This window comes from Myzus persicae, unplaced genomic scaffold, assembly GCF_001856785.1.
Source record: "Myzus persicae strain clone G006 unplaced genomic scaffold, MPER_G0061.0, whole genome shotgun sequence".
NCBI lineage: Eukaryota > Metazoa > Arthropoda > Insecta > Hemiptera > Aphididae > Myzus > Myzus persicae.
Genome location: NW_019104050.1, coordinates 48,554 through 173,863, shown reverse-complemented (window position 1 = coordinate 173,863; position 125,310 = coordinate 48,554). Strand labels below are relative to the sequence as shown.

At 28.4% G+C, this 125,310-nt stretch overlaps 9 protein-coding genes, 1 non-coding gene and 1 pseudogene across 15 annotated transcripts; 4 read left to right on the top strand and 7 right to left on the bottom strand.

Annotated features, from left to right (window-relative positions):
- Positions 1-411: 411 nt before the first annotated feature.
- LOC111038080 (collagen alpha-1(XI) chain-like) lies at positions 412-9,685 on the top strand. Its single transcript, XM_022321018.1, has 3 exons — positions 412-617; positions 4,345-4,566; positions 9,152-9,685. Exons 1-3 carry the CDS (start codon positions 462-464, stop codon positions 9,293-9,295), a joined length of 522 nt encoding a protein of 173 aa, XP_022176710.1. The 5' UTR covers positions 412-461; the 3' UTR covers positions 9,296-9,685.
- An 18,871-nt stretch (positions 9,686-28,556) lies between these two features.
- On the bottom strand, positions 28,557-35,824 carry LOC111038069 (small RNA 2'-O-methyltransferase). Of its 2 annotated transcripts, XM_022320999.1 has the most exons (8): positions 35,408-35,522; positions 35,169-35,344; positions 34,155-34,307; positions 33,819-34,072; positions 33,567-33,752; positions 33,341-33,491; positions 30,869-31,080; positions 28,557-29,986 (listed from the first exon to the last, which is right to left on the bottom strand). In XM_022320999.1, exons 3-8 carry the CDS (start codon positions 34,206-34,208, stop codon positions 28,996-28,998), a joined length of 1,848 nt encoding a protein of 615 aa, XP_022176691.1. In that variant the 5' UTR covers positions 34,209-34,307; positions 35,169-35,344; positions 35,408-35,522; the 3' UTR covers positions 28,557-28,995. The 2 variants fall into 2 exon arrangements, with proteins under 2 accessions (XP_022176691.1, XP_022176690.1); XM_022320998.1 differs by lacking the exon at positions 35,169-35,344 and having other exon boundaries at positions 35,408-35,824.
- Positions 35,825-38,057: 2,233 nt separating this feature from the next.
- LOC111038066 lies at positions 38,058-74,296 on the top strand. Of its 5 annotated transcripts, none has more exons than XM_022320994.1 (15): positions 38,058-38,175; positions 38,326-38,358; positions 64,049-64,161; positions 64,240-64,354; positions 67,951-68,030; positions 68,145-68,257; positions 70,073-70,399; positions 71,175-71,233; positions 71,883-71,946; positions 72,054-72,141; positions 73,118-73,228; positions 73,328-73,481; positions 73,546-73,663; positions 73,733-73,819; positions 73,894-74,296. In XM_022320994.1, coding segments are annotated over exons 1-15 (1,596 nt in total). In that variant the 5' UTR covers positions 38,058-38,173; the 3' UTR covers positions 74,026-74,296. The 5 variants fall into 5 exon arrangements, with proteins under 5 accessions (XP_022176686.1, XP_022176683.1, XP_022176687.1 ...); XM_022320991.1 differs by lacking the exons at positions 38,058-38,175; positions 38,326-38,358 and adding exons at positions 48,088-48,527; positions 50,473-50,902; XM_022320996.1 differs by lacking the exons at positions 38,058-38,175; positions 38,326-38,358 and adding an exon at positions 56,687-56,805.
- A 1,831-nt stretch (positions 74,297-76,127) lies between these two features.
- On the bottom strand, positions 76,128-79,019 carry LOC111038076 (zinc finger protein 878-like). The gene is made up of 4 exons (XM_022321013.1): positions 78,651-79,019; positions 78,171-78,317; positions 76,867-77,738; positions 76,128-76,796 (listed from the first exon to the last, which is right to left on the bottom strand). Exons 1-4 carry the CDS (start codon positions 78,783-78,785, stop codon positions 76,484-76,486), a joined length of 1,467 nt encoding a protein of 488 aa, XP_022176705.1. The 5' UTR covers positions 78,786-79,019; the 3' UTR covers positions 76,128-76,483.
- Positions 79,020-79,184: 165 nt separating this feature from the next.
- Trnav-cac lies at positions 79,185-79,257 on the top strand. The gene has a single exon. It is a non-coding gene; the product is annotated as a tRNA-Val (tRNA).
- A 3,486-nt stretch (positions 79,258-82,743) lies between these two features.
- On the top strand, positions 82,744-85,567 carry LOC111038068 (annotated as a pseudogene).
- A 2,135-nt stretch (positions 85,568-87,702) lies between these two features.
- Positions 87,703-90,771, bottom strand: LOC111038077 (formin-like protein 2). The gene is made up of 6 exons (XM_022321014.1): positions 90,454-90,771; positions 90,264-90,408; positions 90,127-90,168; positions 88,557-88,733; positions 88,412-88,474; positions 87,703-88,304 (listed from the first exon to the last, which is right to left on the bottom strand). The coding sequence occupies exons 1-6, from the start codon at positions 90,646-90,648 to the stop codon at positions 87,703-87,705; spliced, it is 1,224 nt and encodes a 407-aa protein (XP_022176706.1). The 5' UTR covers positions 90,649-90,771.
- Positions 90,772-97,460: 6,689 nt separating this feature from the next.
- On the bottom strand, positions 97,461-104,617 carry LOC111038072. Its single transcript, XM_022321008.1, has 5 exons — positions 103,710-104,617; positions 102,708-102,777; positions 102,205-102,302; positions 98,137-98,317; positions 97,461-98,006 (listed from the first exon to the last, which is right to left on the bottom strand). The coding sequence occupies exons 1-5, from the start codon at positions 103,776-103,778 to the stop codon at positions 97,774-97,776; spliced, it is 651 nt and encodes a 216-aa protein (XP_022176700.1). The 5' UTR covers positions 103,779-104,617; the 3' UTR covers positions 97,461-97,773.
- Positions 104,618-104,745: 128 nt separating this feature from the next.
- LOC111038073 lies at positions 104,746-109,341 on the bottom strand. The gene is made up of 5 exons (XM_022321009.1): positions 109,155-109,341; positions 108,445-108,565; positions 107,365-107,456; positions 106,251-106,401; positions 104,746-105,056 (listed from the first exon to the last, which is right to left on the bottom strand). The coding sequence occupies exons 1-5, from the start codon at positions 109,218-109,220 to the stop codon at positions 104,908-104,910; spliced, it is 579 nt and encodes a 192-aa protein (XP_022176701.1). The 5' UTR covers positions 109,221-109,341; the 3' UTR covers positions 104,746-104,907.
- Positions 109,342-112,692: 3,351 nt separating this feature from the next.
- Positions 112,693-116,812, bottom strand: LOC111038079. The gene is made up of 5 exons (XM_022321016.1): positions 116,443-116,812; positions 115,459-115,678; positions 114,285-114,376; positions 113,498-113,620; positions 112,693-113,121 (listed from the first exon to the last, which is right to left on the bottom strand). The coding sequence occupies exons 1-5, from the start codon at positions 116,509-116,511 to the stop codon at positions 112,873-112,875; spliced, it is 753 nt and encodes a 250-aa protein (XP_022176708.1). The 5' UTR covers positions 116,512-116,812; the 3' UTR covers positions 112,693-112,872.
- A 1,163-nt stretch (positions 116,813-117,975) lies between these two features.
- On the bottom strand, positions 117,976-122,273 carry LOC111038078. Its single transcript, XM_022321015.1, has 5 exons — positions 121,984-122,273; positions 119,987-120,176; positions 119,773-119,864; positions 119,515-119,676; positions 117,976-118,318 (listed from the first exon to the last, which is right to left on the bottom strand). Exons 1-5 carry the CDS (start codon positions 122,050-122,052, stop codon positions 118,076-118,078), a joined length of 756 nt encoding a protein of 251 aa, XP_022176707.1. The 5' UTR covers positions 122,053-122,273; the 3' UTR covers positions 117,976-118,075.
- Between the last annotated feature and the right edge of the window lie 3,037 nt (positions 122,274-125,310).

The window sequence follows — 125,310 nt, the reverse complement described above, 5'->3', positions numbered from 1 at the left end:
AGAGAATATTGTCGTACCGAAAATGTATGAAAATAATATAAATTTAAAACTGAATTTCAATGAACTAAACCGTTATGAATTTGTCTATATGTAATATTACTAATAATTTATTCCATTGCCATTGGCGAACGATAAATATATCTTGTCGAATTCAAGCAAAAATAATAATATTATAATTTTGGGGCGAGCTCAATGTAGAATGATTGATTTCGCAAGGCTATATTATAATCGCTACCTGACCGCCAGACGAACCGTTTTATATTATTGATAATCATTAATAATAGTGTCAGATGAGAATATTGTATAATAATAATATATTAGGTATGCATTGGAGTACTACGAACTGTATCGTAGATATTTACGTCAAACGTCTCTATAAATTATAAAATTATTTTGTAATATCGGTCCAATGACGGTGTTAATGCGTTTTAGGATGGTACTGGATTGACCCAAACTTGGGTATGCCATACGATGCCGTGTACGTGTACTGTAACATGAGTAGCGGAGGAGAAACTTGCGTATTTCCAGACATACACTCAAGTCAAATGCCGAACATCCCGTGGCGTAAGGAGGGTGACAAGACGGACTGGTATTCAAATCTCAGGGGTGGTTTCAAAGTAAGATATTATTGAAATACGATAATATAGTAAACTGCGCTCGTCTGTGTCGTGTGTGGCGTGTGCGTAGATGTCGCAGCAGGTATTCAAAAATATTATAAAATAAAAAAAAACAACGTTTGCCAAATCGAATTACATTTTAATCGCCATGATTGCTGGGGCTGCGATTTTTCGGGTAAACTTTTTTCCCCGCGTTAGCTCGCCGCCATTTGCCACACATCACCGTCGAATGATGCGTCATAAAAAATCGTTTTATGTTTACCCCGGTGACAGCATCACCGGAAATCCATCAGCATACTTTTGAGGACAGGATCTCATGTAATAGTTATATTTGAACATTTTAATGTAACCTACTCCTCGGCCGTTATATTGTGATGACGACTGTTGCGGCTCGGGTACGATATTTGTTATAGGACGATGGAAGAATGTTTTCAATAATTCATAAATAATAAATTATTTATTAATTTCCATTGCGCGCAACTTTACTATCGTTATTTTATAATTATTATGACATTTATCATGTATGTGTAATGTGTATGATTTAATTTCATAATATATCATTTCATTGAATTTTCCAGAAAAAATAATTGCTAAAAAATGGAAAAAATATTCAAATAATAATCAATAAAATGTCATTACTTATTCGCTATAGATGCTTACAATAAATTGTATTGTAATTTTTAATCCTAGATCTTCGTATAATCAGGATTTTTTAATCGATTTTTTGTCGATTACGCTTAAATAAACAATTTGATTTCCATTAATAATTATTCTGTATATGTTTTGAAGTGGGTAATAACTTATAGCCATTTTGAGTACCAAATTAAAATAGAAAAAAAATTTATGTTCTCATTAAATGAAATACTAAAAATTCAGTTTTTACATTCATGTAAGTACCTACTTACATATAAAATAAGATATTTATACTCATTTTTATGGAATTGAAAGATGTGTAAATGGTAAAAACTATGCTAACAAAAAACCACTCAAAAATATTGACGAACATACTGTATGTTCGATAGATAAATATTAATAAATGTAAACATTTTTTTTTATTGTTCGTACACAAATATTATTTTCTGATGCATTTTTTTACTTATTCCTAATATAAGGCCTTTAAATAAATGGGTGAAGCAAGAAGTGTTGTATAAATCCCAGAGTGTTCCATCTAACATTTATCATCGTTTGACGAATCTTAAGCAAGGTATCTTATAAGAAGATTAACGCAACACCATATTATCATCCTTTTTGGTGTAATTTCGAGTCTTCGGTTTTAATACTGTAATTTATTGAACACATTCATTACTATAAACACGTACACATGAAGCATGTACATTTATTAGGTTTATAGTTGTAATCTAATTGTACGAAATTACTCATCATTGTTTAACGATTTAGTTTTAATTATCTATTTCATATAGACTCACTATATAAAACACATTACAAGTTAATATTTTTCTTTAATACACGTCTCATGGGAAATTAAAAACAACTCTTAAAATTCAAAAAAATAATTAAGATTAATGTTGTGGGATTTGAAAAGCACTTGTATAATAATCAAAATAACACTCACTGAAATTTATAAACTCTTGTATATTTTCTAAATGATTCTAAACACCACCTTCATAGTTAGCAAATATCAACAAGTTACAATAACTCAAGGGTCATGTTCTAAAATAATTTTTTTAGAGATCCGTAGTATGCACTTTTTTTATTCACAAACAATATAAAAAACAAACTACAATAACTTTTTTTGCATGTTAAGATATTTTGTTCTAAATAAACATTGAACTATTTTTAATAAAACTTAAGTGTACGGAGTACAGTGTTGTGCTCTACAATTCTAAGTACAACAACTTTACTTTTTTTAAAGAATTGTAAGTGAGCGAAATTCATCTATTATTTTCATAAACTTACTATTAAAATATTATAACTTAACATCATAATTTTAAACATATAATAACCCACTTTATTTATAATCAGCATTCATAATTTTGTATAAGATTAAATAAAACTGAATTTACTGGAAAAAATTTAAAATACTATTCTTATTGTACTAATTCGTGGAAATGAGGCAGGTAGGATTATTATTTTACTCCAAGTATTACTTATTACGAGCACATTGCTTTTCCAAATATCTTTTTTAAATTAAATAGAAAACATTGAGCTGAATCTCAAATATTTGAGTCAACTGAGCTTCTTTTAATTATCAATATAAATTTGAAAAATCCAACCGATTGGTTGGATCGATTGATTGTATAATCTTTAATAAAAATGAAAAACAAAATTAATAATCATAAAATCTCTAAAAACTTTTCTTCAACTTAAAAGTTTTAAATCTACAGGATTATATATTGTAGGAGTCTATTGTTCAAGAATATTATCTTCGCAAGTTCCTTATTGTAGTTAAAACTAATTTAATGTAAAATTCCCAACATCTATTCCGTACATCAATGCCAGTAGCAATTAACAATACTTTTACAAACTAGCTTTTTTATTAGATTAAACTATTGTTATTTTTCCAACACGTCTTGACGATAGCTCCATAAAATCACAACAATAATACTAAAAGATTCAATCAACTTTAGTTATCTCAGTTATACTTAGTAATCAATATTCGACATTATGTATAAAATATTCATAAATAAATATGTATAATATTATACAAAATAAATATTACATCTCATACTATTTTTAATTCCATTTAATATAATACCTATATTTTATTTATGAAATTAAGAAAATTTTAACACAAATATCTCTTAGGCATTTTCTACAAAAAAATACATTTTGCATTCTTATTGGCTAATGCATCTACTATTTAAAATTACATTATTATCCATCTGCCTCTTCTAAACTATATTTCTATATAATTTTTAGAATACTTAGTTTAATGTATGTTCATTAAGTTATTCGAAAATACTTAAGTTTCTAAGACTGTAATACAATATATAAATGTTTAACCAACAATGGATTTTGGGAATTCTTGCGTGGGTAAATGTTCATCTATTATTATGCTTTTCAAGTTGGTAAAAGTCAAATTAATTTTTCAAATTCTTATTTAAAAAAATTTATGATTTATGTATAGACAATATAATATGTATCTTCAATAGTATTATTGAGAAATTCATATACTTTTTAATAAATATTTTGACAATCAACCGATAATAACCTTCTAAAATGTCTTAAAAGCAGCACTTCATCACTCTTTCATTGAAAATAATCATTGTCATCTATTTTATTACGTAGTAACGTCAAATCTACAAATTCAAAGCTAAAAATATATCAATATCGTAGGAACCAATTTAATAATTGTCGAAAAAGACGATAAATTAAAAATGATTTTATAATAAGTAGAATTTCATCAATTTAAATTTATATACATTTAAAAAAAAGTTCAAGGTTTAGTATTCAATATTGGAAATCATTTCAAACTAATATCAAGTTATAAACCTGGGTTGTTTCGGGGTGTTTTCCGACCAAATCTTATCGTTACAAAAAGCATGTTGCATTTTGGCTACAAATATTTTTGCCACCCACAACACAGAATTATATTTGCTATCAAAATGTAATATTATGGTTTTTATTTGGTGTGAATTGTTCAAGTGTTTGAATAAAACAATACAATATGTCATTCAATGTATGAATTACCTTACTGTGGATAGATACAGTAAAACCACAATAATTTCGCTAAAATGTATATTTTGCATTGTTATATTGTTAATAGATTACTTACGAAACTGTGGGACCAGTGCAAATGAACTTCCTACGACTTCTCAGCCAAAATGGATACCAAAACTTCACGTACACGTGCATCAACAGTGCTGCGTGGTTCAATGCAAAGTCCAACTCATACGACATGGCTGTCAAGTTTATGGGAGAAAATTCGATACAATTTTCGTCTGAACAAGGATCACCAAAAGTGGACGTGTTAGTCGACGGCTGCAAAGTGAGTAGAAATCTTTTTGTTTTTTATTAAAGAAATGGGCTCAATACATAGTTTTAAGTATAAAGTAGGTATTACCACCTTCTAGCATTTTGACACGATATTGTGATAATGATAAAACGCTATAACGAAATGAGGAACATCCTGCAGTTGAGTGGTTGAGAGCAAAGTCTAAACATTTCATTTTAGATATTAAGCAAAGCGACAAATGTATTGATTTTACTATGATGTGTGGTTTTATAAGTGTGTATAATATGCGTGTGTGTGTGTGTGTGTGTGTGTGTGTGTGTAACTGTATACAATACATTTAAGTATCTAATACATATTTATTACATAAGATATGAAAATTGAATACAAGATTTCTCATATGTTGTTATTAGTGAAGTAAACAATTAAATATAAATAAATAAAAAGTTCATCTTAAGTCCAGATATTTTTTTAACAGCACCTGAAGGAAAAATTCTCCAAAATTACGAATACTTTAAAATTATTATGAGTTAGAAATTATTCNGTGTGTGTGTGTGTAACTGTATACAATACATTTAAGTATCTAATACATATTTATTACATAAGATATGAAAATTGAATACAAGATTTCTCATATGTTGTTATTAGTGAAGTAAACAATTAAATATAAATAAATAAAAAGTTCATCTTAAGTCCAGATATTTTTTTAACAGCACCTGAAGGAAAAATTCTCCAAAATTACGAATACTTTAAAATTATTATGAGTTAGAAATTATTCTTTTATTTCTAAAATTTGAAAATTGTATAGAAATATTCTCATAAGTTTTTCTAAACTTTAATATTTATAGCTACAGATTAAAAATGTATAACAATGTTCCACGTAAGTAGTTCATAATATAACCAATAAATCTAAGAAATATATTTTTTTTTATTTAGAAATCAAAATAAATGGTTACAAATTTAATATATAAGCATAGGTTTTTTTTTTAATAGATATATGAAATTTAAATTTAGATGTTTAAACGAAGACAACGATTTTACTTAATTTGTTGTAATTTAAAAATATTATTCGTAGGCACTTGAAATTTTTAAAGTTTATTATTATATTTTATACACACAATGACATTTTCATATTATGCAATGTTTCCGGAAAAAAAATAATTCAACCTAAATTGTATAGCTTATAGTAAAATAAATTACTTCAATAGCAATAATATCATAAAATATATCTACTAATATATAGGTTGACAGACCTTCCTTGTGCAGAATCGTTTTTCGTAGGTATACAATGATTTTATATCAATGAATTCACATTGAACATATCCGTTACAATGACCCACATGACACCTAATGTACAGCAGAGCATTACCCACTTTAGTATTTTATACACATAATGACATTTTCGAATGCGATGTTTTCGACAAAAATTAATTCAACCTACTGTATCACTAATATATAATAGTAAAATAAATTACTGAATTAGTAGTTATATAAATATAATATAGTTAATATACCATGAAATATACTTAGATACTTAATAGTCAGTATATACAGGATGACCCACCATTTCTGATCAGATTCCAGATTCGTTTTCGGTATGCAATTATTTATCATTAAATTCCAATTTTACACAAACATCACAGTGATCTCAATGATGAGGTGCACAGTACACTCCACACCAATTGTACTACAAAACGGTTACTTAATTCAATGCCTTTTTAATTAATTATTGTAATTTTGACAGTTTTAAAATAACCATGTAGACATTTGAATCTCATTGTTAAAATACGTAGGTTTAAGATAAAATATCTATCAAAAAACATTAAATAATTCCAAAACCATGGGCCTTAAATGCTTTACAAATTTAATGTTTAAACTATGAAATATTTTACTTTTTGTACACTTTTAAATTCTGATGACTCATGTTTATGATAGTATTAATACTACTAACTACAACATTAAACAGTTTAATTGTATTATAATATGTAATTTTAGGACTTTAAACTGTAATATTATAAATTTTTGTTCAAATTAATTTATCATTACCTTTTTAATTATTATTAATTAATAATTTTGAAAATCTTTACTCTTCAATATTTTTTTTAATTGGTATGATTACTTAAAGTACTTATTGTAAAACTATATTATACATGTATTGTTAAAATATATGGTACAAAATATTAAATAAAGCTTAGTTCATAATTGTATTAAACGAAATAATTATAACATTTTTGATTTACAAATTATAATAATAAAAAAAATTGGCTAGCACTAAGGTGAGTGAAGCGAGACGAGTTCCCATAACAAATCTTGTGCCTCATACTTTTTCATTAACAAAACCGTTAAATTGCTATTCTTATTCTCGTCGTTTATTTCTTGTCGTACTTATTTTCCACCGTTTACCTGCCTTCATTTTATTGATTTGCCTTTTTTAAGTTGGCGTACATATTAAATACTTTTTATTTTTCTGAAACGTTTTTTTTTCATTTCTCAGTTCATTCCCAAACCATTTTCTATTTTGTTTACAATCAAACAGCCTTTGCTAAATCTAACTCAGTACTATTATTATTCTGCCCTTGGCGTCATTCGTTATACACAATATTTTATGAAACAAATATACGAACACACAACATGTAAAACTTATCAGATGTAAGAGTTCAGACTTTCAGACCGTTTTATCATCGACCAAATAAACGTATGTTTAAATCATTCTGGTATAATATATTATCGTGATAGTTTAGATGGTGAGATTCTTTTTCAGTAAACAAAATCTCGTATAAATTGCAATAAGACATACACTATTCCAGAACATATTTTTTTGTGAGTTCCTTAACACTCTAATTGTAATAGTAGTTTTAAAATTCTAAGCCACACAATAACGATAGGTGAACAATAATTCATGTAATTGTTCGTGAATCATGCAAAACCATATTTTAAGTGATAGACTGCCTACAAGTGCAAAAGCCAAAAAAAAAGTTAGATACGCATAATATTTATATTAAACATGCAACGTACAATAATACTTTATACAACACTACCGTCTACCACTAACAATAACACAATAACATCGTACAATGTTGTGACTTTCTGTAGGTGTTTTTTTCATAAAAGTGTATAATATGAGATTTTATAAATTATAATATCCAGCAACTTTTGTAAAGATGGAGTTTGCCAAATCGATAAGTACATATTATTATATGAATAAAAGTGATTTTCTAGAAATTCCGGATGTGATATAAATGTACTGATGCTTTTGTCGTAGCTGTTTGTTGAACTGTGAAAATAACTGAGCATTTATTTATCATTCACATAAATTAATATCCTGCATATTCTATATTATTTCCTTGAGAATTATAACTTAGGTATTAAGTCTCCGAACATTTTTATCCCATGATTCAATAAATCTTTTGTACTTGTGTGTCTAATGATTTGTTGAACCTTTTTTCCCTTTTTTCTGGATAATTGAAATTTAATTGACTCTTGTTATTTATAACTATTACACTTGAATCAAAACAGATTTATAATAATTAGGTTGTAATCAATGTTCATCTAAAAATACATCTAATTTTAATTACAAACCGTATAAAATAAATTTAAAAATTCGGAAATAAAGTTCACATAATGTGTGATTAATTTGCAGTTGTGGATTATCATTGATAGGTAAGTACTCATAATAAATCTCAAAATATTTGATTATCTATCATTAAGTAAGTATGTTCAAATTAAAAATAATCACATGTATTTTACTAATACTAATTTAAAAAAAAAATAGATTCCTTACTTCTCAAGAAATTTTGTGCAAAATATTTTTTAAAAAAAATGTATTCTTCACCAAAATAATCAAATCATAATAATGTTAAAAACACCATAGTATGTAGAGTATTTATATCAGAATTACTAATATTTGTTGTGATTTTATGATAGCATCTGTCAACTGCAAATGTTATGCAAAATCATTTTTTTCCTCACAATTAATTAATCATTTTCATTAAATACACAGTATATCATCATAATTGCATTATGTTACGTCTCATTTTTCATAACTGGACTGTGACTACGAGTTTATCCAAAATCCAGAGGTAAATTTTATTCTTAAGACTTCTAAACCAAGTTGTTAATTAAATAAAGTATATAAATCATTTTATTATTCAAATAAGATAATTAATAAAATAAATAAATATTAATGCTTTTTTCAATTGATTAGTAACAAAATTTGATGTGAAGGGCTGATAACAATATAAAATATTTGATATAATAAAATGTCCTTCTTAATATAGGCTGACAGACCGCCTACGCTCATAATCGTTTTTCGTATTCAATAATTTATAACTGAATCCAAATTCAACATATTTATTACTGCGTGACTAACTCAATGACGAAGTTCATTTGAGACTCGATAGCTAGTTATAGTAGTTAGTAAATAGTCGTTATACCTACAGTCAAATAACATTTTTAAGAGCAACATTTACATAATCATCTATCCTTTTCCAAGCAATAATATTTTTACACTTTCTTCAGCAATCGAAACGAATTGAAATAATAAGATGTTGTGGATCTATGAATTGTTGTGTTCAAATGATGAACAATTTTTTTATGTAATGAAATAAATTGTTTTTTCTAGACGAGAAAATCTAAAAGCGAAACCGTATTCGAAATCCGTACCAACAAGTTGGACAGTCTGCCGTTGACAGATTTCTATCCGATCGACTACGGGTTGCCACACCAAGCGTTCGGTTTCGAAGTGGGACCCGTGTGCTTCAAGTAACACGCTCATTCGTCGTCGTTTTATGTGTTAAAAACTATAATTATTATTACTATTTTTTTCTTTTTTTTATTATTTTATGTTTAATTATTTTTATTACTTTTATTGTATTTTAGTGTGATTGAAACCCTAACTTTACAATCCCTTATCGTATATATTTTATATACTTTTTGCAGAGTATTAAACAAATCCATAATTTACGATTTCCACCTTAGTGCATTAATAGATTAACTCGACGATCGATGCATATCATAATAGAGTATAGACGTTTTATTAAAGCCAAACCTTGGAAGTAAAAGTTACTGTAAACTTGAGAGAAAGGATGACAATGACAATGCTCTATGTCATACATTATGCTAAGTAATGAAAATAAAATAACTTATGCAAAATTAATTTTGTTTTGTTTTTATTGCTAGCGATATTAATTTTAAATCGAAGTGCGAATGCTAAATACTTGGTGTCTTACGAATTTACGATGTTCGTCCTCATTCACCTATTATATTATAATATTATTCTAATCTTGCAGTCTGGTTTAGAAGATATAACTCCTTAATAAACTTTTTGAATACTCGTTGGAATAAATAATTCAACATTTTAATATATCTAAGGAGATTAACTCCATATATTTTAAAAGCTCAGATTTTTAAACAATTTACAATTTTTACATATAACAACTTACAATTTTTTTACGACAATTTAAACAAAACTTTTTATTTTTAGTCAAGCTAATACAAAATGCAATAAATAGTTATGACTATCAATAATTTTCCAAAATCGCATTTCAAAATTATTTTATGTTTTTTTGTTATATTGTTGGAGTTTATTATGTGATTAGCAAATTATCATTATGCATTAAATAAAAACGAAATTCGAAACATATAATTGCAAATATGAGGGGTGAAATTTTTTGGGTTATAATATTTTCATAAATTTAATTTATAAAAATAAATTATTGTAGGAAAGAAACATAGCATAACACTCAATGTAATTAAACAAATATTAAATAACAGTTTAGATTTATTTCGTCATTTATTTGTAATTGATACCTATACTATTATTTTTAATTTTGGGTGGAGCAATGAATGTACTGGATTTATTATGATGTTGTGTGTTTATTTTTGATTTTTGTTTCTGAAGTCACTTTTTGAAGTAGGAAAAATGCTTTGATTTTCTACTTTAAATTTCTTTACTTTCTTTTTCTGGTAGAAAATTGAATCTTGTTGGTACTTTCGGGTATCAAAATTTAAATATTTACATTACTCAGAAGTCAGAATCGCTTTTCATAATCGTATTCAATGACTTATGATTAAATTATAATTTAAGACATCCATTGCAGTGACCTATTCAATATCAAGGTACCACATTCCCTAACTGTATTTAATTGATAGATAATAATCCTATAAGAATGGAATTTATAAAATTCATATTATTTGCTTAACGTTAAGCTACTTTTGTATAATTTTTAAACTGCCCACTTAAATTTTATAAATTTTATTCATAAGTCATAACAAATAAATTCATTTTTAATTTAATTTTAAATATTAACCAATAGTTGATTCATTATACTGATTAAGCTGCATATAATGAGGTATCACTACTATTCAGCTCAAGTGTTACTAGTTAACAAACAGATTCGCCAACAACGTCAAAAAGTTATTCACGTCGGTACGTTATAATATGGTGTATTATGGAAATTACAAAATATGTTTCTGATGTTTAGAATATGCCAAGAGGACTGGTTTACTTGCCATGATGAGTGATGACTAATGTGTAGACGAAACTATCTACAATTGAAGATTAAACTAAAACTTTTAACTGTACACAACTTATGTTTAAGTTGAAAACAGTAAAATATATCATCGCTAAATGATTGTAAGTTGGTAAGGTTTGAAGTAAGTATTATCGATTAAAATATTTAAATAGTAAATTATATCAACAGTGTAAAACAGCAATAAAAATATGACATTTAAATCGAATATTGGTTACAGGTTTATAGCTTTATTTATATTTTTGAGTTTTTTTTTGCTGTATTCAATTTTATAATATTTTAAAGCTCTATGGTCACTTATTTTCAATAACCAGTGAATACCCTAATTATTATTTTAGAAAAATAACGATTTTATTAGTTATTCACCTAAATAATAAGACTACCTACTACTTTTTATTTTTTACAATCCGAAATTTGGTTAAATGATTCTTGATGTTCCCTCCATTTCTCTCTGTCCTCTATATATCTTTTTAGTTCTTATTATTCCTTTGTCCTCCATCACTTGTTCATGAAAGGTATTCTAGGTCTTCCCCTTCAAGGTTTGCCTATAATTGTTCCCTCTATTATCGTAGTTATCCAAGGACTATTCCTTATTAGATTTCCTATCTATGTTTTTCACCTCAACTTCAGGGTATCCCTGTTGATTTTTCAGTATTCATTTTTTTAGACCTCACATTGTTTTACCTTTTCTGTCCATTGAATTTGTAACGTTCTTCTCCAACACCATACTTCATAACCCTCTATTTGAGCTTTTTTTTATAATATTGTTCGAATAATATTTTAATGAAGTACGTACATTTTACAAAGACTCTCCTCTGCCAATAAAACAAAATAATATTAACAATAATAGAAATTAAATGATTTTAATTAAATAGGTTGTTCATCGAACTCTGAAATGAATCGTTTTCAAAACAATCAAAATAATACAATGTTTCTTCTACGAATAAACTATGATATTCTCTGAAATCAGAAACTATTTGAGTATGTAGAAATAAATTTTAAACCAATCACTGTAATAAATATTTTTAAAAAAATTGAACAGTTATTAATTACTTAACTTATTTTAACTTAAGTCTTTAACTCAATAATAACTTTTATTCCATATTTTATGATTGTCTAATATTTTAAAACAAAAATAAATATTAATTATTAATATGTATTGTTTATTATCAAAAATAAATACTTTAAGGCTCAGAGTCCAAGCACTTGAAGGATAATAATATCTATCTATTTTAAACTAATATTATAAAATATTATACATAATTTATAATGCATAAAATATTTTTTTACGATATAAGAATTGTAATATTAGTCTAAAAACTAAATACATTTTTATTTTAATGACCTGGTACAACAAACTTGTAAACTTAAATGATATGAGCAAATGTAATGATTAATAAAAACTTTATTTTACTAGTTACATGGAAATTAATTGTTTAAAATGTTATGCAAAAAATAAAAACTTAGAAGTTAAAAACAAAAATGATTATTTTAGGATTAAGGACATATTATAACTTAAAATATTATAATATACTTGTTACACAATTTTATTAAAAATGTATAACAATGGTAGGTACTATGTATTACTAAGAAATTCGTTAAGTCTATTATTGTTTTATTCAAGCTTATTGGACCCAACAACTTTAATATAGGAACGACATTTAAAATTAGCAGTGGGAAGAAAAAACGTTATGTCTATAAAAGAGTTTTATAAAGCGACTGGTTCGAAGAACATACATACCTACGTAATATAAGTGTAGACTGACCTGCTGTGCTGAGAAAAGTTTAATACTCATACAAAATATATTCGATTTTCTCTTAAGCCTCGTCACAATTATTACAATGACTAAACACAAATTTGACCTTATATTCATCAAACATATACACATCAGTACATCACAGTATCACACAATAGTTGGTTTATTGATTTTGCATTGTCTACAAACCATATTATTACTTACCTAGAAGTATAAAATATTGTTAAGGCAGTACAAAATTCAATGAGAAATTTAACCATCTAGCTATAAATAATCGTCACTGTCGATCTTCACAAAGGATGTATCCTGTATTTATAAATATATCTAATAGTGGATGTAAGAGAACCTCAAGAGTAGTAGTAAAATAATAATGACTTACAGAGTTGTTGAAACTTAAATTTACAATTTTAAGTATTTAGGAGAGTTATTATTTTTCCCTGCACCTGCAACAACTTAAACACTGCATTATTTACTACGTAAATAACTTTCGATACCCAAATTTAATTTTTCCAAAAACAAATACACGAACACTCGGTACCTAAGTATGTTTGTTGATTTATTGAATTATAATATGATGTCCAAAAAATACAACAATTACAATGTAATAACGTGCTGGCATACTTTGATTAATGATCCCATAAATAACAAAAAGGTAATACGTCGAAAATACCAAAATGCTTTTGGATTTTATGAATATTCTCAGGAATTGTAATAACTATATAGGTATTATAATATTTTGATACTACTCACCCAATTTACGTGATGTTTTAAATTCCAGTATAATCAACCTTCTTCAAAGTTAATTATGATTTGTACTTTTTCTTGGGAATATTAATTGGGGTGTCATTTTAAAAACTCACAATACCCAATTATCATACTTTTAGAAATTATTCAAATAAAAAAATAGACAAAGAATAAAAAAAATAAGTGAAAAAAACACTAATCTGATAAAAAAAAATTACGTATTTTTATCATCTATCTTAACCAACAGAAATGCAACAATTTCATCACTAATTTGATACTTACTCCGTATAACTCAAATAAACAAAAACTATTCAAGATTTTATAATTTGTAGATGAAATACAAAAATCACATGAATAAGATGCAAATATTCATAATCATAATAATAACGTCATGTTCATTATCTGAGACAGTATTAGGCAAATTGAAATCCAGAGTGATCAAATCACTAAATTCTCGTTACACAATATAAAGCTTAGTGATTATTTTAGCCCTTCGGGATATGTACACCTACACCGCTGTACAATATTAGTGTGCCAACGATAATTCGAAACATTCAATACTTTAGCGTATATATTTACTATACTTTATAGTCGATCAATTTTAATCGGGTTTTATTGTTCATTATGATACGTACTACATAGTACCTACTCATATTAATAAATGCTATTGTTTATTTTTTGTACTTTAGTTTAATGCATACTAAGTGCAACTCAGTTTTTAATAAAAAGGCGATGTTTATAATTTCATGTAAAAAATGTTTGTTGACAAACATATGCATAAGTGCATAACTTCTATAAAAAGACGTGATGAAAAATGTGCAATAGTATAATAATACAACTGTTATTTTTTAAGTCTTGGGAGATGACTGATGTAGAATTAGTAGATATTTATTTCTATTATTAAGAGCTGTATGTAGAAGTTATTACTCAAACAGAAACATCAAAAATAATTTTAAAAAATAATAGCAAAAAAAATGTACAATGAAGTGCGTGAATTTCTCTCTTCTATATTCAAAAAATATGTATGTTAAGACAAAAACCGTCATAATTATGCATTACCTATCTAATGAAAAAACAATGTATCAACTGTCTATTGCTAACTTTTTAGACGATCCTTAATAGATATGCTTAATGTTCTGCCAATTGGGCGTCTAAATTCAAATTTGGAGACAAGTTGTGCAGATGTTTTTATGTATATATTTCCAAAATATTAGTTTGTGGTGATGTATATCAGAATTACTAAGCCTATTGTTATTTCTACCTGATACTGGTACTAATAGAGAACTATACTGTTGATCTATTTTAAGAAGGAATTTTACTGTGTAATCTTTTCCTAATCGTCTTCCCTTTCATAGCAACAAATCACACGATTACTTCTGCTACGTCAGGTTAGACGTTTTGAAAGTTCCCCTAAAGATTTGTAAGGGACAGATGAGATATGAAAATTTGTAAAGTTGAATTTCATCAAAAGTTGCACTATTTCAAGTTCAAACACGGGAAAAATCTAATAAATTATAATGTGCTTAAATAGCAAAATAATTTTTTGAAACCGAAACAATCCTGAAGGTGTTTTGATAAACAAAACACATCAAATATAGAGTTCTAACACATAAATAAACTTTACAGTATATGCTCATTAAATGAAAGGTTAGTTATCGAAATAATGTTTCGAGGGGCTTTATATAATTAATTCCTTTCAAGGGTGTGCACACCATATATATTATATATAGGTACTTGATACAAAACACGTTAGTACTTTACTCGTATATTGAAAATCAAGGTATGTGTTTTTCTGCGGAAAATTAAATCTATGTAATAGCTGAATACCGATTTTCAGGAGTTAAGTACCAAATCAAATTTAGAGCCATGACAATCGAGTAGACTGACGAATTAATGGATGGATGTAGATGTTTTAAATCGTAAGTAAATAATATACGATGAAAAATAAAGAATTACAACTTTTACAACCCCATTTTCATGGCACTAGGATAAATCGTGATTTAGGCATTCTAAGTTCTAACTATACTATGTGAAATATATTTTTACATTATAATATAATTTCAAAAGTGTTTTAATTGATCATAAGAACTTTTTTCGATATACACTTGCATGGTGATCAGCGATCACTGATCAACATACTGTCGAAAGCTTTCCTGCGTAAGTACAATGTCAATGGTATATCGTGGTTCATGTAGCGTTCAAACTGCGCCATATTTAACTCCTCGTATTCATTATATTATATTCACAACGTGTACATTATTAGTTCATCAAATCCGCGATGCATAATCATATTGTAATTAAGTACACAGGTACGCACACGACTAACGAGTTATATTTGGGACAACGTTTACGGGGATGGTCTCTGTGAAGCGCCAAAATATTTACTGTGTATTTTTTATTCCGATAGCTGACTCATTTTACGTGAGTGATTAATATTTATTTATGTCCCGGGAGCCGGTTAAACTTATTTTTTTAGGAAACAACGTACGAAAATACCAAAAGTTGGCCACGGACACAAATAAACCAAGTTACTAACGATTATTCTCCGTTGAATAAAAGTAAATAAAAACTAAACTATTTCGATGAACTGCGTGTGTAATATGCCGTAAAAAAAGTGTGTACATTTTATTTACGTCGCCCTGCTAGTTGAAATTTACGCACGAAATATCGATGAATTCAATTTACCGTAAAAGCGTGTATACATTTATTCTGATAATGTAAGTGAATAAAATTTAGAAACACAGAGTAAAAGTGAATTTCATCATTCAACCTCTAAAAACACGGTAAATCTCAACTAGAAAAAGCTCCTTGTCATTTGTTTCGTGTGAATGTCAACTTAATTTTTTTCCTGAATCAGAAAAGTATCGGTTTTACAATGATTTGTTGTAATTTCGTGTATACATGACTACTATTATATTGTAAAGTACCCATACTAGATTAGTGCTCTTTTTAATTTTAAGCTAATTGGTACTTGAAACTAATTAAGTTTTTTGATTCAACTAATTGTTTCTACGAGTAATAATCATAATAATTTCTTTTTTGTTATACGCCTTAACATTTTGGTAAGTTATGGGCATATTTTACTTTTGACCTATTCGCAGTACAAACTGAATCCAAATCACTACCACTATCAACATTTAAACATTTTTCTGGCACGAAAAATAAACAAAAAGAAACACACATCCGCTCAGAGTCTAAAAAGAGACAGTGTATAAATATAATAAATATAATATAGTATATTATAATAGGACACTCAGGGACGCCATCACTTTCTATTTTATACGGTACATATAACAATAATAATAATAAGTGTACGGTGCAATTTTGAAACTGTCGATTTAGAACGAGATATGTTCAAAGGAGGAAATTAAAAATCGAGACGAACGACATCACGATATACTTTTGATGGTAACCATGGTATATGCTATAATGACTTAAGATCGATCGTCGTGCGTGGTTTATCTACATCGTACCTAAACAATATAATTATTAATACATAATTTCGTTGTCAAGCCTAAAAAAAGGAACACTCACCATAATATTTATGAATCGATCGATTTGATAACACTCAGTGCCAACCAATCGTCGATGTTATTATTAATGCTTGGCATTAATTTAGCAGGTGAATACTCGTATAATACTGGTGGGTCGATTTGGCAATAAAATAAACCATACTCAGTTTTTATTATCCATATAATAATAAGCAGAAAAAAATCTTTTCCGCAATCGCGTCTGCCGCCGTATTGTAAAAAGACGTACGTTTCCCAAACCAGCAAACGGACTTTCCACCAAAAAAAAAATTGTTCGAAAACATTTAGTTTAATAATAAATGAATATTTAAGTAGTATAGTAATACTAATTATTAGTTTGAATTTATTTTCCTTAATTCAGAATTGGTTTTCTTTTACTATTTGCTCTACATGTGGGCATATTTATTGATTTATGTGGGTACTTATAATATTACTATTTCCTATCATGTTGTACAATATAAACTGGCTGATCATATTTTACCTCAAGGTGATGAACTGTGGCCAGAGCACCTATTTAACTGGTTAAAGAAAATCTCCATGAAACCTTCATACTCTACTTCGATAATCTAAACTGTATATGCTCAAATAAATAACCAACATTTTCAGAAAATATTATTCTGCGTCAGATTAATTTTTAACAAACGTTGAATGCCTGAAATAATAATTGCTAGAATCGGTGACTGGTATTTTTTATATTGAATTTATTTCACGCGTGAACAATGATCATGACGTAAACATGATAAAAACAAATTAAACATTAAACACAAACGAGATATATAAATACATTAAAATGCAAAGACGCAATAAACGGCAGAATGAAATGTGAAAATAACCCGAGAGCCGAGCGTAACCTTAAAGTTGGTTTACACACACCCGAGAGGAAACAATACAAAACAGAATTGATTGAAATAAAAAAAATAAAAAATATACTATTCACTATAATTCTGTATAGTACAATATCGCGATAAAATGCGATTATTTATCCCTTCGAAGATAATCGTTGCACGAACGGATGTCACTGAAGAAAAGTCACTCAAAAAATTATTGAGTGCCATCATGATGAAATATTTTAAAATTTAAACATGGAGTCTTGAATACAATTCAAAGTACAAGACCAAATCTATACCTATATATATCTATCTACATATCTAGCGAAATGGTTTAATTTTTTATTAATTAATATTAAATACCACGAATATATGTATTGTTGATGAATGTAGAAACAATATATTTCTAGTAACCATAAACGCTCATAAGTTGCTCAAAAAAAATGAAATATCTCAAGTGTTATTAATATACTTTAATAATGAAAAACAATTTATGTCGTAAACCGATTCCAAAACTTAAATATATATTCGTTGGCTCAAACTTTATGACTTTGAGTTAAGTATATATGCCTTGTATGGTACATACGCATTCTTTGAGATTTTAGTAATATTATAGTAGTTTATTTTTTTTTTTTTTTTTACTGTCTCTCTATTCGAGTATAATACCTACTCGTTTACTTATCCACCGCCACCGCTCGATGCCCTTTTATATACGCTCAGTAACATTTCATCATACAGTATAATAACAAACCTTTTCATTGGATATTCAGATCGTTAAACTAAATAATGATCCCTCAAGATTACGCCGTATAAGCTACCTACCTGCTATACATAATACATATGTTATACGTATCACATAATATCTGTATTGCTGCAGTTCACCTTAATATTTTAATCATCACACATCATTAACGTAGTACAAGTAGATTATATACAATATAATGTTTTATATTACAATAATATTTTACGAAATATGTCCATTTGTTGGTTTTACGGTGTATTGTTTACCTATAAATGTGTATTTTTGTCCAATTAGTTTATTGAAATGGATCCCAGATATTATTGCACTACATTAAACAGAAACAACTAAAAACAAGTTTTAAATACACTTTTTAATTTTAATTAATAATAAAACAAAATATTCATAATAATATGTAAATAATAAGTAATATTGAAAACTGTATAAAATATTCAACTTTTTCTGTGTTTTTATTTACAAAAACGAAAATGCTGACAGCTTGTTATTTTATTAATTAATATCATTATATACAAATATAAAAATTCACATCTGCCTAGTAATATAAACGAAATACTGAAAATAAAACAGAGAGATACCTATCATATATTTTTATTTGATATTTGAAAAGTGCTTAAAATATTAACTAATGCAACTTTGACTGTAAAATGTATTATAGTATAAACAACAAAATTAGGTTCTTGAAAATCAAACACGTACTACATTTTATTCATTTGAATGAAAATAACTGAAGAAAAAAGGGGGGGGTTGAGCATGCTCGGCGAATTAATAAGAATATGATGCTAACAGTGTAAAATCAAAAACAAAATATCAGGCGGTTATAGTTAATTTTTGGGCTTAAAATATATAAGAGTAGTGAGTACCAATATTTATACACAAAAATCTGACAAAATTAAGCCTGCTCAGAATTTATCTCTTAACACGCATTGGAGTTCATTGACCTTTTGAGTTTTTTCTACCTTATTATAGAAATTGGTTTTTGAATCAATTTTAATATTCTTAAAAAAATAACACTGAAATAAACATACAGCATTTTAAAAATCAAATACGATATCAATGCAATTTTAATTAAAACGTAATTAATCGATTTCCAAAATAACCTGAAAAAGAGTTTAAACAGTTTTCACCTGCCTATGTATCTTCAGTAATAACCTTGTGGCGAATAATTGTACCTATCAACAAGTAAATTGGCTGTTTCATCTTCGAAAAATACATATGTGGCAAACCATAATCATTAGTACTTAGTAGTATACATTTAAAAACTATTCTTACGCTATAATATTATTGACAAATAATAGGAAAACCTACATAAGAAAATACGATAAATTCTACATAAATTAGTGAATATACGGAAAGTTTAAATAAAAAAATAAGAAAAAAAAACATATTTTAATTTATGGTTTTCTACAAAAGTGAGATTTTAATGGATATTTTAATATTCATATTTATGAAATAAATTATTATATTGTCATTAATATTAAAAAGAGTTTTCACATTTATTCTATTTTATTTATTTTTGAATATACCACATATGTAATATCATGCTCGTTATGTTACTTCAGTATAATATAAAACTAAGTATGAGTACATAACATTATAATAATATTGTATTTATACATAGGTGTATGAATGTATAGTTCATAAATTCATAAATTCATACATGTGAATTTATTTTAGAAAATCAAAGATTTTAGAATTTATTTTTTGTGCAGGAACTTATATTTTTTTCCAAATTAATAAAAACAAAATGAAAAGTAAACAGTTTCATGTATAGATAGTTCTGTAGTTGTTTAATAATTTATGAGGGAAGTATAGTCAAGATTCAAATATTAAATTAATCGTTTTCAACCATATGATTAATACAATTAATAAAAGATAATATTTCAAATTTAATTTGTGTAGGTAGTAGAATTAATATTGCTTTATGAATACGACTAATGATTAATAGTAAATTAAAAAGTAAATCTGTTATTTTGTAGTATGGTATTATGTAATTAAGTTAATGTATTTTTATTTTGTTTTTGTTGGCGCTGTAAATAGTGAAAGACGGTTATTGTGGCTGTATGTGGTTTAAGTTATTGTTCTCTCGTGTTAAATGTAAATTCATTTTTACGGTATTTATAAAATTATCATAATATTATAATATTATGATGTATTTGAGTATTTCTATGCATTAACACATGATATATAATAGAACTTGTGTAATATTTTTACCGATTCTCTGATTTCGATTTCCATAAACATAATTTTAAAGAAAATGTGTAGATGATGATATAATTTAATTTAAATCTATTTTATTACTGCAATTAATTGGATTTTAGATTTTAAGCGACTATAGTCTCTATAGTCTCAGTAAAGACGTTTCACTTGATCCACGCGCACTCGCAACACGCACTTTTTTAAAACTGTAAGCGTGTCCACTTTTGACGAGGGTTGTTGCACGTTATTTTTGGTGTAACTAAATATCATGTTCACATTCTCATATTATAATTAAATAATTATTCGTTTACCTAAAACCGTACTAGGATACCATTCAAAAGCCACCTACATGTCGATGTACTAAAATTGCCTATACACCACGCCGACCAACAGACATATTATTAATAAAAAATATTGAGAACTGTCTATTTTCCAAGAAGAAAAACTTTAACGTAATTGTGTGTTTTAGACTAGAGTAATCCTGCCATAGCATAATATAAACATTTAACACTCACATCAAACTTTAAATTTGAACAAATAAATCTAATTGAAGTAAAAAAAACTGTGGTAAGTTAATCGAGTATCTACCACCGCATACAAATGAAACAATTTGGGAGGTTGGATTATTACATTACAGTTGATTAAACTGTTTAAAACAAATCAAAAAACTGGATTATCAAATATTACAAAGACATATAATTTGTAGACAACTAATTGGCCCTTTAGAGTATATGAGACCCGTGTAAAAAGAATAATATTGAATTAAACAAGATTGCATACTTTTTCAATTCGATCTAGATATATTTTCACGTTCTGCATGCCTCCTATTTATGCTAAAATCGAATATAAAAAAATCCAACCAACACTACGTTTCACGATGCATTTACCGTCGAATATAACATCAACCATTTAATATCACATAGTATAGTTGTGGGTTTAATTTACATTTCAGTATATCACTATCATAATTTGTATGTTAAAATAAGTATAATGCTCAATTTTATACGAATTTTAATTTCTTAAATGTATTTATCATGGTGTGCTACGTAAAGTTCAACATTTTTTTTTCAACACTTTTATAATAAAGAAATGAGTTTATATTATAATACCTGTATAACTTGTACAAAATTGTAATCCTACCTATGAACAAAACTATTTCCAAAATCATTAGTTACAGTGTTTTTATTCAATAAGCTTTGACGTGTTTGGACACAGTGTGATTTATTCACCCATAAAATATGAGTTCCACGCTGAATTGTTTTACCGTCACAAATATTTATCATCGCTTTTAAATTTAAAATGACAATACGCCTTCAACAAATCTAGGACTTTCCCCTTGTAACAATGCAGTTATGAAATGGCAATCCAACATGTTAAATCTGGATTTATTTTTTGTGAAATATTATTTTTAATTCATAACATTTAAACAAATATAAATTAAATAATCAATATTCAATATGTAATAACTAATATATGGTATATACTAATAAGATTACCTAATATAAGTATAAATTTATAATATAAATTAAATTAATATACCTATAGTCTATAATAGTAATATAATTAAGTGTAAACGATATTTATAGATTTTATTTTTATTATAATTTAAAGTAATGCATATTTTCATCTATTCTATGTGATATTCATACTTCCATCATTATTTTATCTCAACTTCTAGGTAAGCAACTAATGTGTGGGTGAGACTGAATAAAAAATTAAGCTATTTTCCAGACATTAAAAAAAGGAAAAATGTTTTTAGATTCGGCGAAGTCAAACCAGACAAGCAAATAGTACATGGTACGTTTAATCCACACCAACGTTAAGAATTATTCGCTTTGTAGTTCGCTGCTGCAATATGACTGTATCAGTTGCGTTTTACGAATATTTTATGAACTTTGAAAAAAAAAACAGAATAAATCTATTTGAATACAACGTATCAAATACAGCTTTTTTTCGTATGAACTTAAGTCTAACTCAAATAAAAACTAAAATATAACGTTAAGTATTATCGAGAAAGGTTTTTTAATGCCCCCTCCACAATGCTCGCCATCATAGAGGGTACGCATAGCAAATTTAAATAACCTTAAGATATAAAACAAAATATTATGTATAAAACATTTATAATTTATATCCCCAATGAGTACTTTGAACAGATTATTTTAAATTAAAAATTACCCACAAATTGTGACAAGAAATACCAGGGATTTCGTTTTACTGTTTAGTGTAGGTTTCGAGTACTTTACTTGTTGACTTTTCCTATTGAATACACCTGTATAAATTGACCTGATCAACAATCCTAGATTTCCGGATATTGTTAGACCTTATTAGCCATTTATAAATATATATACACGATTCCGCAAATTTAATGTGTATAGACACGACTCTTCAAAGTATTAAATGCAACGTTGTCATACTTAAAAAATCGGGCAACTGGGTACTGATCTGCTGTAGTGTTGTACATTGGGTATCGAGAGGGGGTAACTGTAATGAATGAGTTAAACTTGAATTCTAAGATATAACATAATTGCATTGGTAGATTGGTAGGTATCTACAACCAACGATTCTGATCAAAAACCACCTGTCAGCCTATGTTACTAAGTAAACTTTGAGCAAAATTGAAACTATTTTATTATTATAAAATAGTATGCAACTTATATGCACTTCTTTCCAAATCAAACAAAGACATTAGATTTATATGGACCTCAGGTCATTTTAACATAAAGGGAAATGAGAAGGCCAATGAAGCTGCTAGATTTGCCACCCCTACGCCCAAAATATAATACAAACTACTCCATCAAACATCTCATCATCCACTGTCCTAACTTCAACGAAGCCAGAAAAGATTTCAACATCTCAGACAACCTGTACGATGCAATTTGTTCATTTTCAAACTTTCAAAACATAATTTTATCCTTAAAAAAAATGTAATTGTATAATAGCACATAACCTTTAATGTTAAAATCTAACACTTGTAAAGCTAATAACCTGTGTAATTGATGCTTAATCAATGAAGAAAAAAAAAGTTTTATGTAATGGTTCAGAGGTAACTATGTCAGTTATACATTTTTACTCAAACGTGCCTAATACGGAAAACAAATAACTAGGTATATAATCTCAATATTACGATGTGTTAACATATTTAATCAGAATTATTCTAAATTAAATGTATAGAATAATATGTATTTACGTAAAACTAATAATACTGACCCATGTTGATTGATAACTCTAAAATTAAATAATAACCCACAATAAATGGTCGGTTCCTACCTAATTGGCAATAGTACTTTGAAAATCGTAATACCCATGCCTTCAACCTTTTATAATACCTAATAAATAATAATACTATCATTAAGCCACCTACGCGTTTATACAAACAATACGCTATGTTGTAAATAGTTTATAGTGATTTATATAGATTTTATGATTTTATGATATTAAAATATTTGAAAATATAAATAATAAATTTATATATAGGTGGTATAATACTTAACAGCATATACTAGTATTGGTTAAACATTAATATGTAATTTAGTATGTATTCATCACTTTATTTATTCCAGTGTATACCTATATTTGACAGTTTACTCGAAAATCGTATTATTTCTATGGACTTGTGTAATAGGTCTGTGAATTTATCTTTATATTATTTAAACTTTAAAAGAAATATTAAGACACATATTACATAAATAATGGTGTTTAATTTAAAAATAAACAGCTCTTCCTTCCTGGACAAAGTCCTAATTTCACCACTGTGACGGCTATATTGGCACAACAGGCCAAACAACAATTACACGATGATTTAAAAAGCAACTTCTGCATTTATATTAAAAAATATAACAGTGCTTTTCCGTTGTCACCGACTCTTGTGAAAATGCAACTAGGCGTTAAGGTTAAAACGAAATTCAGAACCGATAGAGATCCTCGCTGTATTATATATTTATATATAGTAGTTTAATTATTTTATTAATGGCAAGTAAGAAGTAGGTGGGTAGGTGCGTAATTTAAAATGCCATAGAAATTGATGGTGCGAATAAAAGTAATGTCAATTAAAGTATCTAATAAAAATTTGTAATTTTTGATTCTGAGCATGACTATGGTCCGTGATTATAATATCTGATACGTAATATGTTATAATATTAAAACCTAGGTAATATAAGTGTATTTGAATATATAGAACGTAGCTGCATAGATAGCACTAGTGCACTTTTCAGTACAGTTTACAGATTTTAAAATATTATATTGATTTTACAAAGATGTGCTTTTTTTCGTGTACTGTCATCACATTTTAAAGCAGTAAAAATGCTTAGATATTCAACTTCAATCTTTTCTGGTAGGAAAGTGGATCTAGGTGATATACTTTAAGGGTCAAATGTAAAAAAATTCTCAATACTTGTACATAACAGTTGGAAATAATTTTTGTTTACAATAGCATTTTCTATAGCTAAGGTACAAGGCATAGTTTTAAAAATATTTCTACTCTTTTTGAGCTACCTACCTATTTATGTACAATTGAAATTTTTTAGTTTTTTTAATTTTTTTTCTATAAATATTGATAAATATTGAAAATGTAACACAAAGTTCCCCACAAGTTGTTATTAAATGTCTTCAAAAATATTAAAGATACATCCATATCTATTTCACAGTGAACTTCAAAAAGAGTTTTGACGTATTACTTACCTTCTACCATCTAAGCCTCGCGGCAACGCCCATCCCCTCGACACATCTAATCGTGACTATGATTAAATAGGTAGCAGATATCATTTAAGTAAGTGTACACTGTTTCTGTAGCTGCTATAAGTTCCACAGTGATTTAGTTTGGTGGAGCCCGCAAAAGGATTCGGGTTGGTGCCATAGCGGTTCAAATGTGGTTCCTTCCGTCTGCTCTGGTACACCAAACAACCCATCAGATAAAGTCATCTGATGTATTGTACAGTTAAATTATTAATTAATTCATCGTCGGATAGGCCCAACGCTTTGTGATGTTTTTTTTCGTAGTTCCTGTTCCACATCGTCATAAAGGGGGGAGGGGGAATGGCTAGGTGGACATTTGCTGCAGTCCGATTTTAAAAGCAGCCCGGTTGTTGATGTTTAACAATTATTATATTTTACTCTGCTAACTTACCCATTTTTAAAATACTTAAAAAATATATATATTACGAGTTTATTACATACTAGGTAAGAAATTGTTGCCAAAATAATAAATTGGTAAGTACCTAGTTAATCATTATAATAGTGGTGGAATATATTTATAATTAGACGTATGTGATGGAGACATGGTGTGTGTGTATAAAATTGTATTTCTAAAATCTAAAATTAATACAGATTTTAAAAACAACAACCGATCGGCACTCTTGTTTTGTGTGTCTGTGTAGACAATAAGTAGTCGAATTTCCTTCGATTTTAAACTTCAGTATCTATTCCCGCGGGAAAATGAATCTGTATGATGTAATAATAATATCTCTATAATCTGAATGTTGGTGCATTCGAGAGTTCAAAATTTAAAATGTTAAAAAATTATCAAAAGCGTAAGTAAAAAAAAAAATTAAGCAAAAAAAGGAAAATTACAGTAGGTACATGGAATTTTCACAGAATGTTTATATTAGCATTTTCTATACAACATAAAGTTTTTCGAAATATTTTGACTTGTATTGAACTAGTTATAGGCATGTAGGTATAACCGTATAATACATGAAATTTTCGATTTGTATTAGAATTTTTTTAATTAGTGTATTAAAAAAAAAAAGACCTGTCAAAAAACTTGAAAACGTAGTATAAGGTTCCTCGAAAATTGTTATTAGTGGAAATTAAGTAAAAAGCTTAGCGTAATTCCACAATCTTATCATTTTTTATGAGCGTCTGAATTTCAAATTTTGACTAAATGAGAAAAAATCGGGAAAATTTTTAAAATATGTTGAGTTAGAAATTCATAAAAGAATTATGTTTAAAATCTATGATTTGAAAATTTAAGATAAGGATCTTCAAAAGTTTGTCTACATTTATGAAAAAAAAAATGAATACTGGAAAGTCATATTAAATTTTCATAAGCGTTTATAGTTCAGATTTGTACATTGGATTTTCACTCGATTTCTCATGGAACGATTTCCCTAATTTGCTGTAATTCAATAGCGAATAACTGTAGATAGGTACTTTAAATTTACATCAAATGTTCATTTTCATTTTATCATTTTGTACATTTTGTAAAATTTTCAAAATATTTTGACAGTACCTATTTGAGCTGTTTATTGACATTTTAAATTTTCATTTTTTTTTAGTTATTCTATAAATATCAATACAATTTTATTCGTAGGATCAAAAAGCTTGAAATATCATATTATAAGGTCCCTGATATATTGTTACTACAGGATTTGAAAAATATTAAAAATACAAAGACACGATTTTTTTTTATAGACATTAAATATTAGATACGTTGAAAACATACCAGAGCATAATGTTTGTGTGGACAATTTTACTATAATACAAACTATGAAAAGTGATAAGTCGGTATACTGTAATATTTTATAATTTTTTGAGGTTCTACCTACCATCATAATATAGAGGAATTAGATACCTACAACCTACCATTGATTCAATTAGTAGGTACCTATTTATAATCAATGGCAGTAGGTACGTACGTACTTACCTGAATAAATATACTTTTCATATAAAGCAATGCAAATGGCTTTTATCTACAATGTCTGTGCAATACGGTTTATAAATTAAACAAATAATTGCTGTTGATCGAAGAGAATGTGATTACTGATTATAAGTATTATATCATTTATATCGGCCGTTTGAGAAACGCTTTACAATATAAACATGATCATTTCGAATGGAGTTAACTGTGTACAAAAGTAGATATCGTTCGGTCCTTACTCTTTGTCCCTCGTATCGGTTCAATTGTTTTTTCTAACCCTTGTTTCTATCCAATGGATGATCCAAAGAATAGTTACTAGTTAGTCAATATACAACATTCAAACATCCAAATTTAAAAATGTAGAAAAATGTTTTTTTTTAATAAACACGAACATTTTAAAGTGTCACTATACAGTAAATTAATATATTAAAATCAGATTTAAAATAATTCAGATAACACTTTATTTTCTAGAATTCTAAATTTGAAATGTCACAACAAATTGCTTAAAATTAGTCTAAATATTTTAGACATTTTGCAGTGAACAAAAACTAAGGAATAGTAGAATGTTTCATTTTATTGAACTGACTTGTAAGAAGATTATAATTTAAGATTTAAAGATCTAGTGTAGTCCAAATTTCAAACACTCATGAAAAACTATGTATGTGATTAAAAATTTTTTAATTTTCAGTAAAAATACCATAGAAATCTTGTTTTTATTTTCAAACCTTAGATTTAAAATCAAAAACTATTATTTCTTTTAAAATACCGACTGAGTTAACATTAATTTAGTAACAGTGGTTTTCTTTGTTTAAAACATAAAAACAAATGTACATGAGGAATTAACGTGAATCCTCTATCTCTAAGGTTAGGTTAGCTTGTTACTTTAAAATATTTACACACTGATACATTATTTAAAATAACTTATTTTGTGCCTACAGGTGTTTATACTTATTTGTTGCATAGAAATACAAATCAAATTCCACATACTAATAACACTATTTACATACAATACTTACTCCTTAAGTCAATAAAAAATGTAAAAAAACAATTAGCTATTTGCAATTTTTTTTTATTAGTTGTTCAAAAAGAAACATGTACATATAATAACAGAACATTTTCCAGTTTATATCAACATTATTTAATACAAATATAAAATAAGTAACAAGAAACAATTTGAGCTCAATTTCTTTAAAACATACATGTAAAATATTGAAAAAAAGGGAACACATACCATTACTCACTACTCATTTAAAATATCAGTTATTAAATGAAAATACAGTCTTGAGTTTACAGTAAGTTGTTTATACATAAAACAATACATTACATTAATTAAATTTAAAAAATAAAAAAACTGTTCAACAAACATAATTATTAAACGACAAACAAATCATGTTGTGACAATAATTAAATGCTGTGACATTTGTTTTAAGATCTAATGCTGTTAGAAAATAATTATAATAATAAATTAAGTTTTTAATCATACTGTTTCATTTTTTTGACAATTCATTATCTGAAGTAGACAACAAGTTTTCTGTGTAACCGCTTTCATCTAGCAATGTCCTGTTTAAGCAAACTGTTGGTTGGTTATCAATTTCATTCACCCCATCCTTAGTTGTGATATAAGTTTCATCAGGATTATTAGATTTAAATTTACGTGCAGAATCAGAACTACATTTTAGTTTTAAAGATAATATATTACCATTATTTTTAATAATAGTGTTATCATTGATTATGTTGTCATTCAGTTTATCATCATCATTTGAAAATGAATAACTATTTGCAACGCACGTCAGTGTATTTTCTGTTTCATTGATATCTTCTTCCTTGGTTACAGAATTATTTCGGCCTGACTTGAAGTCCCGATAAACTGTACAGTCTTCAACAATAATGCTACCATTGTAACTAGATGAAATTTCCATATCATCAGTACAGTGATAATTTAATTTATCACCATCATTGGAAAGTGCATGACTATTTGCATCGCCTGTCAATGTATTTTCTGTTTCATTAATATCTTCTTCATTGATTACAGAATTATTTTGTCCAGTTCTGAAGCCGTGGTAAACATTACAGTCTTCATCAATACTACTATTGCAGCTAGATGACATTTCCATATTATCAGTATCTTTACTCTTATTGTAATCAACGGCTGTTTTATACAAATCAGAATTTGAATGCACTGTGCTGAAACTATCCATATTGTTTGCATAATATTTGAGTTCTGGATCCCTAGTCATTGGGGTGGAATAACAAAGTTTTGATTTGTCAGAACTTAAGACAACTGATGCATTCCAATCTTCATTATCATCGTCAAGGTTTACTGTATTTTCCAATAGATTGTACTCTTGTCCACTAATATTTGATAATGAATCTGAGTCTGATTCATATTCAACTGAACCAAATTCTGAAGAAGCTGTTATCAATAACCATTCTCCGCGATCATTTTTTGTAGTATAGTAGAGTTTACGAGCGACATCTCTATTTAATAAAAATGTAATTAATTAAAATACAACATAAGTATACATTTTAAAATTAAACATAATATTCATAATACCCTCTAAATAAAACTATAGTATTAAGCATTTAAAAACAAAATATTATTTTTATAAATATTCAAAACATACTGCATTTTTTTCTTCATATTTGTTATAGTTGAATAAGTCAATAATCAATCATATCAAAATTATTGTAAGTTGTGGTGGGAGGGGGGTGTAACTCTCACAAAATTAAAATAATGATTATTTTTATATTATTAATAACTCAATTTTTATAGGACAATTTAATTAATTCATAGTCTATATATGTGTACTTAAAATTTTAACTTTGACTACCTTTTTCATTATTTTACTGTTCAAATATTAAATTAAAAGATAATCTTACCCTAAGCATTTCATTAGTTAATTAAAAATCTGATCTACCTATAATACCAGTGTTTCCAAACCGGTGGTCTGCGGCCAGTCAAAGGTGGTCTGGGGTCCCATGATTTTTTTCTTCGATTTCTACTGGCTAAGAAAATGCAGTCACAAAAATCACATTAAGTAAATTATTCGGTATAGTAAAGTATAATTATATATTAGTTAAGTAGAGTTATAAAATGTAACGTGAAGTAAAATGATAAAAATTAACATTTTTTGATTAATTTTGTGTATTTTTGTTAATGAGCAAAAGAAAGATCTTCCTAATATTGGTAAAATTGAGGTAGTCCGCGACCTTTAAAATATTATCAAAGAGGTAAAAAAGTTGGGAAACACTGACCAATATACAATACTAACTTATAATTATTTATGATTAATTGTTTGAATTGAAAAAACTTGTTTTTTCAATGGTTAATATTAATTAATTTAATTTATAGGTACAAACTCTAATTTATCTATAGATGAACAGCAATCAGAAAGATATGGCATAATTTCATTTAACGGTATTTTCATATTGTCACCAACAACATATTTCTTGTTGCATGCAGCATCCGAAACAAATTTTCTCAACTTATCAATCAAGGGCCAATCCCCGAGATTTTCCTCAGGTGCATGTGGATAGTCAATACGTCTCAACAATTTGTAAGGAGTAGAATTCTGAAAATATAATACTATGTTAACTATTTATAATTTATATGAATAATTTCTATTAATGTATGACAGTATTATACAAGTTATATAATTCTGATAAATACTTAGTAGGATTTATTTAACCAACTATAAATATATTAAACAAGTTTACCAGGCAAACATCGTAATGCACATAAAGAATTTATTTTATTTTTTTGTTTTGGCGGCTACCAAGTACTAACAAACAATCGAAAAATCACAATTGATAGATATTATATTATTAACATATTATATCTATTAAAGTATAACAATATTATTACTAATTGTTTTTAATAAAAAATAATAAAATTATTAAACCACATTACTTCACGAGCTCATGTTATTAAAAAAAATGTAATATTTTCTTAAAACAAGAAAATGTAATACTGCTCAAAATACTTTGTTATGAAATTGAAACAAATTTTATTTATCACATTATTAAAATAAAAAATGTGTTTAGTATAAAATAAGAAAACTCTCTGAGACATGTATCAATATTTCCATATTTTTGCATATAAATAATTACAGTAACAAATTATCTTGGAATGCACAGCATGCTTAAGAATTAAACAATAAAACATAAGTAGAAAAAATACAACTATTATTTTATCATCAATAATGAATTATGTATTTAAAAAAAATCATAATGTATGATAAAAATATCATCCAGTACGATTTTACGTATCTTTTACTGACGGAGCATGCGATATCTGTTAGCACAAGCTATACAACAGTTGTTATTGCTGTGAAATACCTGTTATTCCAAGACCCACTCCACTAGCAACCATGGCTTGCTTGCTCATTTAGTTGCACTTTGTTAGTGCTCTGTATAATTATGTTCAACTGTACCGTAAACTAACTGATTAAACTTGATTAAAATTGTTAAAGTTTTGTATTAATTATTAAAATAAAATCTTATTATAAATAAAAACTAGATATTATTAAAAAGTTATACATAGAATAGATTTCATTAAGGTCCATGCAAAAGTGTTGAAACTGCTTGTCTTTGTGTGTGTAGTTAATGATCATTACTTATTAGACCAAGGTATTCAAAATCAATTTATGGACATAAAATAGTTATAAGCCTAACAAAAATTTAAGCACATCCAAAATTTCAAGTCAGAATTTAAAAATGTAGACGAAGTTTTAATGCACAAACAAAATTACTTTAAATCGGTTGGAGTACTTTTTCAGTTTTAGCGAATTCTTGACAGGAATAAACATTTTAAATTTTACCAATTTTTTAAATTATATAAACTTCTTTATCAAGTCAAAAATGTTTACATTTTTTTAAATAAAACCAATAAAAGTATCTTAACATTTTTTAGTCACTTAAATCATTTTCATCAAAAGTGTTTGCAGGGACCATAATAAATTGAAAGTAAAAACTTTTTTTTATACTTCATTTTGGGATAAATGTGTATAACTTTAATACACGATAAATGGGCATAACTATGCTTTGAAGTCAGCATTAGCAACCAATCTATAACTATCAAAAAATTTGTATTTTACATTATTATTTACAAAACTTAACCTACGACTTAATAAGCAGGTAATAATAGGCATCACATTTTAATCATGAAAAGGAAAGACTGTCTGTAAGACTCCTAAGAAGGCATAAGAAGTATCAATTATATTATACAACTTCAATAAACCAGGTAACAAATTAAAAATTACATCACTTTGGGATGCATAAGTGAATCAACTTTTAAGATTTTAAACATTCAAACCATTGCCAAAACATCAAGGATTAAATACAAAACACAGATTTTTAGAAACAACTGATAAGTGTGAAAGAAATAGAGAATGTAGAAAAATGTACACGAACAAGGTGATATCAAAATAAATCCACACTTGATGGATCAAAACAAGCTACAAAAGAAATTAAGAAGGTTTGCACCATACATACTGTGCAGTCTGTGTTAATTTCATACCAATAATTGATTCAATATTACATACAGTAAGACTATTTAGGACAATTAACAAAAAATATGTAAAAATAAATAGTTTGCAATTGACGAACTTTGGTGTAACAAACATTCAATACACCAACATTCTTTCAAGTGCCTTGAAATCATTACTTCTCCAATATTTTATTTGATCACAACTCGTCCAAATTTATATTATACTGACATTTTAAGTTTGTGTTTACTGTTTAATTATTGCTATTTGTTTCAGTTACTTATATGTAACTACTAATTACTATCAACTTCTTAAACAATTAAAAGCAATTACACAGATATCTTACAATAGGTTTAACAGGAGATGTTGTCATATCCTTCCTGTAGAAAATAGCCATTTGACTACAACAACCAATATTTTCTGTACCAGAAGGACCAGCTCCAATACCATCAAATTGTACAGCGTACTCTGGATAACGAGCAATTATTTTTTTAGCCCTATAAAAAAATTAGAATTAGAATCAACACAATTGTTAAATAAATGTATATTAATATATTATTATTGAAGATTACCATTCCTTGAACTGTTTTCTAGTCCATTCAAATTTGTGGTCGTCATGTCTGAACTGTGTAGTAAAATTTGGAAATAGAATATTGAATTCTACGTTGGGTGTAGTGAATACAGCTAATTTTGGTTTAATGAATTCAAATACATTGTTGGGTAGTGAATCCAGAACATCCAAATATAAATGTTCAATTCTATAAATTAAAAATAATACATTAACTCTCTAATTTATTAGTTAAAAAATTGCAACAGAGATTTACAATTCAATACATATAACTGCATCAACGCCTAACATCCTGTCATCTTGGTCAGCTATACTTCCATTATAAATATCTACTGTTAAAGGCTCCTTGCGTTCATGCATTGTTATATGATCATAATTAGTTGGTAATACCTTACACTGATTTATATCCAATGTATCATAATCCACATCAACAAGCATAATATTGTTGAGTCCCGGTATTGGTTTTATACATTTAAATAAACCCATCTCAGAACAACCAAAATCAACAACCTAGAAATGACATGTTAGAAATATTAATATTATGTTGTAACCATACCTGTTATAAAAAATTTTCAATTTCTTATAATCATACTTTTTTTATTGAACCATTCCAAATAGGATGTTCAATAACTTCTTGTACAACCATGTACCTTTGCACATACAATGGTGGCCAAAATTTTAAGCCATTTTCATCCAGTGTACATGCACATGATTGTTGACTGATAATTTCTATAATTTTCTTTTCCTAAAATTGTTAGATTTAAATTTTAAAATAGAACCATATGCAAGGGATAAAAATTAATATTTTATCTTTTCATAAACTATATTCTAATATGCACACAAACATTTTAAATTAATTTTCTATAATTTCAACATTAATTCAATTACTGATAAAAAACAAATTCTCAAAACTCTATAAGGTAAAAAAAAATATTATAATATGAGTTTTTCATATTACTACCTGTATACTCACAAATTAAAGTGCAATTCTACTACACAATGTTGTAATATAAATTTTAAAAAACTTCACGATTATTTTGATGGTTAAAATAATGTTAAAAACAAAGAATTCCATTATAAAGTTAAAACCCTTTGTGAAAACTGTTGAAATAAAAATAATCGTTTTCATGAAGATTTAAAGTACAAGCCGTATACCATTAGAGAAATAATAGATAATAGTCAATAGATGCAGAAAAATGTGTAGTGGTTAAATATTCTTGAATAAGGTAACTGATGACCGATTTAGCTAGCGTGCATTCTATCAGGGACTCAAGGTTAGGGGTTTCTTGACAAGCTGAGATGTCTGTTCTTGATTTTACTTTTATTAAAGTATAAAATATGTAATAATAAAGAAAATTGAATTCTGGATATACCTGCATCTGAATATTCATGACATAAAAAATTTAAGAGTGAATTAATTTATATAATTAATATTATATTTTTTCATTTATGAGTATTATTGTTTATTTGAGCATATTATTATTTAACCTTTAATTGTTTCAAAGTCACAGCATTCCTTATCAAAACAAAGTAAATTCACAATATATATAAAATAAATGAAATAACAAAAGACAAATAAATATTTTCTATCACAACCACTGAATACCGATAAGTTGTTGCATCTCAGCCTCCAGACTAAGATCCAGAATTGCAATTAATGATTATCCATAACAAATAATAAAAGTCAGTGAATCATGATAGTTTTCCATACAAATATATACTCTATTATGATAATAATACTGATGAATTCTAGATAAGTGAAATAAAGTAACTAATAGCCAGCTAAAAATATAATAAAAATGTTTATTATTATACTATCTATAGGTACATTATACTATTGTTTACCTCCAAATCAGGCGTTTCGCCATTGCATAAATAACGATCAAGAATGGACTTCAAATACTCCAATAAGTCAATGCCGTAACACAAAAGAATACTCTGTACAACCAGCATACTGATGTACTATTTTTTATACAGACAACGTAAAAAATTATATTTAATTCATTGGATAGACAAAATTAACAATTATAATATCGAACAATCGATATAATGCTCATAATGACGGCGTTACTAATTCCGTTAAATGTGATACAATCGTAACCATCGACCATAATAATATTATAGAATTCAAAAATAACTGAAAAGTGAAAATTTAAATACAAAATTTAATTCTGAAATGAGCACTGCACTGAACTGGAGTACTTCCAAACGCTGAAACGCCAGTGCTGAAGCATGAACGCATGGACATTGTATAATGGATGCTGATAATGGAGCTACAAAACAATCCTGTTATCAATCCAAACGGTAACCTCCGCCATTAAAGTGGTATATTCCCGGTCTTATGCAAATGATTATATGATAATAATATTATGATCTAAGGGGTAGCCATTTATTTCAGAGATAATGCTTCAACGGATTTCCATTTTAATGAACATTTTTGAATAATAATTTCAATTATTTTGTCAATTAAATTATTATAATCATAATTTATATATAACAATATACGTACATAGGTTATCAATCATTAATAATTAAAGTAAAGTAATAATAGTAGTGTTATAAGTATGATAATTTATAAAATAAAATACATAAAATTAGGTAGGTATTTTTTATTTATAGACTGGAGAGAATTTGGCATTTTATTAGATGAAATTTTTGGTTTTTATGTGACTTTGGAGAACAATAATGAGGATGTAAGAGGAGTACCTATTTAAAATTGCCTTTAGTATGGGATCGATATTAACGTAGGTACCTATAGACAGTGTTGGGTAGTAACGTAACGAGAGTAACGCGTTACTGTAACGACGTTACTTTGTTTGTAATGTGTTACGTAATTTCATTACTATTATTTTCAAGTAACGGAAATGTAATAGAAATTACTTTTGATAAGTAATTTTTATAGTATAACGCATTACAGTTTTGAATTATTTAGTAGCTATTGGAAATTGAAAAAAAATCTTTTAAAAATATGTCTATAATGTGAGGGTTAAGAATACCAATCTAATATTATATATATATATATATATATATATTTAATTTGAACTATCGCCACCATGGTTTTGACAGGTCTAATATACTGTAAATCACGAGAATAGATTAAATTTATTATTTAATTTGATTCCTCTAAATAATATGTACATGATATACACGTTTCCATGAATATCTATAGCATGGGCTATACGACATACGTAATACGTATATACCCAAACACTATTATTGGACTGGTTTATTTATATAATTTAATTTAGTTCTATTAATACGTGGTGCTATTTATCATAAAAGATCGCGTATGAGCGATAAGAACTTCGAAGATACTCTATTGTGTAAAGTTAATTTAAAAAACAAATAAGTAATTGTAAAATAAGGGTTTTGATTAAGTTATTTATTTTTTTATTTATTTAATAGGTTGGTTTATGTGGTGAGTCTATGACATATTATACATTATACTTACTTATATAAGTACAATTAATTATTACTACAGTAATTTTTTTTTCGAATATTTTTATCTCATTCGTACATTTCGAAGAGTTTGACATTTCGCTACATATTATAATATGTTTATTATAATTTGTTATTTTCAATTTTGTTTTGGCAGTGAGCACACATCCAATAATAAATGTATGTCCATCAAAACAAAATAAATAGTAATCTTAATTAACCAGAACTGCACACCGCAGTGGCGCAGTCCACAGACAGCTAAAATAGTAAAACGTTATGTCTTGATTTAGATATTTTGTTCTGACTATGAGTTTCTTTTACCCTTTTGGCACATGTCTAATGATTAATGAACTTATATAATTGTATATAAATCAGTGTGATCAATGATCGGGTGTTACACATACAACATTTAATAATATTATTCTATAGAGATTTGCCAATTTATCTAAATGACATATTATAATATGTACTTTCCTAATGATACATAATATTATTCGATGGATATGAGAAATCTGACATATTATGTCTCATGTTTATTTTTCTTGTATGAGCTCCGAGCGTTTACTTATTAATAATCGTCACATACCTATATGATTTGTTTTTGCTAATTTTCTATTAGTGTACAGTCTGTACATGATAACTTAATACTTTACTCATCACGTATTTATTTGCTGGATTTATAACATAAAAATAACGATGTTTAATACATAGTGCATAGTGCACACATACATACATACATACATACATACATACATACATACATACATACATACATACATATTACATACATACACACATACATACATAGTATACATACATACATACATACATACATACATACATACATACATACATACATACATACATATATACATACATACATACATACATACATACATACATACATACATACATACATACTACATACATTGTACACACATTTTAATATTGTTTTACTGAAAAAAGTTGGCTCTACTGACCATCAATCGATAGCTTCAATGTTTCCCTGCAACTCCTATACATCTATACAGTAACGACTGACGTTATAATACAGTGTATAGTAGCGCGTAGTTTATGTTTTAGTAAGTAAAACTCTATAACTATATTGCTTATTAACATATGCACAGGTATAATATAGTTTATATGACAAATATAACATAGAACCATTCAATTATGTAAGTAATTATAGACTGTACAAACATTTTTTTTAAATGTTTTTATCTTTTCTTTTCAATATAATTATAAACCCAAATTTATCTAATATCTATATTTTCTATACAAATACTGTTTAACATATTATTTTAAAGAACATTTATGTTTTTCAGGGATCAGGATTTGAATACCGAAATAGAGAAAAAGTAAGAGTACGAAGTACAAACTTAATACTTGCATAATAGACACGAAGTAGAAAAACAAATAATAATAGAGTGAATAATCTTTAGCACAATTACTTAACTCTAGTTATTTCTTAAGATATTGCAAACTTATACTCAATAATAATAGCATGTGGACTGTGGGTGTGATAGATAAAAAATATATAGAGAAGAAAATTCAAAAGAGACTGTCTTGTGGGCTGAGAATATTAGATGATTTGTTTATTTCAGTTGATTATAGACCCAAGGTTTATAGACAATATCAAAGCTGGGCAAGTAAGTATTTTTTTCCAATTAGTTGAAGTTAAGTTACTACAGTAAAAAATTAAAAACTTATTAAGTTAAAAAGTGAGTTGGTTGCTGAAATTTCCAAAATATCTAGCTAGCTACATGTTATAGTTACTATTAGTTAGTGAAAATAATAGCTGGAGTTGAAATTAAAAGTTAGAAGGAATTTTTTTTATAGTTTATTTATAATATACATTTTAAAACCCATTCGTAATTCGTTGAAGGTTCAAATGTGAAGTATTAAATTAATAATAATTGTGTTTTAAATTATTGATGATAAGCGATAAGTGATAACTGATAATTAATTAATTAAATATTATTGAATACGGCGGTGTCGAGGGTGGTAAATTGTGTTCACGAACAATAAACTGACACAGTGCCACAACATTGTTGTTATTGTATTTTAAATCCCATGTATAAAGTCGTAATTTTTTTTAATTATCGAGACGAGTTTACAATTGACCTTTTTATTGCCTACCACCTAAATCCAGTCAGAGTTTACAACAAAAAGGTAGTTGCGGGCCGTGTTGCGACTGCCTAGTGCCTATACATCCCACACTATCCACTATCCAGTACTCTGTTTACCATTTAAGTAAGGCACGGATTTCTTGTATCGGCGTTTAGCGTCAAATACCATCTTCCAGTCCGGATATGGTCGGATATAATCCATATACGCCAAGACGCCTTGCTGTTCCATCGTTTGTCGGTGTTGAGAATCTGTACCTTAATCAATAATCGTGCGTTAATACATTATGGTTTACAACTGTATAACATAATTATCTATAATCGTGGTATTAATTAAAGAAATGTAATGCGATAAAAAATTGATAATTTATTAATTATCACTAATACTACCTGATTTTATGTTTGTACATGTTATATATACGACCACATAGGCGTGAAATTATTGAAATGGCATTTTTCACAGGGTGTGCAATGTGTGAATAATTATTTTAGTAGGGACAATCCCTAATAAAATAAAGTAGTAGTAACTACTCACTTGACCTACTATAATTCTGTAAGATAAATCTTTGGTCTCGAGGAAGAGTTTAGACTAAAATGTAATGTGAAAAGACATACTATGACAAAATGATAAAAAAGTGACAAAAATTGACTTAAGCTCCTCTTGAGTTCTTTCCCGGGATCGAATAAATATTGTCTCAATATATTATAATAACTAAAAATTACTTAATAATTTAAATTTTCTAGACCCTGCTTCATTGATCATGAAAAAAAAGAATACTATAGATGTACCTATCTTGAATATTATTTTATAAAATAAAAATAATTTTTACTTTACATGCAACTCATTCTATATTATAGAGTCACATATAATGGGTAGATACTAGATATATAATAGGTATATATATTTATAATGGTATAATCTTCTGACTTCTCTGTATCGGTGTTATAATATGTTATATGTTTATTTCCTCCATATATATAATGACTCAGGCCCTGATTTTGATGTAAACACATAATTTTATTGAACTCAAATTTCTCAATTCTGATTTAAAATAAGCACGTTTCATTACACCCTGAATAAAATGAAACTTTTTTTTTCTTTTACATATTTTGTTTTAAATACATACTTCGTAAATATTTAGCTTTTTCATACCTAAGAATACTATTTTTTTTTGTGATAAAATGATTGAACTGGATTTGACAATTAAGTTCTATCAGCGTCTATTCATGTATGGAGTTGTTATATAAAAAAGAGATAACTGATAAAGCTCGTTTGTGAGAGATTACAATTTGTAATGTCACCATATCGGGTAGACAGTGTAGTATCTAATAGGTATATTTACAGTATAATACACTATAATATGTAAAAAGGTAGGTGGAAAAAAGCCCAGGAAAAAAATTAAATATAAATGTGAACTCATGTACTCTACATACTCTACTCCTAATTAGTAATTAATAATCCAAGCATAAATAATTAATAATTCAGGCAATTTTATATGTGGTTACTCAATTAATAAGATACTTTTTTTTACCTTTTTATTCAATGAAAAATTGTAGTTATGATTTTGTTCTGAGGGGGGGGCATATAATTTATTGGGTAAGCATTAAGTTTAACTGTCAACTCAATATCCATTTTAACAGCCATTACCTATTTTTTTTTAAAAACATTTTTATAAAAATAACTAGTATAGTAATAATATGGGTAATTTTATAATCAAATAATCCTAAATCATTATATAAATCAATGCATTAAACATTAAAAAAAAAAAGAATCTGGGGGGATCTATCTCCATCACCACCCCCCCCCTCTCCACTCATAACTCCACCACTGATTGTACATAAAAAAACAACTTGTAATAGTAAAAAAAATTTAAATGAACTCATCTATACATAATATTCATTGTTATAAGTTATAAGTCAAAAAACATCAGGGGTATAAGTATAACATCTTATTATCTTAAGTAAATATTATATACTATATTTATACAAAAATTAAAGTAAAAAACATCAGTCTTACGTATGTATATACTACATTTAAAGAAAAATTACACATGATAATAATTTATGACATTATTTTCAGTATTTTCATTACATTTTATTGTTATAGGTACATGCTACACTGTAATTAATAATTACTAAATAGGAGTAGAGTATACATATATTTATATTTAATTTTTTTTTTGGGCTCTTTTTCCTTGGTCTTCCTTTCCGCGATTCATGTGCAACTGTTTTCGTTCGTTCGTGCATTTAAGTGTATTTGTGTTCATAACATTTTGTTTATCATGCAGAAGACCCCATTAACTAAAAAATCAGAGTTGCTCAATATATTTTAGAAAACTCCGAAAACAAATTAAATGAATTTCAAGGAGAATCAGGAGTTATAATATAAAATAAATGAAACTACGTGCTCAGTAAAAATTTTCGTCTACAAGAAATTAAAATTATTAGAGATATTCTTCAAAATAGAAATGAGAACATGTTTAATAATATTGAATTAACGCCATCTGACAAACGAAACATCTGAAATACGCCACATTTTAACCTTGTTCGGCGTTGAACGCTCTTTCAGCCGCTACAAGTCGATTTTAAAAACCTAACCACCTTACATTCAATTTTGAAAATCTCCAAATGTAGATATATTGTTAACGGCCGCCAAAAATTCTCAGAAAAACGGAATCAGTCGCAGCTACGGCGGTGGTGGCGAAAGCAGCGTCGTTATCCAGATCTGGGTAACGAGCTTGACAGAGCTACCAACATGGCGGATGACCGGTTGCCGTCACGGCCCGCCCGGTGCATGGAGGTAGATGCGTAGCGCGGTAATTTCGAACATTCAAAAAGATCGAACCCATTATAATAATATGCTAAAGACTAACTCAAACACGTTTTAAGTGTTAACTGATGGCAGTGGAATTGTGACTTTAAAATCGAGCTCACAGCTACGTCGTCTATCGTGTCGTCTGGCTTTTATCGTAATTCGTAGTCTGATTGGCATTCGTAATAATTTTGTCATTCACTAACCATGATTTGCTGGGAAATTTCCAAAGTTGGATCGAGCTCAAATTGTGGACACAGTTCGATATACTGTGACGAAGTTGTAAAAACTGTGGCTGTCGACTATTTTCTCCGCAGTTCTTTCGCGCCTCGATTCTTCTGATACTCAATTATTCTTTTAAGACCTATAACCAATGAAATAGTATATATTATTAAGTGACAAGGGGAAGTAGTGAGCTCTTTCTATAGCAATCGAAATGTGTGACACGAGTGTTGCATTTTGCCCAATATTAAGAAAATTGCCTACCTGCACGAGCCACTAAACATATATTTATACATTTATACTTAAAATGTGTACGTAATGTTGTTATGGCACTGCGGCCGTCTCAGAAACCGTCTTTATCGATATTACGATAGTGAATAATGTTATAGCCGTTATTGCCTATTGGTATATAGATTTGAAAAATATTTTGATTCAGAATATGAAATTAAAAATGTACTTATGCAGTAATTCAAAAAATAAAAAAATCTATTTTTTGAAAATAAAATTAACTTCAAAATTCAAACTACGTAAAATTTATATTTTCAAAGACGAAAATACTTTTGAGAAAATTAACGTGGGCCTTTAATTTAATCACCCCGTATAACTACGCAATAAATCTTTCAGTTGTTTTCTTTTCACAGTGTGGTAGATTGTAAAGTATACTTTCTCATAAACTACTCGTAAGGTAAGGTAAATGTGTAACTATTTTATGAATTATTAGCTTAATATTATTAAAATGTTTCTGTATATTTAATTTAAAGGAGTAACATTATTAAAACCAAAAGGTATTTTCTCTGAGTATACTTATTAATTTTTACAAACTGCTAGGTTGCTAGGTAAAGTTAATATAGGTAATATTAAACATTTAAAACATAACGAACTTAATATTGAGCCCATTGCTAATGTCCAGTAGTTAATGTCTAAATAGTATATACTGACTAGTTGAAGTATTTAACTATACATTTATTCGTCAAAAGTACCTATACAATTTATTATACTTGAGAATTGAAATATTATTACTACTATTAGTAGGGAACGGATTTTATTGTAAATACATATTTTTATTGGAATGAGATATTTTTAATCTGATAAAAAATGTGCACGATTCAGATCATTCTTATTAAAATAAGCCCAATTTTATTTTACATATTTTTACATATTTGGGTAAAAATACATACATTCACATATTTTGTAAATAACTGAATACTTCGTAAATATTTGGGTATTTTTGGTTTTTTTCGTCAATTTACAACGACGTCAAAGATTATTTGCCTTATCTTAATGGCATTCAGATACCCTATGGTCTATATATTATACGTTGTCGAGCCTAAAATAATAATATTTGTAATTTTCAATGACGATAAACATTATCTACGTTCTCTAAATGGACTTACGTACTTTAGGCAGTGCTATCGTATTATACACTGTGGACAAGCATGTAGGTAACGTGTTTATTCAATGTTACGGTCTTCAGTCTTCAGTGTATGTCTATAGTTACTGTTCTGGCGGGCATAATTATTTGCATCGTTTTTTCTTCATATCTACATCGAAATGTTGTTGTTTTTTTTTATAAAATTGTTTAGAATGCCTAAAGTTCCAAGTTCAATCAATAATAAGGTAGCCGCATATTTAAAAGAATTTCCGAATGAAACATTTCAAAGTGATGGGAAAGTTTTATACTGTAAATGTTGTGAAAAATCGGTATGCTATCATTACGTCAGTTGATGTGGAACGTCCATTCAGTCAATACAAAAACATTTTACGACCAAATCGTCGCCATTTTACGTTTTTTAAATCTTAGAGAATATGTAGTTTCGCATTGTTTTAATAATTATTAATTAGATAAGAGATAAGATTTTTATACTTACTTTTGGTACTCTTTTTTCTGTTAAGCGGTTACCACATATTTTGATTTTTTTTTACATATTTCAATAAAAATAAGTACATATTTATGTAAATATTTTGATTTTTTTATTACAATAAAATCCGTTCCCTAATTATTAGTTATTAGAATTCAGAACCATTCAAATTGGCCCATGTTTCAAATGATTTAGTATCATTTAAAAACTGTTTGATGTTTCTATGTTAAAGTATTTTAGAACTAAAGTATAGTTTTTCTTATAACTTATATGACCGATGACAAATTAATAATGAACCTCATTCGTATAAAGTAATATATATTAATATTTTATTCTAACCAAATTTACAATAAGAGATAAACTTAATTATTACCAACTGGTCTATTAGGAACTTACATGAAAAATAAAGTATTTCTAGTTTCTACCAGGACTTCATATTTAAATTTCAGTAAGCAAATTTTTGTTAAAACCGACTTTATTACATCTGATTTCTACTCTATTATAGTTTATGATATTCAATCCAGATTGGGTGGATTATAACAAACTTGTTTACAACAAATGCTTTCCCCATGTTTCCCTATCAATTGCCATATCTTTAAGCTCCCCGTAGAAGTAATTTCATTATTTGGCTGATGTGTTTCGCTCTTGATCGTGTTCCAGGTTCCTTCTATCATTCCTTCTGTTGTTGAACTGTATTACTCTTCACCATGTACCAGTGGGTGTCCTATGATCGATCATCTCCATTTATTTAGAATATCTAACTGAAATGTCCTATTTTCTTGTATTGTCTTTAAGATGACGGATTGGAACTTCGGACCAGCCCGGGAAAATACTATTTTACCGGCCCACTATTTGTTGTGAGATTTGGGGGGGGGGGGGTTGTGATTTAGTGAGGTTTGTATAGGCAGATATAAGATACCTAGTTGTTATCAGATGTAATTTATAAATTAAAATCACTTTTCCTTTTTTTTAAAAGAGAACTCTCTTTTTGTAATTCTTCTATAATTTTATCTAAATCTAATAGTGTTAATTTCTGTTTTTGATGGCCATTAACATGAATGCTTCTAGTTTTGGATCCGAAAGTTGACTACGAAGTCTTGACTTAATGTTTTTTAAGAAAGAAAAAGATCTTTCATATGATACTTGGGTTGATGGTAGAGTAAGTACATATTTGTATGCTAAAAATGAAATAAAAAAATGATGTAAGGCTCTTAGAAGCCTTTGCTTCTAAAAGTAGTTTTTTTTTTATCGAATTTTTTCAACTCCTCCTTTTTTATTACAGTCTGATCTATCCATTTCCATTTTATTTTATAACTCACAACTATAATTAGGTACTATTGTAATATAAAATATTTTATCAAATATTTCTAGTTAAGTACTTAGTAATTAAATTGTAAAATTAACCAAATTGTGGTGAACTGCTGATTGCCGAGTGCTGATAAGTGCTGAGGTTTTGAATGACGATTGATATTTTATATAAATAATATAATTTATAAATTAAAAATAAAAATATTCTTATTTAACGACTTGCATCATTCAAAGCCGCCGTCATTACCCGCAACCCGCCAGCCCATTTGATCGACGGCAACTCGAATAACCAATTATTTTACTGTCCACGGAGGTTGATTTTTTGTTTAGTTATTGTTATTTCTAATATTTCTTATTGATAATTAATATTATTGTTCATTTCGGTTGTAGACATTATATTATTACAATAAAATTTACAACGCTTTACGTTATAATATTATAGACTGTTATTACGTAATATCACTAATATCATTGATTATAGAATGAATAATTTAAAATCAATGGTAATATTTATTAGGTCATATTTAAGTTTACTTTTCTGCTATTTACTTAGTACGCGGCCCATCGGGGATTTGCCGATTTCCCTATGGCCCAATCCGTCCCTGGCGCCTGTAAGGTATCGTAATTATAAGTATAATTAATTTTAATTTATAATTAATATTAAGAGAAAAAACAAATCCAGTGGCCGATAAATTACGATGTAATTGGGAGAGAAGAGTAATAAGAAAGTGAGAATAGACATGCCACACATTAGATAAGAGTATGCAAGAGGACAAAGCTAGAACGGACACAAAAGACGTCTGTAGCGCCGTCGTTAAAATCGTTATCTCCTCGTGGGTTCGTTGCACCGCAAAGTATAATTATTTACAATTGAACGACTCGGCAGGCACGACTCACGGCTATAGCATGTTACCGTGTGATCAGACATATGTTTTAAGTGATCGTAATGGGAAAAATATATGTGATGTGTGACGTAAAATACGTCTTATTATACTTGTATGCCATAGGTGTAACTAGGGGATGCCTGATGGTTCTTCTTCTTAAGCAACCCCAGTCCTAAAACAGCAGCTCTTACAATTAGGTATTGTAAGTTGTATAATTTCCACTACTTGTAAAGTTGTGAAACATACATTAATCGATACGTCGTCTAAGCAACTGGCTAAGAGCATGTATATGGACTTAGCCAGATTAAGGAAAAGGGGACTAAGAGAAGTATAGCCCTGCGCACACTCAAAAATGGAATACCCAGAAAAAATGTTGGATTGTAATTTTTAATACTACAAAAAAATAAGGCAATCATGTTGTTAAAAAATACACAATACCTGTAGGCACACAATATACACAGTATACAACTTATACTGTGAATATTAATAATTATAACCACATATTATTTAACACTTTTATTAAATTGTAATATTAATTGAACCATTTAATAATTAATTATCTAGTGTAAACATTGTAAACTTACCCTCCGAGTACAAAATGTCCTGGTTCAACTACTAAATATCAATAAACAAATCAGTATAAACATTTTTTTTGTGAAAATAAGGGCCCCAAAAATAGCATAGCCCAGGGCCACTTATAACATTATCTAATCCAGCTTTTTTTTAATTTATCAATAATTAATACATAGTGAAATTTAGTTAAAAAAATTATTTCTTTAGAAATATAAGTATATATTAATTTATTAGTAATTGTAGGATTGTGTAAATCGATATAATATTTACCTTCGATATAATGACGATAATATACAATTTTAAAATATTATTTTAATATTTTATGATATAATGTTGGAAATTTGATCAAACTAAGTCATAGACTATAACGTAGGAGTCGTCTGACTCTCCGACGTAGTGACGTTATCTGAGTTGTCTACAATAGCTGAATTTCTGCTGGACTTATGTGTCGTCCCAGAATAATCTCATGTTTGCTATGAAATAAATATGATGGGTACTTTTTTATTATACTAAAATATAGGTGTGTTTTTTACTGTGCATTTAATAGTGACAATTATTGTAATAATCGATAATCGAAAAACAGTGTTTGGGGTATGGGGTAAGCCGTAAGGCTCACAGCATATTTGAATGTATACATTTGTATATACACGAATGCGCTTTCGTCTTCAATAGTTGTCAATTCAACATTCAATTCTACTATTACCAAACTCATGCCTTTGTGCATGCTTTAAACGCGGACTTTTTCCTGTTCGAATATCACATCACACATTTACACGATATGATGATCATTACACAGTAAATTTCCAACGCCAACGGTATCACCGTCGGCAGACGTCCGCGGTTTCCGATTGATTTCCGCTGTCGCCCGGTATCTCGGTGCGGCCCGTCGGATGGACGAGGGACGTGATCGTCGGCGACAGGAAAACCGAAAGAACCTGTGCAGAAAACGTAATAAACCTATAAACTATTTTATAAAGTTAGTTTATAGGTGTATGTTGCAAATACCTACTCGCCTACGCGGTGGCGAGTATTTTAAGAACCCAACGACGGCAATCGCGCCGCCGGGAGAAGAGAATAATGATAATAATAAAAACGTTGCACAATCAACACTCCTCACCACCCAGTGATACACTGATGCTGCGTGCGCATACAGCAAGCCCGAGCTAAAAGGATTACCGCGGCCACCCGCCCGCGCACGTTGCACAACAGCCGTCTGCCAGTTGCCACCACCAGTAGTCGCGTCGGTGCGCCGCACCTTTTACAACGTTATGCTTACCAGTTACCGTACGTAATAGCAGTAAGTAACCAGCCGTTGTTCAGTTGTTGTTGTTGTCGTGGTCGAGCGGTAATGCGGTATGGTACAACGCGACGGGCGAGTATGATCGCGAACAGAATATTTTCTATCGTTGTCGTTTTTACACAATAAAATATTATTATAATATCGCTTGAAGACCAACAAGTGAGACGACACTCTATTTCATAATATTATTAGGCTTATTGTCTCATTACTGGAGCTCAGTGACTTGTTGCTGTTGTTGTTGTTTATTAATGTTGTTGTCATAATTAAAATATTATGATCACGGTCGTCGATTCAGTGGCGGCGCGTGGTGACTAGTGGAAATAACGGCATATTGCGCAAACTTACTCTCGGGGACAAAACGATCGAACTCGACGTCTCTTCCATATTGTCCGATATTTATATAAGTGCCTAATATACTTTCATTAATGGCTGCACTACTCGAGGTGAGTAACACTCAAAAACGTTATCGTTCCTGATGTGATTTCATTTTAATCCTTCACGTATTAGTGTACTACCAAATGCGCATTTTGTTTAGACTTCGCGGCGAATAATATCATTAATCATTAACCACTCTCACGTGCGACGCCGTCGTGTGTTTCGTCAGAACACGTCATGACACGTGACCCCCTTATAAATCTGTAAACAATAAAATGTAAAATAAATAAAATATGTAAATTATTATGCCGGTTTAATATTATTTTATTACGTCGATAATAACAGCGCAATTGCACCTCACGCCTCTTCGACAGATACTACGGGAAGCAGATATTTTTTTAAAATGTTTTTGTAATATATTTACAATTTATTTATGTTGATAAATTTCTTAATACGACTTAGCAAGTTATTCTATAGGTATATTTATAACAGCATACACGCTTGATGTAAATGAAGGCAAATGTTCTCGTTGTCTTCAAATACACCACTGCCTTGTTTAAATTTCAAACCAACGATTTACCATTAAATTTAAAATATGATAAGTTACTTGAACGAAAATCAAAATCGTACGTAATACTATCAGATACGTACACGTGCCGATCCAGCGATTGTTATAAATACAAATAGTGTGATGCCACAGAAATACTTATCTCATATAGAATTTTCAGAACGAACATTTTGGGATATCATATCAGCTTACGACCATCGTGATGATTAAATATATAATTTACCATTTTGATTTTTGGTGAGATGTACCTATGTACGGTTTTCATAATAGAAATAAGTCAAGTATAATTTTGGAAATACGATGTATAATAATATGTAAATATAAAATTTTAGATAAACAAATATTAAAAATCTGCCTTAACGTTCTATATGATCATTTATTGGCTCTACAAAACTATTACCAACTAATGAACTGTGTTGCCGATGTTTATTTATTTCTAATCAATAAAAAAAATTTATGACAATTATGTGAGTATCAAATAACATAATATCCAAACGGCAGACAATATGGTATATAAGTGGTGGGTTTTAAAACATGTACTGATTTTAATACGATAGAAATCACTGACCAGTAATGATGATAATATGATATTGAATACAAAATAAAAATAAAATGTCGCCATTTGATATTCAAAAATACACATTTAAACGTACTATTAACTCAAAGAAATATAGGTATAATCTATTTTCGTATTCAGATCCAATGCGTACTGCGTACAACGTAACTGCCCGTCGATTATTATTTATCTTTGGAGTTTGGTCATAATATTATTATTATTAATTGTATAAGGAGCCTACGATATCGTCTCTTCTGTTTCGGGTTTACCCAAATGCTTCGATAGTTTCGGTCTGATTCCGGTGCAAAGGAAAACGGTGATGTTCCCAATAATCGAGTTGTTTACATAAAACTTTATCGCGTATATAATAATATTATTATCGTCATTGGACGCGGTTTTCCTCACAGACATCACCACCACCACTACCACCACCACCACCTGTTGCTTTATCATGTTATCCACCACCTCTGTCCTAACCTCACCCGTTGCCCGTCACAACTTACTGCGCACATTAATAACATTCATAATCAAAAACCGAATAGTGTACGTATCGGACTCAAACGTTGATGAGGTTTGGAGTATTGTGTCGCTCAGGAAGTCGAAACAACAGTCAGTGGACATCACGACTGTTCATAATTATCGCGTACAGGCAAATACATAATACAATTATAGTAATTATTTATTATTGTAACCATAAAATAGTAATATCGTATCGGAAATTTACCTATTCCTAACATTATAATGGTAATCGGTTATCAGTGACCGCGACAAACGCCTTTCTCCGCACCACCATCGTGACCGAAATAGGAAAAACCACAATCACGGGACCTCGCGTGCTTCGTGTACCACATTTATTATACCTAGATATCTTATACCGACGACGTTTCAGCGTAACCGTTTCGACGGTGACCGCAGCGGCAGTGGTGGCTTTTACCGGCGATCCGAATCGCGCCCTTTCGGTGGAGGTGGTGACGATGGTCTTGTCGTAGTTGTTGTTGCTGCTACGACTGCTGCGCCCGCTATGGCGATGTCACGATGATTCCCTGCAAAACGCGCCAGTGATCGCGACGCTAACGTTCTATGGACAGCGACGACCACCATCAACAACAACAACAACAGCAGCAGCGACGGCGGCGGTCGACGACGGCCGTATTGCTACAGCAGCATCAACAGCCTGGCGTGAGGTGGCGTGCGGTGCAGCCAGCCAGGAGGAGTTGCTCGGCCGTAACTGAAAGGGACATGATGATGGTGACCGCCGGCGCGTGGCAGCCGTCCCGGCAACTCTCGTTCACCGCCAAAAGATCTTCCAGAGTTTACAGGTACACTTTCACACACGAGAATCGACCGGTTTTAATAGAAACCTCATTTGACAATAATTGCTATGATTCATTTAAAAAAAAATGTAAGAATTGTACAACTCTGAGCTGAAATGTTTTGCCGAGCACAACAGAATCATAAGCGAAATCAAAAACATTACGAGATAAATAAAATAATATTATTAGTTGGACTAGTTGGTTAAAATTTGTAAGTCCTACTTTCCTCCGGTAAATTTTAAGTCTAATTTTCGTTAGATTTTTTTTCAAATTTATAGTTTTCTCAAACAATTAATTTAGTATCTTATATTTCTAAGATTATAATTAATTGAGTATTATAAAATTAAAAGCAACTATAGGGGTGTGAATATTAAGTATTTTTTTCAAATTAAATGTAGGCTAATTTTAACCTTCAATAATAATTTACCAATCAGCATATGACTTATGAGCATAAATATATCACAACCATACTCTTATAAACATGAGTTTTATAAAAATTTAACTATATACCTAGTGTATATTATACTTACTATTATTAGGTAAAATAAATATTATAGCAATTTTATTTTAAAATAAATCCTTTATAGACATCTACATATTTTGAATATTGCTTCACGTTTAATCGACCGAATACATCTCAATGGACTTCTTTATGATATCTTGTTATGAGGTAAACTCCTACAAATGTAGGTAATCTCTTACAAAAGATAGTGTTGACTCCTATAAAATATAAAATAAAATAATAAATATTACAAAAAATTAAAATTTATTTTTTTCCAATTTAGTACCGGCAATAAACGCCAATTTGTTCGGAAATTACCAATATGAAGGGGATTATCATGTTTTATTGATATTCGACAATATTCGATACCATACTATCGCTGATCTATTTTAAACATTTTGTACTGCAAGTGCCGACATCGCATATAAAATAGTATATAATATGGAAAGGTATACTATCTCCGCTGTAGGTATCTCGCATCATACCGCTGTCATAATACACAGTTAGCGCATATACACATTCTATTCAGGTGTTTGTATTTTATCTATGAAAATATATTTTTGTAATTATTATTTTCAACTTTTTAAGTTATGATCATTTTTAGCTTTTTGGGCTTTCCGGTATTAAAATCAAATATTCAAGTCAAAATATTGGAGTGTAGGATATAACCTTATTTTGTTCAGTTAAAAATGTCTATGTAGGAGTAGGAGATTACAGTATTTTTGATTTTCGGGTAAAAACGTTATTTATGTAGGAGTTTACATGTAGTCCCTGTTAATGGACCGGACGGCGAAATGTCCGAGTTTTGATACAAACAACTATTTAAACATTTAGTACTAACAACTAATACATTAAGTACCTATTTATAATCAAACAACACCGATTATCACCTGACTAACCACCCACCCACCACATGTTTTGGTAGGGGAGGGAGCAATCGCCGCTTTATTAGTAGTTCGGCGCTACATGGACGGGGTTATCCAGCTATCCAGCCAAACTCCTCAATTTCACGACGTTTGTAGTTGCAACTGATACAGTTTAAATGTTTATCAACAAAACTAACTGAAACCCTATTGCCAACAATATCTGCCCTACTGAAAGTATTTACGAAAATGGTGTTGGTGGTACCTACTACCTCCTCTATATGTAAAGCGCAACTAAAAAAAAAATACTCTTCTCCGACCACTATACTACGGTAGTGCTGCTGCTGGTGTCTTCCGTTTTCTAAATAAATAATATATTGACCTCATTCTACAGCAATTATATTTTATTATACTTTGAACCCCCTTTTTAAGGTATTCAAGCTCTAGAATTTTCCAACTTCTTATTTTGTACGTTTCCGCATTCAGCTAGTAGTTACTATCAAATAAAGTGTGCCGGAGACTTATTTATTTTACTGATTGAGGATTTGGATTATACTTTAATACAATCGTCTCGTGCATAAACAAGGCACATCTGGTGGGTAGAAGATAAGGGAGGAATATTACCGTCTCATTATCGTCCATAAAAGTCTATTGCTCGCTGGACTATGGAGACTGCGAATAAATTGTTCATACTAGCCATACTTAGAAAAGCAGTCTTCAGTCTACTAAATGGAAAAAAAGTTTTTTTTACTATCAATAAATGATGCTGCATGGGGGCCAAGACATCTGCAAACAGTTGAGTGGTTAAAAAAAAGGTGAGTAGATACTAGTAGACTACTATAGCTGCAGGTTGCTTATTTCTTCTTTATAGTTATAACTCCGAATATGCATTGTTAAGCAACTATTGTAACGAATGTGTGAGTTCTTCTCACATTGGATTTTGTTTGATTATCTGCGTATTATAAAATATCGTAAAATTTTCTATTAGAAATTAACTTTAATTATAGTACTCTTATAGAATAATAACTCTCTCACATTCAGCTGTTATATTTAGAACTTCTTATTTTCTCGACTTTAATAATTATAGTGGGTACTTATGATGAATGCGTACTTGACTAAACATAATTAACGACGCTACAAAAAAGTAGTTATATGTTACATGTAATGACTATAATAATGACTTTAATTTACCGTGTCGCGTCATGTACATGAATCGCGCGTTATATATTCGAAGGAGCGATTAGCGAGATGACCCGCAAAACGATTATGTCATAGTATATTATACTTACCAATTTTTTTTTCATATTATCGATTATTATTATTTGTATTATGTGCCGAGCTGACATTATTTTCTATTAGTTTTATAATGTCAGTTACGCACGCGCATAAGATCGACATGTCGACTATATTATTTTGAACCTAACAGCCATCCGTATTCGTCAAGAAACGTTCAAAAAAAAGAAATAACTAGCAGATGCTTTCCAAGGCAAACAACACACACATACAAATGCCTATTTTTAATACGCTCTGACATCAGTTGTTGTAGCACATTTACGCAAGTTTCGAGCGGTTAAAACTCGCCAGACTGGCCAAAATACAATTATATACAGAGTGTTACCTATTTTTTCGCACAAATTTCGCCTACACACTTGAAAACAAACATGATTTTATCTGAAGGAAACTCATCACTTTTAATCCCAACTTTCAAATCATAAAAAATTATACATAAATGCTTATAGGTAACGCTTTTTAAATTTAATGTTTCTCTATCGAATCAATCACTCCCGTAAAATAATAATAATTGGAGAAATCCCAGAGGGAATTAATTATCGCTTTATTTCAGTATGTAATATTTATATCTGTTGTAATCATATTAGCTCATAGATTTCGATGTATCATGATTGACGTCATTTTGAGTTTATAAACATCTGAACTTTCAATGAAACCATACGCTTGTGGCTCGGTATTTACAGCAATGATGTCATGATGTACATTGTACACTGCAGTTACCAGCTGTATCTATCCAGGTACTAATGGTACTGGGTGGCCTCCATCTGCATTAAAGTCCATCATAAGTGAATTCATAAGGATTAGTAATTGGTAGAGCTAGGATTTTGGTGACTTTACATTTTTTTTTCTGTTATTTTTATATAGCATTTTTTGCATTGTATTTCATTTTTAAGCTCATTTTTACTAATATTACTTTCATTTTGTGTATTTAAACAAATTTATGTTTATTTTAAGTTTTTTTAATATGTGTTGTATAGGTATTCTCAATTGGTACCCTTATAAAAATAGTACCTCTGTACTTATATCGACAACATATTTACTTATAATATTTGACAACATTTAGTTCATTTTTTAGAGTTTTCAGGTCATTTTTGCAATTAGTACATTTTTGTTTATTTTTTAGTTTTAGTTTATTAAAACCCTAGTTCTATTAATTACTAATTGTCATTACCGGAACATAATAATATTTACTATTTACTTTTTGTTTTTCAAAAAACGAATATGACAAGTAATTATGATTTATGATACACTCCACATGTCACAACGCTCTTAATGAAATATAGGTATCAGTTTAGAATACATTTCCATAACACATATTTAAACAATAAATATCAACATGTACTTGCATTCTGCTATTAACTCATGTTATGTTTAGCAATATTATTTCATAAAAAAAAATATTTTTATGAAAATTATAACGATTGAGTTCCTTTTAAAAGTATAATGTTCAGATAAATCTGAAATCGACCTATGCTGTATGTATTTACTCGAATTACATTTCTCAATATCAATAACTTAACAATTATTGGTATGGTTATTAAAAATTTGTGTAAACTAAAATTTAATACGAAGCAACATATTAACATAAGTGACAGCTGGAGTAAAATTGAAGTTTCCATTTTAAAATGTATTAAAATATGAGTGGGCTACCATCTAATACAACCGCTGCCTACAGACCACAGGTGCCGTCTTCGGTTCCATCGTGTCTGTCGGCGCGTTTAAGAAAAACAAATCATCATCAGGTGGGTTCCTCTGTCGAGCATTCGGCTAACCCACGCAAAGGTGCGTGCGTGCCCTACCAGAAAAACTCGGCCCACATGTCCTGCTTGTGTAGGCACGAGTATTATAATATGTGTGTGTGTGTGTGTGTGTGCTTGCATATTACTATATACATATAAATAAATAATAATTCATACGGATATACAGAGTGATATATTTAACCGATTTTTACAACAATTTTTGTGATTTATAAAAATCTTTTTTATCCAGCTTGAAATACACATAATATTGCATTTTTTATATAAAACAATGTGTATTTAATATTAAGCAGTGAAAATACTTAAATTATGGGGATAAATAATCATATTTTCACTTTTAAGCATTTAAGCCATAAACCATGTATTAAGCCTACCTATATTTAAATGCCTTTAAATAAAAAAAAATATTCGTTCAATATTTGGTATTTTTACCTTCTGTACGTAAACCTTTTTTTTTTAAAAAAAACCAATAAAATAATATAATAATACATATGTACTTATATATTGTAGAATGAACCATATATAATTTCAAATTTTAGAAAAATAATTTTATTTCTAAATTTACTGAAATTTGTGATGATCAACTGTTTTTAATGGACCAGTCTGTACATATTAGTGTATGTCGTTTATCTCTGCCTACCACCCGATATGTGTGACTCCTCGGTCCGGCCCCCCTAATCCCACGATCGGAGCCGATCCGTAGGCGATCCTGCACCAAATAGCTTTACGGCGATATGCCCGGTGCCGATGTGGTCGTTCCCTTTTTGATATAATATTATAATTCCGTGTACACACACGCTCGTGTGTATTATTGGATTTTAACGAGAAATATATTATTTTGTTGATATTTACACATTTTAATTATGTATTCACTGCCCCCTACCACCGGACAACCGGTTCTCTACTCGCGTCTCCAGATCAGTCAGCATAACTAGTCTATTTTAATCAGCATATTATTACAGTGATTCGGACTGTTTACAACCGCGTTGTACTAGTATCGCGATTCGCGGTATGTACCTATCTCATAACCACTACGATATTGATGAACCAGAGTTGATGTTAAACACATGTAACGTGACTTTTTTTTATTTTTTGTAATTATTTATAAATGGCTGTGTTTAATGATGATGATTCGAAGAACACTTCAATAATAATAGTTAATTTATAGTTCGATAACAACCAATTAAAACATCAATAATAAAAAGTAAATTAAAATAAATGTTCACGTACATAACCAGTGTGACTCGTTTATTATTATAACATTTTTTCTTTCGCCGACATCAAAAAATAAAAAAATAAAAATTATTTCGGCAAGTATAACAAAATATGCGTGTTTTACATATTATTTGCTGCGCAATATAGAAATTTAAAGTATATGATGAAAATTCTTACGAATTCTTTAAATATGTTAATTAATTAATATATTTTATTATATAAATGTGTGCGATTTCGTCTTCCTTTGGTTTCCGTCGTTTCCGATAATTTTTAAATGCTCAGGTGAGTAGATGGGTTATTATTAGGTAATACACTAATAACTAATATATTTATTTTTATTACAAGATTGATTTCAGTTATACAAACATTTTTTTTTCTTTCTTTTTAATATTAAAACTAAATTAATATAGTAGCATATACACCTATACTTACACAGAACATATTCTATCCATTAATCGCTTACCGTCGCTTACAGTTTTGCATATTACATAACACTTTAAAGAAACGTTTTTGTTTAGATTATCATTTTAAACTCTGTTTGTGTTAATTTTTATGATTTTATTATAATTAACGTTTTCATCGTATAGTTTATAATGTTCAATGCAACGATTTTATATGAAAAGAGTTGTATTATTTGTCGGTTTATTCAAGGTCCAATAGAATTGCCAAATACCAGATTAATTTTGGAAGACTGTTGAAAGCGTTCACTATGAACTTATAGAAAATATTAATAGTAAACTAGCCAAAGTCATGTTCACTGTATAAATAAATATCAATTTTATAGTTGTGTGACAGAAAATCCTTGAAATAAAAATCTCCATGATTTAACATGATAATAATGTAATGATATAGGTATTTTTTTTTAATGATTCTGCTAATTTTTATACATTAAATTTATGTCTTTTCTTTATTAATTTATGAATAATTTTCATTTTATGATTCTTACTTCTAAAAGCAATGTGGCCGACATTTAGCTTCATTTTAAGATTCTGCAAAGTGGCTCCGATGAACGTATTGACTATTCAACGATGTGTGTTTTTTATTTTTTGAGTCTGTACTCACTCACGAAAAGTTGTCAAAAAAAATGCTCCTGTGGTTTCTGGTAGGATATTGGATCTAGTTTGTATTTTTAATATAGGATAAAATAAAGAATTCCGAGAATATTTCAAAAATGTTTAGAAAGAAGAAACAAAAGAAAAAACACATTTTTATGTAAAAACAGTTTTTGAAAAAATTGATTTGGGTTTTCTTTGTGGTTAATTTAAAACCAATAGCTGTAGACATTTAACATTTTCACTAAATGTATACATGTCCATTATCCAAAAAAGATAACATTTTTCAAATATATTGACTCTTTTTATTCCTTGTCCAGAGTTTTTAATATTATCACTTTACTGAACGTATAATTTTAGACTAAACATAATCTATTTACTTTTATAATATATAGCCATAAGCTTATGGTGCAATATTTTAGATTTAACTGGTCGTGACTTATTGACCAGATAAGTGATGACACATTATGGATTTTTGGAACAATTAATTTAAATATAATTGTTTTAAAAATAATTTTGCAAGTATTTTTGTACACATGTAAAAATTCAGACACTTAAATTGTAATAATAAACAGTTAAAAGTGTCTGGTTACCAAATTATCATAAGAAAATTAAAATTGTTTTTATTTTGTTTACCATCAGAATGTCCACAAATTTTTTAAACTTGAAATAGTTACATCACTGCCCACTGGCCTTCATTCTCCTTGTGTTATAATTAAAATATGAAGCATGAGCTGTTCAAATTTCAATACATCTGACAGTGTGTTTTCGTTTTCATTTTTTTGTTAAAATGTAGTTTAATATATTATTATAAAATATGTTTAATGTCTTGGCCAATAGCCCTGTCCTTCTCGGAAACAATGGGCATTCCTTTTGCTGGATTTCGCTTATAATGCGGAACATTCATCCATCGTCCATTCAGTCCGCCGAACTCGGACGTAAGAGGTCATTGTTTCATTGACTAATGAATAACATAATAATTTTCGGAAATCTATGTATGTTTAAAATTATTGTTGGTTTTTTTTTTAAATGTGTGAACCGAGACATTTCTAAAAATGAATATAAAATCTATTATTATATTTCTAGTTTAATAAATTATTTAGTTGTAAAGTGTGAGTGATTCCTTAAACAGTTGTGTAATTTTTTTGGATTATAATATTTTTAGTTTTTATCCGACAAACAATTAAATTAAAGTTGTTTTATACAATTTGTGTGTGTATTACCTACGTCCTATTACATGTATAAAAACCAAAAAAAGTAAACAGTGTGTTCCATGAGGATTTACCAATTGTGATATCTCCTGAAATAATAGATATATTGTCATTTTATTTTATTTATAAGACCCACAGGGACAAGGAAAAGTTATAAAGTTAAAAAATAATTTTTGGGACAATTATTTTCATAAAAATGAAGATATATTGCAGAATTCATTTTTGTGAAAATGTTGATGTTTCAATATTTTATTTTCATTAATTTCACAATTTTTAATATTTTTATTTATTTTTTATTAAAATTGCAAATTATTAATTAATATAGTAGTTTACATAGTCATCTATTTTAATGTTCCGATATTATCTTGTCTAGTTTTCCAATAAGATAAATACATCTTGATTAAATAAAATCATTTGTTGTTCTACATCATTGTAGTACAAAAATGTTCTCAAACAAAAAAAATATGTATTAATCTAGGTTAATAAAAATAAAATGTTGAAACGTCAACATTTTTAGGAAAATAAACTACAAAATAGCTAATCCATAAAACTAAAGCTTTTTGTAATCCTTGTTCATGTGAGCCTTATAAAAAAAATTATGAAATCTCCATTATTTCAGAAGATGTAGGACGTAGGTAAATAACCATGGGACACCCTGTAGGTATAGGTAGATATAGTTTCATATAAATATGAAAATAGTAATTTACAGTACCCTCAAAGAGCAATGAAATTATATGTACATAAAAAAACTGTCTTGAGAGTTTTTGTAAAAAGTATATGCTGAGTTCAGAGTTAGCTCTCGTCGTCATCAAATGTAATCAAATTTAGTCAAATTTGCTCCTTACCGTAGTGCACGATAAAAAAAATATGAATTCGCTCCTCTAAACTTTCCTATAAATATAATAAATTAGTGATTTTAAGTGTTTGGCACTCTTCAGCAACTTTTTTGTTCAGCTCGATGTCGTTATTCCTCTTCCTTCTTTATGCAACACCACGAGGGTAGAACTAGAAAAATAAAATTTTGGGTGGCTACACCAAATTCTATAAGGCATTTGCTATAGCATATGTGAATTATAAGTTGTTAACACGTTATCCGTAGTCCTAATATAAGAATAATACAATACATTATGGGAATTTTTAATTTGTAATATTTGACATAGTTATTACTCACATTTAAATTAAAATATCATTAGAAGCCAATGGTGTGTTCTGAATATTATTCTTACCTTTATGATTTATAATAGGTCAATTCACTCTATTAATGCTAACGACATAAAATTAGGTGTGCTGATCTCAAATTGTTATGTTCCACGTGGGTCAGAGTGAGAAAACAAATAATGCGCTGACATTTTCTGATTTTCTTAATAAATCGTTTACTCTTGTAAGTATAGTATAGGTAATAATAGTCTTATTAGTGTAGAATAGCATAGTCCACGTCTATTATAACAATAATTATGGTGGTTATTATTTGGTACCAAGTTTGTAATTCACAAGCATTAATATTGTTATGTTTATTTGAAATAAATCGTTATTTTTTATTATTTAATTCTTGTCTAATGTAGTTATTATTAATATACCTATAGTATAATTTATTGTTAGTTGCATAATTAGGACGATACTATCTTATGAAGCTTATTGTTATAACTTAATTTTGGTATGTTGCCATACTTCGGTAGTTGACCTTTTGAAATTGTGTCATGGTGATGATTTTTTGTATCTCGGCGGGTGTAAAATTGTTTGTAATTTTTTAATAAACCAATAATATCATTATATTTCTGCATTTCCGTATTTTTCATGCTAACTTTACATTTATTGTTTTCAAGTCAAGAATTCAAATTTAAAGCTAAAATAATAAAATACATTGTAGAAATATAATATGGTTCAATTTAAAGTTTTATACTATTATTTCATATTTGACTATATTACTTTTGAATGTTATGACTACGAGCTACAATTTAATTGTATTATATCGACTGAAATCGTCTTAGAAAAGTAAAATATGAAGAGCAAATAATTGGTATAGAATAACTTTATTAATATCTACTTAAATTTTGGACTAGACATTTTAACATTTATTTTGCCTACTTTTACCTAACCGAAAATGAATCGTTCAAATATTGGTATTTATGAATTAAAGATATTTTAATATTGTAGACTAATAAGCATACAGAAAAGTTTCTGGTACATAACGTAAATGAAGAAATAGTATAAATTTAATTAATACGAACTATTGAGGTTTTTACTAAAAAGTTAATAAGTTAGTTAATAAGTCAAGTTTTACTAATGGTAACTCTTACTTATTAACTTATTTATACATGTTACAAAAGTAATTATAATAATAATTTTATTTTTGGTTAGTTCTTTTTAAAATATTGTATAAGTTTATAACGCTCGCAGTGTATAATAAGTGGGTACGAGTAAAATAATATAGTATAATATAATATATAAGACCGTTGATTAATACATATAGGTACTACCTACGTTATTTACCATTGATTATATGATGTATACTACAATGTTACGAATCATATTTTATTTTTATATTACATTAATTTGATTTGATTTATTATTTTTTTAGTGTTTTATACCTGTATAATCTATATCATACATTTATTTTCCCTAGCGCCCACTCTGTGTAGTCACACGGGATATGTTGAAATGAGTACCTATTTTCATAACACTCCTTGTAAGACGACTAACGAGTACCTAAAATTGATAAACTATTTAAACCAGTTAAACTAATAAATTCCAAAAGTTTTCATCTACCTACTTATATTATATGTTGTATATAAAATTGTCATTCGCTTTAGTTAAAATGCTAATCATTACAAAAGAGGAACCACTTTGGCACAAAAATCTTGGTTAAAAAAATATCCGGTTTTCAAAGCTATACTTAGATGCGTCATCCGTGCCTTGTTTAAGTTAAACGTATACGTATGTAACTATACAAATAAATAAAAAAAACCAATGATACGCATTCGAAAATATGAAAACGGAAGGTTTAATTTTAATCAATTTACCTATTGAAATAAGACAAACGACGTGAGTGAAGAAAAGTTATTCTTTTACCACATATACGATATACGATGTGATCTTATTTTTATGATTCAAAGTATTCATAACGCTTTATATTTTTATATATATTTGATATTTTTTTAATATTTAAAACGAATCATTGCTCTCTTGGTGTTATACACAAATATTTTGATTTATTTGGTATTTTTTTTTTTTTTTTGGGGGGAAAATAAAACAAAAAATGACTATAATGATAATTTTATATTCCAACTTCGACCATAAAATTGATTTTAAATAAATTAGTTAGGTAAGCACATATTATTTTTGTATTATAATTATATGTAGTAGATTGATTTGATGAAATAGGCACTAGATAATATTATGCACAGGTTTCAAACAAACAACAATAGCCGGAAATCGAAATTCGCTTTGTACTCGCTACTTTGTACAATTGTTACAATAAGTTATCAGATACCTGGTACCTATATACATTATAACTGATTATACATTCAAATTTATATGGTTGTATAACACAGGGGAAATGATCAAGCGTGATCATCCCCACTTTTCCTTTAATACAATACATCTATTTCAATTTTGATTTTTGAAATATTTGAGTATTATATACATGGCAACAGATTCCTAATGATAGAATTTTTAATAATAATTAATTTCATTAAATGCGCATTCGTAACTAGTTGCTACGTCGTATGTCGTGTCGTGCGAGGGTATGGTAATCATATTGGTTTAAAAGTTGAGCTGTAATCAATTCTTGTTATACTCGGTTGCAACTTGGTTATTCCATGATACCTAAAAAGTAATGTCCAATTACAATGCTATTTGATTGACATGGCATGACCCACGATCAAGGGCGCCCGCAGGATAAAATCCCACCCGGGGCAAGATCAAAATTATTATTTTAAATCTTAATATATTTCTAGTGGTTTTTATTCTAAAATAGCATAACCTACATTAAACAGAAAAAAACAACATTATGTCATCACATAAGGCCTTTTATTTTGTAGGTTTATAATACAATATTAATATTATTTGAATATACGTTAATGTAGGTGTCACAAATTAATTATATTTATATTAATCATCAAATAAAAATTGTATGCGTCTTGGTTGCATACAAAATGATTGTATAACATCTTCAATAATTTTTTGTTTTTGCTTTTTAACAATGTCTTTATGTATATACAATATAGCTAAGTCATTTAATCTGTCTTCATACATTGAGTTTCGTAGGTCTGATTAGTGATTATTATAAACATTGTAAACTAATGTATACATTAAAGATTATTTTTTTAGATTATCTAAAAATACAATAATTTTTACATAACTTCATAAATGAATCTCAATTGAGTCAATAAAATTATGTTATAATTAATATGCGTGGCGCCGTGGCATTAAATAAACAATAGTTTAAAAAAATTCCCAGTAGGAGCAATGGCCCCTTTGCCCCCCCCCCCCACTGCAGGTGCCCTTGCCCACGATGTAGTTGTGAATCCGGCCTAACTTAACGCCGTTCGTGGTTAGAATGTGGTCGCGCATAAAGCAAAATCGTCGTTCCCCGCCACAACCACCTAAATTCCCACTTTTCGGCTCTAGTCGTAGGCGCAATGTAACTACATCTTCTCGGTGACAGGTCTATATTTTTTTCATACTAAAATTTTTTTTTATCTTCAATATATTATTATGTATCATATATTAATCCCATATAGTATTGGAATATTCAATGAGTGTTTTTTCATTAACATTTTTAAATTTTCAAGTATGATGTAGTTGAATGTTGTCTTTATTATCTTGTCTCTTGTTATAGAATTTTTTTGTCCAACGCTAAGCGTATACTGATATGTATTTAGAATGGGATTATATTCTGTACACACACTATAATTTGACAGACTGATATTGTTAATTCGATTGTATAAAAAATTCCTCACACACGCCGTATCTAATCTGCACTTTGTTATAATGTGACGATTTTATATTCCTATCCTACTAATACTACTATGCGTTTATTATTCCACAGTCAATGAAATATTTCCGTTGCCTCTGTGTGTCGCTCGATTTAGTAGCGTCAACATGGTTTCTTCCTGTTTGCACTCAAATGTAATTAAAAATTCATAAATAAAATAATAATTGAATGTTATCTTGACGGCAATTCCGGATTTTTCTTGTTTTTATATAATTATACAGTATGATATTTATACAAACATTTGTGTTTTTTTTTCTGTCTTGTAGAGAATTGTGTTCGGCATGGAATTCGCGTGTGGGCTCCCAAAACACGAATGCTCCAGCCCACAGAGTTCAGGCGCTATTCAACGACTTGGGATTGTACCTGACCTCGGCCCAAGGTAATTCTTTTGCGACAATATTTGTCTTATTTGCGCACAGCTTTGGTACATTTTGTCATTTTTTCCATTTTCTTACAGTCGCTGAAATGATGCAGTGCGTAATGAAATGTGCCAATAGAAGTTCGCCGGTATACATGACATTTGGCGAATTTTGTTTGTTGGCTAGAAAACTCAAAAACGGCTTGGATAGAGGGTAAATAATAAGCAACGATTTTAGTTCAGTTTATTACAGTGATATAATATGGTCTATATGTAGCTATTTTGTGATTCTATGCTATATGTCATATGATATCGCATGGGTACCTACTAACAGGTAGTTGGTATAATGTTTCTATCTTAGATTTGCTTGCAGAAAAATAGAACAAAAGAAAAATGTAGTTATTTTTCAAGATTTAACCAAAATTATCACAGTTCAAAGTGTTTAGTTTTTATCTTTGTAGAACGCACTGTGATTAACTTTATATCACACCAATGTTTATTAATTATTATCTATATAACTGCTGCGTGTTTAGTGTATTGCATAAACCTATTGTTGACATTTAAAAACAATTATACACTTAATAAGTAAGTGCTTTGAATTATAATATCAATCATAAAAAACAATATAATACTTATAACATTTTCTATTTTACTAGAAAATCATCTCACGTAATTATGATAGCCTATCAGATTTTTATTGTACTAAATTTAATACACTTGACAAAAACAGTTACAATTTCAAATGCTTACAAAGTCATAACATTCTATTAATTTAAAATATTTAAAAAACGAGGGGCTCTAGATTATAGGTTTACAGTTTAATTTGTTGACACGTAGATTTACTCTGATATAAAAAATAACTGAGTTAAATCAATTAATCTTAACGTAAAATGCTTTATGTATGTAAGACGGAAAAACACAATATGCCGATTTAACGTACTCTTAATAGTGTCAATTAATAGTTAATACTTAGGAACCTATACCTGGTTAAGAACTAGGAAGTAGTCTTGAACACCTATACGGATTACTTAGTGATTAGTTTAACAATAAACACTCATCATCTCGATAAGTATTAACGTTATTGTAATGTAGCCAGTGTATGTATATAATTTTTTAATAATTTTAACTTTTAAGTCGTTACTCAAAACAGAATAACTTGTTATACTATTTTTAATTTTTTCCAAACAACATACATTTTTATTTCATATTCCAAAATTGAATATTTTTCATATTCTCCCCGATATTCGCTTATAACTAATTAACTGAAATTTCGATTTTTATACCTCAATATTCTTAGAAAAGTATTTTGCTTTGGAATATGAGATTAAATATGCATGTTATCATTCAAAAAATAAAAATGTTATAAAATGTTAAAAGTTATTGTTGGATACATACAATATATATTAAAAAAACGATTTGCTATGTCAGAATTTTGTGTAATGAAGATAAATATTATATCTTTGCGAATTATTAAAGATGTACGATTGGATGATAACTATTAATAAATAAGCCAAAATTAAAAGAATATATACATAATACATATATATATATGCGTATCAAATAATACAAATCCTCACGAATTGTTATACTATAATCTAGTTTCTCTTATTGAGGCCCAGTAATCTTTCTAATATTAATTTAAATTTAAAAAAATTATACAACTGCCAAAGATCACTAGCTGTAGATGAGATTATTTTAAAGAGTTTTCATTCTTGGTTTAAATTTGTATTTATAAATGAATATACTAATATTAAAAATGTGTGACAATGGCGCGTTTTCTACAGTTATGCCTACTTGTAGTACATATAATTAACTTTAAAAAAAACTAATTTTTATAATTATATAGTATTGAATGTTAATAATGCCATAAAAACATTGAATAAAAACTATGCCGTTGCCTGATGTGGCGCGGTGTTTGGCCTCAGTCACTAACGTGTTCTGAGTTTAAGCAACAGCTGGTAAGCATCACTTGTTCCCGGGTGGGTGACCACCCGGGTTTTTTGTGACAAATCCTCACCACATATACTCATGTATTTTATATTTATCTAGCAGTAACTTACCCACAGTAATAAACCTATTAAATAACCCTAAATAACCCATGCTAATGTTGTTGAAGTATTAACTTAATAAAAAAAACCTCATATTTCTGCATGATCTTAAATGTTATACATCATATAAATAAAGTTATTTTGAATAATTGAATAGGTAACGCAAAATCTATGAAGAAAAAAATTCCTGTATTGTATTTCGTTTTTTGATTGTTCCTTTTGCTTTGTTTTTATAACATTGTTTTATTTGATGGGTAAAATAAACGACAACTCCAAGTGATGATGTTATAATAAGAAATTGAAAATAGTAACTAAAATAATACATTTTACTAAGTAATAATAATAATTGTTCTTACTACCATTTGTCGTACGTTCTAATAATTCGATTAACTCGCGTTTATTTATAATGGTGATATACTCACAAAATAATTCCCTTGTAAAGTTGGACAAATTCCCATAAATTAATGTGTCGGTGTGTTCTTTTGAAAAGTGGTACCATACCTACATGATGATATATTGATATACAACACTGAAATCGTTTTTAATATTCCCATTTGATACTGAACCTATATACTATTATTATACCATATAATTTTTATACTCTGGAGCAAATTTACTGTATTTGGTCATCTATTAAAATATATTCTCCAAAGAAACTACAGTGATGCAGTTATTTTTCATCGCTATATGTTTTACTCCACAACGACTAAAATATATAATAAATTATATTATAAATTATTATGTGTGTACGTTAAACTACGCAACGAGCGAAAAAATCATGTAAATCATTGTAATTATGTATTTTAATTTACGACACGTCACGTGTACTTAAAAAGGTTACATCATTTTCTATTCTCGGCAATATGTTTATCCTTAATAATAGATAGTTCTTATAATAAACACGCGATGTATACATACTATTATTAATAATATATACAGCGGCGTGGTAAAACAATTTGAACCCCAAGGCAATGAGTATTGAAATATATTAATATCCACACACCCGCCAATAAAGTGATGTGATTAGAAAATATTTTGGTTTTGGATGGAGAACACACCATCGACTGTCGACTTGCATCAAAATAATACTCACTTACCTATTTGTTAATGAAAAGTGGCCGACATTTAATGAAGGTTTACTTCCTAAATTCTGATTATCCATAACTATTAACTGTAAATTGTAGTGTTAATATAGAACTGAATCAATTTTAGTCCCAGCGATAACTCCCGTCCATGTTATCAACAGACTAGCACTGAATATAATGTTATAAAGTATATGTAAATTACTATTTGTACTATTGTCCCCACCACCGAAATTCCTTAGGCATACAACAATTATTGTCCACTATTAAATAACGCACTAAGTACAGTAATTACTTTTTTAATAATAAATGCACTGGCTACAAATATAAAATGTTGATGTATTTAGACTTGCAAAGTCTATTTATATTTATTATGAAAAAATAAGTCTGTTTATAGTCGTCTTTGTTATTATACATTCATATTAACTTAAAGATGTGGCATTGTACAAAAATTCACTCTTTAGTCTATACCATTGTTCCGAACCATCGTTTCTCTTTCCGTTATATATTGGTCAAAAATAGTATGTTTAATAAAAATAGGAGGGACCTATATTTATAGTTCAATGATTATATAGCCATATAGGTACCCAATGCAGTGTGCCGCATGCCATATTGGCGATCGTCGCTAAAATAATGATATACTACCCGTTTTTAACAGTGTATAAACCTTTCTTCTGCAGGATACCGAGATCTGTGCAGTTTTCACGGCTGTTGGAAAAAGATCAAGAGAAACACATCAGGGGAATAAAAAAAAACTCGAGTAAGCCAAATAAAAAATATATTATGTCCTATTATAATAATATGATGGTAGCCCTCTGCATACTTCTATTCTCGACGCTGTTACCATTAATCGCCGAATCCACCTTTAATATAGGAAGTGCCCACAGCTACGACGTTTTCCTGGGCGGCTCCTGCAATCCGACTACGTGGCGCAAAGACTTGGCCATCCCGTACCTTCAAGATGCTGGTGTGTCATTTTACAATCCGGTTGGTATCCATAAAATATTATATTATAGGTTCTGTAATTATGATCATGTGCGAACTACTGTGCGTAATATGGAAGGAAGTCATTTTGCACGTATTATTTTGGTATTCACGTTGCAAATTCTTTTCGACATTTTCAATTATATATGAAATATTAAACGTTTTTGCAGAAATTAATAGGATTACACTCGGTATGACGGTATTAAAACGTTTTGGTAGAACTTAGGTTTTCATTTATCCACGTGTATTGTGGTATGTTAATGTTTTATCTATTGCGTTTAAGGTTAGCTTTATACAAACTAACTCACACGACTTGTTCCTTTCTAAATATGGCGTCATGTGACGTGTATGATTTAAACGTACCAGTAGCTGTTGTATTTGAAAGTTTTTAAGACAATGTTTTATCAAGGTCTGTCCTTGTTGGATGTCCCACACAATATAAAATCGTCGACCAAAGATTCATTTATAAAAAGCTCTTGTTTCAAACGATAAACATCATGATAATTTTCACGCAGCAACACATAAACTTAAACATCACAACATCACAAAAACATAATAATTATTGTTACACTGTTACTTGCTTGTGGTCTATTAAACTGCGATGTTCCGACGTCAATATCTAAATGGATACGATTAGTTTTTAGACATTTTTTTTGAGGAAAATGTATGTTTTATATTTAAATTTATTGTACTTAAACAAGCAGATAAGGTTTAATAATTGATTTGAATTATTTTAACGTAGGTGTAATACATTTGAAACATCGACAACAAAGGTAATACAACTAATAACCTTAATTGTTGTAAATATAGTGTTGATAATTGTTGTACATTTTTACAATTATTATTATGTGATTACGTAGTAACAAATACAATTTTTTTTTAAAGTCAAATTTCATTATACTGATCCGTTTTTCTCAAGAAGTTGATCACACTTTAGATGTTTTCTGTGTTCGGGCCTAAAGCTGTGTCTAAATTGGACGGGATGTTGTATTTTCTGAGGTCACTTATATATTTGTGGCATTCTGTTATGTGTTACATGTTTAACTGTTAGGTTGGCTTAGTCATTAAAAATGCATGTATGTATAGCTATATAGGTATTTACTATATGTAAAATAAACGATTAAGTCATAGGTGCATGATGGTGTTTTGTGAAATATATTTAAATTGATGTAATATTACCTAAGTAGGTTAGTTATAGTATAATAAAGTAGTTAGTATAACAATATAACGTGTAGGTGCAGGTATCTGTTTGTCGTGGAATTTGTCTATATAGGGCTTAATATTCATATTTTATGTAATATTTATAACTTTATAAAGTAGGTATCATGCAGCAATTTGATATCAAGCATTTATCATATTAACGAATAACACACAATTTATGAAAATAGGTAAACGCGTAAATGTAAGAGTTATTATGAACCTACTATATCTATAATTCAAATAATATTTCTGGTATATATAGTTTTGAAGTTACTTCAATTAATGGATTATTTTCTCAAGAGCCAAGACTGCAATCCATTAGAATTTATAACCATTAACATCATTTATTCTTATTGTAAAAATAACATATTTACAGATTGTATTATAAATATTTAAAATATAAATATAGCATACGCGGTTGACTAACTATTATCATTATTATATTTTTTCTGGCGTTTTTCAATGAGGTAAAAATAATACTGATGAATGAAATTAATTACTTAAGTATAAATGAAGTGCGCGTTTGTATATTATATGTTTTTACAGACAACTGCCTTATCGAAATTAAAATTAAACATAGTTGTATATCATATTTATTGGGTTTCGTGTGTTTTACAGCAAGTGGACCATTGGAGCCAGGATCTAATCGAAATCGAACACGCTGCCAAAGAGAGCGCAACGATACTGTTCTACGTGATCGACAGCCAGACCAGGAACGTGGTCAGCGACATAGAGACGGCCAATTTTGCCGGTAACCACAACAACCTGGTGCTGGTCATCCATCCGCAAGACGCGATTGCCGGTTCGGTGGTCGCCGGCGAGCCCATCTCTTGTAGTGAAGCGGAGGACATTCGCGAAGCCCTGACGGCGCTCCAAAAGATCGCTGCCAACCAGGGGACACTTGTGTTTGATAACATCCCTGAAGCGTTGAACAATGTCATTCAGGTATTTGATATATTAATACAAGAGGACTTAATGGTGGATACACATGTTAATGTAAAATTATCTTCTTAAGGCCTATGTGAATCAGCGTTTAGCTTGTATCAATTTGTATCTACTCAGTTGATGAGAATTTTCAGTACCTAAATCTGTAAAATAGACAACCTGATCCAAACATTCTACCCCCTCAATGAATATAAAATAATCTAATTCATAAGTTCAAATTCTATAGAATAGTACCTATATTAGTATATTATATTAAGAGGACGTCGTATCCGCTATGTGTCTCCGTCTGACACACATATTCGACATACCAAATTTTCGTTCACTAGTTTCAGTGCCGTGCTGTTAGTTTTGATTTTAGAGTGAATTGACCAATGATCAAACTTTTAGGTAAGAACATTATCTGTGCTCTCTCGTTGGTTTTTTACGATATTTTAATTTTTAAGTGAATTATGAGAATTTTCAAATATTTTAATTTTACATACTCATAAAGTAAATATACTTTAGTACTCTAGTGATATGTCAACTATGAAATCAAATACTCACTTAAAAATTAAAATATCGTAAGAAACCAACAAAAGACAATACAATATGTGTGCACGACGTCCTCTTAATAGTAAGTTTGAGTAGTTTGACATCTTCCAACATTTAAAACCTTAGTTAAACGTTCAATAACAATGTAAAACATTAACAAATACAACTACCATCTACCGCCTCAACTGTCAAATTTTTTTTATACCTATTTAATATTTCGACGTTGCATTTATTTATGTTCAAGATTCTGAAAGACAAAAACCGCCAGAGCAACGATACCGGCGAAGACATTTCTACGTACCGGTGAGAATAAAATACCAATATATTATGATCTATAGTCTATACAGTATCTACTGCATTAAATTACTTACTAAATCTATAGTTTAAAATAATGTCGAAAGTATTTTTTTTTTATTTTTGGTAACTTTTAGCTTACCTTTACATGTCTGTTATAAACTTATTATAGTTCTATAATATCTTTTGTTAACTAATATTATAAATGAATTATTAATGAATCATTTTAATTAAACATGACCGTTTATAATATCTTTATTGGCTAAACTTATTTTTAACTAATTTTTAAAGAAATTTTCAAGCTAATTTTAAAAATGGTGATAATTTATCATAATTTTGTTTACTATGTATATGTTATTTGCGCTCGTTTATATTTTTTGAAATGATAACCAGTCAATTGATATCAATTGTTGACCTCAGGGATTTTAGTTTGTGCTAACTGACATTAGTTTGCGGGTTAAAGTTAAATATGAAATACGAACAAGTATAACTTTGAACACTTAATTTTCATGTTTTCTTTACAAATCCAAACTTGATGTAATTTACTTAAGGTAATAGGTATCTTTAGTGTAGCTTAGTTAATTTTTTTAGGAAACTATTAAATCTATTTCAAAGATGCAATATTTATAATAATATAGTATGTCTTGTTTCGTTTCAGCAAGATACGCGATGCATTTAACAAATTCAACGTCGAAGCGCCGGGGGAGATTAACATTTCCCATGTATGTTGTGGGTAGGACTCGAATAATGATTTACGATTGACGTCGACACACTTATAGTTATCGACTGACGGCATGAGTGTGTGTTTTTTATTATTATTATTATTCAGGTGACAAGGGCTATCCAACTGTTGGCCAATCAGAATTTATCCGAAAATGATGTGCTAAACCTGACATCTGAACACCGCGATACTAAAGGTATACATAACTAAGTTTATTGACATATTTTTATACTACAATTAGATACAATCAAACAGTATAGGTAGTTCTTTCTCGAATGTCTTGAAAAAAATATTTGAAATCAATGTGTGTAAATAATAAGTATTATAATTTTTTTTATGTTAGGAATTTTATATCCTATACAAGTTCATTTTTGAATTTTGTTGTATTTGCATTTGAAAATGTGGTAATTTTCATTTCAACAAACAATGATTGTTGAATTGATAATTCTTGATATAAAGTCAATAAATTTCACTTATTTCCAAAAAAAAAAATATATTCAGGGTGTTTCTGAAGTGTGTGAGATAATTAGTGTACGCATACTCACTGTGATGCCACAATGAAGATGTTTTTGGAATTTTTTTTCTAACTTCAAAATTTGGGTTTTTAAAATTTATTTTTAGAATATTATCTTGAATGTAAAAATAAACACTCCAGTCGTATTTTTTGCAAAATTCTCATACGAATCGAGATATCGCATCATTTTTGCGCTTGTCGCGCGTTTTTCGCGCTCGAATCGCCAACTAAAAAAAAAGTTGTGCGACACATCGATTTGTATGAGAATACTGCAAGTGAATCACTAATCAGTGGTGATAATTATTTGTTGTCATTGATAATACACGATTAATTAACACATCGTTTTACATTGTCGACTAATAAAAAATATGAAATAATAACAAAATTAGGGTTAACAGAGTTTTTAACGATCAAATTTACTAGCATACATTTGTGTCATACCTTTATTAAATAACTTTTAACTTTATAAAGTTATAATAGTTAGAGATAAAAAAATTACCTATTTGTGTGTTTATACTGAAATTCCAGTTTTTGGATGTCATGGTACCTAACATAATTATTTTGACTCGATAAGATAAACATTTTATTTTATTCTATTATAAAAAAAAATGTTACCGTTTTTGTTGGATACTTTTAATGTACATGCATATTCTTACAGATGTCGGAGGTAACCACCAAGTTTATTTTACGTTCAATCAATTTTACGCTATTGCTTCTAAATTTCTACAGTTATCAGACAAAAACAATCGCAGGAATGGATTTGACATCGGTGAGTTATAAGTTATAACATCAAATATGTTTGATTAACATATTTAAATGTTAAAGAATAAACATAAATGTGTAATAATCATTTTTTAAAAACGTTTAGGGCACTCTTACCGCTCGAATGTAGGTAGACCATTATACTTATCACAAGAGAGTGTTGAAACAACAAGGTCTCCAAAGACGACAGATATTTATCTTGCTGGAGAAAGTGGTGATGACATTCGGTGGAGAGAAGACATTGCTATTCCCATAATCAAGTACACTTTTAAACATTTTGTTGTTTGTTTCATAACTAGTGAACCTTTTTTTTATTTGTTGTAGAAAATCTAATTTAACTTATCATGCATCATCCAAAACAGATCTATCAGTATTATTAGATGCACGTACTTTGTTATTTGTAATTCCAAACAATTCAAGATCTTTGGCAACCATGACATTAGTAAATTCCATTATTTTTTATTTCATTCAACCATAAATAAATATTAATATTTTGTAATTATATTTGCAGGCAGCATATAGTATAGCTAAAGGCTGCAGAATGGTGTTATGTATACAGAATCTCAGTAAAGATAACTGCATAGTTCGCGGTGAAAAGGTATACTTGTATTAATAATAATAGTAATAATAAAAACATAGAAAATATGTTGATATTAATGGTTTATTTTTTAGTTGACACAAACAGCAATCAACGACTATAACCGCGGACGGATTTATTTAGCGGATTTGGCAGCACGAGAACGAGTGCCTGTGTTTGAATCAATCAAAGAAGCAGTTGAAATCGCAGTGCAAAAAAGCCTATAGCACAATATATTCTTTTCTATAAATTATAATGCACATAGAAAATAATGACCATTTAATTATTTTAAATTACATGAAAATTAACAGATGTGCACAAGCAAAATTGTTTTTTTTATCTATAGATATTATTTTAACTTATAAGTACCAATTTTTTGAATTTTATTTTATTTTTTTTAACTAACAGCTAAGGAATTATTTTTAATTTTAATTGTATTGATAGTAGGTTAATGCCTATTTCATAAGGTATATAAATAAATTTAAATACTTAAAGCTATTCAGTTATACTGTTTTTTTCCTTCTGATTTTAGAATATATTATATTATATTATTCCTCTGAATTATCTAAAAAGCTATGTACTACGTTTCCAATTATACACTTCACTAAGACTTTAAAACACCCACTGTCACCGAATAGCAAAGCTCCATTATAACCACTTCATTAACAGACTTACTCAGTGCCCCCACAAGGCCCGTTGGAATGAATATGCATTTTTTGAAATTTTGATAGGAATACTTATTTTATGATGTAAATGTATATGTATATTATAATATAGTAATTTTATTATTTTAAGTTTTGGGTTAAGCATTGATTAGGTACCTAAAAATAGTGTACCTATGAGCCACCTGTATCACTTGTAATGGGTTGTAATTTATTGGAAGTTTTGTATAGGGCCCTCAAAATCATTTTTTTTTACAGGATATAATATTTAATGTGAGGTGCCTAGACTTACCGTCCCAACTGTCATCAGCAACTATTCCTGGAAATCCCAAAAGAAGACTTAAAAGACAGTTATGTTGTGACCTACTTATAAAAAAAAATGTAAACCACTATTAGATTAGTATCTAGGCCTAACCTGGGCGCAACATGTAAGGGAAAAAAACTCGCTTTAAATGCGCGTATCCGGTTGATGAAAACATTATTATCAAAAAAAACATACTAAATTAAGTATAAAACTTCATTTACAAATCCTTAATTAAGCCTATGTGGACATATTATGGACTACAACTCTTGGGCAATGCCAAAAAAAACCTTAACAAAATACAAACCGTTCAAAACAAAATATTGCGCTCCATCACCAATGCCCCATTTTACATTTCTAATTTTACTCTCCATTCTAATTTAAAAATCAAAATCATCCATGAATAAACTAAAACGTACTTTAAACGTTTCTTCAACAAGTTGCCTTCTCATACTAACCCTTTAATATCCGGTCTAGCCACTCACATGATTCCAAGAAATCCACCACGGCGACTAAAAAGAAATTGGCGCAGAGATCTTAATGATTAACAAAAAAAAAGTATGTATAGATGTATACAATTAATAACAACTAAATAAAAAAATATGTAAATATATTAAGCAAAAGGAAGTGTGATCACTGAATGTTTTCTTCCCCACCCTATTCATGTTTCTAAATTTATTGTAGCACATATTGTTAATATGCTTTTATGTATAAATTCTATATTATCTAAAAAAAATAAAAAAAAAAAAATCACTTTTAGCATCTTAATCATTATTAGTACTATATTGTAAATTTATTACCATAGATCGGCCCTGTCTGAAAACAAACATCATGCTTCACAGTCAGTGATAGAGGGCACAATTTAGTGACTGAATAACCAATTCACACAGTTATACATATTATTTTTATTTATATATTTTTGTTAATAAGTAACCATGATAATTGAAAACCTCGCTCAAAATCTTGTATGCAGCCCAAAAACATCTTTGTATTAAAAAAATTATATTATAAAATCAATGCTATTATCTTTATATGTAGACAATTATCATACATTAAGTATATTATAAATTATAATATACATATATATTATGGTATACATATTGAATGCCAGTGACATTGGTTTAAACTTTAATTTACTTGTGTAATAGATTAAAATATTTAATACATTATTGTGTGTATTTGAATATTTCTTATGGTTAACATTTCATAAATAAATAATGTTATAATTTTTCATATGCAAAAATGTTATAATTAGAAGTTTGGTCCATAAAACTAAAATCTAAAACAATAATGCATATTGCTTAATATTATTATCACTGTTGCTTATTTATTGTTTAAAAGAAAAAATATAATTTATAAAATACCTACAGTACACAGAAATATAATATAATTGTATATATTATAAAATAATGATCATATTTTTAATTAAGTATTAACCATTTTTTGTCACTAACTGTATACATACACAATTTCAAACTCTTAAAATGTATAAACTTCATTACAGGATACATAATAAAATGATTAAAATTGCTTTTACTACTTTACGATATAGTATTAAATGTTATTGTAAAACAATTAAAAATTATTTGACATTGAGTAGTTTGAGTGGAATGATTATAAATTAATTTTTATTTAAGTAAATGAATATGTAGGTATTTAAAACAATAACTTATAGCGCTTGAAATTCTAGTAGAAAATTTAAAGAAGAAACATTTTTTTCTTTTAGTTAAGTGTCATCATTTCATTAATAATTGGATGATATTTATTTTTATGAATATGCAACTTCTTGATTCTCTTGAAGTATTTTTCACAAACATCACATTTAAATTTCGTTATGCTAGGCTCTAGTACATAACAACTACTTAAATGTTCTTTGAGGTGTGATTTTTTTTTAAATAGTTTCGTGCAGTGAGCACAGCTTAACTTTGCTTCTTCGTGTGTTTTTATATGTACCATGAACAAATCTTGGTTTTTGAAACTTGCACCACAATGATCACAAATACAATTTTGTGGTTCGTGAATAGATTTGTGATACCTAAAAATATTAAATATGGACAAAATAAAATTAATAAATAAAAATAAGTTATTATGAGCATTAATCATACTTTATATTTGATGGCTGGCTTGTAGAATAATCACATTTATCACAACGGAACCAAACTAACTTTTGATGAACAAGGCGATTGTGTCTACGCAATGATGATACAGTTGAAAACTTCTTTTTACACTCCTGACAACAATGATCTTTGACGTTTGAATGAGTACTTTCGTGAATTTTCAAATTGTACATTGTCTGAGCTTTAAAATCACATTTCTGACAAGGGTATAAACCAATATGAACATTCAAATGTATATCAAGAGTCTTTTGTTGAGTAAACTTCTTTTGGCATATTTGACACACAAAGGATTTTTCTCTATGAACCTTCTCATGTATCTCTAGACGTTCTTCAGACAAAAACAGCTTTCCACACTTTTTGCAATTATAGTTCTTAGTCATTTCAGAGTGCACACTTGAATCATGTACAATGAGATCATTGAATTTTGAAAATGTTTCCGAACATACATTACAGGAATATGTTTTACGCTGATATCGATTATATTTAGTCATTGATTTTGAAATTCCTTTCTTTAAAATCGGTTTTTCATTTTCTTTTTGTATTTTTTTCATAGAAATAGCTTTGGGATTCCACCAATTGGCTTTGGTGTATGTAAAATTAGTGTCTTTTTTGCTTAATACACTTAAGGCTATATCCAAACATTCCTTACCAGATATGCTCTCATTAGTTAAATCTTCAGGTGGTTGTACTTTTTTCATATATTTTGGAATAGGTGAATCCGTACATATAGGATCACTTTCATTCCATGGTTGTGATAAACCATTCCATAACGAATCACTTTCAAAAAAACTGATGCTCAAGTCTGACATTTGAGATGGTGTGAATCCCATTGGTCCTAAGTTTGTTATGTCATAATTGAACTGAAACCCAAAGAAATGTATTAACAATGGTGTACATAAATGCATAGAGTTTTTTTAAGGGTGGCTAAAGTTATTTAGATTACACAACTGTTGGTACTATTTCTGGAGAGCATAAACAGAATTGGCTGGAAGTTTAAAATAATTTCATGTCATTAATTACAATAATCTATAAATGTTGTTAAAAATTATTAATAGATAGTATTTTGTACTTAGTAAAAACTAGTCCCACCTGCTAGAGGGAACATTGAATATTAATATTTTTAAATAAATGATACCAATTAGACATTCAAGTAATGTTCCTAGACAATAATCCTATGCAGTTTGTCATTAAGTAGGTATATTTAAGATTCTAGTTATCACTTAACTTAAGCCTTTAAATGAATAAGCAAGCTGCTAAAATTATATTTAAGATTAATTTAAATATAATATTACCACTAAGTCAGACTCGTTCTTATCCTGTCTGTATTGCTGTAAGAATGCATTGGTATTATCACACAGTGATTTGAATTTGACCCAAGAATCCAAACTTAATATGCAACTAGTACATATATTAGTTGGTTCATCAGTATTTAATAACACCTGAAAAAAAAATTAAAAATTATACCTAGTTGTAATACCCAGTGAAGTATTTACAAGGGGGGGGGGTGGGCTTGGGTCCTCCCAGAACTAAAAAAAAAGAATAAAAATATTTTTATTTTTATTTGATATTATATTATAATACAATGTAGATGAAAATCAATAAAAAACTATTTTCTAATATCAATACCCATAAAATATTAGGATTAAAAAACTGCTGGACCTGCCCCCTTATATTATAGAGACCTAGACTAACCTACTCTAGTATATACCTTAAAAAAAGGTATATACTAGTAAGTTCAATACCTACCAAATTCGTAATTAACTGATATTTACCTCAATTTGCACACAATTTTTTATAGTCTCCTCAAGAATTGGTTTTTCAAATATTGATATCATTTTACTAAGTCCATCATCGTCGCGAAGACATAATCGACAGACTTTTTCAAAATCAATTGTTAGTGGAGCCATTTTTAAATATTTTTCTTTTATATTTCGAACAATTATTACACAATATTAATTATGTTATAGACTGTGAGTCTTGAGGTAGGTCTTACGCATATAATTAGAAAAATATAAATGTATTATGCATTGAGTTAAAACCATAGTGTATTAGTGTTTATACTTATATAAGTAAAAAATATAGGGAGGTAGTGACTTAAAATTATTAATTATACTCAATAAAAATGTAGTTAAACAAATGAATAAAATACTTAAATATAAGCAAAATACAAATAAGTATTATAGTAGGTATTGGTTTTTAAATAATAATTTGATAACATGAAATGTGTTATCAAATTAATATATTATTGTTCTGTATAAAGTATTCTTTTTACTTAAATAAAATTATAAAACCTTATTCATGCATCGGTTTCCGTAGTGTAGTGGTTATCACGTGTGCTTCACACGCACAAGGTCCCCGGTTCGATCCCGGGCGGAAACATTTTATGAATTTTTGCTCATAAGTTAAATTTTTCTCATTTTTTGATGAGTAATATGAATACTTTATTCTGTAATATAAGTTTATTGGAAATGTATCCAAAATTAAGGTTCAGTGAATTCACTACCTATTCAATAAAATCTTAAAAATAATTGAAATATTTTAAAATTTGCATTGTGTATTGAAACTAACAGTACAAAAATATACTATGAAGAAATATGAATATAACATTAATATAATATAATATAATATATAATATATAATATAATATTCTTGAATAGTTTAAAATATACCTATCCAATGCAATCAAAATGAATACACAAAAAATTAATTATTATTTTCGTGCTCGGCAGTATTCAGAGAAAAGATTTAACTTGGAATTTTACAAACTATACCTAGTTGGTATAGTCGGTATACGGTAAATGTGATGCATTAGGCACTGATTACCTGCTGTATGTTAAATCTAAAAAGTAGTAATCACATTTAGTTACAATAAGATTTTTATTTAATAACTCATAAAAAAATATGCTTGCGCTTCAAATATTTAAACCTTAATTAATTATTAAATTAAAAATTAAAATAATAGGTACTTTATATATTGTTGTATTTAAAATTTTAAAATTATAAACTCCTTTGGTTATTGTTATACCTCAATTCATTATCTTAATGATCAAATCTCAAACACGGACCTCCTTGATATACAATTTTGTAATATACTATATATCTATGGTTTTATCATATTTACGTAGTATAAATTATAATGCAATCCGTGGCGATTGTCGAAGTAGTTGCAAAGACGCAATCGATCTAAAATTTCAGTTAGCAAAGCTGCAGACACGAATAAGAAACATACAGCGATCCGTATACAGTTTTTTTTTCATAATAAATCTCAATATTTTCAGACTTAAGTTCAGTCGTATATCTGATGTATTCCGAAGTGCACACACAATATCAGGAATTCCGCTGAAGCCCGAAAGCGTCGATGTTTAAAGTAATTAATTTTGGTTTCATACTTTTTTGGTGCTTAAATTTATTTTTTAAATAAAAATTTAATTTCATGAAAAATATGCTACCCCTATGTACACACATATTTTATTTCTGAGAGCAAATGCATAAAATACGAGAGATCTAATAATATATAAACGCCGCTCGTCGTCGTCGTTTTTCTGCTCCCTGATCGTAGGGTAATTTTATAATTACAACCAGTTTTTAAGTACTTGAAATAGACATTCATTATACTGTTTAATTTAGAAATACCCGTTATAAGTGATTACTCATAAGACACAATTTTAATTTATAACTTATAATTTTTTTAAATCCAAAGTTAACAGTTACAGGACATTATTAATTTAGTGTTATATATATTTCATTGTTCTATTATAATATATTCATGTAACATTATATTATAGTTTTATCTAAAAAACAAAAATGTTCACAGAGTGGTAAACTCACTATCTTAACCAGTGTCCAGTAATCACCCCGTACGAGTGATTATAGGAAAAATATACTTTTATACTAGTCTCGTATATAGGTATCTTTATATAATATAATAAATAGTAAGTCCAAATATTCTAAAATGTTGTAGTTATTCAAACCTGGGTGTATACGAGTTAAAAAATTTAAGTTATGTCAATTTCAACTTCTTTTAGATTCCGAGCGGAGCGATGAATGTATTGATTTAATTTATTTTTTTATTTTTTTTGTTTCTGTCATCACGTTAATTTGGGAGAGTAAAAGTGCTTAGATTTTCTTCAACAAGCATCTTTTCTGGTAGAAATGTGAAAAGCATCGGTACTTTGAGGGTTCAAAAGTAAAAAATTCTCAATAGTTTTTAAAATCGTCAGGAAAAATAAACGAAAAAATTAAGGAAAAAAAGCGAATTCTTACGGAAACCCGGTTTTCGACAAAATCGATTTTGGTTTTTGATGTAACTTTCAAAAACAAAAAAAAAAAATAAAGTAGATATACCTACATGAAATTTTTACTGAATATTTATAACAGCGTTTTCTATAAACCATACAATTTTGACAACAAATTTTTATAAGCGTTTGAATTTTAAATTTTGACAAAACAAGTAAAAGTCACGAAAATGTGCAAAATATTTTGAGTTAGAAATTCATAAAAATGTTTCGTTTCATTTCTAAGTTTTTAAAACTTAATACAAGATTCCTTATAAGTTTGTCTGCCTTAACCAAAAAATTCTACCGGAAATTCGAATTAAATTTTTGTAAGCATTTGGAGTTGAAATTTTGACAACATTGTATGTTCACAACATTTTTCATATAGTGATTTTTACTTATATTTTTATAATGGAAAAAACCAATAATTGCAGGTATTTGAAAGTCACACCATTTGTTTATATTTTCAATTCATATACTTAATACAATTTTACTGTAATTTCTAATAACAAATAGCTCATACGTATATTGATAAACATTTTACTACATAGGCTGCGTTTTTTTCAGAAATGGTATTCGTCAGTGAAAATTTGGAAATTTTGAATACAATGTTATATTATGCAGTGTGAAATGTGTTGACGTGAGTGTTTCAAAGACTTGGTTGTATAGCAGAAAACATGTGGTATGTACTTTTTATTTTTCAATAGATTTATTTAATATTGTTAAATGATCAGAGTTTGTATTGCCCGCAAATTTTCAATTTAATTGTATTGTAATTACTGGTATAACGCTATTCCGACTATCAATAAAACCATGATAAAAATAAGAAAATTGGTCAGGTATGAAATTTTTTTTACAATTTTTTTTTGGTAATATTTAAATATTTTCACCGATTAACAGGTACAATGACCTGTAGGTACTATAGATAATGTGAGAATAAAAAGTGTATGAGACGGGGATAAGAGGTAGTGAGAGAAGTTACTTAGGGTGGTAGATGGAGGAGAAGGGGGGATTAGAGGAGGGAGGAGGGATAACAGGAAGTGTGGAGGTAGAATAGTTAGGTTAACAGTGCCGAATACGTAGGAAAGGTTCTTGAATTGCAAAGACCACTCGATCAATTAGCTGAAACTACCTAGTGATAGGTTGAAAACCTTGACTTATGGGATAGAATAAAAAGATCGGTAAGGGATGTCAGAGCACTGTTTGCTCTCTTTGTCCCACACACAACAAAACAATTAATGTATGTTTAACTTTAACAGAACCAAACATAAACATATTTACAAAATATTTTGACTCATTATGTGCAATGATTACGTTGAACAAGTTATAGATAGGTATATACAATTTTGGATTTTTATTATTATTTTTAAAATTAATGTCGATTAAAAAATTCGTAGGATCAAAAGTCTTGACAATTTTATACCACGTTCCTCATACCACTTAGGAGATTAATACTATTTGTCTCCTGGCTTGAATAAGAAAACCTAACAACGTATATTATACCTATACACAATGTGTAAATTGCAATTTAGTTTACTAGTGTGTTATTATATTCAGTTTTGACTTTATAAGCATTTGCATTTCGAATATTATGATTTATGAGTTTAATTGTTCTATCATAGGAGTCGTACGTGTTAGTGTTGTCGGGATGTTTGCATTTTTACACATGAGACATCTGATTGAATCGTTTTATGACGCACGGAAGAACATGCCAAAGAAATTGGTAAAATGTTTTAATAATAATAATATAGGGTCGAACGATGCATCTATTCGATGTAGGTCGTTGGTACCATAAAATATAATGTGATTATTATTTATTCTTATGCTTTAGGTAAGCATGAGTGAGAAATTCATCAACCCAAGTGTTCGAGTCAATTTAGACCCGGCAGCTGTATCCGGTAGTATTGACATTGAACAGTTTTAAAAAGTGATAGAAATAAATCTGCAATTGGAAAATAGATTGACCGAGTTGGAAGGTAGTTGTTTCATAATAATATGACGGATACCTATCTAATATTAATATTTTCGAATATAAAGTATTAAAGAATTAAAGTATATTTCACGAAGTATCCATAGTATCTCAATAAACACAAATCATCGATTTACGAGAGGATATTAGGGACATATAAGTGCCAAGGAGTGTGTGTAAGAATTTTATATTGACACGATATGTCATACACGAAGGTTCAGAAAATAATAAGCATCCCTCACAAATTAACAATCAGTAATGCAGTTCCTAAGAATTTAAAAATTGAAAGTACAAAGCAGTGGTCGGTAAAATTACTAGGACAAATATGTAACGAAAATTGTTTTGAGACCAGTTACATAATATGACACCAAGTCCCAAGTTATAATCGCGATTGGTTGTTTTAAAGATTTATGATTGAAAATAACTGAAACAATAATGATGAGTCATTAAACGCAATAAACATTAACACAGATGAGCATTCAAATAATAAATTCTAATAGATTTGTTTGTTACTCCACGTCGTCGACGCCACCGAGTAATCGGACCCAGGTTCGGGCTGTAGGCATTGACGGGCTTTAATAGCAGCACGCCAGGCGAGTAGCCATTAGGTGCTCGCCTTGCGGAGCACAGAAGTCACTGGAACTCTGCCATGTGCGAGCTAAGTCCGTCGTACCGGTAACAGCCGTCCACTTCGTACGAACGTAATTCCAAAGAATTTTTACGAATATACAATATATTGAGAATTTAAAAATTGAATGTACAAAGTGGAAATCAGAAAAAAACCTATACAAATTCTAACTGCACATTTTTTAGTACTAATATAGTATAATGCCTATTATTATTCAGTAAAATTACTTCAATCACAATTTTACAAAATATACCTACTTAGTGTTATTATAATAGGCTGTCAGAGAACGTGTTATTTCAGAATCGTATTTCGTATACATGCATTTATGTCATTGAATTCAAATTTAACACCCATTACAGCGACTCCCTGGACACCTATAGCCCATAATGTACCTATAGCAGAGCGTAGTAAAACATTTTTAAAAAAACCCTGACCTCTATTTCAAATAAAATTTTCATTTACTTATTTTTTTACTTACCAGGGCTAAATTAATTTATAGCCTAAGTAAAGAATTATTTTATTTCGCATTCTGCAGTTGCGTCAACTTGAAGATCTTATGTTATCGAAGTTGACACAATCTGCACACACTCAGACCGACACTGAATTGTCCCTATCCTCAGTTCAAGATTTCAACAACAAGGTAGACACCAAATTGTCAAATTACCAACAATCGTTGAAGGAAAAAATTGACGATGAATTAATGACCATCGATCATGACGTTGAAAGTATCAAATGCTATTATGGAATGTTGAATACTAGTTTCCACGAGATGGAAAATAAATTGATTTCATTAGAAAGTAATTAGTAATTTTTATCTAAAACACGTATGTCATTATCATATATTATATATTATGATTTATGATGTTTGTTTGTATAAAGGTAACTCGGAGAAGCCGATGCTCAAATATAATGATATTAAGACTAGGATTGCAACCCTAGAAAGTATGATATACATTGTCTATATCATTTTGATGTATACTGCATGAATCGATATTATAGTTTTTACTTTTACATATTTTTTTATATGTGTTCGATATGAATGTATGCAGGAGAAGTAATGAAAAACACATCACACATCATCGGTATGAACTATTCACATCGTTCGTTGGAGTGGACTAGACCACAATCCTTCGGGTCCGCTGGAATGCTTCCTCCCGATAACCGCTGTTACGGCGAACCAGCTGCATTCGCTGCAGCTCCATCTTATTATGATATGCCACCAATGGCAAAACCCGGGCAGAGTGGAGCAGTTTTGCCTCCATCGCCACCTGCACCCCCGACGGCAAGTGCATTTGTGCCTCCACCACCACCTGCACTCCCGTCGACTAGTGTATTTTGTCAACCACTGCCACCCGCAACACCGGCGCTGTTGTCTCAGAATACTCCGAAAAAATCGGATTCAGACAAATCAAGCTCTTCCTCGACAGCGAAAGTTGAGAAAGTGTATGGGAGGATCCCAATAACCACTGAGATCCTACAGTCTGTTGTTCTCAAGCCACCTGGCGAGAGGAAGAGAGTAAGCAAACCCTCGACAGCGAAAGTTGAGAAAGTGTCTGGAAGGATCCCAATAACCGCTGAGATCCTAAAGTCTGTTGTTCTCAAGCCACCTGGCGAGAGGATGAGAGTAAGCAAATCCGTGAAGATAATATAATCGCTGCGGTATTGTTGAAAATTATGTGCCTAACGCATACGAAAAATATGTATATAATTGTTGTTAAAAAAAGTATATAATTCATAGTAGTTGTCAATCATGGTATCATTGTTAACAAAATAAAAAACGGCTAATCGTGTGTCACTCTACTGCACAGACGGTTACAATTTACAAGTACACCCATGGGTCACTGTAATGGATTTTGTTAATTTGAATCCGATGATATAATATTATAATATACGAAAAAATAATTCTGAGCGGAAACAGCTTGTCCGAATAGGATATTTTATATTATTTTTATATTTTTATTATTAATATGATAGTCGATAAGTTGAATTATTATTAAATTTAAATCATCATATTTGAATATAAGAATATATTTTAGTAGTGTCAAGTACCTACCCACGATTAATATTTTTCAATCACAACAAAATAACTAAAATCGTTATTCTTGGTTATATGTAATTTCATCGAAATTTGAACTATACAAAAAAACTGTGTTTATACTTTTTTTGGTAACTCTTTAGTAGCTCTTTAATAGCTCTTTAGTCTTCAGTATAATCTAATTACAAAAGTAAATTCGAAATAGCTACAACTTCTAAAAATAATAGTTTCGAAAAAGCAATTTTTGTATCATAATTTTAACCATAAAAAACAAGTGTTTAAAAAAAAATTAAAATAATAGGTGGGGCAGTAAAGTATATTTGTTTGTTTCCATACTATGTCTTATGTAGCACCTCAAAACGAATACAAACAGTATGTATATAATAATAATATGTATTATATATTATCATCTGTCCTACTTTGATAATGTACCTACCTACATGCTACATACAAATTTAGTACACGACAATACAAACTAGTAGCATGCTCAGCTTGTGTGCCAGACGTTTTAGGATATATTCATTCTTATAAGTGAGTCCTTCCGGATAGACGTGAGATGAAATAACCACGTGTTTTTTGAATTGAACAGTACGAACATATTTTAAAGGAGTTTTTCATTAAAATTGGGAGATTGTTCATTGATATGGTGAAAATGATGCATTGGGATTTTTCTACTAAAAAAGAGAAACCCGAAGCAAGAGTCGAGGCTTGTAGTGCTGATATTGCTTCTGATTTACTGTACGATTTACAATCAGTGCAATTCATTTGAGCACATTAAAAATGTTTTACCTGAAATTAGTTTTAGTAGTTTTAGATTATTTTGAAAACTGTTTTCTATAAATGAAGTTATGGTTGCTACTTGATCATTGTTCTTTGGGGGCCACTCGATTAATAATTGGACTAATGCGATATTAAATAAATCTTTCAAGGAACTTGTATAGCTAACGTTTAGTAGTGTGATGATAGGTCGGTAGTTTTGTGAAATCTGCAATCGTATAGTATAATAAAATTAATTATATGATAAATGATCAAACATTTAATTTTAATAGTTGGTAGATATAACAAAATTATCATATTGTTATAAATTATAATATCTTGAGTTGAAACCATGCTTGAAACTTACAATTAACCACCAGATGAATATGTAGGTGTCAATAATATCTATAATAAAAGCTTAAGCTGCTTAACCCAGTTACTTCAATTAAAAATTTTAAATAATTAGTGAATAGTCTCAACGGGTTTAGTACTGGGTTAATATAACTTAAATGTATAAAAAAAAAATATAAAAAAAATGTTTATACATTTAAACATGGTATAGTGAGAATATTATGGGAAATCCATTAACTTTTCTTTGAAAACAAAACAAATAATAACTTATACATACAAACAGTTGTAGCAGTGAAAGAACACAAATACATATTTTATATTTTACTAACGTAAACTACGGAAACAAAAGAAAATCCAAATTATGAAACAACTTATACTATGAAAAAAAAAATTAGTTTATTTTATGAAATAATATATTAAAATAGAACTATATTTAACAAATAATATTGAAAAAAAATACACTTGGATACAGTATATCGATTGCAGCATACACTGTGTATGGTAAAATGTGTATCCAATACAACGTGTAAAATGTAAAATAACGACTAATGACAAATTTTACAAATTTGACAGAACCTATTCAAACATCTGTTAGTGTTTGTAAGGTGAACAGCATTTTTTCGAATTACAACATTCATTCGTTATACTTATTATACTTATTATTTACCTTATTACTTATTACTTATTGTTATTTTGCTAACAATGATACCATGATTGACAACTACTATGAATTATATACTTTTTTTAACAACAATTATATACATATTTTTCGTATGCGTTAGGCACATAATTTTCAACAATACCGCAGCGATTATATTATCTTCACGGATTTGCTTACTCTCATCCTCTCGCCAGGTGGCTTGAGAACAACAGACTTTAGGATCTCAGCGGTTATTGGGATCCTTCCAGACACTTTCTCAACTTTCGCTGTCGAGGGTTTGCTTACTCTCTTCCTCTCGCCAGGTGGCTTGAGAAGAACAGACTGTAGGATCTCAGTGGTTATTGGGATCCTCCCATACACTTTCTCGACTTTCGCTGTCGAGGAAGAGCTTGATTTGTCTGAATCCGATTTTTTCGGAGTATTCTGAGACAACAGCGCCGGTGTTGCGGGTGGCAGTGGTTGACAAAATACACTAGTCGACGGGAGTGCAGGTGGTGGTGGAGGCACAAATGCACTTGCCGTCGGGGGTGCAGTTGGCGATGGAGGCAAAACTGCTCCACTCTGCCCGGGTTTTGCCATTGGTGGCATATCATAATAAGATGGAGCTGCAGCGAATGCAGCTGGTTCGCCGTAACAGCGGTTATCGGGAGGAAGCATTCCAGCGGACCCGAAGGATTGTGGTCTAGTCCACTCCAACGAACGATGTGAATAGTTCATACCGATGATGTGTGATGTGTTTTTCATTACTTCTCCTGCATACATTCATATCGAACACATATAAAAAAATATGTAAAAGTAAAAACTATAATATCGATTCATGCAGTATACATCAAAATGATATAGACAATGTATATCATACTTTCTAGGGTTGCAATCCTAGTCTTAATATCATTATATTTGTGCATCGGCTTCTCCGAGTTACCTTTATACAAACAAACATCATAAATCATAATATATAATATATGATAATGACATACGTGTTTTAGATAAAAATTACTAATTACTTTCTAATGAAATCAATTTATTTTCCATCTCGTGGAAACTAGTATTCAACATTCCATAATAGCATTTGATACTTTCAACGTCATGATCGATGGTCATTAATTCATCGTCAATTTTTTCCTTCAACGATTGTTGGTAATTTGACAATTTGGTGTCTACCTTGTTGTTGAAATCTTGAACTGAGGATAGGGACAATTCAGTGTCGGTCTGAGTGTGTGCAGATTGTGTCAACTTCGATAACATAAGATCTTCAAGTTGACGCAACTGCAGAATGCGAAATAAAATAATTCTTTACTTAGGCTATAAATTAATTTAGCCCTGGTAAGTAAAAAAATAAGTAAATGAAAATTTTATTTGAAATAGAGGTCAGGGTTTTTTTAAAAATGTTTTACTACGCTCTGCTATAGGTACATTATGGGCTATAGGTGTCCAGGGAGTCGCTGTAATGGGTGTTAAATTTGAATTCAATGACATAAATGCATGTATACGAAATACGATTCTGAAATAACACGTTCTCTGACAGCCTATTATAATAACACTAAGTAGGTATATTTTGTAAAATTGTGATTGAAGTAATTTTACTGAATAATAATAGGCATTATACTATATTAGTACTAAAAAATGTGCAGTTAGAATTTGTATAGGTTTTTTTCTGATTTCCACTTTGTACATTCAATTTTTAAATTCTCAATATATTGTATATTCGTAAAAATTCTTTGGAATTACGTTCGTACGAAGTGGACGGCTGTTACCGGTACGACGGACTTAGCTCGCACATGGCAGAGTTCCAGTGACTTCTGTGTTCCGCAAGGCGAGCACCTAATGGCTACTCGCCTGGCGTGCTGCTATTAAAGCCCGTCAATGCCTACAGCCCGAACCTGGGTCCGATTACTCGGTGGCGTCGACGACGTGGAGTAACAAACAAATCTATTAGAATTTATTATTTGAATGCTCATCTGTGTTAATGTTTATTGCGTTTAATGACTCATCATTATTGTTTCAGTTATTTTCAATCATAAATCTTTAAAACAACCAATCGCGATTATAACTTGGGACTTGGTGTCATATTATGTAACTGGTCTCAAAACAATTTTCGTTACATATTTGTCCTAGTAATTTTACCGACCACTGCTTTGTACTTTCAATTTTTAAATTCTTAGGAACTGCATTACTGATTGTTAATTTGTGAGGGATGCTTATTATTTTCTGAACCTTCGTGTATGACATATCGTGTCAATATAAAATTCTTACACACAATCCTTGGCACTTAGATTTCCCTAATATCCTCTCGTTAATTTATGATTTGTATTTATTGAGATACTATGGATACTTCGTGAAATATACTTCAAATCGTTATAAATTTATCGTTCTAATATTAAGTATTGGTACACTTGTGAAGCCATAAAGGGCATACTCATAATATGAGATTTCTTAAGCTTATTAAATTACCCGAAATATCAAATAGGAGATAATAATAATTATAATGTGGTTATTTCCATCCATTCCGAAGTAATAAATACTAAAATATATATTGATTAATATTATAGATAGATAATAAGTAAGTTACTTGTAGATCTTGAATCTTTTGGTTTTCATCACCGCGTCGAATCATTTCTACATAATAATGATTATTTTAGATACATATTTGTTTAATATTCTAAAATATTAATATTAGATAGGTATTCGTCATATTATTATGAAACAACTACCTTCCAACTCGGTCAATCTATTTTCCAATTGCAGATTTATTTCTATCATTTTTTGAAACTGTTCAATGTCAATACTACCAGATACAGCTGCCGGGTCTAAATTGACTTGAACACATGCGTTGATAGATTTATCACTCACGCTTACCTAAAGCATAATAATAAATAATAATCACATTATATTTTATGGTACCAACGACCTACATCGAATAGATGCATCGTTCGACCCTATATTATTATTATTAAAACATTTTACCAATTTCTTTGGCATGTTCTTTCGCGCGTCATAAAACAATTCAATCAGATGTCTCGTGTGTAAAAATGCAAACATCCCGACAACACTAACACGTACGACTCCTATGATAGAAAAATTAAACTCATAAGTCATAATATTCGCAATGCAAATGCTTATAAAGTCAGAACTGAATATAATAACACTCGAGTAAACTAAATTGCAATTTACACATTGTGTACAGGTATAGTATACGTTGTTAGGTTTTCTTATTCCAGCCAGGAGACAAATAGTATAAATATTTTTAATCTCCTATGCCGTATGAGGAACGTGGTATAACATTTTCAAGACTTTTGATCCAACGAATTTTTTAATCGACATTAATTTTAAAAAAAATATTTAAAATTTAAAATTGTATATACCTACCTATAACTTGTTCAACATAATCATTGAACATAATGAGTCAAAATATTATGAAAGTTTTTTGATTTTAACTATTATGCCTATAAATAGCGCATCATTTAAAAATTGCGTGATACATAGATATTACTAATATAATTTAGTGAAAATTGTATGTAACTACTTTTTACGGTTTTTCTTTAGTTCCACTAGAAATAAAATTTATTTCAATTATTTCGAACTATGAAACTTATACTCATATAGGTTCTTGGTTTTTCCTGACGCCTTAAAAACTATTAGGAACATTTTACTTTTGACGCTCCAGAGTACCCATTAGACTCACTTTCCTAGTTTTCATTTCGAGTCTGCGGGCGCCCATGCCCCCTTCCCATTTTTAGTTTTAAAATTGAATGCTAACAAGTTTTTTTAAGAAAATTTTTATTTTGATTCTTAAAATTCATTTGCCTACGGGCGCCCATGCCCCCTTCAAATTTTTTTTCTATAATTTAACCCTAGTACTATTTTTCAAAAACATTTTTTAATTTTTGATAACCGTATACTGTATTATAATAATTCATTATTTCATGATTTAACTATTGTAAATAAAGCAATAAAATGAATTTTAAGAATCAAATAAAAATATGTATCCTATACTGTCGAAACTACGCAGACACAAGAACAGCCTTAAGTATTCATGAGCATCTATATGAACTTCATATTATGAAGCACTTGGACCCGATCACGAAAGTAATATCAAAATCATAAAGTTTCTTAAAATTACTAAACTGTATAACCTCATTTGATATTTATTTATTTACTTTTATATGTTATATTCACATACTTTAACGTTTAACCTATGTAAACAACTATCATTGTATTTAATATGTATAATTCCCTCTAGCGCATAAGTTAATCTTTACATTGTACAACATGCCAATAACCTTAGTTGTTGCGGCTTAAATTAATAATAATAATAAAAAAAAAAAATATGTATGAAAAAATGTATATTTAAAACAAATATTAAATACTGCAGTCCACAACATCATTATTCTTAAAATCATTGCTTTATTTACAAAAATTAGATCATGAAATAATGAATATTTATAAGGCACTAGGTTAGGTTAGATTAGATTAGTGTTGACTGTATTTAAGTTATTAATAATTTTAAGTAATGTGTACAACGCTAGTCGACTGGCTTTAAAATTGTATATTCAAATTATGATACTTAATTAGGTTCTAATTTATCTTGGTAATATTTAAATATTTTCTTTTATCGTTATGTTTATACAATATCGAATACCTTGGTAGTTAGTAGGAAAAGATCATTGCGATGCACTCGACCAGGGATGATATTATACTACCACTAGCCTACTATCATCACCACAGCTTCAACTAATCATAGCCCTCAGGCGTACTAACCTTTTTATGACTTATTTAACCCTCTGTCTTAATGGCATAGTCTTGCGAGGGCAGTGTGGGGGGTGCTATTTTAATCACAACCGTTTGGCGCGCGACTAGCAGAGGGTTAAGTGGGACTCTTAGAATAAAAAGATTCTTATTTGGTTTTCAATTTTTGTGTCCGCTTATCAAGTTGAACTTTTTATTTTATTTTATGATTCTTAAAATGCATTTGCCAGCGAACGCCCATGCTTCCCTTTAACATTTTTTAAATTTATATCATATTTAATTCAATTTTTTGTTATTTACATTTTATAAACTTTGGAATATAGTAAGTGGTTTCAAAAACATCATTGTTTATTGAACTAATTGTTTTGAGTATGATTTTCGGTCAATGAATATGAATACCTATGAAGTTGAACTTTTTTCATTCAATTATTTCAACTTCAAACAACTAGAAGTATAAATATCTTATACCTAAGCATGTGTTGGCCCCATGTTACTAGTGCTCATCGATGTCAGCAGATCTCATTTAGCAATGAAAGTTTTAATATTAGAGTGATTATTATTATTTGGAATCAACGAAGAAGAATGATAATTGCTTAACTCAAATTTGATATGTTTCATACTTGTAAGACGCATTTGAACAATTGGAGACCACGTATTCAGATGAAACGTCTTTCTCAAAGCAACATCTTTTTATTAATTATTTAAGTTTCATATGTTTTGTAATATTCTAGGAAGATGTCTATTTTTGAAGCAACTGAATAACGTATTGAAATGATTTTATTTTGAAATTCTTTGAGCGTTATCTGGATGATAAACTTTCTCCTTGTCAACTGCAATAACCGACTAAAATAATCGTAATGTTCAGCGATTTTATTAAATCTATTTGTTTTATTAATATAAACAATTTGGATTTTTTTTTTCTAAATCATCTTAATCTATGACAATTAGCATTTTTTGTTAGGGTCAAGGTTGTGTTTGAGTAACACCTGTATATGTGGAGCTAGGATTCGTCACTAAGTGCCCAGGTGGTCACCCATCCGGATGCTAGCTACGCCAGCCGATGATTGACACCCATTAGGGACTTCAGCCAATCACCGCGCCACACCAAGCCCCAACAGCATTATTTTTATTTTGTATTAATTGTATATTACATATTATTATATTTCCTATTGCTACGTGAGGAATTGGCTTACGAATAGTGTTTTACCCATGCCACAGATAAATGACGTACAGATACTTTAACATAAATTATTACACAGGTAAAAGGGTATCCGTACCTACATATATTATACACCAATTTCACCTCCCCTCATAGTACTTCACTCGAATATTAAAGATTTGGATTAGTTAAATACGTAAATGAGTTGCTTCTAATCTTGTAACACCATTTCTATAGTTCCTAACCACAGTTTTTCTCCGATTTCAACAAATTACTACAAGACTAGTTATTTGTGTTAATTGCATAGAATAATGGCCCAATATAATGTTATCATTCATCCAAGTTAAACATTATGCTGTGATTAATTCATTATTAGGTATCTAAAATCTTTCAATGTTTATTAAACATATTACTAGTTTATCTAACATGTTTTGTGATTATTTACACATTAGAGGCAATTTTTGTTTTATTAATAGGGTAATATGATTTCTAAGTACATACTAGATTAATAAACTTCATCGACAAATTATTAAACACTACCTACCGAATACCGTAAAAGTACTATACGTCTATACCTACTATTGGACCAAAATTAAATAAATAATTAAATATTAGTGTCAACTGTCAGCAAAGTAGTATTTATGATTTTTTCTATCATTGACAAACTTTTTTTTTTAATATAAGAAATTAAGAACGTGGCAATTAACTGTTTAAAGTTTATATGAGCAGAATAGTTTAACGACATTTTTGGCGTTGGCACCACACCCCCTCATAAAAACTAGAAATGCATATTTCTCAATAAGTTACAGCCCGAATTTGGCAGAAGTATGTCAATTTTACGTCAATGTGGTGTATTTTTTTCAAATTTAATATTTGTGGGTTTTTGTTATATCAATATATTTAGGCGATTTAAGGGCAATTTTTAATTGTTTTTAGGACATTTTTGTGTGTTATTTTATCATTAACGTCCTATGCCTATCTTTACAGTTAACACTTATTAGTTATTTTTTTTACTTTCTATCATACTTTCGTTTTTAATATATTAAACACAGTCCATGTCAACTGCCAAAAATCTATAGATTTTTAGACTTGATAACACTAAAGAGGATATCAGACTTTTTTCACTGTTTGTTTCTTTTTCTATCTCTCGGACCCATGAATAATTGATGTGATAATAATGTGATCATAATTAAGGCAAATTAAAAGTTTAAGCCATATTTTCATATTATCACATTAATATTAAAACATTAATATTTGTGACCTTCAAAATTATATATATGCCTCCACGAGTCACCAATTAAAGCGTGAACATTGTCACACTTGAGGTACGATAGGTATTTTTAATTTGCATTCATTTTACTAGCATTTTTAATTATTATTTTTAATTTTAAATTATGTAATTATAATAATATATTATTATTTATATATATATATTTTAAATATTAAACGTAACAACATATTATATAGAGTTGGTTCTAACGCATGGGTCAAAGAGATAAACAAACAGTGGTCTGACATAGTAATACGTCATTATTATTTTAAGCATAAAAAATTTTAACTGACTACAATATACAACTTTTTCAAATTGATGACACTATTGAGAGGAAGTCAGATTTTTAGCGCACCATTTATTTCTCTCTGTGTCCCACGCACAACAAAGCAAATGTATGTTTAACAGAACCAACCATTATTAAAGTAACAATATACGGTTGGTTCTGTCAAACATACGTTAATTGTTTTGTTGTGTGTGGGACAAAGAGAGCAAACAATGCTCTGACATCCCTTACCGATCTTTTTATTCTATCCCATAAGTCAAGGTTTTCAACCTATCACTAGGTAGTTTCAGCTAATTGGTCGAGTGGTCTTTGCAATTCAAGAACCTTTCCTACGTATTCGACACTGTTAACCTAACTATTCTACCTCCACACTTCCTATTATCCCTCCTCCCTATCTCACTCCATCCATTTCATATTTGTATTCCATAATAATATTATAATATAGTAAATTTAAAATATATATCTCCCTATACCTGAATTATAAATTTGAATAATCATTATGCTTTGAAATTAATTGAGTATGATATGAAGTGATTTGTATATTATGAAGTTAATTATTGTATTATATTATTATTATTAATTAATTGATATATCTATACTATTATATAAAATGGTAAGGGTTTTCTTATACCGCGCTCACCGAGAAAACTACCGAACCGATTTGGCTGAAATTTTTTACTGTTATACTTGACAGTCTGCTGGAGGTCATAGGACCACTTTTGTTTAGAAAAATCCACCAGAAAGTAGGAAATATGGATGTCAAAAATACAACAGTGGCACAATCTGTATAGAAGAAAATAAACTATTGATTCAGTACAATAAGAATTCTTCTACATTACCTCGGATAAACATAATATATGTTAGTAGGAAATGTTTTTTCAGAAGGTGTTCCCCAAACAGAATAATCTCTTAATTTGCCTGGATACACTTGGTTACGTCAGTTAATGTATCTTGCTGAATAAGTTTGGAGTTAGATGAAGTAAGCAGTTCATCGATATGGTACATCTGCACTATAGATATGGCCCTGCTTTATTAACCCGAAGAGTCGACGTATTACCTACGTAAGTTTTATAACCTACCTACTCATTCGATTATTTTATATTTTAGTTACTAGTCTTAAAAATAAAATTTATCGCCATAGATAATTTGCTACCCATGTGACGTAGGCACATATTTTTTTAATTCCGAGCGCTCAACGTTAAAAATACGCTAGCGTCGATGTTTGAGCGCCACTCTCCTTCCTCGTTTTCGACCTCAATCGCGGGTAGAGCAATCGCGCAATGTTCTTTACCATATCGGCACGAAACGCCCCTCGATAGCAAAATAATTCATTATATTAATTCTTTTATTATCTATGGAAACGCCCGTAGTTTTATAGGACGCTTCACCATAGGTACTTCTATATTATGTGTGCGTTGTTCACATTTATGAGAAAAATAGAAAATAGTAAATACAGTAGAATATTATTATGATTATTCGGCTTGTAAGCTATATTCTCATAATGACAATGGAAAAATAGAAATTAATTATTATACAAATGCATACCTATACACCTTTACTACCTACGTATACTTAAAATATTTATAGATTTGACGAACCTTCACAACATTCCATACGTACCTACGTGGGTAATTTGATGTTGGCATATTAAGTTCAGATGTCAGTGGACTGTTGGTTTTCTCTTTCTGGTCTACAAGCAACATAGACAAAACACATTTACGTAGAATCATTTTTTTATGGTTGAGAATAATCGTGGAGTAAAATCACTCATTTCAAAATCGATAAAGACTATAATATTTTTAAAGGAATGACATATCGATTTATCTAAATATTATCTCACATCTAACAACATTTCTACTTTCAATTTTTATTTTTTTTTTATTTTGTTAGTCGAATACTAAGTCAGATAATAATAAAATATAAAACCGATATGTTATACCCCAAAAAAAATATTATCATCTACAATTTTTGTAATTATTGATTTTACTCCAAGGTTACTCAAAAATCATAAAAAACAATTTTAGGTGAAAGCATTTTATCTATGATGCGTGTGCGTGTGAGAGAGAAACAAATATTGCGCTGACATCATCTTAATAAAAATCATAGTATATAATTATTGTTATATTATTGTATACACAATTGTATTGTTACAAAACCGTTGTTTAGTCATGATAACGGACTTACAAGATAGATCTATCTTTTGTAATACCACTGATTGACTGATCATTGATTACCGAACTGTTTGTGATTTGAGCCTCTAAACATTATTTGGTACCTACCTACAATAATTATATTATATTTTATTGAATATATAAAAATAATAATAATAATGTGCTGTTAAACCATACATTCCCATGGGACCTCATAAGTTGTAATATTAATATATTATAAATAAAACACTTAAATGCAGCATTGTGCATACTTTATAGATATAATGTTACATTGTGTATCATAATTTAAATTATATTTATTTTTCAGTTCACGGACACGTATAGTTACCAAGGTTGATAGTAATTTTTATCCACCACACGTGACATAATTTTTTTTCATTTTCTATTTTATACCTATATTTAATCGTCCAATATGGTACTTTTACAATCATACGTGGTACATTTAAAATTATCTATATAATAATAATTAATAACTTAGCTATAATGGTAACAAAATCAAAATGTATACTTAAATAAAAAATGTGATAAATCATTGCTTGTAAATGATAAAATGCAGTGCGCTCTCTCACAAGCGATTCATTTAGGCACATTAAACTGGCAACCCTTTAAAAGAAGTGAAAATCGATGTCTGCACCTCGGCGGCATACCTGTTGATCGGAAGAGTCCGTGAGACGTCGTGGATGAACATATTTGCCAAGTCTCCACGAGTTTTCAGTGACGATATTACTGCGGCATGTGTTCTCGTACATTGTTCAACTTCCTCCAAATGTTTCTCTTGTCGGTAATACGACGCGACCACGTGAATTTCAACAATAGAGAGAACTGCTTGGTTACAGGTACGATAAATCAAACAAAACCAAATTTCATTACTATTGTCATTTGTCATTCAGATTAAAGAACAGACCATATAGACTATATGTTATGCCTACATGTACAGGAAATCCATACGTACAGTTGATTATAATAAAAACCAGGAGAAGATGGCATTCCAGCTGGTTTCCGGAGTTAGTGGATTTGGCGATGAGTCTATTGCGGTGCATTTTGTGGATGTACATCTTAATCGAAACTATAAAAGCAGTGAGATAAACGATGCATGCGATCACTATCCAAAAAAATATCTTTGACGGGGCGTTCTGCAATAAAAATATAAAAATACTTATTACATTTGCTTTATATAATACGTAGTTACTATAATTATGTAGGTACCTAACTATCGAAGACTTGTGGGCTACAGAGAAAGTTGACTATACCTCAGTTCAATCGGTTAGTTTAGTATACCAATACCAGTACGACCTATGTCTTATTGAGTACTTACCTATACCTATAGCATCTAATACCTTGGATAGGCCTTAGTAGGTGGCAGTAGCTTTAACATATTATAGCTTATAGGATGGATCGCCTAGTTTAATTTTAGCTAGCTCAGGTGGTTAGTCATCAAAAATGGCAACAAATAAAAATTAGTTTTTACTTATTCATATCTATTATAATTTATTATTATTTTATTTATTGGTTTTTATTAATAAAATGGCATCTATATTTAAGTACTATGAAAACCTATATACATTATACATACTGTATTAGGTAGTTAATATGAATAGGATCAAGGTAAAGTAGGTGGATACAAAATACTAATGAAAAGGCTGTGCAATTCGCTCGCGTTGTTGTTGTGTTACAAACGTACAACATATCAAAATAGTAAATTTGGGTTCAACAGAGCCAATTTTGTATTTTTAGCTTTAATATTAGAGTGAATTTATTTATTATTAAACCTAAAGTAAGTACATTGTCTGTGTTTGTACGTCAGTTTCATACGATAATTTTTATTTTTAAAAATGTATGAGTATAAGTATTTTATCAAAGCATAAAAATAAAAATAATAAAAATAATATACATAGACTAGGGGGCTGGGCTCTACCCTCTGATCGCATCACTCGCCAACCCCCTGAAGGGCCGGAAGCCTCTTCCTATTCATCTTAAAATGTTTACTGCAGGCATTCTAATATCTATAGCAGCTATAGCGACGAAACCATTTTTCATAACTTTCTTGTATAATAAAGATAAATATTAACAGATAGGTTAGAGTAAACTAGATATTTTATTTTTATGTTATATTTCACATACTCATAACTCGTTTTAAAATTAATTTGTACTTTAAACTATGAAGCTACAAAAAAATAGCACTTATTTTTATTTCAATTTTTTGACGATTATAATTTAAAAACGAATAACTGTAGACACTTGAAATTTACACCATATGTTTATTTTATCAATGCATATACTTGATACACTTGTACTTTGTACATTTTTCAAAAATTTGGCTTGTTGTAAGCTTTCGACGGACATTTTCAATTTTATTTTTTTTAAATTTGTTTTCTTTAAATGTCAAAAACATTTTATGAGTTTGGTCAAAAAGCATGTAAATTTAATACAAGACTCTCGATATATTGATACAATAGCAGTTGAAAAATATTTAAAATACATAGGTACGTTTTTGTTATATGAGAATTTAAAATTTAAATTTTGGCAACACATGTCAAATTGAAAATTGAAAAATGATTTTGTCGTTAAAAATTGATTAAATGTTCAACTTTTCTAACTAAGAATTGAAAATTTAAAACAAGGTTCAGTTTAAGTAGTTAATTCTGTAACCAAAAAATCTAAAAATAAACATAAACAAAGGTTTTTTTATTCTTATTTTAAGTTCAAATTTAGATGAAATTACATATTAACACAAATAATAACGATATTAGTCATGTTGTTGTAATTTGGTTCCAAAACAGCCTAATTTTACATAAGTATATGTAATATTTACTGATGATTTAAGAATAATACTAATTCAACTTACCAAGCACCTTATTAATGAAAACTAATAACAATAAAATAAAAAATATCATAGACTGACATACCGTCTTCGCTCAGAATCGTTTTTCGTATACAATGATTTATTATTATATCATTGAATTCAAATTTAGTACCACCCTTTACCTCAACCTCCTAAGCGCCTAATGTACAGCATAGCGACATCCACTTACCCGCTTATTTATCACATGAAAAACTTGGGTACATAATTTTGGCTACAACACGATTGCACAATTTTTCCTTTTTTGACCCGACTAGTTATACCGCGATTGCACAAAAATGTACAACACGATTGCGCCCCGATCCTTTTTTACCTGTTAAAATCACAACACGATTTCGTACCAAATGTTATGTGTATATAATATACTGTGTACAATAATTTATGTACAACATAAAATAATATATACATACGTATATACTTATTAATTATTATTTATTATTTAGTACCGGACACTACCACATTTTTTCAACACATTGAATTCCCTGTATTTATGTCCGTCGACTAAAATATAGGGCCTACCTTTTTCCGATGAGAATTTTTTTTTAATTTTCAGATCCATTTTAATGGCACACGTTGACACTTTATACTTCATACCTTTATACACTATTACACACAACTATGTTCAATCTATACGCGATACAAATAGCGAATGAAACATAAATACCAACATTAAACGCCGATATGGTGATATCGCTTAATAAGAAAATATTATCTTTATTAGGTACTGAGTTCAACCAAGTCGACGATCAGATAAAATTATAAAAATAAAAATAAATGCCCATGCTAACTCCTTGAATTTGGTATATGTATGATTATTTTTATATGAACAAAAAAAATATCCTCTTGACTATGTCAGGCTAGTAGGTATACGTAATAACTTATACATATAGCACACATGTAATTTAGAGAAAAAACAATTTGTATTGTATATATTCTTTTATGTTGTACATACATTATTATACATAGTATACAGGGTGATCCAACAAGTATGCTCACCCCCCTTTTTTAAATTTAATAATGAAGTTTTTCAAAATCTGATTTTTGGAATCTTTAATTATACTCAAAGACAATATTTTCAAATTCTTGAGATTTATTGTACCACTTAAGGAATGTTCTGCTGTGATACAAACTTTTGTTTTTCAAATGGTTTCCCATTTGTTTACTGAAAATTATTTAGCGGATAATTTATTTGAGAATTTTGATGTATTTAAATCAAAATTCGAACGAGTAGTTTTTTGGTTATTACACATTTTGTGCTAAGGAATAAGGATAATATAGTTTAAAATCGGGAAAAAAGATATGCTTACAGAGTATACGTTGTTATCTATAGTTTAAACACATAATATAAAATAATACGTCATTTTATATTTATTTAGTCAAACACTTAGGAAAATAGCAAGTAAAATCCTTCTTGATTTATTTAGTGATTTTTCTTATTCCATGTGTAGAACTGTATAAGCATATCCATATTATGGACTATTATCCTTAGTACAAATTGTTCAATAACTAGGAAACCACTCGTTCGAATTTTGATTTTGATTCATCAAAGTTCTCAAAAAAAAATATCCGCTAAATAATTTAAAGAAAAACAGTGGGGTTCTCATTTGAAAAACAAAGGTTCGCATCGCCACAGGACACTCCTTAAGTGGCACAAAAAATCTCAAAATTATGAAAATATGGTCTTTGAGTATATTTTAAGATTCCAAAAATCAGATTTTGAAAAATTTAATTGTTAAAGAAAAAAAGGGGGGGGGGTGAGCATACTTGTTGGATCACTTTGTATACACACATATAACATTTGGTGTTGTGATTTTAACAGGAAAAAAGTGATCGGGCGAAATCGTATAGCAAATTTTTTGAGCATTCGTTGTATAATTAGTTGGGTCAAAAAAGAAGAAATTGCGCAATCGTGTTGCACCGCATAATTTTAACAACCCCTATATTTATTAATATAATTAATGGAGCAATTCTATTACAAGACAATAGTGCAGTACCTAACCCATGGAATTCGAGATATTTTAGTTACTTTTTAGTTTACTCTATTACTTGTCATTTTAAAAGATTGGTACTGCATTTAATACACCATTTTTATTTTATATAATGTATGTAGATTTAAACTTTAATATTATGGTATTAGATATTATATTGTATACTACGAACCTGATACGTGGATTGCATCAAAGACACGCTGGCAAACAGTTTTAACAGAGTAATTATTATTATGCACGACTGTAGAAAATAATAAATGTCAACATCACCTAAAAGAAATAAAATGTATATTTTAAGTTTCTCACATTATGTGATCGTGTGCAATGATGATAAAAACACTAATATATAGCCATTAGTTTTAGTATATATATAATATATATGCATAAATATTGGGCCCTAGGCGTTCAATGGATAATAGTGTACCTACACACTATGAGGTTGGGTAGGTACTACAATAGGTACATATTGCATATTTTGGAGCTTTTTGCATATTAGGTATAATTTGCAAAAAATTAAATTCAATAATTATTATTTTTGTTCCGTCGTAAATAATATTTTTATAAACTTCAGTACAGTATTAATGTAATTATTGTTTAATAATTAATGTATTTATCGAGATAATATTATATAAATTAAAATTTTTAAATAAAAAAGGCAAGGTATATCCAACGTACCTTGAAGTTGATGAATTTTACTAAATGTTTCGTACACGAGAACACTTAAAAAGAACAGGATTGTACAAATCTGAAACAAAAAAATAATAGCTTCGTGTTATAATATTAATGCATATTACCTATGTATTCATGTCACTGAACTATATTCTATAAGACTATAACGTTAGTTGGTTAGTTACACTTTTCAGTTCAGCGATTTATGTAGCCTCTCGTAAGTTATTAATCTTAGGCACTTTTCATCTCTAACATAAATGTTACTTAAAATAGACGAGGAAACACATACATGAATTCCTTAATCCTTTTTAACTGTATGGTATGTTTTGTTTTCAATAAATAAGTAAATAAATAAATAATTGATCCGATTTTATATTATTTTTTGTACTAGGTACTGAATAGGTTTATAATGAGTAATGACCAATATGCGCCTGTTAATGCGAGTTTTCCCTCCTTATAAGTTTGTTTACATAAATAAATAATGATAATATTGCTTAATTTTATCATGCATTATATTATTATTATTTATTTCACTCCCAGTTCATGATTATAATAATTAATAGTGTTAAATATATAGTCACGCAGATACCTATATACCAGTGATTAAATAATGCAGAGTCGGATAAAAAACTTAAATTATGAAATGGTTCATCTGCAATACTTAGTGGACCAATCAAGGGCCACTAAATCATGTTTCAGAGACCATTGAGCTTATAATAATTGATTAATTAAATGTTCATTAATTTTTTATTCAGCTTCTAGACTGGTATTTGGTAATCTATATATTTATATATTAAATCTTATTATAACTTTTATATTTAATCTATGCACACAACAACTAAACTAAATACATTGTAATTCATATTCTAAAACATTATCGAAAATGTGTGGTGTGTTTAAAATCTTTCGCTTTAATAAGAATTAAAACCACTTGAAACATGGTTTCCTACCTATATGTGTTTATATAAAAATGTAATGTTGTAAAATGTTGTTATAAAATACACCTACCAGTTCGTAAAACGCTACAAATCTTACTCCCGTGCGCAGTGAACACAAACCGTAACACGTCTTGAGCATGTTAACAAAAATATTTTATTAAAACAATTATTATAAAAAAATATATAAAAGAAAACTATAATGCCTACTGTACTCGTATAGTCATATAATTTATTAACATTTATAAACATAAATTTCTAACAGGCGTCGGACGTATTACCCGCTTGTACTTCTTTTGAGCATTGTTCGACTGTTAAATACAATACCTACGACTGCCTGCCCAACAATTATTTGTTCGACGATTAAAGTAACAGTCGTCGGATGTAGATAATACGCGTTTTACGACCGAAACAGGTTTTTGTTTTGGCTAGTTGTATATTTTTATATTATAAAACGATTTTTGGGTTTTTCGAGATAGGCAGCAATCTTGAACTAAGATACTAGTATCTAAGTTCGTGGCAGCAATGGACTGTAAATATTATTTTGACCTAATCACATTTTAATATTGTACGTGTTAATGCCTTTTCGGTAAATTGGTACCACATTAAATATCATTATTATCAGTGTTATTCCTGACGATATATCACGGACAATATTTTAATAGTTTCGTACACTGTTGATTTATTGATCTTGAGACTTGAATTAGAATTTATATTAAAATAATTAGTAAAAAAATAATATAATATGGTCAACAATTAAGGTATGTTACAAACCTAACATTAACTTTAGGGTAACTGTATTAGCTAGACCGATACAAACATGCGATATTGTGATGTGTGAACATTCCCTTCTGAAGCTTAAATGTAATTAATCAAATTGGGTTTGATAATCATGTACATTGTTTGGTAAAATATTCAATATGTATAACTTACATATTTATTTGGGGTGAAGTTAAAAATTATTTTTTTTAATCTGATAGGCACTAGGTAATTGTATTTTTGTAAAATGTATTTATATTCTATACGTACATAAACTGTTACTCATATTTTCATATGTATATATATTTTAGCTTTTAGGTATGTATAAAAAAGAAAATAACTAAGTAAAATAACATTTAAAAGCTCAGTGTAATGTTGACTATAGTTCATTAGTCAGTTTGCAACAATTTTGCAAAATCATAAATTTAAAATAATAATATGTGCCTTTATTACAAAGGTAGTGCTTAGGCATTTTTGTCAGAAACAAAAATAATACAAGGATTAAAGATATATTAAAGATCTATATTTTGAAATTCTTCTTCGTCGTGTTGTTCAATCTGTGATGTCAAATCTGAACGCAGTCTACTGTAATTGGTCTCTTCGATTAATTTCTCTTCTTTATAGAACGACTGTACTACTAAAAGCTGGTATACTAAAGCAGCTAAAAATAAAATAAATTATATTATTTATCGTTACATAATGAAATCGGTGGGTATATTATTTTAAAATATCTTATTATCTTATTATTAATTATATTAAGGTGGGAATTGCACAATCGTTTTACATATCTGCTGTTGGCAAATTATGTATTTTGAGCGAGGGGATATAATAGTATAATTATAAGGAATAGTTTTATAAGCCCCTATGAATTGGTAAAAAATAAATAATGATCAGATTCTTGTTTGCCAAACGTAAGTACCTACCTATATATATGTTATCAGAAATAGATAAATGTAAAATATATAAACTTAAGTTTCTTTTTTTTTTGACTAACTTGTCCATCTTCAACAGGTTGAATTTAGGATATTTCTGAATATATAGCCACAACATAGGTAGACCGTGGACATCAGGAGAAGGGCCTTCCTACCAGCTAAAAATGCCAATAGCCAAAAACCCCGTCAATGGAATTGCATGTACAATGAACATTGGTAGATCATTTTACTTTTTATAATTCTAGCACCCCTCCCCCAACCAAAAATTCAAGCAAGTGTCTGCCTATGATCAATAACCATGATTCCAAGTATTCTACTTAAAAAAAAAAATTGGTGTCAATATTTCAGTATTTTTTTCTTTTCCACCAAATGCTTAAAAAAATATATAGCAGCTATATTATAGTTTATTTAGTAGTAATATAGTACTCCTGTACTCCTATAGGAGTATAATAAATTATCTTGTGATGAGAGGGGCTCTATGGCTCTACACAACCCAACCACTAAAGACGCCACTGATAAGTATAATATAATGCTGCTGTGATCTGAAATATGTGTTCTTAATAAAAATTTATTTCTACAAAACTTTTATAATTTTTTTAAATAAAAATAAATAATTGTCAAACAAAAAGTCTATATATGTAGGTAACTACATCTTTGTAATACATAATATTAAATACTGTTGTATTATAATTATTATAATCAAGAGAAGAAATACATTTCGTCTTAATTTATTTTGACTTGAGTAATAAAAAGAGTAAAAAAGGCCTTTTTTTCAATGAGCTTTTGGGGTATAAATGACATATATTTGACCCTCTAGTAATGATTCGAGTTTGAGATGGCTGGCATAAAGTATAACCGTTAGTGCTGTTTTCGTTTATATCAAATGTATTAATTATACAAATAAATAGGTATATTAATTTTACCGTCAATGAGCACAAAACATAAGAAGAATCCGGGTATATTATGTTGGACGAAAGTTGTGTGTTTAAATAGCACTACAATTTCAATGGTGACAACCGTACCAAATTGAACACAGCCAATCAAAAGCCACAGATAAATCTTGTGAGCAGCATTCTAAAAAAAAACAAACAAGCTAACTAACTAATTTAATCTCTTAAATATTGTAATTTGTACCGAACTATATAATGATTAATGATGTGTATACCTTTTTTGAACTATCGAAATATCAATAATAAATATAGATGGGTAATTAATATTCATTATGATAAGTTATACTTATAATATAATATAATATAATATAATTATTATGTTCTACAGATAACAGACATACAATTTGCGATTCAGTAGCAATATGAGAATATAGTATAATTATTATACAGAAGTAATTGGGTGTATAATAAATCAATATTCTAATCATCGAGCTTATGCATTCAAATAAATTATGTAGGTACCTAATAAACATAGGTATAATCGGTATTATATGGGTATTAGTTATTAATATACTTATACCTCATATCAATGATGTACCTATGCATACCTATGCGTCTAAAATGTTACGGGAAAATCCACGAGTATAACGATGGACGACGAAATACACTTCAATAAAAATTAAGAATATAACTATATAAGAATGAGGGTTTCAAATTTTATAACGTTTTTAATCTGAAAAAATAAACTATTTTTTTTCCTATAATCAATATAAAATATATCTACAACGTGTAATACATATTATTAGTTATTACCTATGTAATTTGTATCAATAAATGAAAAAATGTATAAGCGAAAAAATCATAATTTTTGAGTTTATAATCGTATGATAAATTATAATATTTATAATTAGATACCTATACCTAGGCACATTGTTTAACTTTAATTAAATAAAATATCTATATTTAATATTCATCATAAATCATAATATTATGAATAACTCTAGCAAGGAGTGACGATCGACGGGGTTCGAAAAAGTTTCTTCGGCTGACACCAATGATGGTCAATGAACAGTGAACACGCATGCATATATTTATTATACAGATAGGTAAATTTTAATATAATAATATGTTGGAACTTTTAACGTACATACGATGTTGATTGTTTCAAGCCAAAACTCGCGAACAGTGAAGTAAATCCGACGAGCATAAAAACTAATGTGATGTAATTCAAAAAAACTTCTAAAAACAGATAAATTCATATTTATGTTAAAATGTTATATTAGGTATAAGCTTCAGTTATAAATATATGATTAAGACATGACAAATTATGACTGTTATAGGAATTACCAGGTTAATGTACATGCCAATTAATATGAAATATTATGTACATTAATGTACCTATATTCATATATTTTTTCTTATCATTTTACATATTTTTTTTCTAACATTAGATAGAAGTACACTGCAGTAGTTAAATTAAAAAATTACATTTCATTTTCAGTTTGGTCATAACTCATAAGGGTTGATACCTATTTGATAATGTAAATTATAATCTTTATTTTAACATTGAAAAACAATTAATTTTAGTAATTGAACGTGTATACATATCGAAATCATTAAAATGTATTATTTTAAGTATAAATCTAGAAGACAAACATTTAAAGTTTTAAACATATATTTTATTTTGTAAGTATACATATAAGGCTAATCATGTACACGAAAAATAATATTGAAATAAATGACTATGATAACAATATAAATATATATATATACATATAATATATAATAATAAATAAATTATACTTGGTGAAACTATTGAGGCTTGGTCCGTTTATGCTCAAAATAATTTTTCGTGTGCAAAGATTCATCTTTGAATTCAAATTTAACACATATGTTAAAAAGACTTATTCAATGACAGGGTAAGTGTATAGTGATACACCTACTCTAAAGCAAAGTGGTTTCATACTTTCCTCCCTTTTTTTGTGAAAAAAGTAACCTGATTCGTGGCATAGTTATATATTTAATCAGCAAATAAAAATAAATTTAAATAATTTTCGAATATTCATTTGGCTCGTCATATAAAATATTCATCAATTTATATTTGGAAAACTACTCATGCCGTAAAAAAGGAATATTTTCCTATTGTAATGATTTATGACACTTACGAACAACCGTGTTAAATGTAAATAAGAATTAGGTACTTCTAGGTAATACATTATTTATTTACCGTCTGTAGCTTGTACTATCTGATCAAGTGGACTGGCGTCTATCATTTTATTTTCCTTTGTGACTTCATAACTTACGTTGTATTCCCAAACGTAATAACAAATATAACAAATCGATGCAATCTAAAAAAAAACTTATTGGTAATTAGATATGTTGAGTAAAAATTACAAGTCATAATTCTTCAGTTTTAAATCGTACGCTCACAACTTACTAAAATATTGAGATTTAAAGTCTATTGAAAATTTTTTTTCGAAAACAATGTTTTAACACAATATTCCCTAGTTTTCGCTAATCGGATAAGCACACTTTTTATTATTTATTACTTTATTAGTAAATATTAACTTAAGTACTTACATTTGATGTGCTTTAATTTATATTTTACACCGGTTAAAGGTTTCAAAATTTGTTATTTAGTTGTAGGTATCTGCATAACTGTAAGAGACCCTTGTAAGGGGGCTATTTAGTTGGTTAGGTGCGGTAAGTAAAATATTTTTAAAAATCGGTTTTAAAAATCCCTTTGGCAACTTAATGCCAAAACCACAGTTTAATATTAAAAAATAAGTTATTTAACGGGTACAAACACGATAAGACATTACGTCACCCTGTAAAATGTGTCCTCATGGATGTAATAAAGTATGTATAATTGAGACAAATTTAAGAATGAGAAGTAAAAAAGTAATATTAATTTTATTAATTTTACCTTTAACTTACCGAATTTATAATTGCTATAATACTTGTTCCTGTCCTCAGCGGCAATCCAAAGCACGACGAAAGCATATTTTACTATAAATAATTCACAAAAGTAAGTTCAAAAGAATAATTATTTTCCATAAAGTATAATATGAAATATTCGTTCGAACTGGATGAATATTGAAACACAACTACTAACAAGTGTAATAGTCTGAAATAATCAGGAAGGAAACGATTGATAAAGTTGACCTTTGCTGTTTTATCGGATCGAATGGAAAATAAAAACTCGATACGTGTATATAAAACATAAATATCCATTATGTTGTTTTATATAAATAAATGTTTCATGTTGATATAAGATAACGACGAGACTCAAAACAATAACGCATTTTACTTATATCGAATATGCAACAAACATAAACTACATATAACATAAAATATAACTATATACTAATAAAGTATTTACACCTAAATTTAAACGTGTGTAAATATTCATAACTGATAGACATTAAATAATTAGGTAAATATATAATGTTCTATGTTATGTTATCAATTTTAACTTACCAACAAATTTCAATATTAATGTAATACTACAGGATGTAATAAAAAGACCTGACAAATAATGAAATTAAAATGAAAAATTGATGAAAGTCAAAAGTAAGAAAAAAATATGAAAATTATATGGATGATAAATAATTTATGATTTACTTATATTTGAAAAATCCCAAAAATAATATTTTGGAAAAAGTTATTACGTATGAAATTTATTTATGTGCTTATCGCCTAGTTCAAAAAAATATTGATGTTATAGAAAAATATGTAAAAAATAAACTACATGACTCAAATAAACGTTTGTACTACAACATTTTTTCTAAAAATTAGATTGCCAAATAGCTATTTTGAATTTAAAAATAAAAAAATTAGTACAATTTTTAATTTTTAATTTTAAATTCAATACAAATAAAATAAACAAATTATGCTGGGCTTGTGCGAGTGCAATCGTTTATAAATTATATTTAAAAAAAAATACTTTGATAATATATATTGATTAGAGTAACAGTTAATACGTTTGTTATTTTATTCTGTTAATCCTTATACATAGATCTTTCACCTTCATTATTTATTAAAATATATATTCTAATTTAAACAATTACATTTCATAATTTTATTTATGCATTTTCATTTAGCATCTGTTGTAGATGTTTTTAGTGATATAATAATAATACAGTTAACAAAAAGTTATAAATAGATATAAAAATATAAATTGTTTGGTTTAGTTTCTACCTAGAAATGTAGTATATGTACAGAGTGATTTTTTTTATCCACTCACCCTATTTTTATGCTTAAATTAAGCATACATTCAAATTCTGATGCTTAAAATTTTAAATACACTACAAGTACATATTTTTTAATCCTTAAGATTTCTTGTGCCACTTATGAATGTTTCAATGACAACACAAACTTAAATTTAATAGGAACCTCGTTTTTCATTTTTTATTATTAAGCAGGTATTTTTTTTTTCGAGAACTTTAATGAATCTAAATCAAAATTATTCAAATGAATAGTTTTTTACTTTTTAGTTATATAACTTATTGTATAATGGGTATAAGTAGATAAGAGGCTTAAACGATTTACTCGAGACATTAACTACTATATTGATTTATCAATATAAATATTTTGTAAAAATGATCCAAGTATAATAAATATTATATAACATAGTTTTATAGTTATAAAACCATTTTTAAGAATTACTATCCCCAGTATAAACACTTTAATAACTCTGGAAAAACTACACATTCGAATTTTGATTTTAATATATCAACGTTGTCAAGAAAAACATCCGCTAAATAATTTGGTGTAAAAAAGGGGGTTCTTATTTTAAAAATAGAAGTTTGTATCGCCACAGGACACTCCTTATATAGTTAAAAAAATATTAGAAATTTGAAAATATGTTTTAAGGTATAATTAAAAATTCTAGAATTTGAATAGATGTAATATCAAAGAGAAATATGGGTGTGTGAATACTTAAAAATCACCAGGTATGTATTTTTAAAAATTAATAATTAACAGTAATTTTACACTTTCTGTAAACCAGGTACCAGGTACTTAGGTACCTATATAAATACTGCTAAAATTAATTGTAATATGTAATTATGTAGGTATGACATAACAATATAAGTACACATCTTTACATAAGTCAACATTTTAAATTATTCATATTATGATATTTAGAGTGAAAAATGTGTGTAATAAATTGTCAGTTATACAATATCAATTGGTTTTTATATCTTCATACACGAACACGCGTCATAATATTAAAAACGCATCGTTTTAAGTAAAAGTTGATTAGATTATTTTTACTCTCAATATATTATATTATAATATACTATAGCTGCATGATACTGCAGCAGGGCGTTGTGCGTGACAAATTAAATGACCGTGAATTTACCACTTCTTAAACTCCGTTATAAATTGCATTGATTTTTAACACTGCAGTTATTTGGGTGGTTTTTACCAATTAATATTTTACAGTTAACAATCATATGCAATCATAATAACTATTTTATTTTCTGTAACCAATGGCCACTGCAGTATATAAAGACAACAAGTATAGTTTTTCGTCAGTTAATTACTAAAAAATTCAGAATTTATGTGTTGAAGAGTAAAATAATAACTCTTTTATTTTACATAACCTGCAATGGCTACCTGATAAACAAGCAGCAACATTGACTTGATTTTTGATTAAACTATTATACACGACTTTATCCACCTATTGTCTTCTTTACAAAGTCACTTTCATTCACGGAAATCATTCTACCAGATTTTCCAATACTTGTACACATACTATGGTCCCTTTTTAGCTTTCTACCTTCTTAAAAACTTATGACTTAAATGTAGGCACCACTAAACCGTCGAATGCGTGTAATGTGTATTAACTGAAGTCAATTCTGATCATTTGTTTTCTTTTATTTGTAATTACTATCACCTAAGTATCATTCAAATTCAATTAGGTTTTACTTGAAGTGTAATTGGCATAATATTATGTTCACACCATCTATTTATGAAATATGATTTAATTTTTTGTAAAGGTGTTATTGTACTAGTTTTCTGTACCTATTCCGTATTGTGTTATTAAATTAAATTCAGTTAAATTAAATTAATATTTTTAAATATTTTTAGAATGTTTCATGAATCAAAAAAATTAATAACTCATTTGTAGTTGTCCATACAGATCGTAATTCAATTCTGGACCGATTTAAATGGAACTACATATACCTGAAATTACGATTGGTTTTGACATTTTGTTGACAATTGCACATACACGAACATGAATAATTGCAAGATTGTAAGATGACTGCAGAGTTTTTGACGTTTAACATTATATCTATACAATATGTATTCGTTGTGAAATTAGAACTCATTACCACTTTTCACATGTATATAGGTAGTTTATTTTATAGTACAACTAACAATTATTTCCGAATTAAAAAATTTAAAAAATATCGATTTTATTATATAATTTAAAAGCATATTGTATTTAATAGTGAAAGTATATAATATAGTTATAAATAATAATATCATTGTATAGGCACATACAATTTTTTTTAAACGAACCCAATGGATGGGCTTAATTAATTATAATAAATACTACCTCTGTACGACGTGTAGAGCATGCGCACAAAACACTCTATATCTAGTATGCTCTACATCGCAAATCGACAAATTGGATTATACAATTTTAAGAATTTGCGCGGCGCAAATCTCTCACAAATATCGGGATGTAACCGGATTGGTCTTCAGTTTGATTAAGCGGATTCTCTGGTGTTATGCCTACCGTGGATCTATTTTCGTCTGATTGAGTTTTGGGCTTTGGTATATATTTCCATTTTAAGTGAACGAAATCACTGACGGCTGCCAACTTCTGCTGTTTGTAATACGATTGCACGATGTAGATTTCGACCGCAATAATTGTTATTTCGATGAAACACTGGAATAAAAAAGGAGACGTATAGATGTATTTACTATAAAATAATTTGTAGATGCACGTTGTGCACACTCATATGGAATATAAAATTAGATGATAAATTAACATTTATTGGGAATGAGGAGTTCTTGAATTAAGTTAATCATACCTATAATGATATTTTGTGAATTAAAAAAATACTTCTAAATGTAATATTCACACATCTAGGTAACAATTTTTTTAAGGTCTCCTCACACTGCAGCGGTGGCGGTGACGGTGGAGTTAAAATGAGTCTGTACACAATTCACCGCCAAGACAAAAGAATTGCACGTCCACCGCAGCAGTGTGACGTGTGGGCCGACCTTTACTGATAAAATATTTATTTAAAAATTGTACAAACCACAAAATATTCTACATCTCTAAAAATCTCCAGATTGATGGTGACGATGATTAGAAAAATTATGGCTGAGCATAAGTTAAAATAATAAATCACTAACCAAGCATAAATCTTTTCTGGAGAAACCTGAGAAAAAAAAAGATAAGTATTATGTTTAACTAGAAATTAAACTTTGCAATTTTTAATTATCAATAAGGACTATAATTTTAGAGATCTTTAGGGACGTTATTATCTGAGTTGCAACTGAATATTCTTTTTTATATATATTTTACTGAAAATGAGTATGTCGCAAATATCATAATATAAGTATTTCTTATTTTTCAAATTTTTATATCGGGTTCCATTATTATTTTGTTAGCAACTGACCTATATGCAATTTTCAAAAATTGTTGTCTATCCTGTCTCTCAGCGTTTATAAAAAAAAACCTGATGATGGATTATATTTTGAAAGTTTTCTAATTTTCTATTCAGAAAATAATATAAAATGTATAATATTATCATACTTAATTTACGAATGAAATGTTAATTTGAGTTTTTATGGATTTCTATTATAAATATTATATACCTATTGCATCTTCTGTATATATTTAAGATCTATTTTTTTGGACATATTTTTTAAAAAATGGCAAAAAAAAAAATTAATGCATTATTATTTATTATATATTATGAAATAAATAACGATTTCTGGGGCTTTAGGACGTGGCATCGACCTCAACTATTATTATAATTACAATGTAAACAATTATTGAATTATTATTGCTAATATATAGAAATATTAATAGATACTTACAGTGTACGTTGATTGTTTCAGGCTAATGTTTAAGTAGAATTCCATCACACCCCATGCCAATTTTACGATGAATATGTAGTCCATAAAAATTTCTATAATCATTCAAAACACCATAAAATACAATACATTTTTTTAATATTTATACATTTAATGCAATTGAGATTAGGTAATATCAGTTTGCACTCGTGGCACGGTTTTTAACTGTAAACTGTAAATTTTAAGTTGACCGGTACAGCTCTTGGTTATAACTGATCAATCGATTGATTGATTTGTTTAACGTTGTACCCTAATTAGAAAATAAAGTTATAGTAATGCTTATAATTAGGGCAATGAATTGAATGTCATATAAAATATTGATGAATTATCCATTAAAAACATACAGCAAAAATTAAAAAACATGTGAATGTATGCAAAAAAAAAAATATTAAAAAGTTATTTACAATTGTATATACAGAGTGATTCATCAAGCACGCAAACTCACATTTTTTTTTTAATAATTAATTTATCAAAATTTCGTTTTTTGGAATTTTTAATTTTACTTGGACTATTTTTAAAATTCTTAAGTCATTTTGTATTGCGCGAGGAGTATTATATTTCGATACAAACTTCTGTTTTTTAAATAAGAACCTTCCTTTTTTACTCTAAATTATTTTTATTATAAATTATTATAATTTTTTGCAATTATAGATATTTCTTTTACAAAAATATAAATATATTTGATATTGGCTTTAGTATGTATTATACTTGGGCCATTTTTACAAACTATTTATGTTCATGAATTAATATTAATCAATAATCGCTAAATTTAATAATAGCAATCACCAGTCCCCATTTATTACAAATCCATTATCATGGACCTATATCCTTAGTACTTATATACGAAGTTAAATAACTTAAAAACCGTAATCATACTAATTTTGATTCTGATACTTCAACATTTAGTGTAATCGGTTGATTTTATTAAATTCCATAATTCATTTTTAGATGTGACTTAAAATGCTCAAAATACATGTCATATTTTTCTACTTTGGCGCCAATTACAAACGCACCTAAATTTACCTATTGGTGGCCAAAATTACAAGTAATAAAATTCCATTTTCCGTGCATTTATAATAGTTATAATATTTGAATGCCAACGATTACTCGATTACTTATAAAATTAATAAATACTTAACACTCAGGAGAGGTAAAATTCTGGTATTCGTATAAACGTTTCTGCCCGTAGAATTGAAATGTATTGTCACATTAATTTTTTCATCTAAATAATAATCAGGAATGGCATCAAGACTAAATGTTTGTTCTGTAGAATTTTCAGAGCCGGTATGCTGATAATATTGATAGTAGTTTGACAAGCGTTGTAAGAAATCGTTCATTATAATTAAAGTGGTCAAAAACTAAATAAAAATAAAACAATATAATATTAATAATATTTTATACATCATACTTATGTAAAATCATCATATCCTTAATTACGAGAACCTACATAAAACCATTAAACTCAAACGTTATTATTATAAATACTGTTTTCAAATAAAAATGCAAAATGGTTTTATATCAGTCTCTAAGAATATTAACTAAAAAGGTACAACTATTTTATTCTATTCTACTATTGCACTAATATACATTATAATATACACTTAACATTAATAATTTGTTTATTATTCCGAAAAATTGCCATTATATTGTTTTCTATGCTTATCAAATAAAATAGTAAAATAACTTTCTACGTATATAAATTCTGAATTCATTTTTAATTTTAATAAAATAATCATGGTTCTAAAATATACACAAGTACGTATTGTATTCAAATACTGCATGATTTTTTAATAGAATTCAGTAGGTACCCTTAAAATCTTAAAGTAATTATTGAAATTGATGTGTAGTGTATATTCAGGTGTAGATGTGTTCCTATACTATAATATTACACTTACACCTGATGGCTAATGTATTCTAATTCAACTTACTTCATGTACGTCATAATGTAGTAGTAATTATTATTTTACATCACAAATATACTAAATGAGATTTAATCAAGTAAAGAAAATACATTAAAAATGATCATGTAGTGTGTAGGACTGTAGATACCTACCTATTATAGATACGAGTGTTTTTAATATTAGCGTATAATTGTATATTAAAATATTATATTACAACTTACTATATTAAAAATGTAAATACAACTAACGCCATGACGAATAGAACAACATCCGAAACACGAGTTTGTCATGATAATCACCTTGTAATTAATGTGTTATTAAAATATTGAGAAATGAAGTATTAATACATAGTTTATAGAACCATAATATGCTGTGAATTGATTATTTTTTGAATGTAATTGTTCACTATAAATTAACAATCGTTATAAAAATGAAAGAAAAAATATTGTTCTTTAATTTTATTTTTATTTTCTGTCTATATAATGATAATCCAACGACCTACACCTACCAACTGGCCACTAGACACTAGTTTAATTTATGATTATACGATTTCAATGTTTCCAAAATAAATAAGATCTTCATTTGTTGAGTTAGTACTATGCTAACATGAATTTTGTACCTTAGTCTTGGTGTGAATTATGTAGATAAAAAATAGTGATTGTAGTAGGTATAATATTAGTACCAATATTATATTGTATTGTATAACTTCAATTAATTATTTATCATCGATAAAATGATAACTGGTAACTCGTCTGTTTTAGAAGGTATATCTAATTGTGGTAAAAATTACGCCACAAACAATTATTACACTAAACTTTTTTTTTTTTATTCCAATAAAGAAAAACCTGCAAAGAAACTAGTATTAATTTTTAAAGATAAAGGTGCTAAAGTTAAAAATGATATTCATTATTAACTAAAAATAATTTATACATTTTCGCGGAGTGACGAATATTGTAAAATTTGAATGCTTGTAAAATAAATGGTGAACACATATTTTTCTTATTTTTTAACTGCTGTTATAAATAATTACGAAGACTCTTTTATTAAGGCATCATGATTTTTACTTACTAACAACAATTTTTATCGTACATACATAAAAACAAAATTCAAAAAGTCAACAATTTGAAATGTATGATCAACAGAGTCAAAATATTAAAAAAATTATATTATGTCTAAAAAATGATAATACCTATAAATATTTATTATAAACATTATTTATAAGCATTTAAAGTGTTTTCAGTTATTCATTTTTGAATAAAGTACGACAAAAACACTTTAAAATAATACAATTATTCAAGTTAATAATACACAATTTTGACAGTACGCGTAATAGTTAATCGTAATTCTTAATGCATGCAAGTACAAACAATATGTGATTGTTACAATAAATTGAACTGTGAAATCAACTAGGTACCTGGTTAAGGTATTTCTCAATAAGTATTATGGTTTTAAATTATTTTTCAAAAATATTTTAACTATAGTTACCTATAAAAATTTTTTATTCATAATTTGTGCACTTTTTGATATACTTAAAATACTATGAAGAATAAGGATTTTAGGTTAGGTTTAATATTATATGAATAAAAAATATATTTGGTTTGTTGGATGGACTCAATAATTGAGAACTTAATATAATTAAATGAAATAGTTATTATACACCATCGTTGTATTTAATTGAGGATATTATATAATATGGAATAATATCAATTATAAATTTACATCTACAAAAATGAAATTGAAAATTTTTTAAAACCTATAAAAAATAAATACTTTTTAAAATGCAACATGATAATATGCATTTTTGTCAATTCTATTTGTTGCGCATGAAGTTATGTTTAAAATGTGGTAGCATAATTAGTTCTGTATAATATTGGTTATGTACGGTGGCACTCTAGATCCTTCTTGGGTTTGGCCCGAAGTTCTTTCATTGAAAGCTGACGACGAAGAATAATCGACGCCTTTAGACACCACTTCTCCTCGTGATACATATTTCCATTTGAGTTGTACTATGTCATTCAGCATATTTTTTTCTTCAGCAATATAGTACGAGTGAATTATTACGATTTCAAGACTTATAATAGCAATGTATATCAATTTCTAAAACAGTAATCATAACATAAAATCAATTAATATTTAGTATACGTAAGTTAAACATAATTGGTAATTTTAAATTGTAATAAATCAATATTGCATTCCAGTGAGGTTTCAATGGAATTAAATATAATATAATAATTAACTATTTCTGTGCTGGAAAATTGTTTTCACAAAATACTAAATCAAACTAAAAAGCAATCAATTAATTTAAAATTGTGTAAAATATGATTTAAAATTAATTTTTATAATTTCACAAAAAATATGTGTGAACATTTATAATCAGATAAAAATAAAAAATAATAGAATTTACAAATTTTTTGAGGGCATATTTTGTTAGTAATTTGTATAACGGTTGATTAAAAATAATTAAGTTAATTGAGTATTATATTCTATGCAATAATGTTAATAATATACATTTAGAAGATAGTACCGGTACTATATGGTACAGAAATTGTGTTATGGTAGTATTGTTATAATGTTATTATGGTACCAATACACAAATATTATTTTTATAATAATGCATAACAAATCATACATACATACATTTCGTAACATTATATTTAAACGCGAAAATAAATTTCCAAACTTTTAAATCATTTCAAAACATGTAGGTATAGAACTATAGAACCATTCAAAATGAACTTGTCTGTTTTTAAAGACATTTATACTTTATAGGTATAGTGTACCTACAATATTATAGTTATTATAACACACAATAGAAGGTTTTATATAACACAATGATGATTTATAGTAGTTATTTAATGTTCTCATAATCACATAATACGATAATTATTTACTCGCTTTTTTCATTAAGCCATATTATTTTTAATACATCGGCAGTTTTTTAAATCAGAGTTTATTAATAGTGACCGATATATTATGTTACCAAATTTTAAGATTTAGTGGTTTTCCCACTTGATTTGCAGTTGTTGCTTTAAATAATTCAGAAATAATTACTGTGCAAGTACTTAGTTTAAAAGTTTGAAAATTTAAATTTTTTTATAGATATTTCAATATAAAAAATGAATAATTTCTTAAGTATAATTAGAAATAAAAATTATATTCAATTTTAGACTAACTTGTATTTACACTTATGAATTATGATATTGATTTTATTGTTATTAGTTTGTTACATAATATTAAAGTCCCTGAATTATTATGAGTTTATGACCAATTTTTTTTTCTGATGATATACATACCACAAAAAAATGTCCAAAATGTTGTTGCATCATTGTGAATAGTGTATGTATCAGAATTGAATGTCTCATCATCAATATTAAGTAATGGAGCAAGTGCAATACCATAAACATTAAATTCCCGTAATAAATTACTAGCCACAGGTAGATTTTTTGAGGAGCACGCTACAATGATAAGTTCACACGAAATAATTATGATATTTTACATTGTAATATTTGTCAAAGGTTCTATAATAATATTAATATATATATATATATTACTTTGAAGGTGGATTGCTTGAGACAGCAATTCGAGATGAATTCCAAAACGACCCAACTGATTGTTATTATGAATACGTAATCCATGTATATTCCTGAATCAAGTTTACACATATAGTTAGCCGAGATGACAGTATTTTATTAAATAATTATAATATGATATATAAAAATTAATCAAAATTGGAAATATGTTTTTGGATAGGTATTAAACACTTACCACTCATCACAGGAATTCTTTCAATATCCGACCAGTAATCAGCAGACTCATCGTCTGCAGTGCTATTGTCAAAGGTATTGAGGGTATTAGCAGAAGCATTATTGCCATTTGAATTGATAACCCACTTGAATCGTTCATACTGTTCATTACGGTGATAAATGTGTTTTAACGCTTCCGTAATATTCCAAACCTGTAATAGTAATGATGAATTCTGTTACTATAATATAAATAATATAGTAGTTTCGTCGTTTTGTGTTTAGTTGTCTGACGACTACAGGTGTTTCTAAAAAGATGAGTTGTACTTTCTGAAATGAGCTTGAATACCGTTGAATGATTCATAATTTATTGTATTATTTTCAATTTAGACACTTTAAAATTAACTGGTAAACTAGTACATTGTGTTCAAATATTTGATTCAGAGAATTATTCTAAATGTTCAGAAAATAATAGGATTGAAAATCCTTTTCCCGGTAGTTATGTACCACAACTGTCACCCTACTTTACTATTGACACCTACTCTTCCTGTATGCGTATTATTTATACCTAGCCTACCATCTCGGTTACGCGATTGCACATTAATGTACGGTAGAATATACTATAATTAGCCTTAAGCAGAACGCCAGTCCATAGCAATTGATACTCACTGAGGTTCGTGTCTGATGTCATCACGTTTTAGAGCATTAAAAATTCGAACCTTAAAGTTGAGTAAGGATTCAAATAGAAGATTTGATTTGGTTAATAGGTATATTTCAAGTGGTTAAAAATGTAAATTCTGGTTACTTATTTTTTTTAAATTAATTGGGGAAAACCAAAAAACGGAAATATTAATGCGACATCAATTTTGTACAAAATCGTATTAGTTTTTTTTAGTTATAAGTTATAACTCAAAATAGATTAACCATAGGAATTTGAAATTTTCAAAAAACATTTTCATAATAACTTTTAAGTCATTACTATTTTTTAGAGATCATTAATTTTCTTTTACAAAAATGCGAATTTAGGTTTTTTTATTGAATAAACCTTTGCACCCATTGCCATTTGACTGTTATATACATTATTATAAAATAACTTGTATGACACTTAAACTTTGTGTTTGTATATAGAACAGTTCTTTCGAGAAGGCCATTTGCAATAATATATTTTATAATGGGAACATTTATATTTTAGTATGGGTAAGTTAAATGATCCTCTGTACAACACATATGGCATATGTCACATTGATATAAATATGGATATTAAACAAGCACCAACAGTCAATGATAACATGTTTGTGTCCCCTCTGAAATGGCTATGATGGCAAATGAATGGCAATAATATTTTATTTTAGATAGATTTTGCTATCAACAAATAAAGATTTTTTTTTAAATTTATTTAAAAATTAATTTTTATCACTAAACAAAAATAATATGAATAATATTGTGATGTGCAATATTTGCATATTTAATAAAACGTGGTTGATTTTTAATATTATTGATATTAGATACAGCCATATGGGCACGCAAGATGTAGGTGCAAAGTTCCAATTTTGTTTTATTATGTCATAAGCTTGTAAATACTGTAATCAAACAAGTATTTTTATGAGCAGTTAAATCAATAAAATTAGTATTATTACTTATTAGGTATATGTTATGCGAGAAAAGGACATACGAATAATTTATCTTGGGCAAATAATAATTTTCTGATGAACATTAATCGTAGATTAAATAACGTCAAATAATTAAAAATAATATTGGTAGGTACCCCACAATAACATAATAAATAAAAAGTAAAAATATGATATTTTACAGTTGTATTATATTATGATACCCACATACCTAGTATAAAATAAGATTAGAATCATTATCAAAATAAGAATTTTAACTAATGAGTGACAGTGAACAAAAATACTAATACCATAATTTATAACATTAACACGCATGTATTAAAAAAATATGAATTTACTTTCTACGGGTGCACAATAAATTAATTATATGTTCAACACAGTTTATAGTTCTTACTATGTTTATAATTGCAATCGCACTGACGCCATGGTGTAATGGACAACATCCGAAGCAAGTCTTTAACATAGTTTTAACAAAATACCACAACTTAAAATGATTAATGGAAAAGAACTTAAAAAATTAGCAAATCATTAAGATTTGTATTATGTTATAAAATTATAGATTATTGCTATAAAGCTTAAAAGTTAAAGACGTAAGTAATGTAATTATTTGCAGGTAGGTACACGCACCAACACGATTTGGAAACAACTAATTTAATAATGATGAAAAAAATAGCCGAGAGAACGTTGTTTGTAGTTTTACACTGTCGTACTGCAAACTTGTTTTTGATAAAAATATTATAAAATATACATATATTGTATACCCACGTTAAAAGAGCTGATAAGTGAAAATATATGATAAGTGATGGGTATGATCTAAACCAGCGGTTCTCAAACTGTGGTACTCATACTAACGGTTTCTGATGGTACACAGAAGAATACATATTGATAAGTGGGTGGCCCTTTCTTGGGGTGGCATGGAAAATTAATAAATTAATATTTTTACTAATGCTTGTAAAGGATTTAATGTTATTTTATATTTTGTGGAAATAGGCACTAAATAGTAATATACTACTATACTGTTAAATGCACCTAAATTATTATTTTTCAATAATATTATTGTTAAAATTGGTTTGCAATTTCGAAAAGTTCTATTTATAGTAATTAATGGTACATGGTATACATGGTCAATAATACACATGAGTGGTAAGTGAAAAAAAAAGTTTGAGAATCTCTGATCTAAACGTCCTGTTTCATTAAGTTTTAATTTAAGAACGCTGTACAAAGTACAGAATAATTGTACATCAATTGGATTATCAAAGGAACCTTTTCGTTTATTTATTAATTATATTATTTTATATTTACATATTTTGAATGAAAATACACAAAGATAAAACATTATTGACATTATCATAATTTATTATATCATCCAACTATTACAAATTATAAACAAAATATTAATACTAATTAAAATAATATTAATTCGGTCAACTTTTTTTTTAGAACCGCTGTTAAAAATATAATTTATTGATCTTAATTCTGATATTTGATGTTTAAAAGTAGTAAAAACACACGTGTTCCCCCCCCCCCTACAGTTCCAAATCCTACAGTACCACACAACCTACAGCTAATGGCCTCAGTCGCCGAAGCTTAAAAAAAAAAAAAAGTAGTAAAGCGATAATATAATAATAATAATATACACTAGTGCTGGGTTGCATGAATAATCGCCAATTACTGAAGATTTATTGAATCAATGGTGAGGCAATGGTCTCTTAAGCAGTCTTAAGTATTTGAATGAAGTGTCCTGGTGTCCAGGGTTTGACCGGTATTTTGGATAATCCATCTCATATGTACCTTATTTTAAAATTTTTTCTTATCATTTATAATTTTTAAATTTCAACGATGATTGACAATGTGTTTATTTTTAAGTAAGAAAAACGAAATGTTACATCGAAGCAAAATGTAATTTTAGTTACCAAATGTTAACTAAGAAAAATGTGTAAAAGGAAAAGCGGGTGCCCATATTCTCCTTGAATTTCGTTTTCATTAGCTTAACTTATTTATTTACATATTTTAAGGTTTCAACTCAGTACCATCTGCATAATCATTAGTCATTACATATGGCTTTGTGTTTTTGAAAAAATAAAAACGACCACAATAGCAATAGTTTTAAATAATCGCTTTGATATTAAAATTAGGTAAGAATGCTAAATTGCTAATTAAGACCTGCTGAAATTGATACACACTTGTAATACGGAGACGAGTAACATTCGATTAGATTTTCATATTCCTTTAGAGTTGTAGGTGTAAAAATCGCGTTTATTATGACTAGAGCCAGAATTATAATATACATTTTCATATTCATATGAATATATGCACAACTTTTAAATCATACTAATTTCATTGATTACATTTTATTTTACATATTTGAAGAATCAAGGCAAATTTGTTAACCTATTTCCTAGGGAATGAATATTCAATTGTATTAGTATATAGGTAAAAATGTTGCGGTGAACCGCTCGACTTTCACTTTGATCTATTTCTACCTAACTGTCTAAATATTTAGTTTGAGAACCGTTTAGAGTTACCCAGGAGCCACCAAAAGGACACGGTTCTCATTGACCCCCAAAAATTATTTGACTTAATTTTTAGATTAAAGTCGAGTATTTTTGAATAATTATTTAGTATTTATTATTTTGAATAACTATTACATACCCAAAGATCATTCTTGAAATATTTTTGTTTTTATAGTCGTTTATTGCGTTATTTGTATGGATTAGTCATTTTTTTATATTACATCTTATAGGTTTTTGCCTACATAAGTTGCAACTGTTAATTTGAATGTATACACACTGTTTTGAACATTTGAAATTATAATTTTTAAAAGGTTCTCAAACTCCTACTCAATAATATAGGTGGAAATAGATTTGGCGGAAATGAAAATCGAACCTTTTTCGTTTGGCAGAAATTAGAGTTGGCGGAAACGAAGACCACCCATAAAAAGATGGCTATACTGCCGTAATTCTATGTATATATTATACACAAATAAACGTTTTTGTTAAATATTTGAATTAATTAATTTTTATTTGATATTATGATAAAATATTATTGTAACGATGTACAGATTAGCTAATGAGATGGCGACAAAATTGCTTATTTAAACAGAACACAGGAACTCAGCAGAGTATGATAATATAAATCATTGGTATAGCCAACCAGTGGAGTTCGAATAGTGAAGTAGGGACAACAAAAATCTATAGTATAACATATGTAGGTACTAGGTATAATAACCTACTTTATAGATAAATCATAATAATTGAATTTGTTTCAATTCGTACTCCACTACTCCTGTCATCTTATTAACTTCCCTTAAGAAAGGAGTTATTCGGGTGATAGGGTACTGTATAATATTATTACTATCAACGATTTAATAAACCTTGTGTACTTATTGTTAAATCTTGTTTAATTGTGTTTGTCTATGAACGCTTCAGGTTATAAGTTTCTAATAGCTGTAAAATATAACTTAGAAAACTTTATTTGTACCCATTCAACACCCGGTTCTCCAGAATAGTTTGTATATTGGGCACCTAACCACACACTCCTTAACTAGATACAATTAGGTTTACATATTGATTGTCACTTGGTTTAAATAAACGAGGTAGGCCTGTTGCATTATTATTAATAAACGTGTACAAAAAATGGTGGGAAATTTGTTTATGTAGATTATGAAAATTGTTTATATATTGTACATGTATAATTTTGGTTATTTTTGAAACCAGTGGCA

What these genes read in the sequence shown, in the direction of transcription:
- LOC111038080 (XM_022321018.1), top strand. Translation starts at nt 462, where the DNA reads ATGCCATACGATGCCGTGTACGTGTACTGTAACATGAGTAGCGGAGGA. An exon ending in ATCTCAGGGGTGGTTTCAAA is followed by an intron (nt 618 to 4,344) that starts GTAAGATATTAT and finishes TATTGTTAATAG; the next exon opens with ATTACTTACGAAACTGTGGG. An exon ending in TGTTAGTCGACGGCTGCAAA is followed by an intron (nt 4,567 to 9,151) that starts GTGAGTAGAAAT and finishes TGTTTTTTCTAG; the next exon opens with ACGAGAAAATCTAAAAGCGA.
- LOC111038069 (XM_022320998.1), bottom strand. Translation starts at nt 35,515, where the DNA reads ATGCTGGTTGTACAGAGTATTCTTTTGTGTTACGGCATTGACTTATTG. An exon ending in GGAATGGTTCAATAAAAAAA is followed by an intron (nt 34,073 to 34,154) that starts GTATGATTATAA and finishes TGTCATTTCTAG; the next exon opens with GTTGTTGATTTTGGTTGTTC. An exon ending in TCATCTATAGATAAATTAGA is followed by an intron (nt 29,987 to 30,868) that starts GTTTGTACCTAT and finishes TTTATTAAATAG; the next exon opens with AGATGTCGCTCGTAAACTCT.
- LOC111038066 (XM_022320991.1), top strand. Translation starts at nt 50,664, where the DNA reads ATGGACAGCGACGACCACCATCAACAACAACAACAACAGCAGCAGCGA. An exon ending in AAAAACGGCTTGGATAGAGG is followed by an intron (nt 64,355 to 67,950) that starts GTAAATAATAAG and finishes TTTCTTCTGCAG; the next exon opens with GATACCGAGATCTGTGCAGT. An exon ending in ATTGCTATTCCCATAATCAA is followed by an intron (nt 73,482 to 73,545) that starts GTACACTTTTAA and finishes TATTTGTTGTAG; the next exon opens with AAAATCTAATTTAACTTATC.
- LOC111038076 (XM_022321013.1), bottom strand. Translation starts at nt 78,785, where the DNA reads ATGGCTCCACTAACAATTGATTTTGAAAAAGTCTGTCGATTATGTCTT. An exon ending in AAAATTGTGTGCAAATTGAG is followed by an intron (nt 78,318 to 78,650) that starts GTAAATATCAGT and finishes TTTTTTTTTCAG; the next exon opens with GTGTTATTAAATACTGATGA. An exon ending in AGAACGAGTCTGACTTAGTG is followed by an intron (nt 77,739 to 78,170) that starts GTAATATTATAT and finishes TTTGGGTTTCAG; the next exon opens with TTCAATTATGACATAACAAA.
- LOC111038077 (XM_022321014.1), bottom strand. Translation starts at nt 90,648, where the DNA reads ATGACTTATGAGTTTAATTTTTCTATCATAGGAGTCGTACGTGTTAGT. An exon ending in TAAATTGATTTCATTAGAAA is followed by an intron (nt 88,475 to 88,556) that starts GTAATTAGTAAT and finishes GTTTGTATAAAG; the next exon opens with GTAACTCGGAGAAGCCGATG. An exon ending in TAGGATTGCAACCCTAGAAA is followed by an intron (nt 88,305 to 88,411) that starts GTATGATATACA and finishes GAATGTATGCAG; the next exon opens with GAGAAGTAATGAAAAACACA.
- LOC111038072 (XM_022321008.1), bottom strand. Translation starts at nt 103,778, where the DNA reads ATGCTCAAGACGTGTTACGGTTTGTGTTCACTGCGCACGGGAGTAAGA. An exon ending in TTGTAGCGTTTTACGAACTG is followed by an intron (nt 102,778 to 103,709) that starts GTAGGTGTATTT and finishes TTTTTGTTTCAG; the next exon opens with ATTTGTACAATCCTGTTCTT. An exon ending in TAAAATTCATCAACTTCAAG is followed by an intron (nt 102,303 to 102,707) that starts GTACGTTGGATA and finishes TATTTCTTTTAG; the next exon opens with GTGATGTTGACATTTATTAT.
- LOC111038073 (XM_022321009.1), bottom strand. Translation starts at nt 109,220, where the DNA reads ATGCTTTCGTCGTGCTTTGGATTGCCGCTGAGGACAGGAACAAGTATT. An exon ending in TTATAGCAATTATAAATTCG is followed by an intron (nt 108,566 to 109,154) that starts GTAAGTTAAAGG and finishes GTTTTTTTTTAG; the next exon opens with ATTGCATCGATTTGTTATAT. An exon ending in ATGTTTTGTGCTCATTGACG is followed by an intron (nt 105,057 to 106,250) that starts GTAAAATTAATA and finishes TTTTATTTTTAG; the next exon opens with CTGCTTTAGTATACCAGCTT.
- LOC111038079 (XM_022321016.1), bottom strand. Translation starts at nt 116,511, where the DNA reads ATGACAAACTCGTGTTTCGGATGTTGTTCTATTCGTCATGGCGTTAGT. An exon ending in TGAAACAATCAACGTACACT is followed by an intron (nt 113,621 to 114,284) that starts GTAAGTATCTAT and finishes TTTTTTTCTCAG; the next exon opens with GTTTCTCCAGAAAAGATTTA. An exon ending in GAGATGTAGAATATTTTGTG is followed by an intron (nt 113,122 to 113,497) that starts GTTTGTACAATT and finishes TTTTTATTCCAG; the next exon opens with TGTTTCATCGAAATAACAAT.
- LOC111038078 (XM_022321015.1), bottom strand. Translation starts at nt 122,052, where the DNA reads ATGTTAAAGACTTGCTTCGGATGTTGTCCATTACACCATGGCGTCAGT. An exon ending in CGATTGCAATTATAAACATA is followed by an intron (nt 120,177 to 121,983) that starts GTAAGAACTATA and finishes TTACTATTACAG; the next exon opens with GTTTGGAATATTACGGAAGC. An exon ending in TCAAGCAATCCACCTTCAAA is followed by an intron (nt 119,677 to 119,772) that starts GTAATATATATA and finishes TTATCATTGTAG; the next exon opens with CGTGCTCCTCAAAAAATCTA.